The following is a 144,179-nucleotide window of genomic DNA, read 5'->3' on the forward strand; positions in this document are numbered from 1 at the left end:
TGAATTATCTGCTCTTTCTTGTGAGTCTCCTTTTCTGATTTTTCACCAGGATAAGGCGGTGTTGCGAACTTCTTTTGAATTTTTACCTAAAGTTGTGAATTCCAACAACATTAGTAGAGAAATTGTGGTTCCTTCATTATGTCCTAATCCTAAGAATTCTAAGGAGAAATCGTTGCATTCTTTGGATGTTGTTAGAGCTTTGAAATATTATGTTGAAGCTACGAAATCTTTCCGTAAGACTTCTAGTCTATTTGTTATCTTTTCCGGTTCTAGAAAAGGCCAGAAAGCTTCTGCCATTTCTTTGGCATCTTGGTTGAAATCTTTAATTCATCTTGCTTATGTTGAGTCGGGTAAAACTCCGCCTCAGAGAATAACAGCTCATTCTACTAGGTCAGTTTCTACTTCCTGGGCGTTTAGGAATGAAGCTTCGGTTGACCAGATTTGCAAAGCAGCAACTTGGTCCTCTTTGCATACTTTTACTAAATTCTACCATTTTGATGTATTTTCTTCTTCTGAAGCAGTTTTTGGTAGAAAAGTACTTCAGGCAGCGGTTTCAGTTTGAATCTTCTGCTTATGTTTTTCGTTAAACTTTTATTTTGGGTGTGGATTATTTTCAGCAGGAATTGGCTGTCTTTATTTTATCCCTCCCTCTCTAGTGACTCTTGCGTGGAAAGATCCACATCTTGGGTAGTCATTATCCCATACGTCACTAGCTCATGGACTCTTGCTAATTACATGAAAGAAAACATAATTTATGTAAGAACTTACCTGATAAATTCATTTCTTTCATATTAGCAAGAGTCCATGAGGCCCACCCTTTTTTGTGGTGGTTATGATTTTGTATAAAGCACAATTTATTCCAATTCCTTATTTTATATGCTTTCGCACTTTTTTATCACCCCACTTCTTGGCTATTCGTTAAACTGAATTGTGGGTGTGGTGAGGGGTGTATTTATAGGCATTTTGAGGTTTGGGAAACTTTGCCCCTCCTGGTAGGAATGTATATCCCATACGTCACTAGCTCATGGACTCTTGCTAATATGAAAGAAATGAATTTATCAGGTAAGTTCTTACATAAATTATGTTTTTGGGACAAGATCCCTAAAGTTGATGGGGCTATTGCTACCCTTGCTAAACGTACTACTATTCCTACGTCAGATGGTACTTCGTTTAAGGATCCTTTAGATAGGAAAATTGAATCCTTTCTAAGAAAAGCTTATCTGTGTTCAGGTAATCTTCTTAGACCTGCTATATCATTGGCTGATGTTGCTGCAGCTTCAACTTTTTGGTTGGAGACTTTAGCGCAACAAGTAACAGATCATGATTCTCATGATATTATTATTCTTCTTCAGCATGCTAATAATTTTATCTGTGATGCCATTTTTGATATTATCAGAGTTGATGTCAGGTTTATGTCTCTAGCTATTTTAGCTAGAAGGGCTTTATGGTTTAAAACTTGGAATGCTGATATGGCTTCTAAATCAACTCTACTTTCCATTTCTTTCCAGGGTAACAAATTATTTGGTTCTCAGTTGGATTCTATTATCTCAACTGTTACTGGTGGGAAAGGAACTTTTTTACCACAGGATAACAAATCTAAGGGTAAAAACAGGGCTAATAATCGTTTTCGTTCCTTTCGTTTCAACAAAGAACAAAAGCCTAATCCTTCATCCTCAGGAGCAGTTTCAGTTTGGAAACCATCTCCAGTCTGGAATAAATCCAAGCCTGCTAGAAAGCCAAAGCCTGCTTCTAAGTCCACATGAAGGTGCGGCCCTCATTCCAGCTCAGCTGGTAGGGGGCAGGTTACGTTTTTTCAAAGAAATTTGGATCAATTCTGTTCACAATCTTTGGATTCAGAACATTGTTTCAGAAGGGTACAGAATTGGTTTCAAGTTGAGACCTCCTGCAAAGAGATTTTTTCTTTCCCGTGTCCCAGTAAATCCAGTGAAAGCTCAAGCATTTCTGAATTGTGTTTCAGATCTAGAGTTGGCTGGAGTTATTATGCCAGTTCCAGTTCCGGAACAGGGGATGGGGTTTTATTCAAATCTCTTCATTGTACCAAAGAAGGAGAATTCCTTCAGACCAGTTCTGGATCTAAAAATATTGAATCGTTATGTAAGGATACCAACATTCAAGATGGTAACTGTAAGGACTATCTTGCCTTTTGTTCAGCAAGGGAATTATATGTCCACAATAGATTTACAGGATGCATATCTGCATATTCCGATTCATCCAGATCATTATCAGTTCCTGAGATTCTCTTTTCTGGACAAGCATTACCAGTTTGTGGCTCTGCCGTTTGGCCTAGCTACAGCTCCAAGAATTTTTACAAAGGTTTTCGGTGCCCTTCTGTCTGTAATCAGAGAACAGGGTATTGTGGTATTTCCTTATTTGGACGATATCTTGGTACTTGCTCAATCTTTACATTTAGCAGAATCTCATACGAATCAACTTGTGTTGTTTCTTCAAGATCATGGTTGGAGGATCAATTTACCAAAAAGTTCATTGATTCCTCAGACAAGGGTAACCTTTCTGGGTTTCCAGATAGATTCAGTGTCCATGACTCTGTCTTTAACAGACAAGAGACGTCTAAAACTGATTTCAGCTTGTCGAAACCTTCAGTCACAATCATTCCCTTCGGTAGCTTTATGCATGGAAATTCTAGGTCTTATGACTGCTGCATCGGACGCGATCCCCTTTGCTCGTTTTCACATGCGACCTCTTCAGCTTTGTATGCTGAATCAATGGTGCAAGGATTACACAAAGATATCTCAATTAATATCTTTAAAACCGATTGTTCAACACTCTCTAACATGGTGGACAGATCACCATCGTTTAATTCAGGGGGCTTCTTTTGTGCTTCCGACCTGGACTGTAATTTCAACAGATGCAAGTCTCACAGGTTGGGGAGCTGTGTGGGGATCTCTGACGGCACAAGGAGTTTGGGAATCTCAGGAGGTGAGATTGCCGATCAATATTTTGGAACTCCGTGCAATTTTCAGAGCTCTTCAGTTTTGGCCTCTTCTGAAGAGAGAATCGTTCATTTGCTTTCAGACAGACAATGTCACAACTGTGGCATACATCAATCATCAAGGAGGGACTCACAGTCCTCTGGCTATGAAAGAAGTATCTCGAATTTTGGTTTGGGCGGAATCCAACTCCTGTCTAATCTCTGCGGTTCATATCCCAGGTATAGACAATTGGGAAGCGGATTATCTCAGTCGCCAAACGTTGCATCCGGGCGAATGGTCTCTTCACCCAGAGGTATTTCTTCAGATTGTTCAAATGTGGGAACTTCCAGAAATAGATCTGATGGCGTCTCATCTAAACAAGAAACTTCCCAGGTATCTGTCCAGATCCCGGGATCCTCAGGCGGAGGCAGTGGATGCATTATCACTTCCTTGGAAGTATCATCCTGCCTATATCTTTCCGCCTCTAGTTCTTCTTCCAAGAGTAATCTCCAAGATTCTGAAGGAATGCTCGTTTGTTCTGCTGGTAGCTCCGGCATGGCCTCACAGGTTTTGGTATGCGGATCTTGTCCGGATGGCCTCTTGCCAACCGTGGACTCTTCCGTTAAGACCAGACCTTCTGTCGCAAGGTCCTTTTTTCCATCAGGATCTAAAATCCTTAAATTTAAAGGTATGGAGATTGAACGCTTGATTCTTGGTCAAAGAGGTTTCTCTGACTCTGTGATTAATACTATGTTACAGGCTCGTAAATCTGTATCTAGAGAGATATATTATAGAGTCTGGAAGACTTATATTTCTTGGTGTCTTTCTCATCATTTTTCTTGGCATTCTTTTAGAATACCGAGAATTTTACAGTTTCTTCAGGATGGTTTAGATAAGGGTTTGTCCGCAAGTTCTTTGAAAGGACAAATCTCTGCTCTTTCTGTTCTTTTTCACAGAAAGATTGCTATTCTTCCTGATATTCATTGTTTTGTACAAGCTTTGGTTCGTATAAAACCTGTCATTAAGTCAATTTCTCCTCCTTGGAGTTTGAATTTGGTTCTGGGAGCTCTTCAAGCTCCTCCGTTTGAACCTATGCATTCATTGGACATTAAATTACTTTCTTGGAAAGTTTTGTTCCTTTTGGCAATCTCTTCTGCCAGAAGAGTTTCTGAATTATCTGCTCTTTCTTGTGAGTCTCCTTTTCTGATTTTTCATCAGGATAAGGCGGTGTTGCGAACTTCTTTTGAATTTTTACCTAAAGTTGTGAATTCCAACAACATTAGTAGAGAAATTGTGGTTCCTTCATTATGTCCTAATCCTAAGAATTCTAAGGAGAAATCGTTGCATTCTTTGGATGTTGTTAGAGCTTTGAAATATTATGTTGAAGCTACTAAGTCTTTCCGAAAGACTTCTAGTCTATTTGTTATCTTTTCCGGTTCTAGAAAAGGCCAGAAAGCTTCTGCCATTTCTTTGGCATCTTGGTTGAAATCTTTAATTCATCTTGCCTATGTTGAGTCGGGTAAAACTCCGCCTCAGAGGATTACAGCTCATTCTGCTAGGTCAGTTTCTACTTCCTGGGCGTTTAGGAATGAAGCTTCGGTTGATCAGATTTGTAAAGCAGCGACTTGGTCCTCTTTGCAATACTTTTACTAAATTCTACCATTTTGATGTATTTTCTTCTTCTGAAGCAGTTTTTGGTAGAAAAGTACTTCAGGCAGCGGTTTCAGTTTGAATCTTCTGCTTATGTTTTTCATTAAACTTTGTTTTGGGTGTGGATTTTTTTCAGCAGGAATTGGCTGTCTTTATTTTATCCCTCCCTCTCTAGTGACTCTTGTGTGGAAGATCCACATCTTGGGTAGTCATTATCCCATACGTCACTAGCTCATGGACTCTTGCTAATTACATGAAAGAAAACATAATTTATGTAAGAACTTACCTGATAAATTCATTTCTTTCATATTAGCAAGAGTCCATGAGGCCCGCCCTTTTTTTGTGGTGGTTATGATTTTGTATAAAGCACAATTATTCCAATTCCTTATTTTTATATGCTTTCGCACTTTTTTATCACCCCACTTCTTGGCTATTCGTTAAACTGAATTGTGGGTGTGGTGAGGGGTGTATTTATAGGCATTTTGAGGTTTGGGAAACTTTGCCCCTCCTGGTAGGAATGTATATCCCATACGTCACTAGCTCATGGACTCTTGCTAATATGAAAGAAATGAATTTATCAGGTAAGTTCTTACATAAATTATGTTTTTCGTTTCTTTCGTAACTTCTCTGGTAAATCTTCCTCTTCTTCCTTCAAGCAGGAAGTGGAACAGTCCAAGCCATCTTGGATGTTAAATCAGTCTTGGAATAAGGGGAAGCAGTCCAGGAAGACTGTTGCTGACTCAAAATCAGCATGAAGGGTCTGCCCCCGATCTGGGAATGGATCTTGTGGGGGGTCAGACTCTCTTTGTTTGCTCAAGCTTGGGTTCGAGATGTTCAGGATCCCTGGGTGGTAGATATCATGTGCTAGGGTTACAAACTGGAGTTCAAGAATTTTCCTCCCAGAGGCAGGTTTCTTCTCTCCAGGTTATCTGTAAACCAGATAAAAGGAGAGGCGTTCTTACGTTGTGTTCAGAATCTTTCCGACATGGGAGTGATAGTTACTGTTCCGGTTCAGGAACAGGGTCTGGGTTTTTATTCCAATCTCTTCGTTGTTCCCAAAAAGGAGGGAACTTTCAGACCTATTTTAGATCTCAAGACTATAAACAAGTTTCTCAGGGTTCCGTCTTTCAAGATGGAAACTATTCGTTCCATTCTTCCATTCAGTTCATGACCACAGTGGATTTAAAGGATGGGTATCTACATATTTCCATTCACAGGGATCATCACAGGTTCCTAAGATTTGCATTTCTAGACAAACATTTTCAGTGTGTAGCGCTTCCTTTTGGTCTAGCAACAGCTCCAAGAATTTATTTAAAGGTCCTGGGAGCATTGTTGGCCGTGCTTCGATTGAAGGGTGTTGCAGTGGCTCCTTATCTGGACTAGATTCTAGTTCAGGCTCCATCTTTTAAACTAGCAAACTCCCACACGGAGTTGTTGTTGTCTTTTCTGCGCTCCCACGGTTGAAAGGTGAATTTAGGAAAAAGTTCCTTCATTCCGGCTACAAGAGTGGTATTTTTGGGGACCATTATAGATTCTCTAGAGATGAAAATTTTTCTGACAGAAGCAAGAAAGTCAAAGATTTTTAATACGTGTCTTGCTCTTCAGTCCCTTCCTCGACCGTCAGTGGATCAGTGCATGGAGGTTATTGGTTTGATGGTTTTAGTCATGGACATCATTCCATTTGCTCGGTTCCATCTCAGACCTCTGCAGTTATTCTTGCTCAGGCAGTGGAACGGGAATTATGCGGATCTATCTCCAAAGATTGTTCTAGATCAGATGTCCAGAGATTCTCTTCCATGGTGGTTGTCTCAGGATCTTCTCTCTCAGGGAACTTGCTTTTGCAGACCTGCCTGGGTGATTGTAACAACAGATGCCAGTTTGCTGGGCTGGGGTGCTGTCTGGGGTTCATTAAGGACTCAGGGTCTATGGACTTGGGTGGAGTCGGTTCTTCCAATAAAAGTTTTGGAACTGAGAGCAATTTTCAATACTCTTCTAGCCTGGCCTCAGCTAGCTTCAACCAGTTTATCAGGTTTCAGTCGGACAACATAACGTCAGGGGCTTACATCAATCATCAGGGAGGAACTCGGAGTTCCTTGGCCATGACAGAGGTAGCCAAGATTATTCAGTGGGCGGAGATTCACAACTGTTGTCTGTCTGCTATCCATATTCCAGGGGTGGACAATTGGGAAGCAAATTTTCTGAGCAGACAGACTTTTCATCCGGAGGAGTGGGAACTTCATCCAGAGGTATTTTCCAGCTTAATTATCATTTGGGGCAGCCGAAGTTGGATCTCATGGCATCTTGTCAGAATGCCAAGCTCCTGAGGTATGGGTCGAGGTCAAAGGATCCTCAGGCTGTTCTGATAGATTCTCTGGCAGTTCCTTGGACTTTTAGTCTGGCATATGTGTTCCCTCAGTTTGCTCTTCTTCCTCAGGTCAAACAAGAGAGGGCATCGGTGATTTTCATTACTCCGGAGTGGCCTTGCAGAATCTGGTTTGCAGATCTGGTGGAGATGTCTTCCCTTCCACCTTGGCGTCTTCCATTAAGGAAGGACCTGCTTCTGCAGGGTCCCTTACTTCATCCAAATCTCATTTCTCTGAAGCTGACTGCTTGGATATTGAACGCTTTATTCTTTCTAAGCGTGGTTTTGAGTGTGGTGTGAGTCAGTCATTGATACTATGATTCAGGCTTGTAAGCCTGTGACTAGGAAGATTTGTTATAAGATTTGGCATAAATATTTGTATTAGTGCTACTCGTGGAGTAGAGTTAGGATTCCTAGGATTTTATCTTTTCTCCAGGAGGGTTTTGAAGAAAGGTGTATTTGCTAGTACCCTGAAGTGTCAAATTTCTGCTTTATCTATTTTATTGCACAAGTGCCTGGCGGATGCGCCAGATGTTCATTCTTTTTGTCAGGCTTTGGTTAGAATTCGGCCTGTGTTTAATTCTACTACTCCACCTTGGGAGTGTTAATTTGGTTCTTCGAGTCCTTCAACAGGCTCCGTGTGAACCTATGCATTCTTTGGATATTAAGATGTTATCTTGGAACGTTTTGTTTCTGGTGGATATTTCTTCAGCTCGAAGAGTTTCTGAGCTTTCAGCCGCCTTACAGTATGAATCGCCTTTTCTTATTTTTTACTCTGATAAGGTAGTTCTGTGTACTGCCTTGGGTTTTCTTCCCAAGGTTGTTTCTGATAAGAATATTAATCAAGAGATTGTTGTTCCTTCTTTGTGTCCTAATCCTTCTTCTCATAAGGAGCGTTTGTTGCACAACCTGGATGTGGTTCCTGCATTGAAATATTATTTGCAGGCAACTAAAGATTTTCGCCAGTCTTCTTCTTTATTTGTTGTCTTTTCTGGGAAGCGTAAGGGTAAGAAAGCTACGGCTACTTCTCTTACTTGTTGGTTGAGGAGTGTTATTTGCTTGGCATATGAGACTGCTGGTCAGCAGCCTCCTGGGAGAATCACGGCTCATTCCACGAGGGCTGTTTTTGGGCTTTCAAAAATGGAGCGTCTGTAGATCAGCTTTGCAAGGCTGCGACTTGGTCATCTTTGCATACTTTTTCTAAATTTTACAAATTTTATACTTTTGCTTCCGCAGAGGCTTCTTTTGGGAGAAAGTTTCTTCAAGCAGTGGTGCCTTCTGTTTAGGTTAACTGTCTTGTCCCTCTCTTATCATCCGTGTCCTCTAGATTGGGTATTGGTTCCAAACAATAATTAAGATGATCTGTGGACTCACTGTGTCATTAGAGAGAAAACATAATTTATTCTTACCTGATAAATTTATTTATTTCTTGACACAGTGAGTCCACGGTTCACCCTGTTTTTCAGACAGTTTGCTTTTCTATAAACTTCAGGCAATTCTGCACCTTAGATTACTTCCTTTCTCCTTTCACTTTGGTCGAATGACTGGGGATTGTGGGTAGGGTGAGTGGTATTTAACAGCTTTTGCTGTGGTGCTTTTTGCCTCCTCCAGCTGGTCAGGAGTGATATTCCCAACAGTAATTAAGATGATCCGTGGACTCACAGTGTCAAGAAAGAAAGAAATTTATCAGGTAAGAATAAATTATGTTTTCTGTTTATACAACGTGCTTATATGGATGTGATTCAGCAGGGGAGTGTTTTATTTCTGTTTATACAACCTGCTTATCAGGATATGATACAGCAGGGGAGATTTATTCACTTCCCTGATGCTCCCCATGATCATAATTAGAGCAGCCATGTTGGAGTTTTCTCTGTGCTTGGATTGAGCTGACCTTTTGAAAGGAATGTTCCATTTTGATAGGGGTGCTTCTTTGTGACAGGATTGATTCTCTATGACAGAATTTTAACCCCTTAGTGACAAGACCATTTTTCAATTTTCTTACCGATAGGGACCAGGGCTATTTTTACATTTCTGCGGTGTTTATGTTTAGCTGTAATTTTCCTCTCACTCATTTACTGTACCCACACATATTATATACAGTTTTTCTCGCCATTAAATGGATTTTCTAAAGATACCACTATTTTCATCATATCATATAATTTACTATAAAAAAAATATAAAATATAATGAAAAAAAACAACACACTTTTTCTAACTTTGACCCCCAAAATTTATTACACATCTACAACAACCAAATAACACCCATGCTAAATAGTTTCTAAATGTTGTCAAATATATATGTTATAGGGCAATAAATACAAGTAGCACTTTGCTATTTCCAAACCATTTTTTTTCTTCAAAATTAGCGATAGTTGCATTGTGACACTGATATCTGTCAGCAATCCCTGAATAACCCTTCACATGTATATATATTTTTTTTGTAGACAACCCAAAGTATTGATCTAGGCCCATTTTGCCATATTTCATGCCACCATTTCAACGCCAAATGCGATCAAATAAAAAAAATCTTTCAACTTTTTCACAATTTTAGGTTTCTCATTGAAATTAATTACAAACAGGTTGTGCAATTATGGCACTAATGATTGTAAATGCTTCTCTGGGATCCCCTTTGTTCATAAATAGCAGACATATATAGCTTTGGCGTTGCATATTGGTAATTAGAAGGCCACTAAATGCAGCTGTGTACCACACTTGTATTATGCCCAGCAGTGATGGGGTTAATTAGGTAGCTTGTAGGGTTAATTTTAGCTTTATTGTAGAGATCAGCCTCCCATCTGACACATCCCACCCCTGATCCCTCCCTGACCCCCTCAAACAGCTATCTTCCATCCACCACCCCACAATGGTCACCTCCATCTTAAGTGCTGGCAGAAAGTCTGCCTGTACTAAAATAAAAGGCTTTCTATATATATATTGTTTCTTCGGTGTAGGATCCTCCCTTAACCCCCAACCACCACCACCAAACAGCTATCTAACCCTCCCCACTCTACCAATTTGTGGCTATCTTAGGTACTGGCAGCTGTCTGCCAGTACCTAGTTTGCAGAAAAATTGGGCTTCATTTTTATAAAAATGTAATAAAACAATTGTTTCCGTAGTGTAGGTGCCCCCTCCCAGATCCCTTTCCCAACTCATATTGTCCTCTCAATCCTTCCCACTCACTAAAATATTGCCATAAAATCTTGCAGTCCTGCCCTCTCCCGGAGCTCTCAATGCTCTGCTGTTCCTAAGTGCTACTTCTAATGTGTGTTTACGTCCCCTTTGTTAATCACACAGTACTGCAGGGTTGTTGGTCTTAAAATGACATGCTCTTACGAATTAGAGTATGCAATATGTAAAATGTATGGGGGCATCAGGGAAACAAATAAAACACTCCCTGACAAAATGCTTCTCTACTATATCATATTCATTTAAGAAGAAAAACATAAATTATGCTTACCTGATCATTTCCTTTTCTTCTGATGGAAAGAGTCCACAGCTGCATTCATTAATTTTGGGAATTAAGAACCTGGCCACCAGGAGGAGGCAAAGACACCCAGCCAAAGGCTTAAATACTCCTCCCACTCCCCTCATACCCCAGTCATTCTGCCGAGGAACAAGGAACAGTAGAAGAAATATCAGGGTGAAAGGTGCCAGAAGAATAAAAGGACGCCCCACATAAAATTAAGGGTGGGGAGCTGTGGACGCTTTCCATCAGAAAAAAAGGAAATTATCAGGTAAGCATAATTTATGTTTTTCTTCTTAAATGGAAAGTGTCCACAGCTGCATTCATTACTTTTGGAAAAACAATACCCAAGCTATAGAGGACACAGAATGCCAAGACGGGAGGGTACAAAAGGCGGCTCATACCGAGGGCACTAAGCCTGAACCTCTACCCAATAAAAAACCCTGCTTCATCAGAAGCCGAGACATTTTATTAAAGGAAAAGCCCCAAGGACACTGACTCGCAGCTAGTCCAGAAGCCAAGCTAGAGACCGCAAAATGGACTCGACTGAGCCAACAGTCCTCCAGGAGACACCGTCGCCCAACCACTCACCCCCCACTAATGAAGGGAACATCAGCCAAAACCCCTAAGGGGACAAGGCAAAGGAGATCCGAGGAAACCGAAAAGTCTCCTCCAAAAAAGAACACCTCCAATAGTGAGCCCAACTCACAAAGACCCAAAGGGGCCCAAACAGGGAAAGGAGGCCATGCCTATACCAGCAAAACCCGGGATAAAACCGGGCACAGAGACAGAAAAGTCTCCAACATCCTGCAGGTACTGAATGCAACCAAAAAGGCAAAGTCCTCCCAGTGTCGGAACATAGAATACCAAAGTATTCAACCACAAAAAAATGTGTAATAGACCCAGTCGAAAACCCCAAGTTGGAGAACACAGAGTCCATAACAGGACGACACAGAGGGTACTTGCAAGGAAGAAGCAGTCAAGCAAGAAAAGACTGCAAAAGCAACCCCCACAGCCGGACCCACACACAGGTCTCTAAAAAGGGGAACACAAAACCTCAATTGAGGCCCCCTGAGAAGGAGACTATACCTTCAGAGCCCAAAGGAAGAGGAAACCCCCTTCTAAAAGCAATGGAGCAAGTTGAAAGGAAAATCCATATCCTAGCAGAAAAAACTAACAGGATAGACTCAACAAAGCCCACACATCCAGAGGAGACTGCGACTTGAACGCAGCGCCTTAGCCCGCTCGGCCATCCTGACCTGCAGACCCCACTCAGCTGGACCAACCCAGCCTCAGGTATCCTTGACCGGGGAACAGAAGAATCCCGAAACAGGTACAGGAATGAGCATAAGGATAGCACAGCCATCCCCACAGAGTACAGGTATAACCCGACTCCGAAAACAGACAACAGGACCATAGACCTAAGGATCTAACAAAAAAAGGCCCAACAAGTCTAACTTGGAGCCAGCAAGACCCCCAGGGGGAACCCATCCCACCTTTCCACCTCCCAACCAGGAGAAGCCCCAAGAAAGGACTCCATCTCCATAGGGAGGAGAATATCCCCTAAAGAAAAGAGATGAGGCCAAAAGGGCAACAACTGTCCTCAATGCCCGAAGCCACCAGCTAATGGGAGATAAATCCCTAACACGAATGTCCTAGAAAAGGACCCCCCCAAGTAGCTTGCCAAGCAGAGACACAGCCAACCCATTCGCCTGCAGGGCAGGGAATCCACAGGTTACACTGGCAAGCTGACCAAGGGAATGCAACCGTAAGGTGCACCAGAAGTTGGACATCCAGCGCCAGCAGCTGGGTATGAACCAACAACCCTTGAGGGACAAGTCACAAAGCTAACCCTAGAGCACCTGGGCTGCTCTGTTGCAAAGAGCAATAAATACTCCGAAAAACCTGGCCACCATGACCAGGTCAGATAGATGGAGCAAGGACATAGCCCAAGTTCCCACTACCGTGAAACACCCCGACCAGCCCTGAGATCCAAGATTCCAAAACAACCCAAGACTGGGTCAGGAAAAAGGCCAAGCTAAGCCTCAGCAACTGGAATTCTCAGGAAGAAAAACAGGTCCGGGCACCTAATAGTTCAGGCAACCTTATCCTAGAAATAAACACCCCAGCTGGCCAAAAAGCCAGACACAAGGGATATGAATGCATATCCAGAGAATCCGGATCTCGAGAAGAACTCGAAAGCCCCGACCAAAGGAAGGAACCACCCCTAGCTTGAAGTCCAACGCTCCAAGGAGCAAGGCTAGAAGTCTTATAAAAAGACTTCTCAAGGCCTCAGGACAACGTAAGGGATACCTTGAGATCAAAAAACCCTTCTAGCAGGGCTAGTCTCCCCATCACCTCCACTCCAGCAGAAGACACAGGGACGAGAAAGACGCTAAGCGTTCCCAGCTTCGGGAAACCGCAAGCTAAACAAAGCCCCCACAGGGATCAACCATCACCCAGAAATACAGATCCCTAAAAGGAGATCCAAATCACCTGGAGACAATGGAAGGAGACCCAAAGGTCTCTTCACTCAGACAGTACACCTCAAGAGTAAGAGCTGTATCTAGATACACTATAAAGAGCGTATGCGGACACCTGCAAGGTGCCAAGAGCTGCAACTGGTTTCAAACTGAAAACCCTCAGCATGCTAGACAGCCTATTCTGATACAAGCTGTTGGATCAAGCCCACAAGGGCAATCCAGAGCTCTAAAACCGAAGACCAAACCACTCAAATTGCGGCAATGGGGCGCTAAGCCCTTTAACCCTCCACCGCATGGGGAGGAAAACACTAGGTTCTGATGATATCGGATGTCAGAGTGATGCAGCGGAAAATATCCCCTGTCCCGGTCATCTATGACTGAAGGCTATAAGGACTAAAAGAATACTTCCCGTCTTACGGACCAACAGGTCCTCCCGAATGCTTAGTTGAACATGAAAACCAATGATAACCTGAGCACTCCGAGCTGTTACCGTACCAGCTAAACAGAACAGCGCAAGACTGAACAAACCCAACAGGACCAGCCTGCACTTAGGGTCCTAACCAGCAAGCTGCATAAATTCTCCCTCATAGGGGAAAAAAGAAAACAGACATTTTAACATAGAACTAACGTGTCCAAAACAACTTCCAAAGAAGAACAAAGAGTATCGATCCCAGAAGGTTCCCGAAGGAAACAAAACCAAATAACATATAAAGCAACCCGGAGGTTAGCACCCAAAAAGACACAAGCCTACCCACAGGACCAGCCAAACTGAGCCCAATCTTCCAAAAAACTGGGAAAGATCTCAATCAAATGACAATCAGGAGATTACCTCATCCCCACATGTCTAATGAGGTGCACCATTCAAATTAGCAGACTGAAAATCCCCGTACCTAGTAACGATAGGGTCATTCAATAAATGAAATACATGTCTGAGCAATACGCGAAGGCGCAATCCTGTAACGAAAGGAACAACACTCAGGGACAGTTACACCCGCGGGGACTGTAGAGGCCCTTCCCAAGGCGGAAGGCCTGGGACAATAGGGCACGAGCACATTCTAAAAAAAACGTCTGGACTCTGCAGACGAACAGTCGCCAACATTATGTGGAAGTGAAAATGTGCTGCAACCTCCGGGGGGAACACGCCACCCTGCATGGAAGAATCATAAACTGGGTTACCCGCATGGGTATAGAAGTATGAATTGGTAGGGAACTCACCTCTCGGAGGACAGGACCCCCAAAGGCGGATGGCTCAGCTGTCCCTTGATTCCCTGAGCCCGAGAAACAAGGCGCTCTCATATGGCATATGGAACAAAACTGGTTGACATGTGTCAACGAGGCCAATCCAGATTCGTCACCGGACACAGAATCTGAAATCAAAATAGTCTCAGCATCAGAATCCTCCATAACTGGATAGAGGATATATAAATATGGACTAAAGTAGTAAAACAAATACGGCACCTGACACACACAATGGCTGGGGCACTCACCACCTATGACCAGACCCCTGCAAACTAGAATATTTTCTTTGCCACTCGGTCGGGAATGCGGAAATGGAAAACGGAACTAAGCCCGATCACAAGGTGAACCGTACAGTCCAAAAAAGCGTGCCCAACCAAACGGCTACGTCACTTCCAAAGGCCTCAATGTTCCAAACCACGAGTCCATAAACATCACACATAAGCAGGTTGAATCACATAACAAACATGATTATAAACCCCCCTGTTCAATAACCCCCCTCAGGAGATATTAACCTTCGATTCCAAGATACTAAAAGAGACTCACTGAGACCCTTATGTTAAGTTAGGTGGTAGCCTCTCGGGAAAACATTCACATTACACTACATTCAGAAATAAAGTAAAATGAAATGATCTTACCGGAATCTACGCCGTAGAATAGGAACACAGCCTTTCAAGTGTGACGGATAGTAGCCAGTGCATTCATTCACTGTTTCTGCTCATTTATCTGTATCAGGCCCCAATATTCAAAACATTGACAGACCGTCAGGAAACTGCTTTGATTTCCTCGTCTGCATCGCAGCCTGATGGTCCATCGGAATATTCTAAAAAAGGGCATCTCCGAGCAATGCTGGCAAGCAGCTATGTATCTCCCATACAAGGTAATGGGAGCATGACACCAACCGCTGGAGGCCAGGCAAAACCTCCTCGGCCTATCCTGGCTCCTGAAACTCAGTGTCGGACTGGAATTAAGCCCCAGATTGCCACTTCTTAAAAGAGGTGTCGATCAAGTAGGGTGCAAGGGATCAAGTCAGCCTTTTAGTATGTTGTCGGCAAATTGATAAGACACCTCCAGATACCACATATTTGGGAATGCTACCTTCTGGGAGGAATGGGGGACACTTCAAATCTAGTACCCCATTATACACCTTTCAGACCTCAAGTTGTTATCGGATGTCAATTTTTTTTTACTAGACTTTTATTGTCTTTTAAATCAGAAGGAAACTTCTGTTACTTTATCTCCATGGTTGAAGAGTTTACGTCACAGTTTGCTTGTAAACTGTAGTTGTTTTTCCATATTCCTGCTCAATCAACTCATTTTGTGTCTACTTCTTGGGCTCTCAGGAATGAGGGTTCAAGTTGAGCAAATTTGCAAGGTTTTCAATTTGTTGTATTGCTTCAGATCGGGATAGTTTTGGCAGGAAGATTATTCAGACTGCCTGCCTTCTTTTCTTTTTACCCCACCCATTTTTTTGTGGACTTCACAGCTTGGGTATAAGTTGCCAACAGTAATAATTGAATTGTGGATTCTCACCACCATTATAAAGAAAACAATTTATTCTTACCTAAAAAATTAATTTCTTTCTTGGTGGTCCACGAATCCGCACCAATTTTTTTCATAGTGCCGGCAGTTTTAGTTTGCACCTATTTACCCTACTATCTTACTTCCTCTTATCTTGGCTATTTGAAATACTGGGAGGGAACAGAAAGTAGGGGAGATAGTTAAGCTTTTTCTGTAGGTTGTCTTTGCCTCCTCCTGGTGGCCAGTTGATGAATTCCAAACGGTAATGAATGAATCATGGACTCTAACCACCAAGAAATAAATAAAATTAACAGGTAAGAATAAATTATGTTATTGTTTAATGTTCATTTAACACTTTAGCTGATGAACCATTTCCCACCCTGTTCTCGGCTGTTTTTTTTTTTTTGTTTTTTTGCTTTTAGGTGCTGCTCACATATAAGCACTAATGGAAGTCATTATTCAGTGAGAAACCCACAAAAATCATATATTGTTTTTTTATTATTTCAACAGACCCCTAACATTATTCTATTTTTATTTATATATTATGACGTGAGAAATCTAGAGCAAAATGTGTAAAAAATGCATTGCAATTTTAATAAACAAAATTGTAAACAATACTGTGTGAGTTTTATTTTACCAATTCCATAGTCAAAACCTTTGTAGATCTATAACTGTTTTAGGTAACCTTTCTAACATAAGCAGAAATGGAGAATGATTCAGTGATTTTCTACAGACAATTAGCAATTGAAAAAAATAAAAAATAAAATGTGTTTTTGTTAAATTTTAGCATTTTAGGAAGCCAATGGGCTATGCTAATCCAGACAAGAACTTTTGGCAGTTTTGTCCAATTTAAATTACATCTAGAAAAACTCTGTGTCAGTGATAACCAGACTAAAATGCTCTCAACTGTACCTGCATGTCAAAGAAGAGTTTATCAACATATAAATAAGGGACTTTGGGTATATTAATATAACTTTGATCTGCAAATAGGGTCTCAAATATATACACATTGTATTTATGCTAGATAATCGATTGACTATTTAAACTTATATATGGAGCCCAGATCCCCCAGGGGATGAAAAACACACTGAGCCACCTCTTAAGTGCTTGAGGTGCAGAGGGAGTCTCAAACATCTCCAAATGTGTAACCCCTCCAAGGATTGAAATGTAGCCATAAGCTGCACTCTAGACAGTGCAGATGACGACTACATGCTGCCTTCTGCATTTAAATGGTTAAACTCTGATTTCCCAGAATTCCTTTAATATGAATTTTCTGATGAGTAACAAGATTTCCTTTCAAGGTAAAAGACTTCCCACATTCAGAACATGAAAATGCTTTCTCTCCTGTATGAATTTTCTGATGCCTAATAAGATCTGATTTTTGAGTAAAGCATTTCCCACAGTCAGAACATAAAAATGCTTTCTCTCCTGTATGAGTTTTCTGATGCCTAATAAGATCTGATTTCAGAGTAAAATATGTCCCACAGTCAGAACATGAAAATGCTTTCTCTCCTGTATGAATTTTCTGATGGGTAACAAGATGTGATTTCAGAGTAAAACATTTCCCACAGTCAGAACATGAAAAATCTTTCTTTCCTGTATGAATTTTCAGATGGTCAATAAGATATGATTTTCTGGTAAAACATTTACCACATTTAGAACATTGAGACCATGAAAATGATGATTTCTCTCCTGTATGAATTTTTAGATGTCTATTAAGAGCTGATTTCCAGGTAAAACATTTACCACACTCAGAGCATGAAAACTGGTTCTCTCCTGTATGAATTTTCTTATGATTATTAAGAGTTGTTTTCCGAGCAAAACATTTCCCACATATAGAACATGTAAATTCTTTCTCCCCTGTATGGATTTTCTGATGTCTAATAAGAGATAATTTCAAAGCAAAACATCTCCCACATTCAGAACACGAAAATTCTTTTTCCCCTGTATGGATTTTCTGATGCCTAATAAGAGATGATTTTAGAGTAAAACATTTTCCACATTCAGAACATACATTTTCTAAGTGGCTTCTTTGATTTTGAAGAAGATTGAAAGAAGCATCAGCACACTGACCATGACTAGAGTTTTTGATTGTGAATTCATCTGTTGATAAGAAACACAATGACCATAATGTTATTAATATCACACTTTTTTATCTTGAGAACATTTGAACTGTTATAATAAGAAGTGTCTACACATGGGGACAAGGGGAGGGACCAGACTATGACTCCTACACCTTTTCCCCAGCCTCCATGCTAAGGCTAAAGGGCAGTTTACTAGACATTAAAGAATATTTTTCAGGATTTCCTGGCTTCCCATATTTCTAAAATATTGAAATAAATAGAAATTAATGTTGTTTTTTGTTTACATATTTTTCTTTAAAGTATTTATAGCTTTATAATTGTGTTCAATTTTAGTAATTCAATTATTTCAATAAAAAAAAAACACTTTATAACTATTGCTTGTTTGCACAAATGTTGCTTTAGTTTGTTTTGATTTTTTTGCGCTCATAATGCCTCTTTTATTGACTTTGTACATGTTGTACTGTTGGTTCTCTAGACAACATATGGTTTTTTAGTATAGTAAATGTACATTTTTAAGCTTATGAACAATCATTTCCCCCCCTGAATTAAGGGAAGACTCACCTATGTGAAAACTTTGGTCTTGCTTCATATTAAACCTCATTTTCTAATCACAGTTATCAATGTCTTTAGAGTGTTTCACTTTTCCTGACCCCCCCCCCCCCTACACACACAAAAAGCCCACACCCAGGAATTACTTCCATATCAGCTCTGCATTGGCTTTAAGCATGAAATTAAGCAAGGCCAGAGATTTCTAATTTGAAATATATATGTCCCTTAAATGCAAATTAAAATATAGTCTTTAAAATGCATTAACTACCTTATGGGTAGAGTAATCCCAAAGAACTTTTCTCCTTATTAGATTACATATAAATTACTTACAATTTTTTTCAATACAAAGAAGCAGTAAAAAATTTAGAAGGCAGTCATTTTAGAGATATCACATGATGACTTAACCCTTGGTTTCTAAAGAAAACGGGTAAAAGGGACATTAAACTGTATATGAATCTCAGAAAAATGTGTATTATTTAAAAGGTAAAATTAAAACAAGAATGTGAGTGATAAATATAAAATAATACTATATCACAAATCTATAATTTTTAATTTTTTAGCTAAGTCACATGTGGGAGGGAACAGAAAGTAGGGGAGATAGTTAAGCTTTTTCTGTAGGTTGTCTTTGCCTCCTCCTGGTGGCCAGGTGATGAATTCCCAATGGTAATGAATGAATCATAGACTCTAACCCCAAGAAAGAAATGAATTTAACGGGTAAGAATAAATGTTATTGTTTAATGTCCATTTAACACCTTAGCTGATTGGCCATTTCCCACCCTTAATGTAGAGGGCTACAGTAACCCTCATTCCTGCAGAGGGCTACAGGACAGCACCATATTCTAACCTAGGTTTACTTGCTCTCCACAGAGCATGAGCAAACAACACATTTCATAGAAGCACAGCTGGTACACTGTGTAAGCTCTGTCTCCACTAAAAATGAGACTTGCTTGTGTGTGTGCACATAACATTTCTAGGTGCAAACACTCTACAATGCCTGTGACACTTGCATCTGTATGAGCACAACTAAGCTAGCAGACAGGACACATTTTTTAGAAATAACAAGAACTTGGTTTTATATATATATATATATATATATATATATATATATATATATATATATTGGCTTCTGGTAATAATGTCAGTATAAACATAAAAAGGAGAGAATTTAAATAAATAAGTAAACAGAATCCAGTAGGGCAGTATGTGGTGAAGAACCCCAAGGTTCATTGCAGTTGCCTATTGTGTTTAATACAGGTTTTCAATAATACTGCAAATGAACAAACGTAAACAAAAATGTGTACTTTTGTACACAATACAATCATCTGCAAATGTTGACATTTTTCAAAGCAAATTAAAAGTATTAAAAATAAAGAAACAAATAACTATTATCTTAATATGAAAATTGCAGAGTACATATGATGTATTTAGCAAAACCCCCCAAATATGATTAACTTATTTAATGACACTTTGCTACCAGGAACACAAATGGAATAAAAATTGGGAGTTAATGGGGTGGTGGAGACAGTAGCAGCTAAGATGGCTGGGTAACTCCGAAGCTCAGTTAAATTGGCCTAATACTTAAGAAAATATGTGCTGAATTTTTACTTATTCTCCTCTCCAAACAAAGCAACCACTTCAGGACTACAACGGCATACAGAGAGAGATAGCTGTCTTAAACACCGCTCATCAAGCAGTAAAGAAAGGCTCCCAATGTTCCAGGGTTCTCTCAAGCCACCATCTTAGCTGCTGACTTTCACACCTGAACCAGCCATGATCTCCTACACAGGGAAATTCCACAATGATGCACCAGGCTGCACAGCTGGAGAAGACTGCTTGGGAGTAAATGGAGACAGCAACAGGGCTCTCTGATGTGTCATAAATGGAGGGAGCAGTATATCCGCAGACACAGGGTTTCCACATAGTGGTGGAAAACATACAGGACAAGTTCCTGGGGTAACTTCAAGAGGCCAAGTAACAGCTAAAAATCATCCCAGGAGAGAGAAAAAAAATCCCTCTGGGTAGCTGGGAACTTATCATCTCTACTGCAGGACTGATATACTTACTTTAATCTACATATATAGTTAAAGAAAGCAGATTTCTCATCCCCCAGCTCAATTTTATACATCCATACAAAGACACAATACTGTTAATATAGGTTGCAAACGGTTGAACTGAATTGTTAGATCTCATTCGTCTTTAATTCTATTCTTGATGAGGAATTTTGCAAACCTCTGTAAGGGATCGTTGTACATTACTGAGCCGTTCTATATTTTAATGGCTGCTTTTCTTCCGCACTGTATGCTTTTACATTTTTTAGTGAGCGTAATATCTCTCAAGACATACAGTTAATTTAAGTCTCTGGACTGGGTTTATTAGTAATGGCAGCCAGGAAAAAATGCAAACAGGATAAAAAGCACAACTGCTAAAGGGCAATCAGTGACCTCATACTTTAATGCAGTGGAGCACAGTCCTTCTCCTCCAGATCTTACTTAACATTCAAATGAGGCTGCTGATTTATCCCCTAAATCTCTAGCATCCAACCAGGATATTGTAGATAATATGTGAGCCTGTGTATGGGAGGAATTTGCAGACCTTAAGCAGGATATTCATGCTGTGGACTCCTGTGATGAAGCACTGGAAGATGGGAATGATTCTATACTATCACATGTTATATCCCCAATTCCCTCAGGAAAATTCATATGGAAGCTACATAACTCACTGTTATACAATTCAGAATACGTAGACAAATCTATATCTGAATATATTCATTTTTTTTTTATTATAATGTTTTAATTGAGGTCATAGACATAAATCATAATACAAAAGTAAGACATATTTAGGTGTTCCTTTTCATTTTACAGAGTATCCAGAGACCAAGGTAATTAACATCTTACTACTAGTTTCTCCATGGCTCCTCAAAGGAGGTCCACTCATATAATAAACCTCAGATTTTTTCTATTTTAATACTCTATCAACAAGTAGAACAAGTGAAACAAACAATTAGACAAACAATAACATTACTTGTAATCTCTAGTAGCAGCTTAAAAATATAAAGTGTCCAATGACAAACTATAGGAGCCATAAAAGCTAGCTCCTCTGAAGTACAAAATAAACAGCATTGTGGTACATGGATTTTGCACACTATTCTTATCGGAGAACAGAAAAGAGATAGCGAGAAAGAAGAAGGGATAAGAAAGAAAATTAACTAGAGGTGAGGGGGGAAACGGCGGAAGGGAAGGAAGCAGCAGGTCAATATTCACTCGTCAAACTGCGGCTAACGCATTTTGCGGTAGAGCATCCCAGATGGACCAAATATTAGAGTGTAGGTCAATGAGCCTTCTATTCATGTACACTGCTTCCTCCATTGACCTCACTGTAGAGAGGATCTCAACAACTTTTCCAATCTGGGGTGCGTGGGGCTGTTTCCAGTTTCTGGCAATAGCGAGCTTGGTGGACATCAGCAGTTTTAGTGGTTTGGGGAAATTAAGATGAAGTAGGTAAGTCTCTGGGCCTCTGTCTGTCGGAAGGGTAAGAAGTCCTCCCAAGGCTAAAACTCTAGTCCAGAGTTTCTGGATTTCAGGGCAGTCCCACCAGATATGTAAGTCATCTCCTTTTTTATTACACCCTCTCCAGCACCTATCAGATGTACCCTTATAATCTGCTCAGCCGGTTAGGTACCCAGTGCCATCTCGTCAGTAGTTTGTAAAAAAAGTTCAAAGAGAGTTACACTGTGTATGGCCTGTCTTGTATGTGCTATGGCTCTCATCCATTCCTGGCAATCAAAGACCTTACCGAAGTCCCTCTCCCAAGCTAAAATGTTATGTGTCTTCTGTAGTACCGGGAGGTCTTGTATGCACTGGTAGTGAACTGTCAGAGGGCGATATCCCTGTGTACCCGTTTGGTATCTAGACTCCCATAGTGTAAGTTTGCGTGGGGCCGCTTTAAAAAACTCCCAGCTATGTAATAGTGACCTAAAGCGTGTGACCTCAAAGTGCATTTTGCGCGGGATAGAGAAGTGCGTAGTAAGCTTGGGTCCTGTAGCCCAGGCCTTTGCAATATACATATCTTTAATGGTCTCGATGGAGACAGCTGACCAGCCTGAAGCATGAGAGTCAGGAAGCCCCTTTAGAAGCCTTTGAATACTGTGGATAGGAGATGGGTGGGGAGCCACTCTGGGAGAGTGACGTAATTTGTGCCAGAGACCTAGGCAGTGTCTTATGATAGGGTTACTGGTAAGGGAAAGGGGTTTATAGTGTTGCGGAATCCACACTAAGTTCCGAAGTAGCACATCATGAGGCAGCGAGGCCTGCTCTATCTCATACCATCTGGGATATTCCTCATTGGGACCAGCAGCCTCATAGTATATCCTAAGATTTGGGAGGCTAAGTCCTCTTTTATCTATCGGGGCCTGTATGAATTTATTCATTTTAACACAAACTCTATGTTGGATCCATTTGTAATTTGGGAAGCCAATAAGTGTTCAATTAGAAGGGGTTAAAAAAATTCAAAGAGCAAATAAAGAAAAATGCACGTACGACTTGACTACCAATTTAGCTCAGCTAGAGTTGCTACATAAAAAGGCCATTAATGATGCCGTCTTCAAATAGCTACATCTAATCCTGTAAGGTACCAGCTGCAAGGTTCTTCCTCCGCTAGAGTGGTAACACACAGGGGTCTTGACTTGGAGATGAAAATAATTCTTAGCAGGTGTAGTCTAGGAGTATACCTGCAGCTCCAGAACCCACAAAAGCCTCACAGAATACAGAGTAAGGCTCAAGGCAGAAAAGAGCAAGTACTGTAATCTTGGATAAACAAGCAAAGAACCGACGAACCTCCAGGCACATATTAAAAGGAATTTCTTCAGAGAAAATGTTCAAGGAGAGTAAAAGCACATTGTAGCCATAGAGTGTTCACGGCAGTGATGTCTTACACATTTCGGTAACCCTCTGCCTAAATCATAGACCTACTACCATAAAGGATAGCTAAGTTTAAATAGCAAACATAGTAGTTACTAATTGTAAAAAGCCTTATCACTTAAAGGTACATACATTACACACTCTTAAGGAAAAGGATAGAACTCTGCAGACATGCTTGTAAAAGGGCAAATATTTACATAACAAAAAAGGTAAGTATAAATACATTAACCATATTAACAAGAGAATACAATATACTAGCATGAATCAAGAAACAAAGATGTGATCCACAAATATGTCATATATAGATAAAGACACATACAAATATCTACAGAGTACTCACTATATTTTAGACCTTTTGTGTGTTTTGGCGACAATATAGAATATATAATTTCTCAACTCAAGGCATAGTAATGATAGTGAATCTTGGTCTTGGAGGAATGGCTTGCAAGGTCTACCCTGGCTCCTCCAACATAGGTTAGACCCTCCCTTTTACTGGACCGGAAGGCAAGAGGATAACTTATCTCCTTTTAATCCACAGTATATAGGCCAAGAGAGCGTCTTCTCTGTCTCTCTGCTTCTGTCAGGTGAAGACCGTTTACTCCTGGAGTTCTATGGGTTTTACAAAAGTTTAAGGCTTAGGCTCAGGTGGTGTTTGAAAGCGAAGAGCTTAGCAGTATGCAGTAAAACACATCGTTTTATAATTTTTTCTAGGTCTTCTGGAAGATCTTTATACACCAGTTTTTGTATTATGTGATCTGTAAGACTCCATATATTTAAAAAGCCCTGCAGTTTTCAGTTTCACTGCTAAATTTTTTCAAGCAAGGAAAGTTGGCACAGAAGTGTCATATTCCAACTTGTACTGTACCTTTTAATTGTGAGGTTTGTTCTATGACATCACCATGTTATTTTAACACCACCTCCATACATGATTTCCAAGTTAAGGCAGTATTGCCAATCTTTACCTGAGATTAACTCAACAAGATCTCTCTCTTCGTGGATGTTAAATTTCTCAAATCAAGCCTTGTTTTTGCTGTCTAGTAACTTCACCATCAACCTAGTAGATGGTCATTGTTAGCTAAACTCAGTATTCAGTGACTTTCACAAATTCCGTGTGGGACTACTTTTACACGCTGCGTAGGAATACAGCCCCTACAGAGACCGGGTGTTGCTTGCTCCAACATCTACTTGGGATTAATTACTATTGGGATCCTCCCTGAGCTGTCTGCTGGTTCTGGAAAAGATTATTCTACTAAAGTAAGTTTTCCTTGACCATATTTACTGCTCTTCCAAACAGAACAAGCGGAAAGTTTTTCTCTCTGATTGGATTCATCCGCCTGCTTCACAGCAACAAGCACACAGACACTGCAGCTGCTGCCTTTTAAACTCTGCACTATAATTCACAATTATTATTTATTATATTAACTTTTACTATGTAGTAGCTGCATATCAGATTACCAAACCACCTGGGTAGATCTATTTGCCTAGATACAAAAAGTTAAATTACTGCGCTATGATATTTAGAAACTTGCAAATATCACTACACACTTAATTATAATTGCTATCTAGATCTGATTGCTACATTGTAGCTACAGTTTTAAAACAAGTTTATATGAATTTAATTTCACAGTAATAGTTATTTGGATTAAGGTAAATTTTTGTGTGTGTTTATTCTGCCCCTAAAAAAAGAGAAACCTACTCAGTCAAACCTGAGTATTACACGATGAAGCAACTTGGACTGGTATAGAAACAGTCTCTGGACTGGTGTAGGGCTTGTCAGGCTTAGCATCCAGGGAAAAAAGATGTCTGCCGTGGGCACCAATCAACTGTCCCTGGTGTGTTATAGCCTTAAAGGGACATTATACACTCATTTTTTCTTTGCATAAATGTTTTGTAGATGATCTATTTATATAGCCCATAAAGTTTTTTTTTAAAAATAAATGTATAGTTTTGCTTATTTTTAAATAACATTGCTCTGATTTTCAGACTCCTAACCAAGCCCCAAAGTTTTATGTGAATACTGTCAGCTTACCTTCTCCAGCTTGCTGCTGTTTGTGTAAACTTTACACTTTTTTTTACACTGTAAAGGGTCTTTTCATATGCAAAAGAAGGGGGAGGGGGGAGTGTCTTATTTCCCACTTGCAGTGGGCTTTCCAGCTACCTTTTCAACAGAGCCAAACTGACAGCTTCTAAGTAAGTTTTTAAACAGTTTTATACTGGATTTTTATATCAATATCTATGCATCTTATTCTTTATAGTAGTGTCTATTACATGCAGTTATATGAAAATGAGTGTATACTGTCCCTTTAAAGTGACAGTCTACTCCATAATTGTTATTGTTTAAAAATATAGATAATCCCTTTATTACCCATTCCCCAGTTTTGCATAACCAACACAGTTATATTAATATACTTTTTTACCTCTGTGATTACCTTTTATCTAAGCCTCTTCAAACTGCCCCTTTATATCAAATGCATTCAGATAAGAGGTGGCCTTCAAGGGCTTAGAAATTACAATATGAACCAACCTAGGTTTAGCTTTCAACTAAGAAATCCAAGAGAACAAAGCAAATTTGATGATAAAAGTAAAGTGGAAAGTTGTTTAAAATGAAATGCCCTATATGAATCATGAAAGTTTAATTTGGACTAGACTGTCCCTTTAACTACCTCTGCTGGGTCCACCGTCATTGAGGAATGATTATGTTTGGTACCAACTACAAGGTCCTCCCCTCCAGTACTTCCTTGACGCTATTTTTTATCAGGGGGAGAGGTCCCCAAGCTTTTGGTAAAGTCAATAGTGGAGCTGAGGCTGAGGGATAAGGCAAATATGTGGCCAGGCAAGCATATGCCATAAAATCAGGGTCCAGGATAATAGTCGAGGACAGGCCAGGGTCGAGACACAATCTGGCAGCAAAGTACAGAATTGGCAGGCAGGAGAGTAGTCAGAAATCAGGCAAAAATTCACAATGACTGTCCAGAAGTAATAAAAATAAATGGGCTCAGAATACAGGAATTGCTGGGTATTTATGGACTGGAGTTAAAGGGACATTAAACCCAAAATTTTTCTTTCAGGATTCAGATAGTAAATACAAATTTAAATAACATTCCAATTTACTTCTATTATTTACTTTACTTAATTTTTTAGATTGTCTTTGTTGAAGAAATAGCAATGCACATGGGTGAGCCAATCACACAGGCTTCTATGTGCATCAACCAATCAGCAGCTACTGAGCCTATCTAGATATGCTTTTCAGCAAAGATTATCGAGAGAATAAAACAAATTAGTTAATAGAAGATTAAGATTCCAGAAAAAGACTGGTATCTGATTTTCAGAAATATCAGCAAGTCATCCTCATCAATAAATGTCATGGAAATGAATATGAAATAGCTGCGCAGATGGTATCTCACACCCTTCAGGTGATTAGTAATATGTCCTGGTTCCTTAGCAGAATGTTAGAGGGGGCGTGGTAATATATGTACCTTTTTACACAGTGGCATTGCCCTAAGATATTTACATGTTTGATTTCTGTGATGAAAGATGGAGAAGGTAATATGAGTTGATTTGCCAGTAAAATCTTCTTTACCCATGTTAAAAGTTACCTCAATGTAATGTATTTTGGAACTGTTATGCCTTATGATAAATAGTGCCAAACAAATACCTTGAAACTGGAAAAAAATTAGATGCCTTAACCTATCAGACTGGATCTTTAGAAAAGTCTCATTATATCATGCATAAAAGTCTAGACGATTTCCTATCCATATTTTCATCTATATGTTTTATTAGTTGCAAATAAGGCTCTAAAAAAGTCTCCCTCTCCCCTAATAAACCCTGCCCGTACCTAGTGGGGCAGGTGATCTGTACCTCTCAGACACATCACACACGTGCACTCACCTGTACTGCTATTGTCACTGACTTCCTGCTTCACAGTTTCCCCCCTGACTATTTACATATAGATCATCTGTTTGTTTAGCGTTAAATGTGACTTCAGTCTTAACATCACCTGCATAAATCAAATAGATCTATATAGTAACATTTTAGTTTTTTAGCACTGCGCAAGACAATTGTAATGTAATATCTGAATGTCACACACATACACTTACCTGTGCCCTGCATCCCTCAGACACGTCACACATGAACACTCACTTATACCTTGTGTCCCTCAGACATGTTGCACATACACTCACCTGTGCCCTGCATCCCTCACATACATCACAACACGCACACTCACCTGTACTGATATTGTCACTGATTTCCTGCTTCACAGCTTCAAGTTGACTCTCTACATATAGATTATTTGTCTGTTCAGCATTAAGTGTGACTTCAGTCTTAACATCACCTGCATAGATCATATATAGTCACATTTTAGCAGTTTAACTGCAGGGACTTTCAGGAACTGAAAAGCTCACAATTTCAGAATAGCTTTACAGGAAAAGGGGACAAAATAAATAATGAAAGTAAATTGCAGAATTTTTTTTATACATACGATTTATCATTTTATATTTTATCTCAAAGTGTTTAATGTCCCTTTTAAGGGACAATAAAGTAAAAAAATTAATTATTTTATGATTCAGATAGTACAATTTACAATTTATTTCTATGATCTAATTTGCTTCATTCTCTTGGTATTCTTTGCTGAAGGAGCAGCAATGCATTACTGGGAGTTAGCTTAAAGCCAATGACAAAAAGCATATATGTGCAGCCAACAATCAGCAACTTGTAACCCTTCCTAGGTATACTTTTCAACAAAGAACACCAAGAAAATAAAACAAATTAGATAATAGAAATTAACTGGAAAGATATTTAAATTTGTATGCTGTATCTGAATAACGAAAGAAAAAAAAAAAAATGGGCTTCATGTCCCTTTAAACATTCATGATTTAAATAGAGTATACAGAGTTAAACAACTTTCCAATTTACTTCTAGTGTCTAATTTGCTTCATTCTCTAGGTATTCTTTGTTGAAAATAATACCTAGGTAGGCTCAGGAGAAGCAATACATTACTAGGAGCTAACTGCTGATTGGTGGCTGCATATACTGTATATAACTCACCAACCAAGATTACAAGTTGTGCGGTACGGCTTTACCACTAAAAAAAAATGGCCTTTGAGTGCGGAATGGTCAGCTACTCTGTATTACAAGTCACACGGTATGGCTTTACCGCGATCATTATAGCCTATACCGCAACGATCCATTCCGCATTCAAAGACCTGTATTTATGGATTTTGCGAAACAAAAAAGTTTCACAAAACCCATAAAAATATGTTACAAAGTACACTAACACCCATAAACTACACTATTAACCCCTAAACCTCCATCCCCCACCATCGCAACTAATAAAGCCGGTAACCTCTAAACCGCCATCCTCCCACATCGCCAAAACACTAAATAAAGCTATTAACCTCTAAATCCCTGTCCCACCACATCGCTACTACTATAATAAACCTATTAACCCCTAAATTGCCATCTCCCCATATCGCTACTACTATAATAAACTTATTAACCCCTAAACTGCCATCGCCCCACATCGCGACTACTAAAATAAACCCATTAACCCCTAAAACCCCGTCCCCCCACATCGCCAAAACACTAAATAAAGCTATTAACCTCTAAATAGCTGTCCCACCACATCGCTACTACTATAATTAACCTATTAACCCCTAAACCATCATCTCCCCACACCGCTACTACTATAATAAACTTATTGACCCCTAAACCACCATCCCCCCACATCGCGACTACCTAAATTAAACTATAAACCCCTAAACTTAGCATCCTCTAACTTTGAATTAAAGTTACAATATAGCAACTACCTTAAAATAAATAAAAACTTACCTGTGAAAAAAATAAAACCTAAGCTTAAACTACAAAAAAAAAAATAAAAAAAATTACAGAAAATATAAAATTACACAAAATAAAAAAACCTAACATTAAATAAAAAAAAAAAAAAAAACTAAATTTATGCTTACCTGATAAATGTATTTATTTCCGGATATGGTGAGTCCACAACGTCTTCAATTACTGTTGGGTATATCACTCCTGGCCAGCAGGAGGAGGCAAAGAGCACCACAGCAAAGCTGTTAAGTATTACTTCCCTTCCCACAAACCCCAGTCATTCGACCGCAGGGAAATGGAAAAACACAAAGGTGTAAAGGTGGCTGATGTTTAGTAAAAAATAACTGTCTTGATAAAAAAAAGGCGGGATCGTAGACTCACCATTTCCGGAAATAAATAAATTTCTCAGGTAAGCATAAATTTTGTTTTCTTTTCTAAGATATGGTGAATCCACGACCTCATCAATTACTGTTGGGAACCAATACCCAAGCTAAATGATACAGATGACTAGGGAGGGAGAACAATATAGGCAGACATAAACAGAAGGCACCACCTCTTGAAGAACATTTCTCCCAAAAGAAGCCTCAGTCAAGGCAAAATAATCAAATTTGTAAAATTTAGAAAAGTTGCATTTTTGCAAAATTGAAAGCCCAGGAAAAAGAGACAGCCCTCATGAAATGGGCTGTAATGCTCTCAGGAGGCTGCTGACCAGCAGTTTCAAGAACCAAATGAATTATACTTCTAAACCATAGGAAAAGAAAAGTAGCAGGAGCTTTAAGACTTTCACGTCGTCCTGAGAAACAAACAAACAGAACAGAGGACTGGCGAAAATCCTTTGCGTCTGAAGGTAGAACTGCCAAACATGCACAATGTCTAAGTTGTGCAACAGACAGTCCTTACAAGAAGAAGGAATAGGACATAGAGAAGAAACAACAGTTTCCTGAGAAATAATTTTATCCTAAACCACTTATAGGAAGAAAAACTTAACTTCATATGAGGAACCACCTTATCAGCATGTAAGATAAGATAAGGTGAACCATACTGCAAGGCCGAAAGTTCCGAAACTCCCCGAGCAGAAGAGAAAGTAAAATGAAACAAAAACTTCCAAGATAATAATTAATCTATGGAATGCCATGGCTCAAACTGAGCCTGCCGCAAAACCTTAAGAACAAGGTTAAGTCTCCAAGAGAAACAACAGACTGAAAAAAGGCCTGATTTTGACCAGGACCTGACAAAAAGATTGAACATCTGGCAAATCCGCCAGATGCTTATATGACATAAAAGATAATGCAGAAATCTGACCTTTCAGAGAATTGACTGACAATCCTTTCTCCAGACCCTCCTGGAAAAAAAGACAAAATCCTAGGAATCCTGACCTTACTCCAAGAGTAGTCCTTGGATTCACACCAATAAAGGACCGACTAAAAAAAAAACACGCTTAGATAGAACTAAGCGTTCAATCTCCAAGCAATCAGCTTCAGAGAAAATGAGATTTGGAAGAAGGAATGGACCCTGTGTTAGAAAGTCCTTCCTCAGAGGAAACCTCCAAAGTGGAAGAAATGATATCTTCACTAGGTCTACAGACCAGGTCCAGCGAGGCCACGCAGAGGCTAAAAGACTTACCGATGCTCACTCCTGCTTGATAAGAGCAATGACTCGTGGAAGTAGAGCAAATAGAAGAAACAGGAAAACCAGACTAAAACCCCAAGGCACCACCCAAGCAACTATCAGGGCGGTCTGCAGATCTCTTGACCTTGAACCGTACCTTGGAAGCTTGGCATTCCTCCTAAACGCCAGCAGATCCAACTCCGGCACCCCCCATTTGAGGGTTAACCAGGAGAACACCTCTGGATGGAGAGCCCACTCCCTGGAATGAAAAGTCTGTCTGCTCAGGAAGTCCGCTTCTCAGTTGTCCATTCTTGGAATGTGGATGGCAGATAGACAGCAATTGTGAGTTTCCACCCACTGAACAATTCAAGCTCCCTCCTTCATAGCTAAGGAACTATGAGTTCCTCCCTGGTGGATGAAGAATGCCACTAAGGTGATAATGTCCGACTGGAACCTGGAAAACCGAGTGAAGGACGACTAAGGCCACGTCAGCAGAGCATAGTAAATTGCTCTAAACTCCAAAACGTTTATGGAGAGAGCAGACTCCTCCCGAGCCCAAAGTCCTTGCGCCTTAGTCCCAGACCACTCCCCAGCCCAGCAGGCTAGCGGCCGTGGTAACAATTATCCAGGAAGGTCTCCGGAAGCATGAGCCCTGAGACATATGCTCCTGAGAAAGCCACCACTGCAGAGAGACTCTCGTCGACTGATCTAGTTCTATCCTCTGAGCAAGATCCGAATGGACTCCGTTCCATTGCCGTAGCATGCAAACCTGAAGAGCTCTAAAATGGAACCAAGCAAGGGAAAGATGTCCATGGAGGCGACCATCAGACCAATCACCTCCATCCATTGAGCCACTAAGGGCTGAACAGTAAACTCAGAGAATCTTTGATTTTCTGACCTCTATCAGAAATATTATCATAGATACGAAAAATGTTATGGTCCCTAAGAAAACTACCCCTATAGCAGGAACAAGGGAACTAATTTCCAGATTTGTTTTCCATCCGAGAAAACATGGAAAAGACAACAAGATCTCCAAATGAGAGTTTGTTTGTTAAAAATATGGTGCCTGAACCAAAATGTTGTCCAGGAAGGGCGCCACTATAATTCCCCGAAAACTGATCACTGCCCAGAGTGAGAAAAATAAGGGATCCGTGGCAAGGCTAAAGGGAAAAAACCACCAACTGTAAGAGTCTGTCAGAAAATAAATCTCAGGAACTTGAAGATATGCGTCCTTAAGATCTATGGTCATTAAGAACTGACCCTCCTGGACCAAAAGAAACAAATGGTTTCTAAGGACAGTACCCTGAGAAAACTTGTAGAGACACTTTAGGTCTAGTAAACAAAAGAGGTGGAACCTGCCTCTGGGAGGAAGGTATTACTCTGAGATACTATGACCACGGTCTAACTGGGACATCCCGTATCCATGCTTAAAGAACACAGAGAAATCCGCCCCCAACTTATACAATCCCGGATTGGGGGCAAGCCCTTCATGATGATTTAGACTCAGCAGCAGATTTCTACTCTGACGTCCTTTAATTCTATTCTTCTAGTCTAGATGAAGAAAAGACCCTTTTACATTTCTGCCAGACCAAGACCAAACAAGGTCTCACCCTTGTAAGGAGCGCCAGAAGCTTGGTCTTGGAGTAAAAATCAAACCAAGACAAGAGCCACAACGCCCTGAGGCTAGTACAATGAAGCGAGACATCTTGGCTCCCAGCCAAATTACATGCATAGAAGCAACAGAAGGAAATAATTGGCTATCTTAAGAGCCATAATTCTGGCCTGGATCTCCTCCAAAGAAGACTCTACCAAAATGGGATCAGACAAGGCGTCGCACCCAAAGGATGCCGCACTTGACCCAGTGGCCATACCAACTGCCATATAAGCCTTCAGCTAGTCCCTTGATCCTTAAATGAACAACTATCCTCTATACGTGCGCCATGATATTTAATGGAGACAGTGACAGGAAACATCTTGGTAAAGACAAGAGATGGGAAAAGAGGAATCCCTGACTTCTCCCATTCCTGTGAAAAAAATCCCCTTGCACGGTCTGGAACAGGAAAAACTTCCCCAGTGGAATCCTAGCAAATATTAAATTTACTAGATATCTTAGGGTTGACAGCGACAGGATATCAAAGTCGTCCAAAGTAGCCCAAAACCTCCTTTAACAATACACAAGGTTTGCAGGCATACATCTGAAGGTTACCACTTCAGCATCAGATGAAGGAATTATCAAAATCTGAGGTTTCACCTTCAGAAGCTACCAACGTATTCTCCTCATCAGACCTATGAGGAAAGGCAACCTGAGTAGCAGGAAGCGGAACAGAAACCTTACTATCTGAATCTCTAATTTTTCTCTTGCGATTTCCCTGTAGTACAGGAAAAGCAGATAATGCCACAGATACAGCAGAAGATACCTGGGCAGCAAATTCTGCAGGTAAATAACTCCTCCAGGAGATTGAGAGGAACCGCAGGGCACTGCATGTGATGCCATAAAGGCTTGGGACGTTTGAGGAGAAAACTGTGGCATTGCCTAAACAGCATCATCCTGGGAGACATTGGATTCAGAGGCAACGCTCTATCTATATTCCAAGAGATCTAGCGAAAAAAGAAAACACATAATTGGATAATTTGAAACAATTATGTCAGCTTCTAACCCCCAAACAGGGTTCTTTTCCAAAAGAATACTGTGAAGGAAATGTTATATTCAAATTTAATGTTTAAAGTAAAAACTGTTACTTTAAAAACATAACACTTATTTATTATTTTTTGATGAAAACTTTTTTTATTAAGGTTTTTCAGAATTTTACAGTACAAGCAAATAAATCAGCACTACATGGATCTTAAGCCGGTTATACAGACATTTCATCAATGGCCATTTTAATTAAAAACACAATGGGCAATGAAATAGTTAGAGGTATTATTAACCCCTCATGAGCCTCTAAACATTAGATTTTCTACTCATAAACATATATCCAAAAGCAGGGAATACTATTATAAAAAGTATTAACCCCTAGTCTCCTGGTCACACATTGCCTGCATCCGGTCTAAAATATCTGTCTAAAGGATATATATGTCCCAGATATTGTTGCAGATAAAGACTCATAAGTGCAAGTCCCCAATACATAGAAGACAAAAGCACTTACCTGCATCTAGCCGTCCGGCAGGAGGACAGCCTACACAGTGTGAGAGGACGCCACTCCTCACAGAGACCTGTAGAAAAAAAGAAAGAACAGAGTAAACCTACTCTGGCTTTCTGTATTTGGGCAGTAAAAATGTTAGGAAAAACGCAGTGAAGCCCACTTCACAAGTTCCTAACTGCTTTAAAGCCACCACCACCACCACCCTACTAAAGAGATTAACGTGGAATACGGCTAGAACCAATCCTTGAAAGAAGGAAAGAACAGAGTAAACCTACTCTGGCTTTCAATACTAGATAAAATCTTGCTTGAAACGAAGGAAATACGATTTTCTTCAGACACCAAAACTTCACCTCCTCCATGCACCAAGGCAAAGAAAATGACAGGGGTTTGTGGGAAAGGAAGTGATACTTAACAACTTTGCTGTGGTACTCTTTGCCTCCTCCTGCTGGCCAGGAGTGATATTCCCAACAGTAATTGATGATGTTGTGGACTCAACATATCTTAGGAAAGAAAAACTACTAACATTACAAAAATAAAAAAATAGCTAAGATTACAAAAAATAAAAAAAGCCAACATTACATTCGGAAATTATCCGAAATAAAAAAAAGTTATTCCTAATCTAATACCCCCTTAAAAACAAAAAGGCCACCCCAAAATAAAAAAAAATAAAAACTAATCTAACAATAAACTACTAATAGGGCATTGCCCTAAAGAAATCAGCTCTTTAAAAAAATAAAAAATAAATACAAAGTCCCCCTAAAATTACAACCCCCCACTCACCTAAACCCCAAAATAAAAAACACCTAACTAAAAAAAACAACTAATCTACCCATTGCCCCTAAAGGGGCATTTGTATGGGCATTGCCTTAAAAGGGCAATCAGCTCTTTTACTGCCCATAAAATTAAAAAAGCCCTAATCTAAAACAAATAACACCCCAAAAAAACTAAACACTAACCCCGAAATAGGTACTCACCATTACTGAAGTCAAATCAGCCAATAGGATGTAAGCAACTCTCATCCTATTGGCTGATGTGAAATTTTCAGCCAATGGGAATGCAAGGTTCCCCCAATATAAAAGGGATACATTGCATTCAATCTTCAGGGTTCGGCGGACGATCGCATGAAGAGGCCCTCCACGTCGCTGATCACCGCTCCGGATCCGCGCCTCAGAACACCAATCTGCACCTCTGGCAAGAAGATAGAAGATGGATCCACCTCGATGAAGACTTTTCCGCCTGGAAGAAGATGCATTGCCGGACTTCAGTAATGGTGAGTACCTATTTCGGGGTTAGTGTTAGTTTTTTTGGAGTGTTTCTTTCTTAAGATAAGGGCTTTTTTTATGGGCAGTAAAATAGCTGATTGGTAGTTTGTGTTTTTTTTTTATTTTGGGGTGTTTTTTTTGTTTTTAAGGGAGTATTAGATTAGGAATAACTTTTTTAGTTTGAAATTTATTATTTTTTGTAATGTTAGATTTTTGATTTTTCTAATCTTAGCTATTTTTATATTTTGTAATGTTAGGTTTTTTATTTTTTCTCTAATGTTTGATTGTTTTATTTTGTGTAATTTTATATTTTTTATATTTTCTGTAATGTTAGTTATTTTTTGTAGTTTAAAGTGAATGTAAATTTTGATGTTTAAGTGCCCGGTTTTTAAAACTTTGATTAAAAACAGGGGCACTTTAATTCATAAAAATTTACATTTCACTCCTGTTGTGACAAAAAACTTACCTTTTAAACTTCACAGCAGCTGCTGCTTCCTCCGGTCTCACAAGCCATTTCTGATGTCAGAAATGATTGATAGGTCATCCTCCAATCACAAATTCCCCCCCCGGGGGATTCAGTGTCTGATTCACTGCTGTGATTGGAGGAAGCCAGATACCTCATTTTAGACCCAGGAAGAGGCTTTGAAACAGGTGGAGGAAGCTGGAGCTGCTGTGAAGATTAAAAAGTAAGTTTATTTTCACAACAGGAGTGAAATGAAAATATTGATGAATTAAAGTGCCCCTGTTTTTAATCAAAGTTTTAAAAACCGGGCACTTTAGCATCAAAATTTACATTCACTTTAAGCTTAGGTTATATTTTTTTTTCACAGGTAAGTTTTTATTTATTTTAAGGTAGTTAATATATTGTAACTTTAATTTAAAGTTATGAGGTGTTAGGTCTCAATATGGGGGTAGGCGGTTTAGGGGTCAATAGTTTTAGTTTAGTAGTAGCAATATGGGGGGGTGGCGTTTTAAGGGTTAATAGGTTTATTATAGTAGTAGCGATGCAAGGGAGGGGAGTGACAACTTAGGGGTTAATAGGTTTATTATAGTAGTAGCAATGTGGGGGGACGGTGGTTTAGCGGTTAATAGCTTTATTTAGTGTTGGCGATGTGAGGGGACGGCGGTTTAGGGGTTATTACACTAGGGTTTATGTTAGGGTGTTCGTTTTTTGTAAAACTTTCTTTTCTCCTTAGACTTCAATGGGGAATAAGAAAATGTGGTAGCGATTTTGCAATCGAAGGTGTTTTATTCCAACATTTTTAATCTTGGTCCTGATGTTTTATAACTAGCTCCCAGCAGTGCATTGCTGCACATTCAACAAAAGGTTATTTAAGTACATAAATAGCAAAAAATCTAAGAAGGATAATATAGGTACATTAAAATGCGTGGAGGGTAGCATGATAAATAATGACAGGGAGAAGGCTGAGGTACTAAATCAGTTTTTTTCTTCAGTATACACAAGAGAGGAACCATTGAATGATACTTTGGAACAGAATAGAACATGCCAGTCCATACCACTAACTGGGTTTTGTTTAAAGGATATCAGGAAAAAACTGGAAAATATTAAGGTAAATAAAACTCCAGGCCCAGATGGAATACACCCAAGGGTGTTAAGGGAACTTAGCACTGTTATAGACAAACCTTTACTCTTAATTTTTCAAGACTCATTATCCTCAGGCATGGTACCCCAGGATTGGCGTAAAGCTGATGTGGTGCCACTCTTCAAAAAGGGAAGCAAGAATGATCCAGGAAGCTATAGACCAGTTAGTCTGACATCAATAGTGGGGAAGATATTTGAAATTATAAAGGATTATATTGATGAGCATATTCGTGTAAACAAGATTATGAGTTCTAATCAGCATGGCTTTAGGAGAAATAGATCATGTCAAACTAATCTAATTAGATTCTACAAGGAAGTAAGTAAAAATATAGATAAAGGGGAATCAGTTGATGTGATATACTTTGATTTTGCAAAGGCATTTGATACAGTGCCACATGAGAGATTAATGCACAAAATTAAGGGACTGGGAATAGCTGAAAATGTTAGCTCATGGATAAATAACTGGATAAAAGATAGGGAGCAACGAGTAGTAGTAAATGGATCATACTCAGATTGGACAAAGGTAATGAGTGGCGTCCCCCAGGGATCAGTACTGGGCCCTGTTCTTTTTAATATTTTTTATAAATGACTTGGAGCAAGGATTAAATAGCGACATCTCTATTTTTGCAGATGATACTAAGTTAAGTAAGGTCATTAGGTCAGAGCAGGACGAACTCTCTTTACAAAGGGATTTGCTAAAATTAGAACTATGGGCAAGTGAATGGAAAATGAGATTTAATACGGAAAAATACAAGGTTCTACATTTTGGAAGTAAAAATAAGCAGGCTACGTATTTTTTAAATGGGACAAGACTTAGCCAAACACAGGAGGAAAGGGATTTGGGAGTAGTAATAGATAACAAGCTAAAGATGGGTGCACAATGCAGGGCAGAGGCTTCAAAGGCTAATAAGATACTAGCATGTATTAAAAGAGGCATTGATTCAAGGGAGGAAAGCATAATTCTGTCATTATATAAAGCCCTGGTAAGACCTCACCTTGAGTTGGGAGTGCAGTTCTGGGGACCGATTGCTAAAAAAGATATTGCAGAACTAGAAAAAGTTCAGAGAAGGGCCACAAAGCTAATAAGGGGATTGGAGAAATTAACCTATGAGGAGAGGCTAGCCAAACTGGGTCTGTTTTCTTTAGAAAAAAGGTGCTTGAGAGGTGACATGATTACTTTATATAAATATATTCAAGGCCCATATACAGAGATGGCAGAAGCTCTGTTTATTCAAAGAAAATTGTTTCTGACAAGAGGTCATAATTTAAGGTTGGAGGAAAGGAGATTTAATCTCCTGCAACGGAAACATTTTTTCACTGTAAGAGCAATAAAATTGTGGAACTCATTACAAAGGAGGTAGTGAATGCCAATACCATAGATACATTTAAAAATAGTCTGGATACATTTCTGTATATAAAAAAAATTCATGGATATGATTGCTAGTATTAAATGGGTCACATTTCAATGGGGTTATTTAAGCTTAACTGGAGATTTTTGAAAGTATTTTAGATTTGTATAGGTTGAACTCGATGGACTTCAGTCTTTTTTCAACCTTATCTACTATGTAATGATGTAAATTAGAAAGTTGTTTAAAGTTGTTTGCTCTGTATGAATCATGAAAGAAAAATTTTGTGTTTCACGTCCCTTTAATATTCGCTTATCACCTGTAGAGGTATTTATAGAAACTTCATCCTCCTCAGACTTTGCGCGATCACACACATATGGTTCTCCTCTGTGCTCAACTGCTGAGCCATCTGAAGGTGTTGTATCCTTACGGCCTGTAAAAGAGAATATACTGCAGGTGTATGTTTGTAGTACTCATGGGATGTATCAATATCTCTCACATTTATTTTGCACACTTACCTGTGACCCAAGAATCTCAGACACAATTTACATGCACACTCTACTGTAACCTGTATCCCCCAGAGTAAACATACATGCACACTCAAGTGTAATCCATATAACTGAGATACAACACACATTCACACTCTCCTGTAACCTTTATCCCCTCAGACTTAACATGCATGCACACTCGTATGTAATCTGCGTAATTTAGACACAACATACATGCACACTTACTTGTAATCTGCAAAACTGAGACACAACATACATGCTCACTCACCTTTAACCCGTTAACGACCAGCGCTGTACCCTGTATCCTGAGCCTCTCTCTGCCGCGACCTAGCTAAAAGTAGCGAGATTGAGCTATTTATGCATGCCCCACGAATGCAGAAATAGACGGTCAGAGTTACTGATGTGGCCCTCTCTGCATTGGGCAGCGGTGGTGACGAACATTGGTGGTGTGGGAGGGTTAGGAGGGAGAGGGGTGGACGGCCCATTGCTGGAAGGTGGGCGGGAGCGGTTGTGATCGATATGCTACAGAATGTTTTTTATCTGAGAGCGGCAGGGAGGGGGAGGAGGTAGAGGGGGATCCTATGTGGAGGGAACATTTAGAGGGTAAGGAAAGGATCATGTATGGGGAGGGGGGTAAATGAGGGAGGGAGTTGGTCAGCTACACTACAGAAAAAAATGTTTTTTGTTTTTTTTATAATTAAAATACAATTAAAATAATCGAATACTGGGTACTGTCAGACAGCTGCGAGTACCTAAGATGGCTGGAATTAGTTAGAAGAGGGAGGGTTAGAGAGCTTTTTGGGAGGGATCAGGGAGGTGGGAAGGTAGAGGGTAATCCTACACTAAGGACAATAATACAAATTAAAAAAAAAATGGTGTAAAACTGCATACTGGCAGACTAGAAATACCTGTTACACTATGCAAGCGTAACTCTAGGGGGCGCTAGAAGAAATATATAAAACAATCTGTAGGATAATACTGAAGTATAGTAAAAACAATAAAAACTTAAAAATAATATAAAATGATCAGATAATAATGTATAAAGACAAAATAATAATGACAATTACAGAAAAAATGAGACATGGACTCTCATCAAATGTGATGTGATCAATATAAACAGAAAATGCAGCTTAAAACAATATATAATAAATAAATAGTATTAAGTCTCTAATAAGTTCTTATCTGTATATGATATTGATGCTCAGACAGTCCCAAGATTAGGAGGGCACTTCAGAGGTTTATTAGTCCTCCTGGGTAGCACATATATAAGATTCTCCCTTAGATCCAGAAGTCAGCTCCTTGTCACAAAACCAGTCTGGGTAAATACTCTCTCTGTGCAAAGAAAATCACAAAGACAAGGGCGCCTCCTCGTGTGATATAGTTTGGACAAATGTAAAAATAGGTCAATACAGATTTTATACTCACAAGTAAAGCAGCACTCTGTTGTGCTTATAGAGGCAGACTGGGAGTTCACAGTGTCCCAGTTCACTGACCAAGGCAGTGCAACAAATCACTCCAGGGTAGATTTCAATCAAGCTCAGGCTCTCAGCAAAGAGTTAAAATACCATAGTTTAATGGTGCAGTAAAATACAATATAAAATGTCACAAATGTGACTGTAACAATGGATAAACAAGCAACTAGTACTCAGATCTCTGTCTGTTTCCTCAGGCTTTACCCATACTGGCAGACTGTCTGCCAGTACTTAAGATGGAGGTGACCATTGAGGGGTGAGGGAGGGAAGAGAACTGTTTGAGATGGATGAGGTAGGAATCAGGGGAGGGGAAGTGTCAGGTGGGAGGGTAATCTCGACACTACAGCTAAAATGAACCTTACAAGCTACCTGATTAACCCCTTCACTGCTGGGAAAAATAAGTGTGGTGCGCAGCTGCAATTAGTGACCTTCTAATTACCAAAAAGCAATGCCAAAGCCATATATGTCTGCTCTATCTGAACAAAGGGGATCCCAGAGAAGCATTTACAACAATTTGTGCTATGATTGCACAAGCTGTTTGTAAATAATTTCAGTGAGAAACCTAAAGTTTGTGAACGTTTTTTTTTATTTGATCGCATTTGGAGGTAAAATGGTGGCATGAAATATACCAAAATGGGCCTAGATCAATACTTTGTGTTGTCTACTAAATATATATATATATATATATATATATATATATATATATATATATAGTTTTGATAGTTATTTTTTTTTTTTTTTTTTCTGTTTAAATGGAGTGATGGCAAAAATGCTAAAAATGCGCTGGTCTTTTGGGGAAGTTTTAGTCTGAAATGCTCGGTCCTTAAGGGGTTAACACACGTCCCTCACACACACACTCACCTATAATCTGCATCCCTCAGACACAACACACATGCACACCCACCTATAATCTGCATCCCTCAGACACAACACACATGCACACCCACCTATAATCTGCATCCCTCAGACACAACACACATGCACACCCACCTATAATCTGCATCCCTCAGACACAACACACATGCACACCCACCTATAATCTGCATCCCTCAGACACAACACACATGCACACCCACCTATAATCTACATCCCTCTGATGCAACACACGTGCATGCTCACCTATAACCCATATCCCTCATACACAACACACATGCATACTCACCAGTAACCCGCATCCCTCAGACAAAAGTGCACACTCACCTGTAACCCCCCCAGGAAACAACACACGTGCACACTCACCTGGGCTGATACTGTCACTGGTTTCCTCATCCAGGGCTCCCAGCTGACGCATCACACACAGATCTTCTGTTATCTCAATTTTCACTATATCAGAGTTATCTTTATCTGTACAAATAAAGTAGATTTAGTTTTTATATAACATAATCTAGTTTTTTTTAACTTTACCATAAAAACAGTTTGTGTATTTCCCAGACACCAAATACACACACTGATACTTTCACAAACCTATGAATAGGTGGTATCACTGTACTCAGGAGATGCACACACTGATACTTTCACAAACCTATGCATAGGTGGTATCACTGTACTCAGGAGATGTTGCTGAACACATATTGGGGTGTTCTTTGGCAGTAACACATAACAGGAGTTGAGAATCCATGCCTAAATTACAATGTGTGTTAAAAACAACACAAAACATGACTACGTACCTAAAAGTTCACCAAAGACTGGTGGTTGATTAAGTGCATGGAAAGTGTTAAAATACCAGCATTTCGAATACCCTAGGGTGTCTACTTTTCAAAAATATATGGTTTGATAGGGATAAATTACATTGACCGGCTTCAGAAATGTCCCAAATAGGACATGGGTGCATGATGACCGATGTGAAAATTCTAAGTTGGAAAACTGGAATGCGCCCCCTAAAAATAAGGCCTTTTAGCCCCCTGAGATCCCGACAAACTTATTAATGGGTAGTATCACTGTACTCAGGAGATGCTTCTGAACACATATTGAGGTGCTTTTTGGCAGTAACACATAACAGGAACTGAGAATCCATGCCTAAAAAACGTGTGTGAAAAATAACACAAAAAAATGACTACCCAAAAGTTTGACAAAGACTGGTGGTTGAATTAGTGCATGGTAAGTGTTAAAATACCAGCATTTCAAATACCCTAGGGTGTCTACTTTTAAAAGATATATGGTTTGTTGGGGGTAAATTACATTGTCCAGCTTCAGAAATGTCCCAAATAGGACATGGGTGCATGATGACAGATGTGAAAATTCCAAGTTGGAAAACTGGAATGCGCCCCCTAAAAATATGGCCTTTTAGCCCCCAGAGAACCCGACACACCTATACATGGGTGGTATCACTGTACTCAGGAGATGTTGCTGAACACATATTGAGGTGTTATTTGCCAGTAACCCTTAACGTTCTCAGTACATGTATTCTTAAATTGCAATTTTGTCAACAAATCACCATTTTTTTCCCATCAAACTTTGGCATAGATCGGTGGTAAAATGGTTGCATGAAAAGAGTCAAAATACCCCAAGTTTAATACCTTATGTTGTCTTCATTTAAAAAATATATACATGTGAAGGGTTATTTAGGGATTCCTGACAGATATCAGTGTTACAATGTAACTATCGCTAATTTTGAAAAAAAAAAATGGTTTGGAAATAGCAAAGTGCTACTTGTACTTATTGCCCTATAACTTGCAAAAAAAGCAAAGAACATGTAAACATTGTGTATTTCTAAACTCAGGACAAAATTTAGAAACTATTTAGCATGGGTGTTTTTTGGTGGTTGTAGATGTGTAACAGATTTTGGGGGTCAAAATTAGAAAAAGTGTGTTTTTTCCCCATTTTTTCATCATATATATATATATATATATATATATATATATATATATATATTAAAATAATAAGATATGATGAAAATAATGGTATCATTATAAAGTCCATTTAATGGTGAGAAAAACGGTATATAATATGTGTGGATACAGTAAATGAGTAAGAGGGAAATTACAGCTAAACACAAACACTGCAAAAATGTAAAAATAGCCCTTGTCCCATACTGTGAGAAAATAGAAAAATGGTCTGGTCAGTAAGGGGTTAATATACGCTTATCACCTGTAGCAGTATTTTATTAGCCTTAGAAGCCACTGCCCTGCATTGTTCATTTGCCCATCTTTAGCTTGTTATCTATTACTACTCCCAAATCCATTTCCTCCTTTGTTTTGCTAAGTCTAGTCCAATTTAAATAATAGGTTGACTGCTTATGTTTACTTACAAAATGCAGAACCTTACATTTTCCAGTTTTAAATCCCATTTTACATTTACTTGCCCATTCTTTTATTTTTTATAAATCCCCTTGTAAGAAATTTTTTATCCTGCACTGACCTAATGACCTTACACAACTTTTTATCATCTGCAAAAATAGAGAGGTTGCTATTTAATCCTTGCTCCAAGTCAATAATAAATATATTAAAAAGAACAGGGTCCAGTACTGATCCCTGGGGGAATCCACTGATTACCTTTGTCCAATCTAAGTTATGATCCATTTACAACTACTTGTTGCTCTCTGTCTTTTATCCAGTTATTTATCCATGAGCTAACATTTTCAGCTATTCCCAGTCCCTTAATTTTGTACATTAATCTCTCATGTGGAACAGTATCAAATGCCATTGCAAAATCTAAGTATATCACATCAACTGATTCCCCTTTATCTATATTTTTACTGTGTGCAGAGCCAATAGCCAGTAGAAAAAGAACCTTCCATGACAACAATTTAATGTCAACTTCATGCATAGGCTCAAACGGAGTCTGTTGCAAAACCTTAAGAACAAGATTTAGACTCCAAGGAGGAGCTTTAGATCTAAACACAGGTCTGATCCTAGTCGGAGCCTTAACAAAGTACTGTACATCTGGAAGCTCCGCAAGCCTCTTGTGCAGCAAAACAGTCCGGGCCGAAATCTGTCCCCTCAGGAAAATGGCAGACAGGCCCTTCTTCAGTCCATCCTCGAGAAATAAAAGGATGCTGGCAACCTTAACCTTATGCCAGGAAAATCCACGCTCTTCACACCAGAATAAGTAGGTTCTCCACACCTTATGATAGATGCAACAAGTAACCGGCTTACAAGCTTAAATGAGAGTATCAATAACTCTCTCAGAAAAACCTCTCTTGGCTAGGACTAAGCATTCAATCTCCACGCAGTCAGCCTCAAAGAATATAGATTTTGATGAACAAAAAAACCTTGTTCCAGCAGATCTCTGAGACAAGTTAACTTCCACGAAGGAGATGATGACATCCCCATCAGAAATGCAAACCACATCCTTTGTGACCACAATGGAGCAATCAGTATCACTGATGCCTGCTCCTGCTTGATGCGGGCCACTACACAAGGAAGGAGTGGTAACGGCAGGAAAAGGTAAATTAGACTGAACCTCCAAGGCACTGCTAATGCATCTATTAGCTCCACCTGAGGATCCCTGGATCTCGACCCATATCTGGGTAGCTTGGTATTGAGACGGGAAAACCATGAGATCTATCCCCGGCATCCCCCACCTGTTGCATACCTCCGCAAACACTTTGGGATGGAGATACCATTCCCCCGGATGAAAGGATTGTCTGCTGAAAAAATCCGCTTCCCAGTTGTCCACACGTGGAATGTGGATCGCTGACAGCGAACAGGTGTGGGCCTTCGCCCACTCCAGAATCCAAGATACTTCCCTCATTGCTAGGGACCTTCTCATTCCACCCTGATGGTTGATGTAAGCCACTGAGGTTATATTGTCTGATTGGAATCTGATAAACTGGGACGAACCCAGAAGGGGTCAAGCCTTCAGAGCATTGAATATTGCCTGAAGCTCCAGAATGTTGATCGGGAGGAAGCATGCCTCCTGAGTCCACAGGCCCTGTGCCTTCTTGGCACCCCAAACAGCTCCCCATTCTGATAGACATGCGTCCGTAGTTACAATCTCCCAGGATGGTCTTAAAAAGGATGTCCCTCGGGACAGAAGATCTGGACAGAGCCACCAAGAGAGTGATTCTCTCGACCGGTTGTCCAGAGAAATCTGTTGCGACAGATCTGAATGATCGCCATTCCACTGCCTCAGCATGCACAGTTGCAACAGTCTGAGACGTAACCTGGCAAAGGGAATGATGTCCATGCTGGACACCATGAGACGAATCACCTTCATACACTGAGCCACAGAGGGCCTTAAGGAGGTCTGGAGGGCAAGACATGCCGAAGCTAGCTTGCAATGTCTCTGCTCTGTTAGAAATATCCTCATGGATATGGAGTCTATTATAGTACTCAGGAATTCCACCCTGGTGCTTGGTATAAGAGAACTCTTTTTTAGGTTTATCTTCCATCCATGTGATCGAAGAGAGATGAGAGATTCCAAATAGTCTTTCGCCAGACAAAAAGATGGTGATAGCACTAGAATATCGTCCAAGTAGGGAGCTACTGCTATACCCCGGGTTCTGGCAACGGCTAGAAGAGCCCCTAGAACCTTCGTAAAAATTCTTGGAGCAGTAGCTAGACCAAATGGAAGTGCTGGTCCAGGAACGCAAACCTTAGGAACTGGAAGAGGTCTTTGTGGATTGGAACATGAAGGTAAGCATCCTTCAGATCTATAGTGGTCCTTCTTTGGGACCACGAAAGGTTTGAATAGTATCCCAAACCTCTTTCTGCGATAGGCACCAGGACAATGACTCCTAAGGAGGACAGATCCTGAACGCTTTTCAGGTCTGGAAGACAGAATTGAGAGGATAAATCTGTCCTTGGGTGGATGAGACTTGAAACCTATCTTTTATCCCTGAGCTATGACCTCCAGGACCCATGGATCCTGCACATTCCCGAACCAAGCATCTGAAAAGAGCGATAGTCTGCCCCCTACACGATCCAGAGCCGGATCGGGGGCCACCCCTTCATGCCGATTTAGTCTCGGCGGGCTTCTTGCTCTGCTTGGACTTATTCCAGGACTGAGCCGGCTTCCAAGTACTCTTGGTTTGTTCGGGATTAGCGGAGGACTGTTGTCATTGGGATTTATCAGAACGAAAATTAGAAACTTGTCACTTAGACTTGCTCTTTTTATCTTGTGGTAGGAAGGCACCCTTGTCCCCTGTAACCGTAGAGATAATGGAGTCCAGGCCTGGACCAAATAAATTTTTTTTCCTTAAAGGGGAGGGAAAGAAGTCTGGACTTAGAAGTCATATCCGCAGACCAGGACTTCAACCAGAGCGCCCGACGAGCCTAAACCGAAAAGCCAGAAACCTTAGCATTTTGGCGATTAATCTGCATGTTTGCATCACAGACAAAAGAATTAGCAATTCTCAAGGCCCTAATTATTTACTGGATAACGTCGAGGGGACCCTCCACCTCGATTAATTCCGATAAGGAGTCGCACCAATAGGTAGATGTTCCAGCAACCGCGGCAACAACCGCTGCCGGTTGAAACAAATATCCCGTCTGTTGAAACATCTTTCTTAGAATAGTTTCCATCTTTTTATCCATCGGCTCTCTGAACGACGAGCTATCCTCAAGCGGAATAGTAGTGTGTTTGGCAAGCGTGGAGATAGTGCCATCCACCTTAGAGACGGAACCCCACAACTCCAATTGAGAGTCCAGGACCGGAAATATTTTATAAAATGAAGACGAAGGGGAAACGGAAGATCCAATTCTGTCCCTTTCGTTCTTAATAATGTTCGCCATCTTTACAGGCACAGGAAAAGGCACTACCCTGTCCTCGTAAACTCTGTCTAATTTGGCCTCTGGAACCTCTAATGTAGACAGGACTTCCTTTAGAAGAATACATAAGTGTTCAATCTTAAACCTAAATGCTGGTTCCTCCGCAGCAGGAGGCTTAGAGGCAGCAGACTCCGTCCCAGAAAGTTCATCCTCTGAAGCCTTAGAGTGCAATTCATCCTCGGATAACTGAGACAGTGCAGTTAAATCCAATAAATTACTTGATGACCCCAGGGCAGGAGAGCTATGCTTAACCTTTTGCTTGCGTTTAGCAGGGCAAGGTAAAGCACTTAGTGTCTCAGACACTGCAGTTTTTAACTGTTCTGTAAAATTTGGTGGTAAAAGGCCCCCTCCAGATGGAGGATCAAGCATGCTACGGGATGCAGCGTGTGCAGGAGATGAATGTAGGGTATGCACCTCATGGAACGGCGAGTCCTCAGAGGTGGATGGCTCAGTGTTACTAAAAGGGTTAACCTTCTTTGACCGAATAACATTGTCAAGGCACCTGGAACATAATTGAGAGGGCAGACATACCAAGGCCTCCTCACAATATAAGCAGGTATTACTATTTGGAACAGAGGGAGTACCCTCTAATAAATCAGAATCCTCCATAGCTTAAGCTAATGACAGCAGGATACAGAATTTCTCAAAAATGACACCTTTATACTCCCAATGGCTGGGGCAATCACCACTTCCTAGACCCAGACAATAGAGAGAAATAGTGTCTTCTCCAACAGCCAGCTCGGTCAGGAAAGAGGAAATTAAAGAGAGACCACTCCCGGTCACATGGTGCGCAAGGCAAGACTGCCCTTGCTATGAGAAAAAGCGTGCCAAGCTACAAGCTGCGCTGCCCTCAAAGTGAAAGTAAAAACCTGTGTGTTCCAGCCACATAACAAACAGCCTATGAGCCCAATAAAATCTCACACATAAAGCAGCATAAAATCAAAGCATCACATTTGATTAATCCCCACTGTTTAATAATCCCCCTCAGGAGATATTAACCCATGATTCTATTAAGATAAAAGGAGCCACACTGTGACCCTGTCTTCTTAGCGTTTTCAACATATGTAAAAATTGAAACGATCTTACCAGAATCCATGCTGTGAAACAGAAACACAGCCTCTCAAGTGTGACAGTCTTGTAGCATCGCTCCTGACATGGACTTGAGTGAGGAAAACAAGCAGGAAGTGAAACTCGTCAACATTGATTGCTTAGGAGCTGTTAGCAGGAAGTCTGGATGGGTTCACAGATGACTCTCCCTGCATCTCCCGGCATTGTAATTTATGTGACAACTCCACAAAGTTTACCCCATACAAAAATCTAGCTCTCCTGCCACCTTTGATTTCCTTTTTGGCAAAATTGAGATCCCGTGCAGTAAATCAATCATTGTTGCAGGAATCTATCGCCCACCTAGCTCCCCTGTGAATTCCATTTCGGACATAGCACAGCTCCTTAGTGAATCCATAACTCAAAACCCAAAAAGTGAAATTTTGTTTTTTGTAGATTTTAACATCGATTGGCTGAATCCAAAAAATAACAGTTGTCACTCGCTGTTTAAATCTTTGCAGCTAACGCAATTAATCTCCTCCCCAACTTGCCTAAACATCAAAAGCCATAATCATACCCTGCTTGCTCGACTGGATTCTCTCCACTTCTCCCAACCGAATCCAGGAGGCAGGTGTTCTCCCTAACAATTTCAGTGGCCACTGCTTAGTGTACTGTGTGCGCAAAATAAAGGCTATTAAATCCTCTCCCAAGGTTAAAATCACCAGGTCCTTCAAAAAATTTAATCTGCAATCATTTCTAAATGACATCAAGAACCTCCCCTGGCACAGATTAAACCTAATCCCAGATCTAGACTCTGCAGTTGAATTCTTTCAGTCTGAACTCCTACAAGTTTGGAATTTACATGCACTGCTGCGTATGGTGAGAGTAAAAAGGAGCACACTTGAATTGGATCACAGCTGACCTCATTCAAATGTACCAATTTCGGGATTCATTGTGGTCAAAGTTCAAGCATACTGGCTCTATGAATGATCACTTTGTATATAGAAAATGGCGAAATAAATGTACTAAACAAACAAAATTGGCTAAGGCACAATATTTCTGTGAAAATCTGCACAATAATATATCTAACCCTAGAAAGTTTTGGAAACTCATAAATAACTTACAAAATCCACCAATCCACTCCCAACCCTCCACTGTCAATGTGGATAACCAAAACCTGCAACTCCCCTTAGAAGTAGCAAATGCCTTTAACAATTATTTTGTCGGATGCTCCACCACCCTGATTGACAAACTAATAAATGGCACGCATCCTGAAGCTACAAATGTGGATCAGGCCCCACTAAAACAGCAAAGACCCAATATAGAAAAGTTCAATTTTAGACCTGTACCCTTCAATGTCGTTAAGAAACACCTCAATAATCTAAAAATGAAAAACCAGTCAGGACCTGATCAAATCCCAGCAATGCTGTTGAAGCTCAGTGCGCCGGCAATTGCTAAGCCTGTCACAACCCTAATTAACGAATCCTTGGGGTCTGGATAAATACCCAAACTCTGGAAAATGCAAGAGTAGTGCCTATTCATAAAAGTGGGGAGTTAACCTTGGTTTCTAACTATCGTCCTATATCATTGCTCCCTGTATTGTCAAAAATCTTAGAAAAATGCGTCCATATGCAATTATGCGAGTATTATCAACTTTCTAACTATCTGACCCCTGATCAATCAGGTTTTAGACCGAATCACTCCACTGCAACTGCCCTCCTAAAAGTTTGCAACAACATCCAAACTGGCATGGAACAAGGAGACCTAACTGGAGCTATTTTCCTTGATTTTGCAAAGGCTTTTGATACAGTGGACCATGACACACAACTTCTCAAACTAAAAAACTCTGGTATTGCTGATCGCCCGTTAACCTGGTTTAAATCATATGTATCGGATCGATCACAATATGTCTCTGTGTCTAACAGTGACTCCCTCCCTCTCCCAGTCACGTGTGGTGTTCCCCAAGGTTCCATTCTCATACCCCCTACTATTCACAGTATTTATAAATGATTTGCCTAATGTCTGCAAATCCTCAACTGTACACATGTACGCAGACGACACGGTAATCTATGCAAACAAATCTGATCTGCCGCAGCTTGAAGCAGTGCTCCAAGACCAGTTCACAGAGGTAGAAAAGTGGATCTCGAAAAACAAACTCTTCCTAAACACTGACAAAACGGTCACAATGATCTTTGGAACGGGACCTAAAATACAAAAATTACAAAATTCCCATCTTAGCATCAAAACAAAATCCAATTGCACGCTGACCGCAGTCAACTCTTTTAAATACCCCAATCTATCTTTTGGATTCCACATAGAAAAACTTGCCTCTAAACTTTATCCAAAACTAGGTGCCCTGTACAGAAACAAATCTTGCCTCAGCCCTACAGTAAAGGAAAAGATTGTACAGCAAATGCTGATACCTATCTTGGATTATGGGGACATAGTATATGCACCTTCTCTGCAAACTCACCTAAATAAACTAAATACGTTATATAACTCGTTCTGCCGCTTTGTGCTACGATGTAACTACAGGACCCACCATTGTGACATGCTAAAAGAACTAAACTGGCTGTCGCTGGAATCCAAATGCACTCTCCATCTTTCCTGCCTGGTCTTTAAGAGCCTTTCTGGGAAGCTCCCACCCTACCTGAGCAGAGTGCTCTCCCCTGCTATTCCCACCTCCTATAACCTCCGATCCAATAACAGCACATTATTTAGCTTGCCTCAATACAAAAAGAAAGCAGCTCGATCCTCCTTTTCCTACAGAGCGCCACAATTATGGAATGACCTCCCTCACACTTTAAAAACTTCCCCAAGCCTAAAATCCTTTAAGAGATCCCTCTATACATATCTCAAAACAGAATGCACCTGTCATGGTTGATTAAATATTTCGTACCTGCTCTATGTTAAATGTTTGCCTATATTGTGTATTATTATTGTTTTTGTATTTTATTGTACCCTATTGTATCAATGCAATGTTTTGTGGTCCCAGGACATACTTGAAAACGAGAGAAATCTCAATGTATCCTTCCTGGTAAAATATTTTTGTCAATGCTCTCACTGAGAGGCTGACAAGACTACTTAAAACTCCAGTCCCATATCGAAGGGCAGATACCCTCCCAAAGAAACTACTCCAAATCTTCTGACATTTCTCTGCCAACTTCCTGTAATGAAAGGCAAGGAATGACTGGGGATGAGGGAAATGGGGGAGGTATTTAAGCCTTTGGCTGGGGTGTCTTTGCCTCCTTCTGGTGGCCAGGTTTAGTATTTCCCAACAGTAAGGAATGATGCCGTGGACTCTCCTTATATTAAGAAGGAAATAATATTTATTAGCTTCAGCATTAATACTAAAGCCATCATATTATATATACAGTATATGTCTTGTAATTATCACTGTATGAGATTACAGCATCTTTTAAGATAAGGAGAGTCTAGCACCGAGCCACCTGTGTTAATTGAGCCCTGTTCTACCCTCAGTACAATGGGGCACTGCCTTAGCGAACATGCACATAATTTTATGTTACTATCTCCTCAATGTGTTTAAAGGGACACTAAACCCAATTTTTTTCTTTCATGATTCAGCTAGAGCATGCAATTTTAAGCAACTTTCTAATTTACTCCTTTTATCAGTGTTTCTTCGTTCTTTTGCTATCTTTATTTGAAAAAGAAGGCATCTAAGCTAAGGAGCCAATTTTTGGTTCACAACACTGGACAGCACCTGTTTATTGGTGCTGTCTAATCTGTAAAGACAACCCAGGTTGTGAACCAAAAATGGGCCGGCTTCTAAACTTACATTCTTGCTTTTCAAATAAAGATAGCAAGAGAATGAAGAAAAATTGATAATAAACGTAAATTAGAAAGTTGCTTAAAGGGACAGTCAAGTACAAAAAAACCTTCATGATTCAGATAGGGCATGTAATTTTAAACAACTTTCTAATTTACTTTTATCACCAATTTTGCTTTGTTCTCTTGGTATTCTTGGTTGAAAGCTAAACCTAGGAGGTTCATATGCTAAGTTCTTAGACTTTGAAGGCCGCCTCTAATCTAAATGCATTTTGATAGTTTTTCACCACTAGAGGGCATTAGTTCATGTGTTTCATATAGATAACATTGAGCTCATGCACGTGAATATACCATAGAGACAGCTCTGATTGGCTAAACTGCAAAGAACTGAAATAAGGGGGCAGTCTGCTGAGGCTTATATACAAGGTAATTACAGAGGCAGAGCGTGTATTATTATAACTGTGTTGGTTATGCAAAACTGGGGAATTGGTAATTAAGGGATTATCTATCTTTTAAAACAACAACAATTATGGTGTTGACTGTCCCTTTAAAATTGCATGCTCTATCTGAACCATGAAAGAAAAAATTTGGGTTCAGTGTCCCTTTAAAAGGACACTAAACGCTGGAGGCGGAGCTAGCCTAGAAAGGGAGAAGACGCAACTTGATAGAGCTCCGGCACACTTAGGCTATACAAAGTTATAAATCAACTGCTATTAGGTGTCCTATATGGGCACAAAGTTATCCTAACACACCGGAGGACTTGCTGATTCAATAGGTCAGGGCACTGACCATAATTTGACTCCCTTCCCTATCGGCCGAACTATCCAGCTCATCTGAGCGCGCTACTGCTGAAGGGGTAACCCAGAAGAAGATCGGAAGGGCGTTCTTACGATTTGCCCTATGCACAGGGCTCTGGAGTGAGTACACAGAGGGTGGCAGAGCCGCTGATGCTAGGCGGCATTTGAGAAGACTTAACAGCAGACCGGGAACTACTGGCGCGAACGGCGCCATTACTGTGACTGACGTCACGAGAAGGAGGCCTGTAGCAGTGTACTCGCAGTCGAGTAGTTGGACATTACACTACACTGCACTGAACCTAGGAAGCTATTCTTGTGGCGGTCTTATAGCCACTAGTCAGTATAACTTGCTGCCGTGGGGATCCGACTGGCTAAGCATTTCTAGTGGCATCGGCGGCAAACTAACTTTTTGTCCTGCTCCGGAGGGGGGGTCGGAACTCCGATCCGGAGCATTGTGATTAAGGAGCAAGCAGGTAGTGAACCAAGAAGAGGGCACTGAAGAACCCCCCTGCAAAATTGACTGCACCTGAAATAGTGTAAGTAAACCGGGAGGTAAACTGAGCCTGGGTGGTGGATAAAACGTTGTGCAGCTGGACGTTCTCATACTAACTTTTCTAAACTGCATATTTATCTGCACCCCACTGTAAAATCGAACCTCCTGAACAATTCCTAACCCCACATCTGGGAGAGACTTATTACTGACTGCTCCTAATCATCCAACTACTGACTTAAGTGCACAGCAACCACCTTTACACGACACAGAGTATTGGCATCAGATAAGTGCAACATAAACCAACAGACAGCTTTCCTACATTTTAAATAAAGTATTGTCTGCCTGATATAGCCTAAAGAATTACTTGCACCTCCTAGACCTATTGAGATAACTTTTATGAGGTTGTAGTGGGTTCCATTCACCCTACCTAAGATCTAAGCATCTGATATAAATTGCTCAACACTACCTGCTGCTGATTTGATGCATCAATCTATTGAGTATACCTTCCACAATTTTTCACCTCATATAAGCAACATGTAGCCTACGACAACAGAAGGGGGGGACACCTGCTTCGACATATGCTGCAAAGGAGACTAAGCAAGACGCTGCCGGTCACTTAAATGAAGAAGAACAGCTAACATATAACCATACCTTAGTGAGAGATTTTACCTCCCCCTTTCTCTCTCCTTTTGCCTCTTTTTTCCTATTGCCTCAACTCCCTTAAAATATTACCCCACCTGGGGAGACTATCGCTCCTAGAACTGTGCTCCACCATATCCTGAGACAGAGAAAGACAAGGAACTTTTTCACCACCCTAAACTACAACAGTGACCCCTCTTTCTGGCGCCACCAGAGTCAATATCTGCTATATTTAACATACCAAAGCAATGGCGACCAGGAGAGGAGGGAAGGGAGAAAAAATAACTAACCCAAACACTCCTTCAACAGTATCTTCCTTTTTTAAAACCTCTCAATCAACCAAAATTAATAAGGACATGGAGACAGACGAAGAATTAGATCAACCCTCACAACCATCCAATGTAGACCAATCCCCTATTACTAGAGCGGATCTGCACTCCCTAGTGTCCAAAAAAGACCTAACGGATAACTTTGAAAAGCTGTGGGAGAAGATAGATACCATACACACGACAGTGACATCCAGTCTTGCTGAAATTAAATCTGATCTCACAGACATGGGAAACAGAATCGACATATTGGAAGATCAAAAAGATGCGATGGTGGAAAATGTAGATGAAATAGCGCAAACTGTCTCTAACCAACAACAGCTCCTACAGGACATGCAGGATAAAATGGAGGATTTAGAGAACAGGAGCAGAAGAAACAACATTCGGTTAAAGGGAATCCCAGAAGATGTCACAAATCAAAACATTCCAGCATATATTGCACAACTCTTCAGCCAGATAACAGGCTCACCCCCTGAGTACACATTCCACGTGGAGAGAGCACACAGAGCTCTTAAAGCTAAAACAAAGAATGGAATACCCCCAAGAGATGTGATAGTTAAATTGACATTCTTTCCTGATAAAGAAAAAATACTGCAGGCTTCTAGGAAAAACCCCACCTTTAAATTTCAGGGAAACATAATACAATTTTTCCAAGATCTGAGTCTGCGCACCCTACAGCGCAGGGGATCACTGAGACCACTAACTACCATCTTACGCAAACAGCAAATCCCTTACAGATGGGGATTCCCCTTTGTCTTAAGCATCCTCAAGGACTCTAAAACCATAAATATTAAAAATCAAGAGGATATCCCGGAGGTATGTGACTTACTGGGCTTGGAGCCACCGACCCTCCCGGAACAAGATTTACCACCACCACGGAAGGAACCCTCAGGGAGCTCCAAAACCCAAATAACCTGGCAGAAGGTTAATAATAAGAGGCAAAAAACCAGTGAACCCAGAGACAAAATATCGTGAATTTTTTTCTCCCCCCTTCTTTTTTTTTTCTCTTGGGTTCCCTCTCATACAACAAGAGACTTAGAGAAAGGGGAAACCATAAACATTCTTCATAGACATGAGACCTCAACACTTGAGCATCATTGACCGCCCTTTGGAACTAACCCCCACCAGCTATCTGAACTACATGAGATTAACACCATATCATGGACAGATATTATTCTTCCATCACTTATCCTAGCTGGTTGGGGGGTAGATGCACTCTGCGATTACTCTCGCCCTGCTAATATCTCAAAGAAGTGGACAGATACCCCCCACTACCTAAGGTTGAGTGGCTATCACACAACCTTTAAGATGCCCTCGGGCACTGTTAAGTTGTCCCATTGTTAGGGACCAGTTATATATTGACTGTTTAATATGTTGTTATTTACTCTTTGCTCCTCTTTTTCCCCCTCTCAGCGATCCCTCCGAAATAAAGGCTCATAAACTACAACCCGCTACAATGGACCAGAACTCCTGGGGTAAGATAATTCATTGTCTAGAATACATGTACTTGCATACTCCACCAATCATACATATGCAAACCTACACAAACACCTATGAATAACAAAATCAGACTGATATCTCACAATGTTAGGGGCCTCAATACTGATATTAAGCGAAGGATGGCAATGAATCAGTATAGGGCACTGAACGCCAACATAGTGTTCCTACAAGAAACACACTTTCTTAGAGACAACCCCCCGAAATACTGGACAAAGCAATTCACCACACACTACCACGCCACAGCACCCAAGAAGACTCGAGGGGTGTCTATCCTGATACATTCTTCGGTAGGGTTCCATCATGACAGCACACTAGCCGACCCTGAAGGTAGATACCTAATAGTGAAGGGACGCATCCTGGACAGTGAGGTCACCCTATGTAATATATATGCACCCAATGATAACCAGCATACATTTTTTGCCACTGTGGCCCGACTCTTGACAGGTTGGTCACAAACTAAGATTATATTAGCAGGAGACTTTAACATAACTATGACCCCTATTCAAACCCCACATATCAAAACACTGACTCCTAAACATCACAGACACAACCGCATTATCAAAGACATACAAGACTCATTTGCACCACACACTCTTAGGGACACATGGAACACGCTATATGGTACTACCACAGACACTACCTTTTATTCAGCTGCACATGACTCCTATACTAGACTAGACTACATCTATACAAGCCAGATACTGCTGCCCATGTTACGAAGCTCGAGCATACACGCTTGCGTGTGGTCAGACCATTCCATAATTTCGGCTGATCTAGAGGGATTAAGGGATATTAATAGAGCCAGGACTTGGACATATGACCCCACCTTGCTGAGATCCAACCAAGACCATAATGACATACTCCGTGCCATGACTGAATTTTGGACTATTAACACCGACTCCACCACTAATCCTATGTACTCTTGGGCTGCTCATAAAGCAGTGCTTAGAGGTTTATTAATCCAACTCAAAGCTCAACATACCAAGAAATATAGAACCCACATAGCACAATTACACAAAGATATTGAAGTATTGGAGAGACAGCACAAATTGACCAAGAGTCCAGCAGCGCTGCGAGACCTACAAGACAGAAAACAATCACTAACCACACTACTAAATACACAAGCAGCAAGGGCGGCGCAGCGACTTAAATCGCAGTACTTTATCTATGCAAACAAGCCAGACAGATTTATGGCACATAGGATTAGAGAGAGATGCAAAGCATCAGCGATACCCTCAATAGAAACAGAGGGGGGCACACTAACCTCCCATCCCCAAGAGATAGTTGATACCTTTGCAAATTTTTATGGCAAACTCTATGACGGAGAAAAGGTGACTCACAATGCGGAGACAGTGACTCAAACAGGAAAATTCTTAAATGACTGCAGACTAACATCGCTTACAATAGAACAAAGAGACACCCTTGATGCCCAGATAACTCCTGCGGAGATCCTAGGGGCCATTAAAGATTTAAAACCAGGGAAAGCAGCAGGACCCGACGGTTTCCCGGGAGAGTATTATAAACTTTTCAAAAGCACACTTGTCCCTCACTTAACTAAGTTTTGTAATTTTATCCTAGAGGGTAATCCCATCCCCCGGGAATTACTAGATGCAAAAATAGTAGTTATCCCCAAACCAGATAAGGACCATAAAAAATGCAGAAACTATCGCCCTATATCCTTAATCAATCAGGATCTCAAGATCTTTACAAAAATTTTAGCCAACCGCCTTAAACCGATCATGCCATCCCTAGTCTACCCTGACCAAGTGGGATTCATACAACATAGAGAAGCCCCAGATAACATCAGACGAGTGATTAACTTGGTTCACCACTTAGAAAAAACACAAACGCCTTCTCTAGTCCTATCACTGGATGCGGAGAAGGTGTTTGATAGGATAGACTGGAAATATATGTTTGCAGTCATGGAAGAAATGGGCTTCGGAGACACTTTTCTGTCCGCTCTGCGGGCTATTTACTCCAACCCACGGGCCCAGGTGACTTCGGGGGGGTACAGATCCAATTCCTTCCCCATACTGAACGGGACAAGACAGGGGTGCCCTCTGTCGCCCCTGTTATTCGCCCTCTGTATTGAACCACTGGCGGCCAAGATTCGGGGGCCATCCGGACATATCGGGAGTTCAGGCAGCCCACTCTGAATACAAAATCTCTTTATTTGCGGACGACATCTTGCTCACCATCACTAAGCCACTCATATCACTTCCTAATCTACATTTGTTACTGGGTGAATTTTCAAATATATCGGGATACAAAATAAATGTGGAAAAAAAGCGAACTCCTCCCGGTGGCCATTCCCCCACACACGCGGAAAATAATAGAACTCAACTTTGAGTTTCGGTGGGCTCCCAAAACAATAAGATACTTAGGTATCAATCTCCCGGTTCAGATGCAACTATTGTACAAATACAACTATACTCCGCTCCTCAGCCAATTCAGAAAAGATCTGGCAGGGTGGCGTATGTGTGGCTTCTCTTGGATGGGTAGAGTGGCGCTGATCAAAATGAACATACTCCCACGCATATTATACCTTTTTCTGGCCCTCCCCATCAAACTGATCAAAACAGATATTGTTAAACTACAGGCTGATATATTAGCCTTTATTAGAGGGCCAAAATCGGCCAGAATAGCAAAACAAGTGTCTGTAGGAGTAGAGCGGCGGGGGGAGTGGGAGCCCCAGATCTCTTGGAATACTATAAAGCGGCCAGACTAGCCCAAGACTCCTGCCTCCTGAGAAGGTCGGAAGAGGCCACCTGGGTGTTCCTGGAGATGGAACTGGGGGGATGGGAGGAAAGAGACTCGATTCTATGGGACGCACAAACCAATCACCCAGCTAAGACATACACCAAAACATACACTACGGACATGACTATAAAGACTTGGACACAGACACTTAAAAGAGCAGACCTGTTCCCGGAATTCTCTTTAATGATACCAATCAGATGCCTCTTATCAGGAGACTCTAGTAGACTAGTGACCAAATGGGAAAACAAGGGGCTTTACAGAGTAGCGGATGTAATACAGGGGGGACAATTACTTCCTTTTAGCCAGCTACAGACAAAACTAATTCCTATTAAGCTCCACTGGTACCTATATCTCCAGTTACGCTCCTCCTTACACTTATTCCTGAAAAACTCAAAAAAGGGACAAAATACGGTGTTAGAGACCTATGGCACAAGCCTCACAAGGACCAAACACAATATCTCTAAAATATACATAACACTACAGACACCTCCAAACAGATCTAAATCCATGATAATGGCAAAATGGGAGAAAGACTTGAACATAAGTAAGGAAGTACAGGAATGGGAGGAACTATTCCAAAGAGCTGATAAAGGGTTAATTAGCATGGATCTGAAGGAAAATGTTACAAAGACCCTATTCAGATGGTACTTAACCCCAGTGAGGACGGCCCATATACAACCACATAGCAGCAACCTATGTTATAGAGGATGCGGAGAGCTGGGATCCTATAAACACATGTGGTGGGAGTGTAGGGAAATACAGGGGACATGGCAAAAACTCTCCGCTCTCATTAGCCAACTACTAGAAGAAGAGGTTACACTCACTATCCAACAAGCCTTACTACACGACAACATAGATAGATTCCACAGATACATCAACACATTCATCAGAATTCTGTGCACGGTGACAAGGGTATGCATTGCAAAATACTGGAAGATAGGATCACCACCATGGTTAGAAGTATACAATAAAATATGCCACACCTACACTATGTATGAATACGCAACAGACACGCTAAACAACAGGGCCTCTTTTCAGAAGACATGGTACTACTGGATCAGTAATGCAACACTCCCCAGAGGAGAAAGAGCTGGCCGACTTAACCCCTAGAGGCTGGATTTGAATAACTTCCGTAGGCCTTGGAGGATCGCTGGGAGGGGGGACACTATTTCCCCCTCCTTTTCCCTTTCCCCCCCCCCTACCCCCCCCCTACCCTTTTCTGAAATCATTATGTTTGAAAAAGAATTTTTGAGGAAAATTATATACCTTAATCTAAATGTTTACTTATTTAGAATTTATCAACCTTGTTTTTTTGCTGTTTTATTACTGAGCAACAGTCACATATGATAATTATTTTGTAACAATCAATTTGGAACAACCTCCAGGATACAAAGACTCAATTTGGATGTCTCTGGATGTTGGTGCAGTGTTCCGGCACCCAATGCACACAAAGTTAGATCTCTTTGGGACTATGAAAGGTATTGGGATGTGAGGGAGGATGGTGGGGAGCATTGCTTGGGTACATTGGGATTATCATCCACTGTTATCTTGATGATTATGTTTCTGGAGAAATGGTTGATCAGCCTTTGTATTGTAAGTATACAAGATTTATGTTATCAATAAAAAATATTTAAACATAAAAGGACACTAAACACCTCTTGTTTTTGTGTAAAATTGTGCTTTGTCCCATGCTCCCTAGAGTGCACATGGTGCTGAGCGCATCATTAACAACAAGACTAAAGCAGCAGCTTAGTAAAAACTGTTATTCAGTAGCAGAAAGGCTGTACAGTGCTAGCACACTATTGACCATTATGTCCCTTTAAGACAATTAGATCCCTGAGGTTTCTGGTTGGTTAATGTAAATATCCCATTCTGATGACAAAACCAAGTGAAATGCATTTGATGTCCTGCTTACCTCCATGTGCATTCGGAAGGTCTGAGGTTTGGTTCTTGTCAGACATTGTCTTGTTCAGTACAACTGAATTTTTCTCCTTTACTCGTAAATGCAGTGATGTGTTTTGTACATGATCTTCACAGTAATAGGAGCCTAAATACAGAGAGAGGAGAGGAGTACATTTTATTGTCATAGGGGAAATTATGAATTATAGATGAGCATCACCCATAACTGAGAATTTTTTGTGAGTTACTGACACAAGTTATACTGTTTTTTTTTACAGCTAACCAAACACTTTAAAAAAAAATATTTTAGTGTACAAGAATACCCAAATATCATCAAAGGCCATCATATCAAATGCATTTTCATGACATACATATTATATTATAGGGAGGTTTCCTTTGCCTCACACACACACATAGAGCCCCCTCCCCAATATCTTATATACAGATATATAACATTATAGAGTGGGTCCCTCTGTCTCAAAACCCCTCCCCGGTACCTTAAATTATGTATATATATATATATATATATATAATGAGGCAAGATCTTGATTTATTTATAGACTAATTTACAAGTCCCCTCCTTATTGTCATTAGAAACATATCATCTGTCAGAGTCCATCTTTCTCCCTTATTAATTATTGCAGGTAGTCCCATTATCCCTGGGCACTTATAAATACAACAAATACCAACTAACGAGTGTTCACTGGTTTTACATATATTCTCTTATTTTTATTAACATTTTAATTTCTTTAATATATAGGTTTATTTTAGGTACACTTTATTATATAACTTTTTTTATTTTTATTATTATCAGTCCACCACAGTTTCTATACATCTATAGCACGACCTTTATGTGTTCCACCCTAGATAGTAATTATCTTTATATGTAAATCTTTAATTGGACCTATAGGATGTTATTACCATCATAGGCCCAATAGTTCTTTGATGTACAACTTAGGTAGCTCCCTAGGTGTCTTATAAATAGGTACACCTAGGATTCGGGTACAACAGGCAGTCCACAAGTATTTACTATATACACGCCAAATTAGAATTGTCCCCAATAAAGATTACCTTCCTCTACATCATTTCTTTACCATCTAGGAACCCAACAACTAGTTAGATCTTGTTTATGGGATAGCTAGTGTTCACAACATTAATGCCTTTACTACTCAGGTTGGCAGGAACATCATATTTCATACATTTCATATATTTCATAATTCCCCAAGTACCATATTAATTATGACTACCAACGCTGCCAATTTGTTAAACTCAAAAGTAAATTGAAATAAACAATTAATACACTTAGGCAGCATTTAAATACAAATTTAAATACACATTTATAAAAAAAAATAAAAAAAAACAAAACAAAATAAAACAAAATAAATTAAAACAAAAATTATTTTGGTTTTGGGTAGCGCCCAGTAGTAGTCATTAGAGAAAAAGTTTATTATTTTTTCTTAAATAATATGTTGCCATTTTTTTTATTTTTGTGCTTAGATATATGCTTTGTATGTTAAAATTGCAACTTTGAAAAAATTCCCTTCCTTTATTATTATTTTATCACTGCGGTGACTTTAAACATTGTTGTGCTCTTATCCTTATCAAATTTGTGCATTTAGCTTTTAGAAACACTTCACCACCTTTTAACCTTATTATAGAAATATATAATTATGTCAATTTTTTAGACTCAGATATATTGCCTATCACATTATTATTTAACAACACTTATCTCTTTGAAAATTTTATACTCACTTTATTTTTGTTGTCTGCACACAACACTTTTTTCACTAAACATTTTGTCACACCACACTAATTAGGCTTTACCTACACACTATTGGCTAATACCAGTATTTAATCTGACAACAGGTGAACACCTGTAGATCTCTGATGAAGCGCATGTGAGCATGCGGGACACGCGTCAGATCCAACCCTGCACACTGTGACTGTGTCTTCCACTTGTCTGCTTATTAAACTACCCACTTTGGAAAAGAGTTTGCAGCTTCCTGTGAGTGCCAGTGGCACCCAGGGCTGAGCATGTTGCAGGGTCATGGGATGTGTACCCGGTCCGGTATGAGAGTGCAGTTCCCTTCCGTGTTTTGTATATGTCTAGGGTGGTTACATATTCCTGTGCACCCTTCCCTTGTTTTCAGTTTGTTTGGATTTGAAAGCTTGCATTGTGTGGCTGTTTTAGGGTCTCAGGTATTGGAGAGGACCTTGACGTGGTACCTGAGCTTGTCCCATTTGGCCAGATGCGGTGACTAACCTTTCCATTTTTGCTTTTAAATCTTAGCTGAGAGCTTGTAAGTGAGTGCTGGGTTTTCTCTGTGTGTTGTATTAATTTGTTTTGTAATTTTCCCTATGGTTCTTGCACCCAGACCTGTCTGGGGTTAACTGCTTGTGGCTCTGGGGACAGCACAGCTTCCTGTGAGTGCCAGTGGCACCCAGGGCTGAGCATGTTGCAGGGTCATGGGATGTGTACCCGGTCCGGTATGAGAGTGCAGTTCCCTTCCGTGTTTTGTATATGTCTAGGGTGGTTACATATTCCTGTGCACCCTTCCCTTGTTTTCAGTTTGTTTGGATTTGAAAGCTTGCATTGTGTGGCTGTTTTAGGGTCTCAGGTATTGGAGAGGACCTTGACGTGGTACCTGAGCTTGTCCCATTTGGCCAGATGCGGTGACTAACCTTTCCATTTTTGCTTTTAAATCTTAGCTGAGAGCTTGTAAGTGAGTGCTGGGTTTTCTCTGTGTGTTGTATTAATTTGTTTTGTAATTTTCCCTATGGTTCTTGCACCCAGACCTGTCTGGGGTTAACTGCTTGTGGCTCTGGGGACAGCACAGCTTCCTGTGAGTGCCAGTGGCACCCAGGGCTGAGCATGTTGCAGGGTCATGGGATGTGTACCCGGTCCGGTATGAGAGTGCAGTTCCCTTCCGTGTTTTGTATATGTCTAGGGTGGTTACATATTCCTGTGCACCCTTCCCTTGTTTTCAGTTTGTTTGGATTTGAAAGCTTGCATTGTGTGGCTGTTTTAGGGTCTCAGGTATTGGAGAGGACCTTGACGTGGTACCTGAGCTTGTCCCATTTGGCCAGATGCGGCGACTAACCTTTCCATTTTTGCTTTTAAATCTTAGCTGAGAGCTTGTAAGTGAGTGCTGGGTTTTCTCTGTGTGTTGTATATATATATATATATAGTGAAGATTGGAGTAGCCGTGTTAGTCCAGTAGATAGATGCTCAAAAAACAAAGTATTGCAGTATGCAGTGATACATTTTTTATTGGACTAACATAATATTTAAAAGACAAGCTTTCGGGAGTTTTCCTCTCTTCCTCAGGTCTGAAGCAATACTGATCATTCTGATATAGATACACATCAAATACAACAAATGGAAGGGAGGAAGGGGGGTGAGAGGGGGGGGTCATAAAAGCAGAGAATGTGTCTGAAGGAGAAAATAGCTGAGAATAGCCAGAAAGAATAAATAAACAGAGGAGAGTAAATAGGTCAGATGAGAGGAAAAACAAAAAGGAAAAAGAAACCAATATAGGACAATAAGATGAGAGATTATAGAAAGTTATGGTAGTGTGTTAGAAAGCCAGAGTCTACATTAAGTCATTCATTTCTGGTATTGAAATGTGTGATCATTTTCATCTCAAACGTCTTTCGTTCATGAGAGTCTTTGAAATTCCCTTTAAGAATTTTAATCCTGAGGTTAAGGATGGAGTGACCAGTCTGGGTGAAGTGATGACCAACAGGGGTACAATATTCATTTTCCTTGTGGTTTTTGATCGAGTGTCTGTGTAGATTCATTCTGAGATGCAGCTTTAGGCCAGTTTCTCCAATGTAGCAACCTCTGTCACACGCTGTACACTGTATCATGTACACCACATTAGCAGATGAGCACAAATAGGATCCATTAATATTGTATGACGCGTTGTTGTGTCTGGCTGTGTTGTTGTCACATATATGTTGACACAGTTTGCAGAGTGATTTGTTGCATCGTGCAGTGCCATTCTGTGTGCGCTTCTGTTCTGTGGTTAATTTGCTGCGGACCAATCTCTGTCTCAGGTTAGGCGGTTGTTTGAATGCTAGTATGGGGGGTTCAGGAAATATTTTTTTGAGTGTGGGGTCCTCTGAAATTAGTGGTTGTAGCTCTTTAATAATTTTGCGCACTCCTTCTAGAGTAGGGTTGTAAGTGACTACTAGAGGGGTTCTTGTTTTGTTTTCCTTTTCTTTGTATTGTAGGAGTCTTTCCCGTGGTGTTTTTAGGGCAGATTTGATTTTTTTAGATATTGTTCTTTCCTTGTAGCCCTTTTGCCTAAATGACTCTGACAGTGTACTCAGGTGTTTATCTCTGTCTTTTGTGTCAGAGCAAATGCGGTGATATCTGATAGCTTGGCTGTAGATGATACCTTGTTTGGTGTGATTGGGATGGAAGCTGGAATTGTGGAGGTAGCTGTACCTGTCTGTGGGTTTTCTGTATATAGATGAATGAAGGATGCCATTGGTGACAGTTATTGTGCAGTCCAAGAAGTTCACACTATGATTTGAAAAGTCCATTTTAAGGTTTATTGACGGGTGAAATGAATTAAATGATTTGTGGAAATCTAAGAGGCTTTCTTCTCCTTCTGTCCATATTATGAAAATATCATCGATGTAACGATAATATGTATATGGTTTGTGGGGCTGAGTACATAAGAATCTGTATTCTAGGTACGCCATGAAAAGATTGGCGTATTGTGGTGACATTTTTGTGCCCATCGCTGTCCCTGTCATTTGTAGGTAGTAATTGTTGTTAAAACTGAAATAGTTGTGTGTGAGTATGAATTCTATAAGCTGGGCAATAGTTACACTATCATATTTGTGTGTTGTTTGGTGGGATGAGAGAAATTTACTGCAGGCCTCAATACCATCCTTATGCGGGATGTTGCTGCATAAGGATTCCACATCCACAGTAACTAGTATAGTGTTTCTAGGTAGTTCATTTATCTGGTTAAGTTTATTAAGGAAGTCTGTAGTGTCCTGTATAAAGCTATCAGTCTTAATAACAAGAGGCTTAAGAATGTTTTCTATTAGGCCAGATATTTGTTCAGTAAGTGTTCCCATACCTGTTATAATGGGGTGTCCTGGGTTTCCTGGCTTGTGGATTTTGAGTAGCATGTAGAAAGTACCCATCTGAGGATTGGAAGGTACCAGATTTTCTAATTCTTGCTGTATGTGTTTAGGAAATGTTTTGATAAGTTTTGTGAGTTTAGCTGAATATTCCTTGGTGGGGTCCGTGTCCAGTTTTTTGTAGTAGTTTACATCAGACAACTGTCTGTAACCTTCTGTAGACAGAGGTAACCTTCTGTGACAGAGGTTGCTACATTGGAGAAACTGGCCTAAAGCTGCATCTCAGAATGAATCTACACAGACACTCGATCAAAAACCACAAGGAAAATGAATATTGTACCCCTGTTGGTCATCACTTCACCCAGACTGGTCACTCCATCCTTAACCTCAGGATTAAAATTCTTAAAGGGAATTTCAAAGACTCTCATGAACGAAAGACGTTTGAGATGAAAATGATCACACATTTCAATACCAGAAATGAAGGACTTAATGTAGACTCTGGCTTTCTCACACACTACCATAACTTTCTATAATCTCTCATCTTATTGTCCTATATTGGTTTCTTTTTCCTTTTTGTTTTTCCTCTCATCTGACCTATTTACTCTCCTCTGTTTATTTATTCTTTCTGGCTATTCTCAGCTATTTTCTCCTTCAGACACATTCTCTGCTTTTATGACCCCCCCCTCTCACCCCCCTTCCTCCCTTCCATTTGTTGTATTTGATGTGTATCTATATCAGAATGATCAGTATTGCTTCAGACCTGAGGAAGAGAGGAAAACTCCCGAAAGCTTGTCTTTTAAATATTATGTTAGTCCAATAAAAAAGGTATCACTGCATACTGCAATACTTTGTTTTTTGAGCATCTATATATATATATATATATATATATATATATATATATATATATATATATATATATATATATATATATATATATATATATATATATATATATATATATATATATAAAAATATATATACAGGTCCCGCACTCTCCGCTGTGAATACACAAACTTCTTTATCTGAACTATGACGTGTCAGGTCGTTAACCCTTTCCTCAGACATCAGCAGTGAAAAAGTTTCAAGCAGACTATAGACTACACATAATAACACATACACAAACTCGCACATAGGCACACACACACACTCACTCTCTCTCACACACACTCATTCACTCTCTCTCTCACACACACACACACACACACACACTCACTCTCACTGTGGGGCCATTAAAAAAGGGAAATAAGTATGCCATGCTGTAGAGCTATTTGTGAAGCAAGTTGTTGCATGAAACACATACGTAGTTAAATTCCTGCTATACAATGTGTCACAGTCCTGTAAGACAACAAAGGGGTTAAGTGATGGATGTTGCAGCCATTAAAAAAATGTAACACTGGTTTTGACAACAAACTAATATCCACCAGAACCCACTTATCGGCAATTGTCCTATTCCGAAGCTCAAGGTGAATCCTTTTCTCCTTTTCCATCACTGTGTTCACTCAAATTCAGGTTCTTTGTTTGGTGGCTCTTGCATTGTACACACCAGATATCTATAGCAGTCTCCCAGGGCATAATAACAACCCTACCCCCAAAATTTAAAGTGCTATCAGCCGTTTCCTGTCACTTATTTTAAATAAGGAACCCATATGTCCACACACACACCCATACAACAAAAACACACACAGGTACCCATAGACATCCACACTGAAAAGCAATACACAAACAGGCACCCCTAGATATTCACATGCACAATCAGGGATATAGACATCTACATACACACAGAGGCAGAAACTGATATTCACATGCACACAAGCATTCAAACTGTGTAAGGGGACCCTACCACCATTAACACCATTAATGCCAGCTTAAAGGGACATGAAACCCAACATTTTTCTTTCATGGTTCTAATAGAGCATGCAATTTTAAACAAATTTCCAATTTATTTCTATTATCAAATTTGCTTTATTCTCGTTGGTTCCCTTGATTAGCAATACACTACTGAGCTAGCTGGACACATCTAACCACCCAATGACAAGAGACAAATGTTTATACCTAACAATCACTAGCTACATCCCAGTAGTATAGGATATGTACATAAATATTCTTTTTCAACAAAGGATACCAAGAGATCAAAATAAAATTAAAAATAGAAGTGAATTAAAAGTGCCTTAAAATTTATCTGCAGGACATAAGACTACCTTCTAAAGAAGAAAAGATGCAATGTTAGTTAGTTGGTCATTAGTGAGGAGGGGGGTGAGGCTGGGAGCATACTTGTCCACCCAAGCACACATAAAGGTCACTATGCAAGATAAGTAATAAACCTAACAAATCCCAGCTGCCTATACCCTTACCATAATTCATTTTCTCTCTGGCCTCCTGTCTGAAAATCATGCAGCATGTTGCCTCAGATGACAGCACCACGTGTAAGAGAAAACAAGGTACGAGAAGGTATTCAGTGATTCCGTCACGCTTTTTACAGCAACAGTGTTGCTGCTAGAGGAGGCACTGTAGAAAAATACTGTAGTTTAGAGGGAATGGTGGATGTGGGTGGACTCAGAAGAGAAGTGCAGGGACCATCTTGTAAACGTGGACATTTGCATGTCTGGAGTTGTGTAAAGCTGTAAACCCTGCAAACAGTTTGTAACCCGGACTGTCCAGGTCAATCCCAGACAGGAAAGCAACCCTAAGCATGTTACGTACAAATATATATTACACAGAGGCTTCCTTTGCCTCATAACACAGAGTCCCCTCCCGAGTCCCCAGTACCTAATATAAAGATATATAACATTATATAGAGGATCCCTCTGTCACACACACCTCTCCCTATACCTTATATACAGATATATAATAACATTTTAGAGAAATTCCCTCTACCTCTCACTCACACAGCCTCTCTTCCCAGCACCTTATATACCAATATATAATATGAAAGGATCCATGTTTCTCTCTTACACACATAGCCCTCTCTCCTATATCTTGTATAAAATGTATAATATTATAGAAACGTTTTCTCTGCTCAAACACACACAACCCTTTCCCAGTGCCTTATACAAAGACATAACACAATAGAGAGGTGCAATCTGTTACACAAACAGAGCACCTTATACACATCCATATAACAATAAAGAGAGGTACCGTCTGTCACACACACAGCCCCCGATACACAGACATATAACACTACAGAGAAGTGCCATCTTACTTTAGTTTACATAAATACATCATAAGAAATGCAAAAAAAAAAAAAAAAAGTTAGATTTTTGTATAATTTTTATAACATACACATTATATTGCAGAGAGGTTCCCTTTGTCTCTCTCACACACACAACACCTCCCCAGTACCTTATGTACGGATATATAATATTATAGAAAGGCTCCCTCTGTCTCACACACACACACAGCCCCTCCCCAGTACCTTATGTATGGATATATATTATAGAAAGGCTCCCTCTGTCTCACACACACACACAGCCCCTCCCCAGTACCTTATGTACGGATATATAATATTATAGAAAGGCTCCCTCTGTCTCACACACACACACACAGCCCCTCCCCAGTACCTTATGTACAGATCCTATATTATAAAAGGCCAAGTATGTGTGTCCGATGCAGTCATGTGCAGTAGAGACTGCGTGAGACAAACATACCTGGTTGTTAAGCCGTGGACCTCTCTCTCCCACTATTACGCTAAAAGTAGCGAGATTGTGCTATTTCTGCACGCCCCACTCTGTCTCCCTCTCTGCTTCAGGTAGCGGTGGTGCCGATCGTTGGTGGTGTGGGAGGGTAATGGCAGGGAGGCGGACCATCGCTGGAGGGGACCGCTGCGCTGCAGGAAAAAAAAATGTTGAGAGCGGCAGGGAGGGGGAAGGAGGGATGAGGGAAAGGGGATCAGAGGGTAGGGAAAGGTTCTTGGAGGGAGAGATGGGCTTTAAAGGGATACTAAACCCAATTTTTTTAAATGATTCAGATAGAGCATGCAATTTTAAGCAACTTTCTAATTTAATCCTACTATCATTTTTTCTTCGTTCTCTTGCTATCTTTATTTAAAAAACAGGAATTTAAAGCTTAGGAGCCAGCACATTTTAGGTTCAGAACACTGGATAGCACTTGCTTATTGGTGGCTACATTTAGCAAACCAATAAGCAAGCATAACCCAGGTTCTTAACCAAAAATGGGACGGCTCTTAAGCTTTACATTCCTGCTGTTTTTTTTAAATAAAGAGAACGAAGAAATATTGATAGCAGGAGTAAATTAGAAAGTTGCTTAAAATTGCATACTCTGTCTGAATCATGAAAGAAAATATTTGGGTTTAGTATCCCTTTAAGACTAGTATATAATATTATAGAAAGGCTCCCTCTATCTCACACACACAGCCCCTCCCAGTACCTTATATACAGATTTATAATATTAAAGGGACATTATACACTAGATTTTTCTTTGCATAAATGTTTTGTAGATGATCCATTTATATAGCCCAAACAGTTTTTTTTTTTTAAATGAATAGTTTTGTTTATTTTTAAATAACATTGCTCTGATTTTGTAGACTCCTAAACAAGCCCCAAAGTTTTAGGTGAATACTGATGTATACCTACTCCAGCTTGCTCCTGTTTGTGTAAAGAGTCTTTTCATATGCAAAGGAAGGGGGAGGGTCTGTTATTTCCCACTTGCAGTGGGTGTTCCAGCGACCATTTTAATAGATATAAACTGGAAGCTTCCAAGTAAGTTTTTAAACGGTTTTATACTGGATTTTTAGATCAGTATCTGTGCATCTTATTCTTTATAGTAGTGTCTATTACATGCAATTAAATGAAAAATAGTGTATACTGTCCCTTTAAACTAAGGCTCCCACTGTCTCACACACATAACCCCTCCCCAGTACCTAATGTACAGATATATAATAGGTAAAGTGGGGGTTCAGATGATGGCTACCAACAATGTTGCAGTGTTTGTGTCTCTAGGAGACAAAAAAAAAAACAAAGACAAAAAGGGAACCATATTTTGGGGTGTAAAGTCCCTGTTTTCCCCATAGACTTTACACAGCCAGCCTGCTCTGTTCACCTACATGATACATTGTATCAAACCCTCAGCCTACAGGTTTTTATACATTTGTAACTGTTTACTGTACACAGTCACTTAAAACAGCCCTGTCAGTAACATCTGTACAAACTGCTGAGGAAATAATGTTCACATAGCCTTAAAGGGCAGGATAGCACCTGGTCACAAAGTCTTAAAGGGACAGACAAAAAAAACACACAGCCTTGAAAGGGTCAACTAGCACCACATGCAAATAGCCTTAAAGGGACAGATCGCAGTAATGTTCATGCAGCGCAACCTTAAAGGGCAGCTCGACACCTGCGCACACAGCCTTAAAGGGACAGATCACCGTAATGTGCACACAGCGCAACCTTAAAGGGCAGCTCGACACCTGCGCACAGAGCCTTAAAGGGACAGATCACCGTAATGTGGATTCAGCACAACCTTAAAGGGCAGCTCGGCACCTGCTCACAGTCTTAAAGGGGCAGGCACACACAAGCTTTTAGTGAGTTTACACGCACAGTTTCAAAGGGAGCGATAGTATGCATCCCCATGAGATGCACGCAGCCTTAAAGGGACACTCTGTCTTAACGGGACAGTGGCACGTGCATGCACACAAACACACAGAGCACTCTCAGCCTTTAAAAGGACAACTTGCACCACACGCATACAGCCTAAAGGGGACAGATCACCGTAATGTTCACGTAGCGCGTTAAACGCACACAGTTTTAAAGGGAGCGATAGTATGCATCCAAACGCAAAGCACACCGCCTTAAAAGGACGCTCTGTCTTAAAGGGGCAGGGGCACGTGCACAGCCTTTTAAAGACTGTGCATGGTGTGAGATGTTCCTTTTAAGGCTGTGTGCATTGCGTGCGGATGTATACTGTTATCGCTCCATTTAAGACTGTGTGCGTGTGGTGTGACTTAACCCACTGAAGGTTGTGTGTGCCTGCCCCTTTAAGACTGTGTGAGCAGGCGGTGAGCTGCCCTTTAAGGCTGCACTAGGTGTGCATGGTGTGAGCTGTTCCTTTAACACTGTGTGGTTATGGTGCAAGTTGTCCTTTTAAAGGCTGTGCACATGCACATGCCCCTTTAAGACAGAGCATCCCTTTAAGGCGGTGTGCATTTAACCACTAATGGTTGTGTGTGCCAGTACCTTAAAGAATGTGTACGCAGGTGCCGAGCTGTCCTTTAAGGTTGTGCGCGTAAACATTACGGTGATCTGTCTCCTTTAGGCTGTATGCGTGTGGTGCAAGTTGTCCTTTTAAAGGCTGAGAGTTCCCTGTGTGTTTGTGTGCGTGCACATGCCACTGTCCCATTAAGACAGAGCGTCCCTTTAAGGCTGCGTGCATCACATGGTGATGCATACTATCGCTCCCTTTAAAACTGTGCGTGTAAACTCACTAAAAGGTTGTGTGTGCCTGCCCCTTTAAGACTGTGAGCAGGTGCCGAGCTGCCCTTTAAGGTTGCGCTGCGTGCACATTACGATGATCTGTCACTTTAAGGCTCTGTGCACAGGTGTCGAGCGGCCCTTTAAGGTTGCGCTGTGTCCACATTACGGTGATCTGTCCCTTTAAGGCTCTGTGCACAGGTGCCAAGCTGCCCTTTAAGGTTGCGCTGGGTGCACATTACGGTGATCTGTCCCTTTAAGGCTCTGTGCGCAGGTGTCGAGCTGCCCTTTAAGGTTGCGCTGCGTCCACATTACGGTGATTTGTCCCTTTAAGGCTCTGTGCGCAGGTGTCGAGCTGCCCTTTAAAGTTGCGCTGCGTCCACATTAAGGTGATCTGTCCCTTTAAGGCTCTGTGCGCAGGTGTCGAGCTGCCCTTTAAGGTTGCGCTGCGCCCACATTACAGTGATCTGTCCCTTTAAGGCTCTGTGCGCAGGTGTTGAGCTGCCCTTTAAGGTTGCGCTGTGTGCACATTACGGTGATCTGTCCCTTTAAGGCTCTGTGTGCAGGTGTTGAGCTGCCCTTTAAGATTGCGCTGTGTGCACATTACGGTGATCTGTTCCTTTAAGGCTGTGTGCGCAGGTGTCAAGCTGCCCTTTAAGATTGTGCTGCGTCCACATGGTGATGCATACTATCGCTCCCTTTAAAACTGTGCGTGTAAACTCACTAAAAGGTTGTGTGTGCCTGCCCCTTTAAGACTGTGAGCAGGTGCCGAGCTGCCCTTTAAGGTTGCGCTGCGTGCACATTACGATGATCTGTCACTTTAAGGCTCTGTGCACAGGTGTCGAGCGGCCCTTTAAGGTTGCGCTGTGTCCACATTACGGTGATCTGTCCCTTTAAGGCTCTGTGCACAGGTGCCAAGCTGCCCTTTAAGGTTGCGCTGGGTGCACATTACGGTGATCTGTCCCTTTAAGGCTCTGTGCGCAGGTGTCGAGCTGCCCTTTAAGGTTGCGCTGCGTCCACATTACGGTGATTTGTCCCTTTAAGGCTCTGTGCGCAGGTGTCGAGCTGCCCTTTAAGGTTGCGCTGCGTCCACATTACGGTGATCTGTCCCTTTAAGGCTCTGTGCGCAGGTGTTGAGCTGCCCTTTAAGGTTGCGCTGCATCCACATTACGGTGATCTGTCCCTTTAAGGCTCTGTGCACAGGTGCCGAGCTGCCCTTTAAGGTTGCGCTGGGTGCACATTAGGGTGATCTGTCCCTTTAAGGCTCTGTGCGCAGGTGTCGAGCTGCCCTTTAAGGTTGCGCTGCGTCCACATTACGGTGATTTGTCCCTTTAAGGCTCTGTGCGCAGGTGTTGAGCTGCCCTTTAAGGTTGCGCTGCATCCACATTACGGTGATCTGTCCCTTTAAGGCTCTGTGCGCAGGTGTCGAGCTGCCCTTTAAGGTTGCGCTGTGTCCACATTATGGTGATCTGTCCCTTTAAGGCTCTGTGCGCAGGTGTCGAGCTGCCCTTTAAAGTTGCGCTGCGTCCACATTACGGTTATCTGTCCCTTTAAGGCTCTGTGCGCAGGTGTCAAGCTGCCCTTTAAAGTTGCGCTGCGTCCACATTACGGTTATCTGTCCCTTTAAGGCTCTGTGCGCAGGTGTCGAGCTGCCCTTTAAAGTTGCGCTGCGTCCACATTACGGTTATCTGTCCCTTTAAGGCTCTGTGCGCAGGTGTCGAGCTGCCCTTTAAGGTTGCGCTGCGTCCACATTACAGTTATCTGTCCCTTTAAGGCTCTGTGCGCAGGTGTTGAGCTGCCCTTTAAGGTTGCGCTGTATGTACATTACAGTGATCTGTCCCTTTAAGGCTCTGTGCGCAGGTGTCGAGCTGCCCTTTAAAGTTGCGCTGCGTCCACATTAAGGTGATCTGTCCCTTTAAGGCTCTGTGCGCAGGTGTCGAGCTGCCCTTTAAGGTTGCGCTGCGCCCACATTACAGTGATCTGTCCCTTTAAGGCTCTGTGCGCAGGTGTTGAGCTGCCCTTTAAGGTTGCGCTGTGTGCACATTACGGTGATCTGTCCCTTTAAGGCTCTGTGTGCAGGTGTTGAGCTGCCCTTTAAGATTGCGCTGTGTGCACATTACGGTGATCTGTTCCTTTAAGGCTGTGTGCGCAGGTGTCAAGCTGCCCTTTAAGATTGTGCTGCGTCCACATTAAGGTGATCTGTCCCTTTAAGGCTCTGTGCGCAGATGTCGAGCTGCCCTTTAAGGTTGCGCTGCGTGCACATTATGGTGATCTGCCCCTTTAAGGCTCTGTGTGCAGGTGTTGAGCTGCCCTTTAAGATTGCGCTGTGTGCACATTACGGTGATCTGTCCCTTTAAGGCTGTGTGCGCAGGTGTCAAGCTGCCCTTTAAGATTGTGCTGCGTCCACATTAAGGTGATCTGTCCCTTTAAGGCTCTGTGCGCAGGTGTCGAACTGCCCTTTAAGGTTGCGCTGCATGAACATTACTGCTCTCTATCCCTTTAAGACTGTGTGCGTGTGGTGCTAGTTGACCCTTTCAAGGCTGTGTGGTTTTTTGTCTGTCCCTTTAAGACTTTGTGACCAGGTGCTATCCTGCCCTTTAAGGCTGTGTGAACATTATTTCCTCAGCAGTTTGTACAGTTGTTACTGAGAGGGCTGCTTTAAGTGTCTGTGTACAGTAAACAGTTACAAATGTATAAAAACCTGTAGGCTGAGGGTTTGATACAATGTATCATGTAGGTGAACAGAGCAGGCTGGTTGTGTAAAGTCTATGGGGAAAACAGGGACTTTACACCCCAAAATATGGCTCCCCTTTTTGTTCCTGGAGACACAAACATTGCAGCATTGTTGGCAGCCATTATCTGAACCCCCACGCCAATTTTTGTAGGAAAATAAGATATGGCTGAGAAAATAATTTAGAACGCTAAACTAAGATTTTACCATATAATACTATAGAAAGGCTCCCTCTGTCTCAAGACTCACACACAGACCCTCCCTAGAAATGATCCTCTGTATCATTCACATATAGCCCCCTCCACAGCAGCTTATTCACAGACATATAACACAGAGCGGAACACACATATAAAAACATTGAGCTAAATACATTACACAAGTGACACAGATACACACAGTTAGTTACACATATTACACACAACACAGATACACACAGTCTGTGCTGGGCATCATGTACTTACCACACTATATACACACGGGTAAGTAGGTGCTGAGTCAATATCTTTACCTCCTTTCCTTATGATTCCTGATAGTGTAAGTGTAATAGCTAGTTCCTTTCCAGAACAAGGACCACTGACGACACATGACTGCTGCGACCACACAGTAACTAGAACTACAGGAAGTAGCTGGGTGGGTAAATGTAATGCAGCTTCCTGTAGCTGTTTGTATTGTAACATTAGATCGCTGTAGTCATGTAGTTACTGTATACAGAACAAGCTGATGTCTCAACACCCAATACAGTGGTTTCATTTAAGTAACTTTATAATTGTTGATGTGTCTGTGTATAAAGCACTGGGGAGATGTGTGGGTCACAACCAACGTTTCTTTATTAGTAAATATCTCAGTAAGATAGTGCAGACTGTGCAGATGATTGTGTGTGTGTGTATTTGTATGTCAGAGGAAACCATATATCTGTATTAGAGAGGGGCTGTACATGTGTTAGGGGGAACCTCTCTATAATAATAATAATATATATAAGGTACTGGGGTGGGGAAGGGCTCTGTGTGTGTGTGGCGGGGGAACCTCTGTCATATTATATATCTAAGGTACAGGGGAGGGGGTTGTGTGTCAGAGGGGACCTCTATAATATGTAGTATACAATGTACTGGGGAGAAGTGTGTGTGTCAGAGGGAACCTCTATAATATTATGTATCAAAATACAAGGTACTGGGGAAAGTTGTGTGTGTCAGATGGAACCTCTCTACAATATTAATTATCTGTATATAAGGTACTGGGGGAACCTATATCATTTTATATATCTGTATATAATGTACTGAGGATTGTGCTGTGTGTGAAAGACAGAGGGGACATCTATAATATTGTATATCTGTATATAAGTTACTGGGGAGAGGGCTCTGTGTGTATGACAAAGGGAAGCTCTCTATAATATATATCTGTATATAATATCTGGGGAGAGGGCTGTGTATGTGAGACAGAGTGAACCTCTATAATATATATATATATATATATATATATATATATATATATATATATATATATATATATATATATACTGGTAAAGGGGCTGTATGTGTAAGGCAAATGGAATGTTTCTATAATACCATATATCTGTATATAATGTACTGGGGAATGGGCTGTGTTTGTGTGAGGTAGAGGGAACCTCTCTATAATATTATATATCTGTATATAAGGTACTGGTGAGCTGGGATGTATGTGTGGCAGAGAACAGCCTTTATTATCAGGTGTGTATGTTTATGAATGTATACATGTATATGAAGTGTATTTGTGAGTTTATGTACATATTTGTGGGGTATACCTGTATACATATGTATTTCAGGGGTAATGTGTGTGTTTATATATGTGCTTAGGTATGTATGTGTATGGACATTATATCCCTTATGTGTAATTTCTGTCATGTATGTGCTACTGTTACAGGTCTCAGTGTTACACAATATCACTGACCATGAACAAGATGAAGAAGAAGCTGCCTGAGCAGATCCTAAATCACCTCCTGGAGATTCTCTACCTGCTGACGGGAGAGGTGAGAAAACACCATAACAACACAACGCTAACCTCCTGAGACAGTTATTTCCCAGCAGCCTTTTGTTATTGGTCCCATCATACACAGACCAGCAATAGGCAACTGAAGTGATGTCAGGCTTAGGCAAATAAAGAATAAACTTTATGTTTCCCCAAAAAAACTAATGTTATCAACAGTCAAAACGACATTAACTTTATTTTGTTATTATTTTTTTACTGCCCCTAAAGAGAATGCAATGTATCTTGCACTAGTTGTTGGAATGACTGAATTTGTCATATAGTCTTTTATAATGTTTCTCCTTTACTGACAAACAGATGTGTATTGTACTGCTGGATCCTGAAAATTACCCTGCAACATGTTACACAAATATTGCTTGATATGTGTAGGAGCATAGTTATAATTTCTCTAATTGGCCACAGCAAAGGAGATGTGTAATAAGCTAACAAAATAACCATCTAAATTCTTATAAAAATGTATTGTGTTCGTAGAGCTTTTGCAATGCATCACTTTGGTTTTCTCCATAATGTGTTTCCGATGACTTGTTATACCAACTGCAAGGTATAAAATGTATGGTAAGGGGGGCGGAGCCTGCAGCGCATCTAGCAGGACGTGCAGAGACTAAGCTCTGTTTACAAAAGGAAGATTTTGGCCGTTTTAGCTAGTTAAACATAGCGAAATTGCCCACAAACCACCTGGGGCAGCTAGTGATACCATTTGAAGTTGCCCTATGCCGGAATTTGCAACTTTATTGGAGCTCAAAATTAGGCCGCCTGAGAGAACCGGACCGTTTCCCAGGAAAGGCCGCGGCTGCGGCCTACATCGGCACTCGGTACTGGGCCCCAAGGAGCTAAAGTTCACCTGCTAACACTAAGCCCTCTGGCAGGCCATCCAGAACAAAGGCAGCCCTAGGAGTGGTGAAAATACTGGCTGAAATCCCATCTATGACAGCCTGACAGACACGGTAATCCCTGCAGCATCCCACGTGGCGGTGTGTAAGTAGAAAGTTACCAGCCTTTGGCTTAAGGGACACATAGCCTGTGATTACTGGGTCCAGTTAATTAAAGAATTTACTATCCTCTCCTGAGCTGCTGGGTATAGACACAAGCTCACATGGACTGTTACACAACGGTTTCACATTTTAAAGGAGTTCAGTAGAAGCTATCACCCCACACCTTCACTGATTTCTTGTCATTTGATCTGCTCTCTCTATGTGTGAGTGCTTACCCAAAACCTTGTAAGCTGAAGATTATACCCCATACACATTATTTGGATTGGTATTTACCGTTTTTCTTTCTGGCGATGATACAGGGAGCTATGTGACAAAACTGGGATTGGTATTTACCGTGTATTGTACACAGCTTTAATTCATGCTACTTATATGGAAACATCACTATACAGAATATATGCTTCTCTTTCTGATCGATGGTGACATTTAACTGTATCCGGAGTGCATATAACTAACAACTGATAACTTTTTTTTTGGGCCTGCCAAGTGGGCGTATTCTTTACTAAGTATTTATCACACTCAGAAAGCCTCTATACCTGCTATATATACAGGGCTAGAAGGCCCAAATGGACAAAACCATGTAAACACCCAGGTGGTCTGGGGGAAATGGAAGAGGGGTTCCTACCCCTCTTTATTTTTGCTATGTTCTAAACTTCCATATTTGACTACTACTCCTTTCCTGGGACATTGGTCACTCATAGTTGTGCCTGCTTTATACAGTCAGAGCGGGATTGGGCCGCAATTACCTTCCTATCATGCCACTGGGCTCTAGACGTAAGACTGTGAACCAAGCTGAATACAAAAAATCCATGTCTGACCATTTTAAACCTAAATCCCAGCTAGACAGACAGTTGAACACGGAGACCTCTAATATCCCTCCATCTATGGACAGTGATTCACTTGACCAGTATTCTCAGACAACGGGAGAACTCCCATCCACTATGGCGTCTGAAATTGTCAATACAATTACACAAAAAATCACTAACCTACAAGACTCTCTCACTAAAACTTTCAAAAGTTCCATAGCTGACTTAAGAAAAGACATTGGTATAATCAGCGAGAGGGTTGAAGCCTTAGAGCAAAAACAGGAAGATCTGGCGGTTGAGCAGGCTCATCTTTCCAACCATTCTCATGTAGTAGTGGATATGCTTGACACGGTGGAAGCAAAGATGGCAGACATCGAAGACCGCTCCCGCCGCAACAATCTCAGATTCCGAGGGATCCCTGAGGAAATCCCGGTTGCTGATTTGGAGTCTTTCCTAGCAGAGTTTTGTGACCTCCTCAAGCCACCACAGCTACCTAATGAAAACCTGCTGGACAGAGCCCACAGACTACCCAGAGGTCGAAATACTTCATCTGAAAACCCCAGAGATGTGATTGCCCGTTTCCATTTTTTCACATATAAAGAACAGATTGCCAAAGCGATGTTTTCCAACCCTACTCTACCAGAAAAGTTTCAGGGCATTCAAGTTTTTCCAGATCTCTCACAGTTTACCATCCAGAAGAGAGCCACATACAGGGAAATCACCAAAATCCTTCGACAGCACGGAATTAAATACAGGTGGGGATACCCAACGAAGCTTCTTATTCACAAGGACAGCCGCCTCTATGCAGCTAACACTCCAGATAGGGCCCGGCATTATCTTAAAGAATGGGAACTGCTACATACACCCGGGCCCAGGGGTCGTTCTTCACCTTCAGTGGAGAATCCTTCTACAACCTCAGTAGCTGCTCCATTGGAAATGCAGTCCACTTTAATTAGGCCTGCTTCTGCATGGCAGCCTCTACCACAGAGACTGTCCACCCATAAGACACTGTCTTCTGCATCCAGTTTGCCTTCGGACACTACCTCACCCTCTTCGGCTGGTTTACCCCGGCCTGAGTCTCCTGCTCCAGATTCTGAGTGACTGATTAACCCAGGACGATAAGTATTTTTGTTTGAAAAAGGGGGGATTGTGTTTATTGCTATTGTGTGGTCCCATGTTTTTTCCTTTAACAGGCTGGCTTGCTAAACCATAGACTGGTTCTCTCTGGACAAAATAATTCCCTTTTGATCTTTTCCTTTAAAATCCTGTCCAGCCTCATACCAACCCTATAACTTTATTGACTCTATATGATGCAAGGTCCAGCGGGTTGTGTAATAGAGGTGAAGGAGTAAATGACAGACAGGTCATAGGAACGAGGTGAAAATGAAAGAGTACAGAAAATGAGGGGCATATATATATCACTCTATGAGATGGGGGTTCTCTATACCCCGTTTTCATAGTTAAGGTTCTAATTTAAAGTTGATGTGAACTTGTATAAGATTGTTGGTTGTTGTTTTTTTTTGTTTTTTTTCTCTCCCCTTCCCCCCATGCTATTGATGTTCAGGCCATTTGTTAATGTTTCTCCATTGAGTGCTGCTCATGCAGGATACACCAATGTTTAACTGTTAAATATTTCTAGTTTTAAGGTTTGGGCGAACTTGCAATAGTAATCAGTGGTGGTTTGAACAGTTCGGATGAGATGCCCTCGGGTTCTGCTCTGCACCAAGGCAATGGAAAGCCCGTTTGGGCTCTAGAGCGTCCCTCCCCACAGAAGAGGCGACACAGATTTTAGTCCTATTCAAGTCATGCGATGGTGCAGAGCAGAAGGAGATCACTGGTGAACATTCCCCACCCCCCCTTTTTTTTTTTTTTCTTCTCTGTATTATGTATTGGGGTTATAATGTATTTATTTGTAGTTGTCTGAACTCCTATCTATGTTTGATAACTGTATACTTTGCCTGTTCATTCTAATTTGCTTTATAGTATATGTTTACCCTGACCATATAGTCTAGATGCGAGTCCTCTTGCCCTCACCTACACTCCAACCAGCCCCGTTGAGCTACCTAGCCCAGTACGATGAGTTTTACAGGTCTCACTTGCCAAAATTATGGGACCAAGCTTACCTGTTTATATTTACACCCCCCCTTTTTTGTCCTTATATGCTAGCAATTCTCTACCTATTAATATGGTTATTGAGGAAGTTTTAAAGTTGATTCATGTTAAGTACCCCTACAGCCGCTGGTTATCACGGCTATTTTCTTAAAAACTTAAGAAACCTTTTCCACTGGGTTTCTGCCCCCCCCCCAAACTGTAGTTTACATTGTAAACACTTGAACACAGATTCTACTTTTCCCTGGTTCCCCTTTATTATACGATAGTGACCGGACTTGATTAAACACTTGGTGAGAGTCCTTGTGGCTAACCCTCACGTTGTAAAGAGGTCCAGCTTTCCGACAACACATCTCCCTCTGTTCCCCAGTCTCTTACCTTTATTTGCTTTCCAGTTTTCTGATCTATTCTATACCCCCTCCTCTCCCCCTCCCCTCCTCCTTTTTTTTTTTTCTCCCCCTCCCTCTCTCTTCCCTTTCCCGTGCTTTAAAAAGCAGGAGGGCGCACAATATGACGTTAACCTTCCTTACTCTGAATGTGAAGGGTCTGAATTCCCCGACTAAGCGCAGTCTGTTAAGAAATTTCCTCAAATCACGAAGCCCAGATGTTGTATACTTACAGGAGACCCATTGGTCGACCACACATATGCCTACACTTCGGTTCTCTGACTATTCTGAAATATTCCACTCTACCTACAAAGAAAAAGCGAGAGGTGTCTCTATTTTAATCAGCAAAAAGATGGCGTTTCATTTGGTTCATGTCGAAAGAGATGAGGAGGGTCACTTCCTCATCTTGATCGGGAAGCTTAATGACCAACTGTTCACTCTTGTTAATGTATATAGCCCTAACCAAAGGCAGGTGCCATTCTTGAAAAGGACTCTTCTCTTAGCTGAAAGACTGAAACAGGGTACCTTGGTCTTGGGAGGCGATTTTAATTTGGTTTGGGACCCTCTCCTGGATAAGAAAATCCCCTCTCATAAGCAGGTGGATTCTTATACCACTTCTATGGCCCCGAAGTTCCAACATTTGATCGCCCAACATTTGCTTTTTGATGTATGGCGGGCACATCATCCCGATGCAAAAGATTTTACTTATTTTTCTGCCTCCCATAGGTCTTATTCTAGACTCGATTATTTTTTTTGTGGATTCCTGGACATTGAATTCTGTTGACGGATCACGTATACACTATTGTACATGGTCAGACCATGATGCAGTCACATTCCGAGTGTTTGGCTCACAAGCTCATACAGATAGGCCTCCCTGGAGGTTCCCCCGGTTCTTTCAGAGAGACACTCCTTTCCTATTGGGACTTGAGGAAGAGATCACCAAATTTCTACAAGATAACCGTGAGGGACAAACATCCCACCAAATTTGATTTGCAGCCTTGAAAGCTTATCTGCGGGGCGTTTGTATTGCTAAGGTGGCAGAACTACGCCGCTTGCGGGGAGCTCCCTTGGGGAGGCTTCATTGCGACCTCCATGTGGCAGAGACTTAAAATAGACAAAATCCTTCTCAGGCTCTTTCTACGGAAGTACAGAGACTAAGAAGTATGATTAAAGAGCTGGGGGCGGAGCCGAGCCAAGGACCAGCATGGCCGCAACTGAATGTAGCTCCGAGTGAAGTTCCCCATAAGGGCCTAATAACAGGGGTTCCCATCACCCAAAAACACCCCACAAGATGCCCACACAGACTTTAAATGCCAAGGCGCACCAAACCGCTTAACTTTGACAGATACCCGGACCTCACACAGAGATACTGCCGCTGGCCGCAACTACGCAGCAGTGAAAAGTGGAGCGCCATCTTTGATCAGCAGCGCACACGCTGCAGCACAAACAGACCTGGATTGAGGGAATAGGCTGTTGGCGGATGGAAGACCCTCCCGGGAGATAAGTATACCTCCCGACTAAGCCCACGACAGATGCAGTAACTTATACAACGAGCGGTAACGACCGCTCATACTCTCAGAGACTGGGGCGCAGTAGGCCCACATAGCAGACTGAAGCCACCGGACTCCAGCAAATATACCCCCTCCAAACCGGGTGATCACACAGGCTAACGGGTACAGTGGGGTGAGACCCTCCTATTTTGCACACTGAGATAACAGCACCAGTAGCACAGACAAGGGGCTAGAATGTAATGGCCTCCTAACGGAATGCACAATCACACTAGAGCCCTCAGTCCTGATCTGCAGCCACCGGCTGAATTATAAATGCGGCCAAGAGAGTGAATTATTGACAACCGATATCAATAACTACAGCAAACCTCACTACATAAAATAAGCTCCTAGCTCCACTCCAATAAAGTATACAGAATTGCAATGGCGTCCAAGCGCCTTCCTAAGGGAGACAAGGCTAATAAACCAGCTGTGACACCATCCACAAAATTTAACTCCTTTTTCAAAACAGTGGAGGCTAAAACACCTAGCTCCCCGCACAGCTCTGATAGTACACATGAGGAAGAGGTTGATAACACACAAATGGACCCTCTCATTCCCATAACTAAAGCGGATCTAAAATTTTTACCAACTAAGGAAGACTTTGCATCCTTCATGACCCAGGTCAGTCTACTTATAAAAGAGGGACTTTCTGATGTCAAAATGGAAATCACTGACCTGGGTAACAGGGTACATCAGCTAGAAGAGCATGCAGAAGAGATCTCAGAACCAATTAACCTACACTCTATGCAGCTCCAACATCAAACAGAAGAGATTAGACAAATGCAGATAGAGGACTTAGATAATCGTGGCCGACGCCAAAATCTACGAATTAGAGGGGTATCTGAAAAAATCCTAAATACCGAACTCCAACAATACCTACAAGGCCTGTTTAATTTTCTTCTAGACAGTGAAGAGACCACAGACATCTCTCTAGATAGAGTACACAGGGCACTAAAACCTAAGCCCTCACCTAAAGCCCCACCAAGAGACATTATTCTACGATGACATAATTTCAAAGACAAAGAAAAACTGCTGAATGCAGCAAGGAAAAAAGCACCAATCTACAAAGATGGTGACACAATACAAATCTTTGCGGATCTCAGTCCGCTCACTCTCACTAGACGGCGGAATGTCAAATACTTAACCACTCACCTACAAGACCACCAAATCCCATATCGCTGGGGTTTCCCCTTTGCACTCAGAGTAGTGAAAGACAACAAGGAAATCATCTACAAAGACCTAGAAGATCTTGATTCCTTCTGTACACAGCTGAACATCCCACTACCGAAGCAAATACCCCAAACTACGGAACACGACGGAAGAGAATCAACGTCAGACCCCTACCCACCAAAGCCACAGAGACAAAAATGGAACACAGTTCCCAAGAAACGTAAAATAGACCTCACCGCCTCTCGCCAGACACCAGCTACCCCAACGAACCCACCTTGAGGCCTAACTTTCACTAAATTGAACTCAAACCTACTAACTCCACTTCAACACCCAAAATGACTTTGCCACCCAAGCAAGAAACTCACTTTAGCCCTTAGGCATTGGCCTATAGTTAACCCCTTTTTGCATCAACAAGAAACTTAAGGATATTACCCCTCCACACCAAACTGTACCCAATGTGGTGCAAACTACTATAGTCAGATCCCTTACAACTGGAGGGAACCCCATCCTTATATATTGTTAGCACTAGCCCTACTTGGGGAACGGTAGTGACCTTAGATTGCTACCACTCTCCCCCCATCTAGATTTAAATTTGAGTTTAGATTTGAATTTGAGTTTAGATTAAAGGGACAGTAAACCTTAAAAATAATGTTATATAATTCTGCACATAGTGCAGAATTATATAACATTATTTAGGTGCTATAGCCATAAAACCCTTTTTTACCTTTTAAAATGTAAAAATGACAGCGCTTTTACAGACCCGCTCTCTGCTCTCTGCTGAGCGGGTCTGTAATATTTAGTCAGCGCATCGGGCCAGCTGTATAGTCACAGCCCGGCCCGACCGCGCCATAGCACTAAGTGCAGCTCGCTCCTGTGTGAATTATATAACATTATTTTTAAGGTTTACTGTCCCTTTAAAAGGAAAGGAAAGGAGATCACCTTTGTATTCCTTTGTGTAATTGTTCTCAATGTTAATTGTTTTAACTTTTATCCTGTTATGCTTATCAATGTATGTTGTTATATTTCAGATTCTCTGCAAAGTCTGGATCGGCACACTGGCTCACACTTTCCTCAAGTCACGTTCACAGCGAACACCACAACCACATAGGATTCTCTTCAGCACACCACACCTATCAGAAACGGGTAACTCCTCCCTACGGTAAGACAAGTCTGGAAGACTTAATAGCAGACCTCTACACGAACACTACACATGACCCCTAGACCACTAACAATCATATCCCAAAACGCTAAAGGCCTGAACTCGCCCACTCTAACTTTCTAGTCAACAAACAGAAATCTGAAATCCTAAATATAAGCTTATCAGATACCAAATTTCATTCCCTATCAGGGATATGCCCATTAAAATTAAGAAAGGACTCTATTAAGTACTTAGGGATTCACGCAGACAACACTCTTTGACAAAAACTACATCACCCTATTAAACAGTACACAACGCGACCTTCAGACGTGGACAAATAAACCTCTATCATGGTGGGGACGGGTCCAGGCCATAAAAATGACCACACTCCCTAGGATCACATACATATTACAGACATTACCTATGCACTTACCTCGTTGGTATTTAAACCGTCTCCAAAGCAGTCTTAATTCCTTTGTATGGGGGAAATATAAACCTAGAGTGAATAGAGATACAATGTATAGATCAACTGCCGACGGTGGATTAGGTCTACCAAAGATTGAAGAATACTACCTAGCAGTCACACTACAAAGGATATTGGACTGGCATGGGTCGCGTTAGATTCACATATACTCAAGGCGCCACTAGTGCATGCGTTGTGCTGGGTACCAAACGACTTAAGGCCACCACAGTGCAGACAATTAGAGATCCACAAACACTTATTTAAGAATTGGGATCATATAACATCATCCGGATCGCACATCTCAACTAGCAGATCTCCCCTATTTCCGATTGTCCTAAACGTTGAAATGGTGGGTGGCCTTGATAGGGGATTCCAGAGGCTCTCTGAATGGGACTACACCATCCCGTTACTAAATTTCACGGAGGCAGGCAAGCTTTTGGAAAGGGACAAATTAACTAACATAGCTCAAGGCAAATACAACAATTGGTTGAAATACGCACAATTACATCACTTTGTACATACATCCCCATTCAAAACCGACCTACTAAGAACACCCACTACATTTGAAACACTATGTCATGGAGGGATTATACCGAGAGGCACACTTTCACTCTCCCGTAAACTTTTAACCAAGAATATTAGGGACACCCTGTCCCCATACACAGCTAAATGGAATATAGATATAGGTAGTCATATAACAGACGACAACTGGGCCAACATATTTAAATTAGTCAAAAAATCCTCGACCTCGCCTGTAATACTGGAGCTTAATTATAAGATTATTCTGCGGTGGTATTTAACCCCGTCAAAGTTAAGTAGTATTTACCCAAACCTGTCAAATAGATGCTGGCGCTGCTGCAGGGGACATGGTAGCCTGATACACATGTGGTGGCGATGCACTAGAGTGCGCCCCCTATGAAGGACGATAGAACAGCATTTCAGCTGAATTAACATTAAACCCAAAAATTGCGCTACTAAACGACCTTCCTAAATTGCCATGTCGCTTGCGACTACTGGTGCTCCAAATAGGCCTTAATAGTGCGAGAAAACTAATAGCCCGTCACTGGAAGAAACGCCTGACCCTCTCTAAAACAATGTGGCTTGAGGAAGTAGAAGAACAATTTATACTAGAACAATACGGCTACTTTGTGAGATCCTGTCACACTTAAATTCAAATGTAGGTATAATTGACAGGCAATACTTAGAAGTGAATAAGAGGAACGCAACTGCAGCTTACTAACAAGAAAAGTGGTTTTTGTTTCACCAATTTTAAGTAGTCCATTAAGTGGGAATGAACTCCTGTGTTTTAGTGATGTTTTAGTTTGACATAAATCAGACAAGATATTTGTATTACATATACAATTCTTAAATGCAATACGGTAGCAATAACGAAAGTATCCTACTGCTGAGACTGCGATTTAATTATTAGCACAGTTCATATCAGACAGCAACGATATTTGAGAGTGTGACTGTTCAACATAAGTGGAAAATACAAATCTCCTCCTGTATTGCAACAGTCTATTTAGGAGCGGTGCATAAGTACAAGGTAAGGTTACCTGTAGAGTTAGTCCTGTATCTTAAGATCCGAAAGTTCTCTCCGTGTGGATGTGTACGCTGAGAGCCGTCTTCGGTAGCTACCGGAAGTGACGTCAGGGTAAGTTGTAATCCTTGTCAGCGGCGTCTGTGTAAGCATACAGGGTAATGCAGTTTCGGTATCGAGTGAGAACTTAGTAACCAATGAGAAGTTGATTAAAGGAACAGTTACTTGTTACAATCTTCGAAGCAAATTTAGGCTGTAATGTAGCGAAGCAAGACTTAAGGAGACTTTATGTAAATCTTTTGAGATCAAACATAACTTTGTTTATTTGTAATCCAAGGCTTTAAGCAGTAGTGATGATAAACACAACCAAAATACTAAGCACTGTGTTACAAGTGCGCAAGACTTAAATAAGGGGAGGTATCCAATGAGAAGATAGTAAAGATTTAAAGAAACAGTAACATGAGTCCTTACATGACCCCCTCCTCAAGGGAGCTGTTCCACAGCTGCAGGACGAGGACGATCTGGATGTCTACGATGGAAAGTGGCAACCAACCGGGGCGCATTTAATTTGGAGACTGGTTCCCAGGAATCTTCCTCTGCAGAATAATGTTTCCATCGTACCAAATATTGAAGTATTCCTTTACTGAATCTGGAATCTAAAATAGAATCAACTTCGTATTCTTCAACATCCATAACTGGATGGGTAGGAGGCAACAAAGTCCTGTTATCTCTGATCTCTTTGTAAGGTTTAAGTAGAGAAACATGCACCGTGGGATGAATTCTGATCGTACTAGGTAACTGTAACCTGATAGCATTTTTATTAATAACACAGAGTATTGGAAAAGGTCCAATAAAGAGACTGGCAAGTTTTTTAGATGGAATCTGTAGCTTCAGTTTTTTTGTGGAGAGCCAAACCAAATCCCCGACTGCGTAATTAGGGGTTTCCCGTCTGCGTAAATCATAATATTTTTTCTGCAATGCTTGGGAGTTTAATATGTTTTGTTGAATGAAAGTGAAGTTCTCCTGAAGGGAGTTGATGAGATCTTCCACTGGTGGGGACTCAGAGGCTTTTACTGGTGAAAAAATAATACGTGGATGGTATGCATAATTCGCAAAGAAAGGTGTCATTTTTGTAGAAGAATTTATAGAATTGTTGTAGGAAAATTCTGCCATGGCTAGGTATTTAATCCAATCATTTTGGTGATAAGCACAGTAACACCTGATGAATTGATCCAACCATTGGTTGATCCTTTCTGCTTGTCCATTCCTTTGTGGATGGAAGGCAGTGGTAAATCTGTGGTCGATCTGAGCAGCTTCACATAATTTAGACCAAAACCGAGAGGTAAACTGACTTCCCCTATCAGTGGTCAGTGTGGGTGGTATACCATGTAGTTTGACAATATGGTCAAGGAATAGATGAGCTGTTTCACTTGCGGTGGGAAGCTTATGGAAGGGAATAAAGTGTGCCATTTTCGTGAAGATATCAACAACAACAAAAATGGTGTTCATGTTGTTGGACAAAGGAAGATCAACTATGAAGTCCATAGAGACATGTTGCCAAGGCATATTAGGTACAGGTAAAGGTATTAAAAGCCCATATGGTGGTCTTCTTTCTGCCTTACAAGTTGTACAAATTATACAGGATTGTATTTATCCAATTATGTCCGACTTCATTTTTGGCCACCAGAAGTGTCTGTTCAATTGCTCGAAGGTCCTGTTAATGCCTGGATGTCCAGCATGAGGTGGATCGTGATGTGTTTTTATCAATTCTAACCTAAGAGAAGGGGGAATAAACACTTTTTCTCCATGATAATAAATTCCATCAGTCTTCTGGAGGCTAGGATGTGGTGGATCTTGTTGAATCTCAGTATAGGCCTGTAATTGAGTAACAAGAGGTGTAGTGAGACCAATGAAACGTTCAGGCGAAATGATAGTCCTCTGAATCTCTTCAAGTTGAGGTTTTTCTTTCTGGCGAGATAAAGCGTCTGCTTTACCATTTTTGGCAGCGGGTCTGTATATAATTTTGGAAATTAAACCTATCAAAGTAGAGACTCCATCTCACTTGTCTTGCAGACAATGTCTTATTATTCTGTAAGTATTGTAGATTTTTATGATCAGTCAGTATAGTAATGGGTACCCTTGTTCCCTCCAAGAGGTGCCTCCAATGTTCCAAAGAGGATCTGATTGCAAGTAATTCTTTATCCCCAATGGAGTAATTTCGCTCTGCTGGAGTCATAATTTTGGAGTAAAAAGATATCGGGTGTAGAGGATCGCTTAATGATTTTTGCTGAGAGAGCATTGCCCCAATGGCAAAATCCGAGGAATCAACTTCTAATGTGTATGGATATGAGGGGTTAGGAAATTGTAATATGGGAGCAGTAGTGAATCTTTTTTTAAGAAAGAGAAAAGCTTCATTTGCTGCGGCGGACCATTGGTAAGGGGTTTTATCTCCTGTAAGACAAGTGAGTGGTTTCACAATTTTAGAAAAATTCTTAATAAACTTTCTATAGTAATTCGAGAAACCAAGGAAGCGTTGTAATTGTTTCTTGGTTTTCGGCTGTGGCCAGTTAGCGACTGCATCAACTTTTTCGGGTTGCATTTGAATTCCTTTAGGGGATATATCATAACCTAGGAAGGATACATTATCGGTGTGAAACATGCATTTCTCTGGTTTAGCATATAATTTGTGAGTTCTGAGTCGGGAGAGGATCCATCTGACATGTTTCACATGTTCTGTTTTATTTTTAGAATAAATAAGAATGTCGTCTAGATAGACAACGACGCAAACATCCAGCAGATCCCTAAACACATCATTTATGAAGTGCTGGAATGTGGTGGGCGCGTTGCAAAGCCCAAACGGCATTACAAGGTACTCGAATAGACCGTATCTAGTACGGAATGCTGTTAACCATTCGTGACCTTCTTTTATTCTAATAAGATTGTAGGTGCCTCTTAAGTCCAGTTTAGTAAATATGGTGGCTTCAGATAGCCTCTCAATCATTTCTGGGATCAGAGGTAAAGGATAACGATTTTTTATCATGACTTTATTTAGTTCACGGTAATCTATTATGGGCCTGAGTGACTCATCCTTGTTGCGTACAAAAAACATACCCGCCCCGGCTGGGGAGGTAGATGGACGGATGAAGCCTTTTTTTAGGTTTTCCTCTAAATACCCTTTGAGGTGTTCTAATTCAGGTTGGCTTAGAGGGTATAGGTGGCCGACAGGTATTTTAGCACCGGGGTGTAATTGAATAGGGCAATCGTATGCCCGATGGGGGGGAAGATTTTCAGATTCAGTCTTGCTACAGACATCGCTGAAATCTTTGTATTCCGTAGGTATATCAGTCAGGAGTGATGTAGTTTGTAATAGAAAGGAATCTTGCAAGCAAGTTGTTTTGCAATAAGGTGAAAGAAATTTTATTTGGAAAGGTAACCAAGTAATGGAAGGGTTGTGCACATGCAACCATTTCAAACCCAAAATAACATTAAAGTGGGGGGATGGTAATACATCGAATACCAATAACTCAATATGACCTGATAAATTCACAGTGAGGGGAACAGTCTGTTTACAAATGGGGCCAGAACTGATAGTGGAACCGTCTATCACTCTAATGGGTACAGGAGTTTTTTTTACACACAAGTGGGATGTTATTTCTTAAGCAATAGTCTTGATCAATAAAGTTTCCACATGCCCCTGAATCCACAATGGCATCAGTCATCACCTGGCTTTGGTCCCACTGTAACGAGAGATTGATTAAACAATAGGATGGATTGGAAACATTTTGTAAAGAAGAGATATGTGGTTGTAACTTACTTCGTTTGTTTTTAAGGAGAATAGGGCAGTCTTGTACAACATGTCCAGGATTTGCACAGTACATACACAGGTTTTTCACCTTCCTACGTAATTTCTCTTCTGGACTAAGCGGTCCCTTTATAACTCCAATCTCCATGGCTTCAGTTGTTGATTTAGGGGATGACTGAAACATTGGAGTAGAAGGAGAAGGCAATGGTCTAGGTTTGGTTTCAGTCCAAGTTCTCTCAGCCTTTCTCTCTCTAAGCCTCCGGTCTATTTGAATTGCCAGTTTCATAACACCTTCCAAGGTTTTGGGTATCTCTACTCTAGCGAACTCATCTTTGAGGGATTCAGAAAGTCCCAATCTGAATTGGTTTCGCAAGGCAATTGGGTTCCAGAGTGAGTCATTGGCAAGCTGTTTGAATTCACTGATATAGTCCTCCACAGGACGTTTCCCTTGTTTAAGAGATCTCATAGATGTCTCTGCTGCTAGTTGTACATTTGAGTCTTGGAACATTTCATCCATAGCTGTGAAAAAGGAATTTAGGGAACCAAGTATGGGATCGTCAGTTTCTAATAAGTTGTCAGCCCAATTCCTTGGTTCACCTCTTAAAAGGGAAATGGTTGTTAGGACTTTAAGTCTTTCGGTGGGGTATGTTCGTGGTTTCATAGTAAAGATAAGCTGGCATGCATTTTTAAAGTGTCTATAGTTTTTTCTATTACCTGAGAATACATCAGGTAGGGGAACTTGTGGTTCCAAAGTCATCTCCAGCTGATTAGACTTTACTGCAATGGAATCTCTAATTACAGATTTTAAAGCTCTGTTTTCAATTTCCACTTCATGTAATCTTTGTGCTAATTGATCTACCTTTTGAGAAAGGTTGTACACAACTTGTGATATATCTGCTGGTTCCATTTCTCGTGGCTTAGTATTATGTGAGATCCTGTCACACTTAAATTCAAATGTAGGTATAATTGACAGGCAATACTTAGAAGTGAATAAGAGGAACGCAACTGCAGCTTACTAACAAGAAAAGTGGTTTTTGTTTCACCAATTTTAAGTAGTCCATTAAGTGGGAATGAACTCCTGTGTTTTAGTGATGTTTTAGTTTGACATAAATCAGACAAGATATTTGTATTACATATACAATTCTTAAATGCAATACGGTAGCAATAACGAAAGTATCCTACTGCTGAGACTGCGATTTAATTATTAGCACAGTTCATATCAGACAGCAACGATATTTGAGAGTGTGACTGTTCAACATAAGTGGAAAATACAAATCTCCTCCTGTATTGCAACAGTCTATTTAGGAGCGGTGCATAAGTACAAGGTAAGGTTACCTGTAGAGTTAGTCCTGTATCTTAAGATCCGAAAGTTCTCTCCGTGTGGATGTGTACGCTGAGAGCCGTCTTCGGTAGCTACCGGAAGTGACGTCAGGGTAAGTTGGAATCCTTGTCAGCGGCATCTGTGTAAGCATACAGGGTAATGCAGTTTCGGTATCGAGTGAGAACTTAGTAACCAATGAGAAGTTGATTAAAGGAACGGTTACTTGTTACAATCTTCGAAGCAAATTTAGGCTGTAATGTAGCGAAGCAAGACTTAAGGAGACTTTATGTAAATCTTTTGAGATCAAACATAACTTTGTTTATTTGTAATCCAAGGCTTTAAGCAGTAGTGATGATAAACACAACCAAAATACTAAGCACTGTGTTACAAGTGCGCAAGACTTAAATAAGGGGAGGTATCCAATGAGAAGATAGTAAAGATTTAAAGAAACAGTAACATGAGTCCTTACATACTTATGCTGCAATAGAATGGACACCTTTCTAGATGCCAAGTTTATCTGGCAGGAGTCCCTACATACTACACTTATTCCACATGCCCCTCAAGCTACTACCACTTCATATTTTGTTTTATTAATATGTTTGTTTATTCGTTTATTTGTTACTTGGAATCCATGTTCCCCCCTGTCCCCTCTCTTACCCATCTGAGAGCCTACATGGACTAGCTGCATTAAGATTATGGAACTACAGCCTACAAAGTATCAGTGAAACACATGAACATTTATCTCTAATTAACAATATTCTATCTTATGGACCATTATCATATTGAAATCTGTTATTGTGAATATTTAAATTTTCAATAAAAATAACATTTAAAAAAAAAAAAAGAGCTGGAACTACAGAGAGTCCAAAAGGCTCTCTCTGCTTTTAAGCAACTCCTCTATTATAAAAGTAACAAGGCGGACTCGCTTTTGGTGGGTAAATTGAGGAAGCGGGCGGCTGCGGCGAGAATACCTTACATTGTTCAAAACAGCAAGAGATTGTGTGCTCCGGCGGCCATTGGGTCAGCCTTTGCTACATTCTATGACAAACTTTATAAAACATAGCCGAGAGCGAACACCCTCGCTCGGCTTCGGTTGCGGAGGTCGGAGACTTTCTCCGGGGATTACAACTCCCGACGCTCTCAGAAGACGACAGAGAGTCCCTCCTGGACCCGTTTGATAACAGAGAAATCTCCCTACTTCTTAAAAATCTGAAAAATAATAAGGCCCCGGGACCAGACGGTTTTCCCGGCTTTTTCTACAAGAGATTTTCCAAGCTGCTGATCCCAGTGCTAGGGCCCCTTTTTAATGAAATCAAAACAGACGGGCACATACTGAGAGAGAACCTGGAGGCGTCCATTGTCGTGATTCCCAAGCCAAATAAGGATGTGACACTATGCAGTAGCTACCGCCCGATTTCATTAATTAATGTTTATACGAAACTCTACTCAAAGCTTCTAGCAGATAGGTTGGTTAACTTACTCCCCGCATTAATACAGTCGGACCAAGTCGGCTTCACCAAAGGCCGTCAAGGTCCAGATAATACAAGACGCCTGATTACAATATTCTCGGATGCCCGTAGAAACGGAACCCCACTGGTGGCCCTGTCCCTTGATGCCGAAAAGGCTTTCGACAGGATCCGGTGGGAATACATATGGGAAGTTCTTAGAATATTTAACTTCCCTCCCCAAATTATCCTAGCTATTCAGGCTCTCTACACATCCCCCCCATGCGCGAATCAGAGGTCCAGGGTTCTGTTCGCCAGTAATAAATATCTCTAACGGCACCAGGCAAGGGTGCCCCCTCTCTCCTTTAGTGTTTTCTCTGGTGATGGAACCATTTGCCCAAGCGATTCGACTTTCAGACACAATTACTGGAGTCCCATATCCGTCACGCGAGGAACGGATTGCCCTCTTCGCGGATGACGTGACTCTATTGCTGACTAATCTGGAATCTTCGATTCCTAAGGTTTTTGACCTGATTGAACAATTTGGGAAGTTCAGTTACTACAAATCTAATGTAGATAAGACTGAAGCATATGCCATGAATATCTCGGCAGAGCAACTACTTATTCTCCTAAACAAGTTCAACTTCCAGTGGTCAGCAAAATGTCTAACCCACTTAGGCGTAAGTCTTAGCGACAATGTGGACACCATGATTAAAATTAACTGACAAACTGATAGCTGACATCAAATCCCTGACAGTGACGTGGGACCACCAGGAAATTTCCTGGTTGGGGCGTGTAGCTGCACTGAAGATGTCGCTTCTCCCGAAGGCCTTATATCTCTTTCGATGCCTCCCTCTCAATGTTCCCCATCGGATCCTTCAGCAGATCCACGGTTCTTTCCTCCGCTATGTGTGGAGACACAAGGTCCCCAGAATAGCATACAAAACCCCTCAGAGACCCTTCTCTAAGGGTAGTATTGCGTTTCCAAACATCTATCTATACTATGAAGCGACAAGACTCACTCATATTTCTGCGTGGGGAGTGGAGTCAGATAGGCCAGGTTGGTACCATCTGGAACAATTAGCCCTACCAATAGACCTAGATCTCCGTGATGCCGTCTGTATCCCTAAACACGCGCACCTCTTTGCTCAGATCAACAATCCTATTGTCAGCCATTCCCTGCGCATCTGGTACGAGCTGAGCCACCGGTCGGGCGTTTCACCCTACCCTTCCCCGATTCAGAGCCTTAAGGGCTTGCTGTGGAGCTCACCGGAGATCCACTTCGATTTCTGGAAGAGTAAAGACCAAGATTTCTGATCTATACCACTCAGGAACTCTTTTAACTGATTGGCTGGCCCCAGTGGGGAAAACCCGCTATGGTTCAGATTTGAGAGCTATAAAGTGCTCAGTATAGTCAGGGCCAGGGGATTCCCTACGACTTCTCTCCGAGAAAAAAACAAAGTGGGAAAATAGATGGTGCCAGGGGGGACTGAAATTCCGTCCTATATCATTTCACTATGCCACGCTTCTTGATGACTGCACACCAGGCTTACCATGGCAAATACGAGCCTGGAGCCGGGAATTAAACACAACCATTTTGGAAGCTGATATTACATATGCAATCACTCTTTCTAAGAAGACGCTTCATTGTGTCACTGTTTTTGAGACATATATGAAAGGTGTGTTGAAATGGTATAGAGTCCCGACACGACTAGCAGCGATATACCCGTCCTCCACCAGAAAATGTTGGAGACTGTGCGACCTGGAAGGTTCTGACCTCCACATATGGTGGGAGTGCCTGAAGGTTGCTCCTTTATGGAGGGAGGTTGAACTACTGCTTAGTTCTATAAACCTAGATGTGCATCTAACACCTAGGATGGCCTTACTCCACATTTTTCCGAGATCCTTTTCCCTGAGCGCCAAAAAGTTTTTAATCTATGCTTTGGCGGCTACTAAATTGTGTATAGCTCGGGCATGGAAGCAGACTGCGCCCCCCAGCTTAAACGAGGTTTGTGAGGTGATAAACCATTTTGCAACCATGGAAAGATTTGTCGCTGGGGAGAACAATACTCTTGATTCTTATTGGGAGACGTGGTCGGACTGGCTTGAGCTCGGATAATTGGGACCTGTCTGTGATCCTGTTTTACAGTCGAACCTTATGGAGGGAGTCTAGATGATCTCCCCCTGGCATTCAGAACTCACCCACTCCCCCCCCCTTTTTTTTTTGTGTCTCTCCCTTTTTTCCCCCTTTTTTCCTCTCCTATTCTCTTTCCTCTTTCTCCCTTACTCTCCCCATGAGGGAGATGTGTGATCTAATTCGATCTTTATACCTCTATGCATCAAGCTTTCTGGAAATCTAGTCCTTGTGCCAAGTTGGCTCAATTCTACTCGTTTTCCTATTAGGGCTAATGAGTGCCCGGTTTCTTGTTTTTGTTTTTCCTATACACAATAATATGAGATGGCGTACAGTTGACTAGCAAGTTTAAATGTTCCTTTCTCTTGTTTACTATTCTGATAAGCGAAATGTATGTCTCTATTGAAAGTGATCTATGAATACATTTTGTTTATGGTATATTCTGTTATAACGATGCTTTGATACTATTGTACTACGCATTTCTTTTCAATAAAAAATATTTGAAAAAAAAAGTATAGTAAATTGCTCCTTTAGGTTTATTTTTTATATGAAGTAGCTGTTTTTGCTAGTTGAACCACAACCCATATAAATGGGATAGGTGTGCAGGGAAAGCAGACATCATTATCTGTTTTTCTCTATATGTTATGATTACACATAAGCACGTGACATTGAATATGAACATTTCAGTACATATCTCTCCCACCACCCTCTGGGACCGTGAATTGTTCTGCACCTTCTTGTTTATATACCTTTAATATGGCCAATATTTAAGTACTGGCATTTTCACTATAGGTGGGGATACAACAGGAAAAAGTAGCTATTTCAAATGACAAAATAAAGGCAAATGAGTTTTTGTTAAACAATATAATACACTCCAGTAGGTAAAATGGATCATCAGAAACACATTAAATGGTAGAAAATAGTACAATACATTGTCCCTTTAATTGCTGGTATATACATTGCAAATATAAAACATTTATTGTATTTTCAGATCTTTTACACTTGTTGATATATACTGTATGAGTATGTATAAAAATGGCACTGTCTCTTTAATTAGGGTGCTGCTTTAGCAATTACATTGGGTTGTCTATGCTTATGCCAAATTCACTAGTTGCTCAGATTGGCAGAACAAGGGGTTTATCTTTTCATGTGACCATGATGAGATGAAGAATATAACAGGAAACAGACAAGTGATGTGAGAGGGGTCAGTGATGTTTTTATGCTTCACTCTTGCAGCGTGTGAATAACTCACTGACAGTGAGTCACATGATAACAGAGAGGATACTGACCCACATCCTGCAGATCCTGTACCTGCTGACAGGGGAGGTGTGAGCTGATGGAATATGTCATAATAACAGCTGTGTGTCCCTGTGACTAGCTGTATTTGTTTATTTACATGTGTTTCATTTACATTCAGACTAACATAGGCTGATTGAAGCCTGACGTGCTCTTGCTCACTCTGTACATGGGGTAAACTACCTTTCCACACTAAGATTCATATTTCACTTTTTCTTGTTGGAAAGCCAAAAATATGTATATTTTTATGCATTAAAAAGCACAGCCAAAATTAAACTCCCATATTAAACAATATATTATGATGTTATTTAACTGTTCAAGAATGTGCATAACATTTTCAGCATTTTCAGTCACTGAAGATGCCCACAATACTGCCAACTTTTTTTTTTATGGTAACAAAAGTTAAGCATCAGAAAAGCAGGTTTCAACAGTATAGGTGTTAAAAGTTTTTTAGTGCTTGGTGCATTTATTGCAGTGGTGTTCTGGTAGTTTAACCCTTTGAGTGCTAAGCACTTTCCCACCTGGGTGCTAAGCTTTTTTTAACTTTTTTTTTTTCTTCAGATCCCCAAAACTTAGTTGGAAAGGTTAGGCGATTACCTTTCCAACCGTGGGTCTTGGGGGTCTGTAGCTGCTTAGATGCCTGGGATACAGGCTTCTAAGCAGCATGCACCCTGCTCCTATACTTAACACATTGTTAAGTATAAATAAAAGTGTCCGGTGACGTCATCACGTCATTGCGCGTGACGTCACAGCGCATAACGTAAAGCCCCGGCGATGCCTGTCACTATGCAGGCCCAATTGCCGGGGTAGGAGCGGGTGGGAGCCCCCAGATCTCCCTCAAGGTGGGAGAGTGCTAGCGACGGCTCTGAGCCGTCAGTAGCACCAGAGTGGGAAACTTTGCGACGGCTCAGAGCCGTCATTAGCACTCAAGGGGTTAAAGGTTAAATATGATGGGGGATTTAGGTAATGGTGAATGATGAAGAAAATCGCAAGGTAGTTTCTAAGCCAAATAATTTGAGATTTATAACTAAATTCACCAGCAACCACAATAAGATTAAACATATTTTACGAAAGCACTGGTATATTTTACGCAATGATTGCATTCTTAAAAATATTCTGGATGATGTCCCCATATGCACTTTCAAGAGAGCTCCAACTCTGAAAAATAAATTAGCCCCCAGTAAGGTGGTAATGAATAAATACACTAAAGGGAAAAATATGAAGACAAATAGGGATAATTGGCCCATTGTAAAAAGGGGCTTTTTTAGATGTAATCAACCAAATTGTGGCCTTTGCAGTTATACATCAGGAAGCAGGTTAAAATTTCAATCCTTTTCTACAAAGGAAGAATTTGAGATAAATTCCAGATTTACTTGTGACTCTAGTTATGTGATATATCTTCTTGAATGTCAATGTGGGATCCAATATATCGGGAGGTCCTCAAGACCCCTAAAGAAAAGATGGGGTGAGCATAACAGAAACATAAAGAAAGGGATTATGAATCATAGTGTTCCACGACATAGTATAAATTGTCATGATGGACAAACGGATACTTTTAATATTTTTCCTTTGGAATACATTGCTCCCAAATGGGGTAGAAATAGGATAGTCCACCTTAGACAAAGAGAGACATTTTGGATCTGGAAACTAAAGACCCTACGGCTACCATGCGGCTTAAATGAAAATATAGACATGGCCGCTTTCAGTTGATTTTAACACAGTGAACCTGTCAGTGCATGATAATATAGACATGGCCACTTTTAGCGGATATTAACATTATACAATATATTTGTTATGACATTTAGGTATCTTTCATTGAAAAGAGCAGTTAATGGTTTCAAATAAAATAGACCTGATATACACACACAGTCTAGTACACGAAAATAATTATGGTTTTAACGATTTTTTATAAATATTATATTTTATTACATTAGTCTATGTATTTGTATTATGCATATGTTATTTATTACATAGAGAGTCTATTTTGTCAAACATATGTAAATGCATGAACAACTATCCGATATTCAATCATAGCAACATCGAAAATCTTCTTAAACATTCGTAAGCATGTTATTGTAGTCCGGGTAATACACACAAAAAATATTATCACTGATGGCAATTACATGCACAATATATTTTAAGCCCTACCAATGGGTTAAAAATAGTTTTGACATTGGATATAATTAATTCACGGCCAATTGGCCAAAATCGAGGCTGGACAAACCAAGCCCCCAGTCTAGTAACCTATCAACATTTAGCCGGTTTTTCGAATGATGCCGATTGGCTATACGGGTTAGAAGTTGCTCACGCATGCGCTCTTTGTCGGGGTAGACGCCGACATGGGCTATAAAATTGTGCTACTTTGTATCTTATTATACACCTGAGGAAACGGTCTTAGTAACCAGGAAACGCGTTGTGATAATTGTTTTTATTAAACATTTTATATTATACTAGTAGCACGGCATTTTTGGTATTTTATTTTCTGCCATTTGTGCACTGATATTTTTATCGATTGGAGGGTGAATCCCTAGGTGCTTTTTGGAGTCTTTGTGGACCTTACGTTTTAGCCCAGAGGATAACCTGTGAACACAGTGATCTGGTAGCTGACAAGTGTCCAGGAGGTCTTTGTGGCACTTCTCAAGTGCCCCACATCTCGTGAGTACATTTCAATATTTGCGCACTTGCTAGTGTTCTCACTGATACACACTATTGTGGCACTTTTGTATTTTTGTCTTGCACAGCCTAATACTGAAGCAACATTGGCCAAATACAGCTAGCTGGACGGCTGCAAATAGTTCAGAAGGCATATGTGGCACTTCTCAAGTGCTGGAAATCTTGTAAGTAAGGTTTATTTGGGGGCTTGGCCTTCTGTAGTTCAAACGATACACACCATTTGGCGCCTCTTCTCTTCTTCTTTTTAACAGTTTACACCAGCATTTAAATACTTTATTAGAATGTATCATGTACATTGTTGATGTGGTAATATCATAGTAAATTTGGCTAGCACACTAATTAGCAGTTACCATTATAAGTATAGGAATAGGGTGCGCTAATTTAGCCACACACAAAATACCACTCTTTTGTTACAAATTATATTAACCAATGCCTTCTAATTCCAAATCGGGCGATACAGATGGTACGAGGTAGAGAACAAAGTAGTGCATGTTCTCAGTAATATTATCCTGGCTCTTTCAGTAAAAGTGTGTGACAGAACCAGTCCCTGTGTCAGTGCTGAATGAGTTGTGTGTGTTTCAGGTGCCTATAAAGTGTGATGATGTTGCTGTGTATTTCTCTATGGAGGAGTGGGAGTATATAGAGGGACACAGGGAGCTTTACAAGGACGTCATGATGGAGACTCACCAAGCACTAAAGACTATGGAGATCCCAGGAAATGAGAGTTCAGGTAACACTGTGTAGTAATAAATCTCTCACTCAGGAAATGCACAAACACTACTGACGTGACTGACACAGAGCAAATCTACAGTGAATCCGTCATGTGTGATCTAATGAGCTGTCTGATTATAAACAAGTTTTATACTCTACATAAATATAAACATTTGTAAAGGAGTTTGTTAGGCAAAAAGTTTGTCATGCATATCAAAGCAATTTATAAATTAATATTTTATATGCAAAAACATATTTATGTAACAGACTAACAGTAAACACATTGAATGCTTAGGATTTGATGCACATTAGCAGGTAGGTTTATCCTGCAACAGTTCATCTTTAACAATTAATACATAACTGGAATACATTTAAAAATACTATATAAAAGAAAAACTGTTTCATGATTAGCAGAAAGACACTCATTTGTATTGCCTATTAGAATTAACAGGTCAGAGTGAGGAAATTCTTTACACATGAGCTACAGATCTTGTACAGAATATTGAGTCAGTGGAGACCCCATCAGACGTTGCTGCAGGTGAGGGATCTATGGCAGAAGCTGATTTTGTATCTTCTTCTAAAATGATTTAATTCCAGTTAATAATAATAATGTAAGTGATGGTCCTCAAGCCAGACAGATTGCAATTGTAAAATATTGATGTTCATTTGTATTTTTACTAACTGGGAGCAATGAACAAATACTCACTGTGAGCTGTGAAGGGTAATAACACAGGTATATTATATGACCTGGGACAGGAGATCAAGGGACATTATGTAACAAACTATTCTGTATCTCTGTAGTCCCTGGATAATTTGAAAAACTATGTAATATACTGTCTGTTAAAGAGCTGCTTATTCTTGACTGGATCTTCCCCTCCTGACAATGCACGGTTCTATCACCAGAGCTCTTTAATGAAACATCTGTATATTGATCATGAAAGCTCAGTACTCTCTGGCTTGTGTGGGGGGATTAAGTGGTGCAGCAGTGGGTTTGGGGAGGAGTTTAGCTGGTTCCTGGTTTTCATGGATATAAATAGAATGACAGCAGAACTTTTTCGAAGAGCATACTTAAGGTGGACTCATTATCATACATGTTTTCAATAATGTACAAATTTACAAATACTGCTTTATATTGTGCTCAGGACACAAATATAATTTTGACTTTCATCTCCCTTTACTACCCATTCCCCAGCTTTGGATAACATTGTTATATTAATATACTTCATAACCTCTAAACATCTGCCTGTTTCTAAGCCCCTACATGCTGCCTATTATCTCATTGCTTTTGATTAGCTTTTCACAGCCAGACAGTGCTAGTTCAAGTGTGTCATAAAGATAACATTGTGCTCACTCCTGTGGAGTTATACAGGAAACAAGTAACACAAATTTGCTGAAATGCAAGTTTGTAAAAAGAGATATAAGGGAGCAGTTTTACAGAGGCTTAGATGCAAGGTAATAATAGAGGTAAAAACAAGAATTTTCAAGTAGACTTGCCCTTTGGTATCACATCATAATGTTTGGGTATTAAAGTGAGTCTTTATGATATCCCAATGTCAGGTATAGGAGCTGTTGGAATATTAGTGCTGTATTGTATCCATATCAGATATAGGGGCTGTTAGAATACTAGTATGGTATTGCCCCAATGCCAGGTATATAGGGCTTTTAGGATACTAGTATGGTATTGTCCCCATGTCAGGTATAAGGGCTGTTAGAATACTAGTGCTGTATTGTCACCATATCCGGTATTGGGTCTGTTGGAATATTAGTGCTGTATTGTCCCCATGTCAGGTATTGGGGCTGTTGGAATATTAGTGCTGTATTGTCTCCATGTCAGGTATAGGGGGTGTTAGAATACTAGTATGGTATTGCCCCAATGCCAGGTATATAGGGCTTTTAGGATACTAGTATGGTATTGTCCCCATGTCAGGTATAGGGGCTGTTAGAATACTAGTATGGTATTGCCCCAATACCAGGTATATAGGGCTTTTAGGATACTAGTATGGTATTGTCCCCATGTCAGGTATAGGGGCTGTTAGAATACTAGTGCTGTATTGTCCCAATGTCAGGTATAGGGGCTGTTGGAATACTAGTGCTGTATTGTCACCATATCCGGTATTGGGTCTGTTGGAATATTAGTGCTGTATTTTCTCCATGTCAGGTATTGGGGCTGTTGGAATATTAGTGCTGTATTTTCTTCATGTCAGGTATTGGGGCTGTTGGAATATTAGTGCTGTATTGTCTCCATGTCAGGTATTGGGGCTGTTGGAATATTAGTGCTGTATTGTCTCCATGTCAGGTATTGGGGCTGTTGGAATATTAGTGCTGTATTGTCTCCATGTCAGGTATAGGGGCTGTTGGAACATTAGTGCTGTATTGTCTCCATGTCAGGGATAGGGGCTGTTGGAACACTAGTGCTGTATTGTCCCCATGTCAGGTAAGGAGCTGTTGGAAAACTAGTGATGTATTGTCACCATGCCAGGTATTGGGCTTTTTACTGATTTAAGTGCATTTGTAAAGTGTAATGTAGTAAGGTATTAATAAGCAATACATCTGTAATACATCTCACATGGAATTTCTAATTGGTTACAATGGGGGTGTATTTGTAGCTAGTATAGTAACTGAATCCCACCTAACTTGCTTTATTGCATGACACAGGTTGTAATTATCGTGTTTATGTCATTATATGGAACATTTGTTCCAAATATGACTGTTTGTGGTATAGGTTCAGGTTTATTTAACTTAAAGGGACAGTAAAGACAAAATTAAACTTACATGACACAGGTAGAACATGCGATTTTAAACAACTTTCCAATTTTCTTCTGTTATCAAATTTGCTTAATTCTCATGGTATCTTTTATTGAAGGGTAAAACTATGTAGGCTCATAAGAGCTCAGAAGTGTGCACATGTTTTTAGTACTCCATGGCAGCAGTGTTTTGCAACCTTGTAAGACAAAGCTACAAATAATGTTGCAAAACACTTCTGCCATAGAGTACTAAAGACACCTGCACACTCCTAAGCTCTTAGGAGCCTACATAGTTTTACTTTTCAATAAAAGATAGCATGAGAATGTAGCAAATTTGATAACAGAAGTAAATTGGAAAGTTGTTTAAAATTGCATGCTCTACCTGTATCATGTAAGTTTAATTTTGACTTTACTGTCCCTTTTAAATAAGACATTTTTTTTTTACATTTTATTTTAATCTTATTTTTTTTTTTTAAAAGACACAAGAAACTGATTCTTTCCTTTTCTTTCCTGTTTTTTATTTTAGGTTAAAATGATGCTAAGATTTCATGTAAAACAGAACAAGCAGCAGATCAGTGGCTACGGAATATGCCAGAAGCAGCTGAGCAGGAAATATGTGACAATATAAGTACAGGTGAGTGTACGTGTGTGATGTGCCTGAGGGATACAGGGCACAGGTGAGTGTACGTGTGTGATGTGTCTGAGGGATACAGGGCACAGGTGAGTGTACGTGTGTGATGTGCCTGAGGGATACAGGGTACAGGTGAGTGTACGTGTGTGATGTGTCTGAGGGATACAGGGCACAGGTGAGTGTACATGTGTGATGTGTCTAAGGGATACAGGGCACAGGTGAGTGTACATGTGTGATGTGTCTGATGGGTACAGGTGAGTGTACATGTGTGATGTGTCTGAGGGATGCAGGGCACAGGTGAGTGTACGTGTGTGATGTGCCTGAGGGATACAGGGTACAGGTGAGTGTACGTGTGTGATGTGTCTGAGGGATACAGGGCACAGGTGAGTGTACATGTGTGATGTGTCTGAGGGATACAGGGCACAGGTGAGTGTACATGTGTGATGTGTCTGAGGGATACAGGACACAGGTGAGTGTACGTGTGTGATGTGTCTGAGGGATACAGGGCACAGGTGAGTGTACATGTGTGATGTGTCTGAGGGATACAGGACACAGGTGAGTGTACATGTGTGATGTGTCTGAGGGATACAGGGCACAGGTGAGTGTACGTGTGTGATGTGTCTGAGGGATACAGGGCACAGGTGAGTGTTCATGTGTGATGTGCCTGAGGGATACAGGGCACAGGTGAGTGTACGTGTGTGATGTGTCTGAGAGATATAGGGCACAGGTGAGTGTACATGTGTGATGTGTCTGAGGAATACAGGGCACAGGTGAGTGTACGTGTGTGATGTGTCTGAGGTATACAGGGCACAGGTGCGTGTACGTGTGTGATGTGTCTGAGGGATACAGGGCACAGGTGAGTGTACGTGTGTGATGTGTCTGAGGGATACAGGGCACAGGTGAGTGTATGTGTGTGATGTGTCTGAGGGATACAGGGCACAGGTGAGTGTACATGTGTGATGTGTCTGAGGGATACAGGGCACAGGTGAGTGTATGTGTGTGATGTGTCTGAGGGATACAGGGCACAGGTGAGTGTACATGTGTGATGTGTCTGAGGGATACAGGGCACAGGTGAGTGTACGTGTGTGATGTGTCTGAGGGGCCAGGGTACAGGTGAGTGTACATGTGTGATGTGTCTGAGCGACATGCCTTCTTCTCGTGCCCCCTCTTCTTGTCTTGCTTCTCAAGGCATCTGCTTCAGTCTCATTCTAATATCTGATCTCACCATTTGACTTTCTAGGAGGCTGTTTAAATGTAAAGATAACTCTGATGTACAAGTAATTATGTTATTTAGTTGTAGTGCGGTTTGCATTAAAGGGAAATACTTTTTATTTTACTATTAGATTATTAAACAATATATCCCTAAAAACAATACTTGTCTGAAAACTCAGGCCTTGCTTTGTTTCATGCTTGAAACCAACCCAGGTCTGCAATGGGTGTAATTCCTGGCTGTGGGTTTTTTGAAGGGCTCAGCAAAGTCATTGGGGACTTTGGAGATTTGAATTGAAGACAAAAGCTTTTCACACTGGTAAGTATTGCCTTTATCCTCAAAAAATGCCAATTATTATTAATCATAAACTTAGAAAACTTATATTTAAAGGGGCAGTAAAGTCAAAATTAAACTTTCACGATTCAGACAGAGCACATGCTTTTAATCAATGTTCCAATGTACTTCTATTGTCAAATCTGCTTTGTTCTCCTGATATCCTTTGGAAAGAGTAAAGCTAAGTAGGCTGATAGAAGTTTAGGAGTGTGCATGTGTCCTATAGTAGTCTGTGACAGCAGTGTTAGTATCTATGAATAACATTGCTATATACTATGTTGCAAATACTTCTGCAAGATGGCTGAAGACACTTGCACACTCCTGAGCTCACCAAGAATTACTCTTAAATAAAGGACACCAAGAGAACTGAGTAAAATGAATAATAGAAATAAATTGGAAAGTTGTTTAAAATGTCATCCAATCCCATCAAATTTTACTTTAGTGTCCCTTTAACTACATTAACAATGCATAACTTACCTACGGCTAGATTACGAGTTTTTGTCGGTAAGGCTTGCGTTGCTAACGAGCCTTTTTTTCCCACCGCTCCCTTAAGACAACGCTGGTATTACAGGTTTTTTTAAACCTCTCGTTATCCGCAAAAAGGTGAGCGTAGAGCAAAATTTAGCTCCACATCTCACCTCAATACCAGCGTTATTTAAGTCAGCGCTGAGCTGGCTGAAAAAAAACCTAACACCTGCAAAAAAGCAGCGTTCAGCTCCTAACGCAGCCCCATTGTTTCCTATGGGGAAAGTAATTCTATGTCTGCACCTAACACCCTAACATGAACCCGAGTCTAAACACCCCTAATATTACACTTATTAACCCCTAATCTGCCGCCCCCGCTATCGCTGACACCTACATTATATTGTTAACCCCTAATCTGCCGCGCCGGACACCGCCGCCACCTACATTATACTTATGAACCCCTAATCTACTGCCCCCAACATCGCCGCCACCTACATTATATTTATTAACCCGTAATCTGCCCCCTCAATGTCGCCGCAACTATATTAAATTTATTAACCCCTAATCTGCCGCCACCAACGTCGCCGCCACTATTATAAATTTATTAACCCCTAAACCTAACCCTAACACCCCTCTAACTTAAATATAATTTAAATTAAACTAAATAAATTTACCATCATTAAATAAATTTATCCTATTTAAAACTAAATACTTAACGATAAAATAAACCCTAAGCTAGCTACAATATAACTAATAGTTACATTGTAGCTATTTTAGGATTTATATTTATTTTACAGGCAAGTTTGTATTTATTTTAACTAGGTACAATAGTTATTAAATAGTTATTAACTATTTAATAACTTCCTAGTTAAAATAAAGACAAATATACCTGTAAAATAAATCCTAACCTAAGTTACAATTACACCTAACACTACACTATCATTAAACTAATTACCTAAACTACCTACAATTAATTACAATTAAATAAACTAAATTACAGAAAAAAAAGAATTACAAGAATGAAAACTAATTACACCTAATCTAATCCCCCTAATAAAATAAAAAAGCCCCCCAAAATAATAAAAGTCCCTACCCTACACTAAATTACAAATAGCCCTTAAAAGGGCCTTTTGCGGGGCATTGCCCCAAAGTAATCAGCTTTTCACCCCCCCTTAAAAAAAATAACACTACCGCCCTGCAGATCTCCCAACCTTGGATTGGATCAGCCAATAGGATTGAGCTCGCATTCTATTGGCTGATCCAATCAGCCAATAGAATGCAAGCTCAATCCTATTGGCTGATTGGATCAGCCAATAGGATTTTTCCTACCTTAATTCCGATTGGCTGATAGCATCCTATCAGCCAATCAGAATTCAAGGGACGCTATCTTGGATGACGTCATTTAAAGGAACCTTCATTCTTCGTTAGGACGTCGATGGAAGAGGATGGCTCCGCGTCGGCTAGATTGAAGATGGATGCGCTCCGGGTGGATGAAGATAGAAGATGCCGCCTGGATGAAGACTTCTGCCGCTTGGAGGACCTCTTCTGCCCGGATCGGATGAAGACTTCTGCCCCTCTGGAGGTCCACTTGTGTCCGGCTGGGTGAAGACGGCTCAAGGTAGGGAGATCTTCAGGGGGGTAGTGTTAGGTTTTTTTAAGGGGGGATTGGGTGGGTTTTAGTGTAGGGTTGGGTGTGTGGGTGGTGGGTTTTAATGTTGGGGGCTATTGTATTTTTTTTTTTTTTTACAGGTGAAAGAGCTGATTACTTTGGGGCAATGCCCCGCAAAAGGCCCTTTTAAGGGCTATTTGTAATTTAGTGTAGGGTAGGGAATTTTATTATTTTGGGGGGCTTTTTTATTTTATTAGGGGGATTAGATTAGGTGTAATTAGTTTAAAATTCTTGTAATTCTTTTTTTTTTCTCTGTAATTTAGTGTTTTTTTCCGTAATTTAGTTTATTTCATTTAATTGTAATTAATTGTAGGTAGTTTAGGTAATTTATTTAATGATAGTGTAGTGTTAGGTGTAATTGTAACTTAGGTTAGGATTTATTTTACAGGTATATTTGTCTTTATTTTAACTAGGTAGTTATTAAATAGTTAATAACTATTTAATAACTATTGTACCTAGTTAAAATAAATACAAAGTTGCCTGTAAAATAAATATAAACCCTAAGCTAGCTACAATGTAACTATTAGTTATATTGTAGCTAGCTTAGGGTTTATTTTATAGGTAAGTATTTAGTTTTAAATAGAATTAATTTATTTAATTGTAGTAATTTTATTTAGATTATTTTAAATTATATTTAAGTTAGGGGGGGTAGGGTTAGGTTTAGGGGTTAATACCTTTAATATAGTAGCTGCGACGGTGGTGGCAGATTAGGGGTTAATAAATGTAAGTAGGTGGCGGCGATATTAGGGACGGCAGATTAGGGGTTAATAAAATTTAACTAGTGTTTGCGAGGCGGGAGTGCGGCGGTTTAGGGATTAATATATTTATTAAAGTGGCGGCGATGTCCGATAGGCAGATTTGGGGTTAATATATTTATTTAAGTGTTTGCGGTGGGGGGCTCGGTTTAGGGGTTAATAGGTAGTTTATGGGTGTTAGTGTACTTTTTAGCACTTTAAGAGTTTTATATTCCGGCGTTAGCCCATAAAACTCTTAACTACAGACTTTAAAATGCGGTACAAGTCTTGACAGGAGAGGGTCTACCGCTCACTTCTTCCAAGACTCGTAATACCGGCGTTAGGCAAATCCCATTAAAAAGATAGGATACGCAAATTGACGTAAGGGGATTGGCAGTATGCTCGAGTCGCGGAAGAAAAGTGAGCGGTACACCTGTACCTGCCAGACTCGTAATACCAGCGGGCGTTAAAAAGCAGCGTTGGGACCTCTCAACGCTGCTTTTTAAGGCTAATGCAAGACTCGTAATCTAGGCGCTAGAATGTAATGATACAGCACACAGTGAAAAGGAAGCAAGCTTTACAAATACAATAAACATAACAAAGCAACATCTGTGCACACACGCACAATAGTACAAGCTGTAGCAGTCGGCATTTTGAGGGGCAGTAGAACTCAACAAAGACATTGGTGACTTTGGAGCTTTGAAATGAGTGAGGCTGAAGTTCTCAGACTTCTAACTGTTGCCTTTATTAAAAAACATAATTTATGTAAGAACTTACCTGATAAATTCATTTCTTTCATATTAGCAAGAGTCCATGAGCTAGTGACGTATGGGATATACATTCCTACCAGGAGGGGCAAAGTTTCCCAAACCTCAAAATGCCTATAAATACACCCCTCACCACACCCACAAATCAGTTTAACGCATAGCCAAGAAGTGGGGTGATAAGACAAAAGTGCGAAAGCATAAAAAATAAGGAATTGGAATAATTGTGCTTTATACAAAAAAATCATAACCACCACAAAAAAGGGTGGGCCTCATGGACTCTTGCTAATATGAAAGAAATGAATTTATCAGGTAAGTTCTTACATAAATTATGTTTTCTTTCATGTAATTAGCAAGAGTCCATGAGCTAGTGACGTATGGGATAATGAATACCCAAGATGTGGATCTTCCACGCAAGAGTCACTAGAGAGGGAGGGATAAAATAAAGACAGCCAATTCCGCTGAAAATAATCCACACCCAAAATAAAGTTTAAATCTTATAATGAAAAAAACTGAAATTATAAGCAGAAGAATCATACTGAAACAGCTGCCTGAAGTACTTTTCTACCAAAAACTGCTTCAGAAGAAGAAAATACATCAAAATGGTAGAATTTAGTAAAAGTATGCAAAGAAGACCAAGTTGCTGCTTTGCAAATCTGATCAACCGAAGCTTCATTCCTAAACGCCCAGGAAGTAGAAACTGACCTAGTAGAATGAGCTGTAATCCTTTGAGGCGGAGTTTTACCCTACTCGACATAAGCATGATGAATCAAAGACTTTAACTAAGACGCCAAAGAAATGGCAGAGGCCTTCTGACCTTTCCTAGAACCGGAAAAGATAACAAATAGACTAGAAGTCTTTCGGAAATTTTTAGTAGCTTCAACATATTTCAAAGCTCTAACTACATCCAAAGAATGCAACGATCTTTCCTTAGGATTCTTAGGATTAGGACACAATGAAGGAACCACAATTTCTCTACTAATGTTGTTAGAATTCACAACCTTAGGTAAAAATTGAAAAGAAGTTCGCAACGCCGCCTTATCCTGATGAAAAATCAGAAAAGGAGACTCACAAGAAAGAGCAGAAAAATCAGAAACTCTTCTAGCAGAAGAGATGGCCAAAAGAAACAAAACTTTCCAAGAAAGTAATTTAATGTCCAGCGAATGCATAGGTTCAAACGGAGGAGCTTGAAGAGTCCTCAGAACCAAATTCAAACTCCAAGGAGGAGAAATTGACTTAATAACAGGTTTTATACGAACCAAAGCTTTTACAAAACAATGAATAACAGGAAGACTAGTAATCTTTCTGTGAAAAAGAACAGAAAGAGCAGAGATTTGTCCTTCAAGGAACTTGCAGACAAACCTTCATCCAAACCATCCTGAAGAAACTGTAAAATTCTAGGAATTCTAAAAGAATGCCAAGAAAAATGATGAGAAAAACACCAAGAAATGTAAACCTTCCAGACTCGATAATATATCTTCCTAGATACAGATTTACGAGCCTGTAACATAGTATTAATCAGAGAGTCAGAGAAACCTCTATGACTGAGAATCAAGCGTTCAATCTCTATACCTTCAAATTTAAGGATTTGAGATCCTTATGGAAAAAAAGGACCTTGTGATAGAAGGTCTGGTCTTAACGGAAGAGTGCACGGTTGGCAAGTGGCCATCCGGACAAGATCCGCATACCAAAACCTGTGAGATCATGCTGGAGCCACCAGCAGAACAGACGAGCACCCCTTAGAATCTTGGAAATTACTCTTGGAAGAAGAACTAGAGGTGGAAAGATATAGGCAGGATGATACTTCCAAGGAAGTGACAATGCATCCACTGCCTCCGCCTGAGGATCCCTGGATCTGGACAGATACCTGGGAAGCTTCTTGTTTAGATGAGAAGCCATCAGATCTATTTCTGGAAGTCCCCACATTTAAACAATCTGAAGAAATACCTCTGGGTGAAGAGACCATTCGCCGGATGTAACGTTTGGTGACTGAGATAATCCACTTCCCAATTGTCTATACCTGGATTCCGCCCAAACCAGAATTCAAGATACTTCTTTCATAGCCAGAGGACTGTGAGTCCCTCCTTGATGATTGACATATGCCACAGTTGTGACATTGTCCGTCTGAAAACAAATGAACGACTCTCTCTTTAGAAGAGGCCATGACTGAAGAGCTCTGAAAATTGCACGGAGTTCCAAAATATTGATTGGTAATCTCACCTCCTGAGATTCCCAAACCCCTTGTGCTGTCAGAGACCCCCAAACAGCTCCCCAACCTGTCAGACTTGCATCTGTTGAAATCTCAGTCCAGGTTGGAAGAACAAAAGAAGCCCCCTGAATTAAACGATGGTGGTCTGTCCACCACGTCAGAAAGTGTCGAACAATCGGTATTAAAGATATTAATTGAGATATCTTTGTATAATCCCTGCACCACTGGTTCAGCATACAGAGCTGAAGAGGTCGCATGTGAAAACGAGCAAAGGGAACCGCGTCCAATGCAGCAGTCATAAGACCTAGAATTTCCATGCATAAGGCTACCGAAGGGAAAGATTGAGACTGAAGGTTTCGACAAGCTGAAACCAATTTCAGACGTCTCTTGTCCGTCAGAGACAGAGTCAAGGACACTGAATCTATCAGGAAACCTAAAAAGGTTACCCTTGTCTGAGGAATCAACGAACTTTTTGGTAAATTGATCCTCCAACCATATTCTAGAAGAAACAACACTCATAAAAGACTGGAAAGGTTCTTTCTAGTGAAAATGAGCAAAGGGAATTGAATCCAATGCTGTGGCCATAAGACCTAAAACTTCTATGCATATATAGCAACTGAAGGAAATAATAGAGACTAAAGGTACCGACAGACGGAACCCAATAGAATTATCCCTTGTCTGATAAAGACAAAGACAATGACACAAACTTTCTGGAAACCTAAAAAAGGTGACCCTTGTGTGAGGAATCAAGAGCTTTTGAAAAAAATATCCTCTAACTATTTCCTGAAGAGCAAGTGAATCATATGAGATTCCGCATCCTCAGAAAATAATCTGAATGAAAACAGAAAAATGAAAATATGCATTTATTGTATCTAATGAAAACAAATAATGCTATCAATGACCATAAAAAGGCAAAATAGTTTGAATAAAACTCCAAACCCGGTTCCTAAAAAAGGAACTGGAAGAAATACCCCAGAAGATTCCAGGTCTGAGCAGCGCTTGAACCCCATGGGTGCCCAGCCATGCTTCAACAGTACCCAAAATATATAGGGCAGAAACACACTTAAAGAAAGTGTTAGCCTTACTGGAAAAAAATCAAAGAAATTTGGACAAAATAGAACCAAATAAATTTCAAAGAAATCTTAACCTGCCCCTTACCAGCCAAGCTGGAATACGGCACGTACATCGCAATATTAGGGAGCTGATTTCGAACCCCAATTATAAACATGTTACTTGGGAAAGAACTCAGGAATTTGTTCCTTAATAAGAACAACTAAACTAGTATAAGCTTAAAGTTTTAGTCTTAGAACTCAATCTTGAAGCCCAGAGTAACAGTTAAGAATTGAATCCAATTATAAAACAAATAATTGATTATCTTAGAACAAAATTCTTCTAGCTAAAATAGCTAAAGACATAGATTAACCCTCATTTGCGAAAATATTCAATAAAATGAAGACACAAATGAAATTATTAGCATGATAGTACAGTTTAAAGGACCAGTCAATACAGTGGACTTGCATAATCAATAAATGCAAAACAACAAGACAAATGCAACAGCACCTAGTCTAGTAAATGTGGTCCCTTAACAATGCTAAAATAAATCATAATCTGATACTTGATCTTAAAGTAAACAGAAAAATGAAGCAATTGCAATATCCAGATAAATCACAGGACCAAGAAAAGTACCTGAAACTAAATAATTTTCCATAAATAATATACAACTATCTAAAGGAAAATAAATAGTATTTTGCTATAGAAACAATAGCATAATTAGTAGAAGTAGAGAGAGCCCCAATAAATTGGAGAACCCTCCAAATTGAATTTAACTGCTGGCAAAGAATATAGTTTAAAACCTTTGAAAAAGGAATAAAAGAAAATTCTCAGCCTATTCCATTCCCTAGAATGGGGAATTGGAAAGAAAACCTCTGAAAACACAGAAGAAATAAATAGGCAGAAATAGTGTCAGCTAGTCTTAAAGAACTAGTTACCTTAATATCCAAAATAATCAACACCTTTCAACAAATAACAAATGTACTTTAATAATAGAAAAATAATAAAAAAGTAGATTTGTTAGTGTCAATATCTGATGAAGAAGATTTCTGAAAGAGAAAAAACATCATCAGAGAAGGATAAATCAGTATGTTGTTGGTCATTTGAAACTTCAATAATTAAAAAAGAAGTGAAAAAGACCTAAAAATTTTATTAGAAGGCACGAAGTCAGACAAAGCCTTTAAAATAGAATCAGAAAATATTTCTTATAAATCTTCTAAATATTTCTTGTACATAAAATGTAAGAATGGAAATATATAAAGCATAAACACTAATGGATTCTGCATGTAAAAGTATATCATAATACCTTATTACAAACCATAGCTAAAGATAAACATTTATAATATTTAAAATAAATGAACTTAGCTTTGGTAGAACTGAAACTCAGTTAAGCGTTTTTCCAAAAGTGGCTTCTGATTCAGGGTCAATCTGAGACATCTTGCAATATGTAATAGAAAAAAACAACATATAAAGCAAAAAAGATCAAATTCCTTAAATGACAGTTTCAGGAATGGGAAAAAAATGACAATGAACAAGCTTCTAGCAACCAGAAGCAATAAATAATGAAACTTAAATATTGTGGAGACTCAAATTTTTTAGCGCCAAAAAAGCCGCCCACATTATTTGGCGCCTAAATGCTTTTGGCGCCACATCCGGTAACGCCGACATTTTTTGGCGCAAAAACGTCAAAAAAATGACGCAACAAATGGAGAAAAAAAAATTTTGCGCCAAGAAAGTCCGCGCCAAAAATGACGCAATAAAAACATAATTTATGTAAGAACTTACCTGATAAATTCATTTCTTTCATATTAGCAAGAGTCCATGAGCTAGTGACGTATGGGATATACATTCCTACCAGGAGGGGCAAAGTTTCCCAAACCTTAAAATGCCTATAAATACACCCCTCACCACACCCACAATTCAGTTTAACGAATAGCCAAGAAGTGGGGTGATAAGAAAAAAGTGCGAAAGCATATAAAATAAGGAATTGGAATAATTGTGCTTTATACAAAAAAATCAAAACCACCACAAAAAAGGGCGGGCCTCATGGACTCTTGCTAATATGAAAGAAATGAATTTATCAGGTAAGTTCTTACATAAATTATGTTTTCTTTCATGTAATTAGCAAGAGTCCATGAGCTAGTGACGTATGGGATAATGATTACCCAAGATGTGGATCTTTCCACACAAGAGTCACTAGAGAGGGAGGGATAAAATAAAGACAGCCAATTCCTGCTGAAAATAATCCACACCCAGAATAAAATTTTAATGAAAAAACATAAGCAGAAGATTCAAACTGAAACCACTGCCTGAAGTACGTTTCTACCAAAAACTGCTTCAGAAGAAGAAAACACATAAAAATGGTAGAATTTAGTAAAAGTATGCAAAGAGGACCAAGTTGCTGTTTTGCAAATCTGATCAACCGAAGCTTCATTCTTAAACGCCCAGGAAGTAGAAACTGACCTAGTAGAATGAGCTGTAATCCTTTGAGGCGGAGTGTTACCCGACTCAACATAGGCATGATGAAATAAAGATTTCAACCAAGATGCCAAAGAAATGGCAGAAGCTTTCTGGTCTTTTCTAGAACCGGAAAAAATGACAAATAGACTAGAAGTCTTTCGGAAAGACTTAGTAGCTTCAACATAATATTACAAAGCTCTAACAGCATCCAAAGAATGCAATGATTTCTCCTTAGAATTCATAGGATTAGGACATAATGAAGGAACCACAATTTCTCTACTAATGTTGTTAGAATTCACAACCTTAGGTAAAAAATTCAAAAGAAGTTCGCAGCACCGCCTTATCCTGATGCAAAATCAGAAAAGGAGACTCACAAAAAAGAGTAGATAATTCAGAGACTCTTCTGGCAGAAGAGATGGCCAAAAGAAACAAAACTTTCCAAGAAAGTAATATAACGACCAAAGAATGCATGGGTTCAAAAGGAGAAGCTTGAAGAGCCCCCAGAACCAAATTCAAACTCCAAAGAGGAGAAATTGAATGACAGGTTTTATACGAACCAAAGCTTGTACAAAACAATGAATATCAGGAAGATTAGCAATCCTTCTGTGAAAAAGAACAGAAAGAGCAGAGATTTGTCTTTCAAGAAACTTGCGGACAAACCTTTATCTAAACCATCCTGAAGAAATATAAGTCTTCCAGACTCTATAATATATCTCTCTAGATACAGATTTACGAGCCTGTCACATATATCAATCACAGAGTCAGAGAAACCTCTTTGACCAAGAATCAAGCGTTCAAACTCCACACCTTAAAATTAAGGTTTTGAGATCCTGATGGAAAAAAGAACCTTGAGACAGAAAGACTGGTCTTAACGGAAGAGTCCACAGCTGGCAAGAGGCCATCCGGACAAGATCCGCATACCAAAACCTGTGAGGCCATGCTGGAGCTACCAGCAGGACAAACGAGCATTCCTTTAGAATATTAGAGAATACCCTTGGAAGAAGAACTAGAGGCGGAAAGATATAGGCAGGATGACACTTGTAAGGAAGAGATAATGCATCCACTGCCTCCGCCCAAGGATCCCTGGATCCGGACAGATACCAGGGAAGTTTCTTGTTTAGATGAGAAGCCATCAGATCTATTTCTGAGAGTTCCCACATTTGAACAATCTGAGGAAATACCTCTGGGTGAAGACCATTCGCCCAGGTGCAACGTTTGGCGACTGAGATAATCCGCTTTCCAATTGTCCATACCTGGGATATGAACCGCAGAGATTAGACAGGAGCTGGATTCCGCCCAAACCAAAATTCGAGATACTTCTTTCATAGCCAGAGGACTGTGAGTCTCTCCTTGATGATTGATGTATGCCACAGTTGTGACATTGTCTATCTGAAAACAAATGAACAACTCTCTCTTCAGAAGAGGCCAAGACTGAAGAGCTCTGAAATTGCACGGAGTTCCAAAATATTGATCGGAAATCTCACCTCCTGAGATTCCCAAACCCCTTGTGCCGTCAGATACCCCCACACAGCTCCCCAACCTGTAAGACTTGCATCTGTTGAGATTATAGTCCAGGTCGGAAGAACAAAGAAGCCCCCTGAACTAAACGATGGTGATCTGCCCACCATGTCAGAGAGTGTCGTATAATCGGTTTAAAGATATTAATTGAGATATCTTTGAGTAATCCCTGCACCATTGGTTCAGCATACAGAGCTGAAGAGGTCGCATGTGAAAACGAGCAAAGGAGATCGCATCTGATGCGGCAGTCCTAAGACCTAAAATTTCCATGCATAAGGCTACCAAAGGGAATGATTGTGACTGAAGGTTTTGACAAGCTGATATCAATGTTAAACTTCTCTTGTCTGACAAGGACAGAGTCATAGACACTGAATCTATTCTAGAAACCTAAAAAGGTTACACTTGTCTGAGGAATTAATGAACTGATTGGTAAATTGATCCTCCAACCATGAACTTGAAGAAACAACACAAGTCAATTCGTATGAGATTCTTCGAAAATGAGAAGACTGAGCAAGTACCCAGATATTGTCCAATAAGGAAATACCAAAAAACCCTGTTCTCTGATTACAGAAAGAAGGGCACCGAGAACCTTTGAAAAAAATTCTTGGAACTGAGGCTAGGCCAAACGGTAGAGCCACAAAACTGGTAATGCTTGTCTAAAAAGAGAATCTCAGACACTAAAAGTGATCTGGATGAATCGGAATCTGTAGATACACATCCTGTAAATCTATTGTAGACATATAATGCCCTTGCTAAACAAAAGGCAGGACAGTCCTACAGTAACCATCTTGAATGTTGGTATCCTTACATAACGATTCAATATTGATAGATCCGGAACTGGTCTGAAGGAATTGACCTTCTTTGGTACAATGAAGAGATAAAATAAAACCCCAGCCCCTGTTCTAGAACTGGAACTGGCATAATTACTCCAGCCAACTCTAGATCTGAAACACATTTCAGAAATGCTGAGCCTTTGCTGTGTTAACTGGGACACGGGAAAGAAAAAAATCTCTTAGCAGGAGGCCTTAACTGAAGCCAATTCTGTACCTTTCTGAAACAATGTTCTGAAACCAGAAATTGAGAACGGAATTGATCAAAATTTCTTTGAAGAAAACGTAATCTGCCCCATACCAGCTGAGCTGGAATAAGGTCCGCACCTTCATGGGTACTTAGGAGCTGGCTATAGGTTTTCTAAAAGGCTTGGATATATTCCAAACTGGAAATAGTTTCCAAACTGATACCGCTCCTGAGAATGAAGGATCAGGCTTTTGTTCCTTATTGTGAGGAAAGGAACGAAATGATTATTAGACCTAAATTTACCTTAGATTTTTTATCCTTTGGAAAAAAAGTTCCCTTCCTTCCAGAAACAGTTGAAATAATAATTTATTACCCTGGAAAGAAAGGGAAAGCAAAGTTGACTTAGAAGACATATCAGTATTCCAAGTTTAATCCATAAAGCTTTTCTAGCTAAAATAGCTAGAGACATATACCTGACATCAACTCTAATGATATCAAAAGATGGTATCACCAATAAAATTATTAGCATGTTATAGAATAATAATAATGCTATAAAATTATGATCTGTTACTTGTTGCGCTAAAGCTTCTAACCAAAAAGTTGAAGCTGCAGCAACATCCGCTAAAAATATAGCAAGTCTAAGAAGATTACCTGAACATAAGTAAGCTTTTCTTAGAAAGGATTCAATTTTCCTATCTAAAGGATCCTTAAATGAATTACTATCTGCCGTAGGAATAGTAGCACATTTAGCAGGAGTAGAGACAGCCCCATAACCTTAGGGATTTTGTCCCAAAAAAACTCTAATCTGTCAGATGGCACAGGATATAATTGCTTAAACGTTTAGAAGGAGTAAAAGAATTACCCAAATTATTCCATTCCCTGGAAATTACTTCAGAAATAGCATCAGGGAGATTAAACACTTCTGGAATAACTACAGGAGATTTAAAAACCTTATTTAAACGTTTAGATTTAGAATCAAGAGGACCAGAATCCTCTATTTCTAATGCAATTAATACTTCTTTAAATAAAGAACGAATAAATTCCATCTTGAACAAATACAAAGATTTATCAGCATCAACCTCTGAGACAGAAACCTCTGAACCAGAAGAACCATTATCAGTATCAGAATGATGATGTTCATTTAAAAATTCATCTGAAAAAAGAGAAGTTTTAAAAGACTTTTATGTAAACTAGAAAGAGAAATAACAGACATAGCCTTCTTAATGGATTTAAAAAATAAAATCTCTTATGTTTATCAGGAACACTCTGAAAATTAGATGTTGACGGAACAGCAACAGGTAATGTAACAGTACTAAAGGAAATTTTATCTGCATTAATAAGTTTGTCATGACATGCAATACAAGCTGGAGAAACAGTACCAAAAATTATAGCAGATACACTTAGCTTGGTAGCTCCAGCAGTAGACAGCGATTTTCCTGTAGTATCTTCTGACTCAGATGCAACGTGAGACATCTTGCAATATGTAAGAGAAAAAACAACATATAAAGCAAAATTGATCAAATTCCTTAAATGAAAGTTTCAGGAATGGGAAAAAATGCCAAAAAAGACACCCACATTATTTGGCGCCTAAATGCTTTTGGCGCCAAAAATGACGCCACATCCGGAACGCCGACATTTTTGGCGCAAAATAACGTCAAAAAATGACGCAACTTCCGGCGACACGTATGACGCCGGAAACGGAAAATAATTTTTGCGCCAAAAAAGTCCGCGCCAAGAATGACGCAATAAAATGAAGCATTTTCAGCCCCCGCGAGCCTAACAGCCCACAGGAAAAAAAAGAGTCAAATTTTTGAAGGTAAGAAAAAATGAATAATTCAAATGCATTATCCCAAATATGAAACTGACTGTCTGAAATAAGGAAAGTTGAACATTCTGAGTCAAGGCAAATAAATGTTTGAATACATATATTTAGAACTTTATAAACAAAGTGCCCAACCATAGCTTAGAGTGTCACAGAAAATAAGATTTACTTACCCCAAGACACTCATCTACATGTTTGTAGAAAGCCAAACCAGTACTGAAACGAGAATCAGCAGAGGTAATGGTATATATAAGAGTATATCGTCGATCTGAAAAGGGAGGTAAGAGATGAATCTCTACGACCGATAACAGAGAACCTATGAAATAGACCCCGTAGAAGGAGATCACTGCATTCAAATAGGCAATACTCTCCTCACATCCCTCTGACATTCACTGCACGCTGAGAGGAAAACCGGGCTCCAACTTGCTGCGGAGCGCATATCAACGTAGAATCTAGCACAAACTTACTTCACCACCTCCATCGGAGGCAAAGTTTGTAAAACTGAATTGTGGGTGTGGTGAGGGGTGTATTTGTAGGCATTTTGAGGTTTGGGAGACTTTGCCCCTCCTGGTAGGAATGTATATCCCATACGTCACTAGCTCATGGACTCTTGCTAATTACATGAAAGAAATGAAGCATTTTCAGCCCCCGCGAGCCTAACAGCCCACAGGAAAAAAGTCAAATTTTAAGGTAAGAAAAAATGATTTATTCATATGCATTATCCCAAATATGAAACTGACTGTCTGAAATAAGGAACGTTGAACATCCTGAATCAAGGCAAATAAATGTTTAAACACATATATTTAGAACTTTATAAATAAAGTGCCCAACCATAGCTTAGAGTGTCACAGAAAATAAGACTTACTTACCCCAGGACACTCATCTACATATAGCAGATAGCCAAACCAGTACTGAAACTAGAATCAGCAGAGGTAATGGTATATATAAGAGTATATCGTCGATCTGAAAAGGGAGGTAAGAGATGAATCTCTATGACCGATAACAGAGAACCTATGAAATAGACCCCGTAGAAGGAGATCATTGAATTCAAATAGGCAATACTCTCTTCACATCCCTCTGACATTCACTGCACGCTGAGAGGAAAACCGGGCTCCAACCTGCTGCGGAGCGCATATCAACGTAGAATCTAGCACAAACTTACTTCACCACTTCCATAGGAGGCAAAGTTTGTAAAACTGATTTGTGGGTGTGGTGAGGGGTGTATTTATAGGCATTTTGAGGTTTGGGAAACTTTGCCCCTCCTGGTAGGAATGTATATCCCATACGTCACTAGCTCATGGACTCTTGCTAATTACATGAAAGAAATATAAATTAAAACCTATTGAATAAACCTTTCATGCCACTTTTAAGAATTATTGATCATAGACCTAGAAAACATATTTAATGGGGCATTAACCTACTAGGCACAACTACAAAAGTGCGGTTACTAATTACTAAGCTGTTGTTTATCCTCCTATTCTTTTTTTTTTTTTTTTACCAACTTGAAGTTGCCAGATGCTGAAGCTCAGTCTTTTCATACTGGGCACCGCCATCTTGGAGCACAGGTATTCTCTTACCTTGTGACAGATCCAAGATGGAGGTGTCCATGATAAAGAGGCATTTGGCACATTAAAGGGACAGTGTACTGTGCTTTCCCCATTAATATGTTTAAATGACTTGCTGTACCAACTACATAATATAAAATATAAGGGGAATTGCTCCTTTAGGTGTATTTCTGTCTATATACAGTACTTAAAGCAATTGACAATGAACATTTTTCTACTTATCTCTCCCAGTTCCCAATGAGAGTGTAATTTCTTCTGCTGACTATGTTTACATATCTTTTCTATAACAAATTTTTAAAGTGACATGAAACCCAAAAAATTTTCTTTCATGATTTAGGTAGAACATAACATTTTAAACAACTTTCCATTTTATATTATCAAATTTGCTTCATTCTCTTGGTAGGCTTTCTTGAAGGAATCGGCAATGTACTACTGGTTTCTAACTGAACACATGGGTGAGCCAATGACAATCTTATTATATATGCAGCTACCAATCAGCAGCTAGAACCTAGGTTTTTTTGCTGCTCCTGAGCTTTCCTAGATAAAACTTTGAGCAAAAGCTAACGAGAAGGAAGCAAATTAAATAATAGAAGTAAATTGGAAAGTTGTTTAAAAGTCTAAATCATGAATCTATAATTATGACTTTACTGTCCCTTTAAAGGGTCACCCAAAATGTTTATTTCACGATTCAGATAGAGCATACAATTTTAAACAACTTACCATTTTACTTCTATTTACTTAGTTCTCATGGGGTCCTTTGAAGGAGAAGCAATGCACTATTGGGATCTAGCTGATGAGCCAATGAAAAGAGGCATATATTTGCAGCCACTAATCAGAAGCTAGGTATGTTGTTCAATAAAGGCTGCCAAGAGAAGGAAGCTAATTGGAAAATAGAAGTAAATTGAAAAGTTGTTTCTTTCATTTAATTAGCAAGAGTCCATGAGCTAGTGACGTATGGGATATACATTCCTACCAGGAGGGGCAAAGTTTCCCAAACCTCAAAATGCCTATAAATACACCCCTCACCACACCCACAATTCAGTTTTACAAACTTTGCCTCCCATGGAGGTGGTGAAGTAAGTTTGTGCTAGATTCTACGTTGATATGCGCTTCGCAGCAGGCTGAAGCCCGGTTTTCCTCTCAGAGTGCAGTGAATGTCAGAGGGATGTGAAGTGAGTATTGCCTATTTGAATACCATGGTCTTCCTCTAGGGGATCTATTTCATTGGTTCTCTGTTATCGGTCGTAGAGATTTCTTCTCCTACCTCCCTTTTCAGATCGACGATATACTCTTATATACCATTACCTCTACTGATTCTCGTTTCAGTACTGGTTTGGCTATCTACTATATGTAGATGAGTGTCTTAGGGTAAGTAAGTCTTATTTTATTTATGACACTCTAAGCTATGGTTGGGCACTTTATATGTAAAGTTCTAAATATATGTGTTTAAACTTATATTTGCCATGATTCAGGATAATCAGTATTCCTTCATTCAGACTGTCAGTTTCATTATTTGGGATAATGCATATGAATAAATATTTTTTTCTTACCTTAAAAATTTTCAATTGACTTTTTTCCCTGCGGGCTGTTAGGCTCGCGGGGGCAGAAAATGCTTAAATTTATTGCGTCATTCTTGGCGCAAACTTTTTTGGCGCAAAATTTTGTCATTTCCGGCGCCATAGTTGACGTTGGAAGCTTGTTCGTGGTTGCGTCATTTTTTGACGTATATGTGTTAGATGGGGTTTTTTTGCGCCAAAAAATGTGGGCGTTGTTTTCGGCGTCAGAGGATGTGGCGTCATACTTGGCGCCAAAAAATATGGGCGTTGTACTTGGCGCCCAAAAATGTGGGCGTCATATTTGTCTCCACCTTTTTTCACATTATTTAAGTCTCACTTTTTCATTGCTTCTGGTTGCTAGAGGCTTGTTTATTTTGCATTTTTTCCCATTCCTGAAACTGTCATTTAAGGAATTTGATAATTTTGCTTTATATGTTGTTTTTTCTATTACATATTGCAAGATGTCACAACCTGACCCTGGATCAGAATCTACTTCTGGAAAGACGCTGCCTGATGCTGGTTCTACCAAAGTTAAGTGCATTTGTTGTAAACTTTTGGTAACTGTTCCTCCGGCTGTAGTTTGTGTTAGTTGTCATGATAAACTTTCTAACGCAGATAATGTCTCCATTAGTAATAATCCTTTACCTATTGTTTTTCCTTCAACAGCTAATGTTCAGGAAGTCCCTGTTAATGTAAAAGAATTTGGTTCTAATTCTATTAGGAAGGCTCTGTCTGTTATTCCTCCTTCCAGTAAACGTAAAGGTCTTTTAAAACTTCTCATATTTCAGATGAATTTTTAAGTGACCGCCATCATTCTGACTTATCTGTTTCTGATGAGGATCTATCTGGTTCAGAAGATTCTGTCTCAGATATTGACACTGATAAATCTTCATATTTATTTAAGATGGAGTTTATTCGTTCTTTACTTAAAGAAGTGTTGATTGCATTAGATATGGAGGAGTCTAGTCCTCTTGATACTAAATCTACTAAGCGTTTAAATTCGGTTTTTAAACCTCATGTAGTTATTACAGAAGTTTCAGAAGTTTCCAGTTCCTGATGCTATTCCAGAAGTAATTTCTAGGGAATGGAATAGTCTGGGTACTTCCGTTACTCCTTCTCCAAGGTTTAAGAAATTGTACCCTGTGCCATCTGATAGATTAGAATTTTGGGACAAAATCCCTAAAGCTGATGGGGCTATCTCTACTCTTGCTAAACGTACTACTATTCCTACGGCGGATAGTACTTCCTTTAAGGATCCTTTAGATAGGAAGCTTGAATCCTTTCTAAGGAGAGCTTATTTATGTTCAGGTAATCTTCTTAGACCTGCTATTTCTTTGGCTGATGTTGCTGCAGCTTCCACTTTCTGGTTGGAGGCTTTAGCGCAACAAGTGTCAGACCATAATGCTTATAGCATTGTTAAACTTCTTCAACATGCTAATAACTTTATTTGTGATGCCATTTTTGATATCATTAGAATTGATGTCAGGTATATGTCTTTAGCTATTTTAGCTAGAAGAGCTTTATGGCTTAAATCTTGGAATGCAGATATGACTTCTAAGTCAACATTGCTTTCTCTTTCTTTCCAAGGTAATAAATTATTTGGTTCACAGTTGGATTCTATAATTTCAACTGTTACTGGGGGGAAAGGAACCTTTTTGCCTCAGGACAAAAAATCTAAAGGTAAATATAGGGCTGCTAATCGTTTTAGTTCCTTTCGTCAGATTAAGGAACAGAAGCGTGACCCTTCCCCTAAAGGAACAGTTTCCGTTTGGAAATCTTCTCCAGTCTGGAATAAATCCAAGCCTTTTAGAAAGTCAAAACCAGCTCCCAAATCCGCATGAAGGTGCGGCCCTCATTCCAGCACAGCTGGTAGGGGGCAGGTTACGATTTTTCAAAGATATTTGGATCAATTCGATTCACAGTCTTTGGATTCAGAACATTGTTTCACAAGGGTACAGAATAGGTTTCAAGGTAAGGCCGCCTGTGAGAAGATTATTTCTCTCACGCATTCCAGTAAACCCAGTGAAGGCTCAGGCGTTTCTGAAATGTGTTTCAGACCTAGAGTTGACTGGGGTAATTGTGCCAGTTCCAGTTCTGGAACGGGGTCTGGGGTTTTACTCAAATCTATTCATTGTACCAAAGAAGGAGAATTCTTTCAGACCAGTTCTGGATCTAAAAATATTGAATCGTTATGTAAGGATACCAACATTCAAAATGGTGACTATAAGGACTATTCTGCCTTTTGTTCAGCAAGGGCATTATATGTCTACAATAGACTTACAGGATGCATATCTTCATATTCCAATTCATCCAGATCACTATCAGTTCCTGAGATTCTCTTTTCTAGACAAGCATTACCAGTTTGTTGCCCTTCCGTTTGGCCTAGCAACAGCTCCAAGGATCTTTTCAAAGGTTCTCGGTGCCCTTCTCTCTGTAATCAGAGAACAGGGTATTGCGGTATTTCCTTATTTGGACGATATCTTGGTACTTGCTCAGTCTTTACATTCTGCAGAATCTCATACGAATCAACTTGTGTTGTTTCTTCAAAGACATGGTTGGAGGATCAATTTACCAAAGAGTTCCTTGATTCCTCAGACAAAGGTAACCTTTTTGGGTTTTCAAATAGATTCAGTGTCCATGACTTTGTCTCTAACAGAAAAGAGACGTCTGAAGTTGGTTTCAGCTTGTTAAAACCTTCAGTCTCAATCATTCCTTTCGGTAGTTTTGTGCATGGAAATTCTAGGTCTCATGACTGCTGCATCGGACGCGATTCCTTTTTCTCTCCAGCTTTTTATGCTGAACCAGTGGTGCAGGGATTATACAAAGATATCACAATTAATATCCTTAAATCCCAATGTTCGATCTTCTCTGACTTGGTGGTTGAATCACCATGGTCTAATTCAAGGGGCCTCTTTTGTTCGTCCAACCTGGACTGTGATCTCAACAGATGCGAGTCTTTCAGGTTGGGGAGCTGTATGGGGATCTCTGACAGCGCAGGGGGTTTGGGAATTTCAGGAGGCGAAATTACCAATCAACATTTTGGAACTCCGTGCGATTTTCAGAGCTCTTCAGTTCTGGCCTCTTCTGAAGAGAGAATCGTTTATTTGTTTTCAGACAGACAATGTCACAACCGTGGCGTATGTCAGTCATCAAGGTGGGACTCACAGTCCTCAGGCTATGAAAGAAGTATCTTGGATACTTGTATGGGCGGAATCCAGCTCCTGTCTAATCTCTACGGTTCACATCCCAGGTGTAGACAATTGGGAAGTGGATTATCTCAGTCGCCAGACGTTACATCCGGTCGAATGGTCTCTTCACCCAGAGGTATTTCTTCAGATTGTTCAAATCTGGGGACTTCCAGAAATAGATCTGATGGCCTCTCATCTAAACAAGAAACTTCCCAGGTATCTGTCCAGATCCAGGGATCCTCAGGCGGAAGCAGTGGACACGTTGTCGCTTCCTTGGAATTATCGACCTGCTTATATCTTTCCGCCTCTAGTTCTTCTTCCAAAAGTGATTTCCAAAATTCTAATGGAACGTTCGTTTGTATTGCTGGTGGCTCCAGCATGGCCTCACAGGTTTTGGTATGCGTATCTCGTTTAGATGGCAAGTTGCCAACCTTGGACACTTCCGTTAAGGCCAGACCTTCTATCTCAAGGCCCATTTTCCCATCAGGATCTCAAATCATTAAATTTGAAGGTATGGAGATTGAACGCTTGGTTCTTAGTCATAGAGGTTTCTCTGACTCAGTGATTAATATTATGTTACAGGCTCGTAAATCTGTGTCTAGAAAGATTTATTACCGAGTCTGGAAGACTTACATTTCTTGGTGTTCTTCTCATAAATTCTCTTGGCATTCTTTTAGAATTCCTAGAATTTTACAGTTTCTTCAGGATGGTTTGGATAAGGGTTTGTCTGCAAGCTCTTTGAAAGGTCAAATCTCTGCTCTTTCTGTTCTTTTTCACAGAAAGATTGCTAATCATCCTGATATTCATTGTTTTGTACAGGCTTTGGTTCGTATCAAGCCTGTCATTAAATCAATCTCTCCTCCTTGGAGTCTTAATTTGGTTCTGAGGGCTTTACAGGCTCCTCCGTTTGAACCTATGCATTCTCTGGCTATTAAATTACTTTCTTGGAAAGTGTTGTTCCTTTTGGCCATCTCTTCTGCTAGAAGAGTTTCTGAGTTATCTGCTCTTTCTTGTGAATCTCCTTTTCTGATTTTTCATCAGGATAAGGCGGTGTTGCGGACTTCATTTAAATTTTTACCTAAGGTTGTGAATTCTAACAACATTAGTAGAGAAATTGTTGTCCCTTCATTGTGTCCTAATCCTAGGAATTCTATGGAGAGATCTTTACATTCTTTGGATGTAGTAAGAGCTTTGAAATATTATGTTGAAGCTACTAAAGGTTTTAGAAAGACTTCTAGTCTATTTGTTATCTTTTCTGGTTCCAGGAAAGGTCAGAAGGCTTCTGCCATTTCCTTGGCATCTTGGTTAAAGTCTTTGATTCATCATGCTTATGTAGAGTCGGGTAAGTCCCCACCTCAAAGGATTACGGCTCATTCTACTAGGTCAGTTTCTACTTCCTGGGCTTTTAGGAATGAAGCTTCTGTTGATCAAATTTGCAAAGCAGCAACTTGGTCTTCTTTGCATACTTTTACTAAATTCTACCATTTTGATGTTTTTTCTTCTTCTGAAGCAGTTTTTGGTAGAAAAGTACTTCAGGCAGCTGTTTCAGTTTGATTCTTCTGCTTATAATTTCAGTTTTTTTCATTATTTTTCATTATAAGATTAAAACTTTTTGATTTGGGTTGTGGATTATTTTTTCAGCGGAATTGGCTGTCTTTATTTTATCCCTCCCTCTCTAGTGACTCTTGCGTGGATGTTCCACATCTTGGGTATCTGCTATCCCATACGTCACTAGCTCATGGACTCTTGCTAATTACATGAAAGAAAACATAATTTATGTAAGAACTTACCTGATAAATTCATTTCTTTCATATTAGCAAGAGTCCATGAGGCCCACCCTTTTTTGTGGTGGTTATGATTTTTTTGTATAAAGCACAATTATTCCAATTCCTTATTTTTGATGCTTTTGCTCCTTTCTTATCACCCCACTTCTTGGCTATTCGTTAAACTGAATTGTGGGTGTGGTGAGGGGTGTATTTATAGGCATTTTGAGGTTTGGGAAACTTTGCCCCTCCTGGTAGGAATGTATATCCCATACGTCACTAGCTCATGGACTCTTGCTAATATGAAAGAAATTAATTTATCAGGTAAGTTCTTACATAAATTATGTTTTCAACTTACATAAATTGCATGCTCTATCTAAACCATGAAATCATTTTTTGGGTTTAATGTTCTTTTAAGTATTGATCCAACAGGCAAAAACAGCTATTTTCAAATGACAAAATAAAGGAATTATTTATAAACAATTTAATACACTTCAGTAGGTAAAAATGGACCATTCGGAACAAATTTAAAAAGGAGACGTTTTTATAGTACACTGTGACAGACATCAGCCAATCACAGACTAGTATACGCTGTGAACTTGTGCATATGCTCAGTAAGTGTCATGCCTTGAAACTTGTGCATAAAAACAAGACTGTGCAAAATTTGATAATGGAATTAAATTAGAACGTCTCTTAAAACTGCTGCTATTTTGGAATTATGAAACTTTATTTTTGACTTTAGCGTCCCTTTAAACAACTTTCCAATTTATTTCTCAAATTTTCTTCATTCACTTGGTATCTTTTGTTGAAAGGCAGGGACGTAAGCTCAAGAGCCAGCCCATTTCTGGCGCACTATATGGCAATACATTTGCAGGAATGTTATCCATTTGCAAGAGCACTAGAGGGCAGCACTATTTCCTGTCATGTAGTGCTCCAGATGCCAACCTAGGTATCTCCAAGGACTATTCTGGGAATTAAGCAAATTTGATAATCAAAGTAAATTAAAAACTTTATTTAAATTCTATTCTCTGTCTGAATCACATACAAAAATTTGGAGTTTCATGTCCCTTTAAGTTGTCTAGAGATCCAATGGTACATCAAGAAATGAAGAGGAAACCAGCTTTACAAAGTCAATAGAAGTGTCATTAGGCGTGCAACTGTCTTAAAGGGACAGTATACACCAATTTTCATAGAACCGCATGTAATAGACACTACAATAAAGAAGTATATGCACAGATACTGATATAAAAATCCAGTATAATATTTTTAAAAACTTACTTAGAAGCTCCCAATTTAGCATTGATGATAAGGTTAGGCTGGGACACTCACTGAAAATGTCTGAGAGCAGACCTCCCCCTGCATATGAAAAGACCCATTATGCAAACAGTGACAAATAGTAGTCTGTAGACATCAGTATACATCTAAAACTTTAGGGCATGGTTAGGAGTCTGAAAATCAGCACAATGTTATTAAAAAAATAAGGGAAACTGTACATTGTTACAAAAACACCCCCAGATGGGCTATATAAATTGATCATCTACAAAACATTTATTCAAAGAAAAATATAGTGTATAATGTCCCTTTTAAACAATAAAGCAACATTTGTGCACACAAGTAATCGTTTTAAAGAACAGTTTATAAAATAAAGTAATTTTATTGCTAAAATGTAGTGTGAACATCATTTTAAAATGCTAAATGTGTATTTAATTACATTTAACAAAACAAAAATAGCTAAAATATTTAACAGCAGAATTAACTTCTAGACATTCCAGAAATACGTGTTTATATATTTTTATTATATAGTTATTTTAAACATTATACATCGTATAGACATCTTTTCAAAAAACGAATCCTTGTTTCCCCGCCCACCGACGTTCAGCCCTTTTGCATAAACGTCATGGGGGGAAACAAGGATTAGTTGTTTGAAGAAATGTCAGCTGTCAATCAATTAGACAATATGGCGGGCAGGAGAGATGCGCTTATCAGCAGATCGGTAAAAATGTAACAAAATAAATATCAAACATTTCATGAATTAAACTAATTTTTAAAAGTCTATACGATGCCGTGAGGCATCTGTGTTAACTTGACGTTCACTTTAAAGGGACAGTCTATTCCAGAATTTTTATTGTTTAAAATCATAGATAATCTCTTTATTACCCATTCCCCAGTTTTGCAAAACCAACACTTTAATATTAACATACCTTTTACTTCTGTGATGACCTTGTATCTAAGCCTCTGCAGACTGCCTACTTATTTAAGTTTACCTTTTAGCCAATCAGATTTTCACAAAAATACCAAGAGAGCAAAGCACATTTGATGATAAAAGTAAATTGTAAAGTTGTTTAAAATCGCATGCCCTATTGGAATCATGAATGTTTAATTTTAATGTACTGTCCCTTTAAGCCTTTGCATGGAGGCTGCGGAAAGCAATATGAGTCATAACCAGTCCCATCAGTCCCCTCCCCTTGTAGTAGACCCTATTTCAGAAAATTGAAAGAAAAAGGGTGCAACAGCACTACACTGGTGTGGGGGAGATGCTTTTATCAAAACTGGATTAATTTCCTGAGCTTGAGTGCTTATGCATGAATTAACTAGAAGAGCAGGATCAACATAGAAGTTGAGAAAGTATGCATTTCTTTAGCACTTCGTGCTCCCCGAAGTCTATAATCAACTGAATTTATACTTAGAACGCCAGTAGTAGGGTGAAGTTGGTGATTTAAATTAAAATTTAACCTTTATTAGTTTCATTAAAAAACAGAACAAACAACATAAAAAGTTAAAAAACACAAAGAGAGTGGGCCAATAGAACGAGTCTGTCACATAACTCAGTGTTAACAGTGTTATTAAATTTAGAGGTGTGAAAATCTGGTCAAAATACTCTCTAAATAATGTGAAAATGGACTGTATTTGAATCTCCTGAGAGAAGATAAAAGAAAAAGCCGCTATTAGGTCGGCGAAACATGTTAGGGGAGGGTGTTGAAACTCTTTCAACCCCCATTATTTTTTAAATTTAGCATTGAGTTTGGGCCGCCCAAAAACCTATAATACGGCTAACTGATGTACTATACATTAGAACGAGTCTTATCCAAGTGTTGAGATAAACTGAACTTGCCACGGCAAGATTTTATATAATTTTTTGAGTGTGAATCTATGTTATGCTTGATACTTTTTAGAATTTAATTTAATGGAGCTGTGAATGTGATGGTTTGATGTGTGTGTTCTGTGCCAACAGCCTTTGCCATAAGTTCAAAGCGAATCATTAATAAGCTACAGTATCTATCCACCTGTAAAAATATCATATTAGAGTGCTTTTTAGAGAATCTATAACAGCAATACAATTAATATCATTTGAGCACTCTTAGCCGAATCTATGCACCTAGATTATAATGTAATATAGTTACCATAGATACTCGCCGCTATTTGAGCAAAACAGAAATTACTTGGCAGTATATGCTTTGGTAACTTGGATATTTACCTTCAAGGTCACACCATTTGGCAGCAACAGGTTGTAACTACTATTTAAAAAGATTCATATTGAATCAAAAAGATTGATACATCTCCGCTTATGTAACGTCACTAGTTACAAAATATTATTATATATTTGAAGCAATTTATGTAACTTCACCAGTTACAATATATTATATATTTTGAAGCAGTTTGGCCAGCACTCCCTCATATAAAGGAGCACAATTCTAACTAAATACAAAAATCTAATGCTCAAAACACACATACTACAAGTTACATCACCTTCTGAGAGTTACAAACCAATAATCAAACTAACCTATAGATTAAGAAGCTATCAGTGCCAGTTACCCTGTATTACCAGATAATAATTATAATCTGAGGATAGATTGCAGACATTAAGCAATCCAAAGCTCTAGAGCCAATGACAAAATACATCAGACTGATAATACAGCTAATCAACTGATTGCGAATCAGTACAAGTCCATCATTTTGTATTTCCAGACAATAATTCAAATCTAAGCAATGATTTTGAATATTAGATAATTGAAACAAATGAGCCAATGGTAAAAGACATTTCGTAACCAAAAGGATAAAAATCTGGGTACCTCACCTATATTGACTTCCATAAATAATTGTACTATCTTGCATTACTCGATAATAATTAAAATCTAAGTACAGATTGCAGACACAAGAGCAATCTAAAGCACATGAGCCTATGATAAAAGACATTAAGCTACCAATAAAGCTAAACAACCTACTGTGAATTGGTAAACGCTCACAACTTAGTTATTCCAACTAAAATAATACTAACCCAAATTTAGATTGCAAATACAAGGCAATCCAAACATATGAGCCAATGATAAAAGACATCCAACAACTAAAAGTACAAAATAACGGGTACTTCACAGACATTTATTTTTTATAAATAACTGCTTATCCATTGAGCTCAATTCGTTATTATTTTTTCTCACTCTAATTTAGTGTACTATTATAAACAAGAGAAAAATACAATAAACTCCAGAATACCAACCTGATAAACCTTAAAAGTATCCAATTCATTACTGAGTTATAGCGATACTCAGGGAAATACCTACACATACTTATTCTTTTATCTTCTCTCAGGAGATTCAAATACAGTCCATTTTCACATTATTTAGACAGTATTTTGACCAGATTTTCACACCTCTAAATTGAATAACACTGTTAACACTGAGTTATGTGACAGACTCGTTCTATTGGCCCACTCTCTTTGTGTTTTTTAACTTTTTATGTTGTTTGTTCTGTTTTTTAATGAAACTAATAAAGGTTAAATTTTAATTTAAATCACCAACTTCACCCTACTACTGGCGTTCTAAGTATAAATTCAGTTGATTATAGACTTCGGGGAGCACGAAGTGCTAAAGAAATGCATACTTTCTCAACTTCTATGTTGATCCTGCTCTCCTATTTCAGAAAAGTTAAAATGCTCTCAAAATATAATATTTGTATCATTAATAAATAACATTTCTGTCGGGACTTCCTGTGGGAGGAGCATGAGGTGTGCAGCTGGTTCACACGCTCTACAGCTCTGAGTGGAAGAGCTGCTAAACCAACACCCCGTAAAGAGAAACTCCTATTGCTGGGGGTGAGAGCCCTGCTTGGGGAGGCCAAACTGATAACAGCCGGAGGTCCTCTGGAGCCAATTGAGGCCGGATGGTACAGGCCGTGCATACACACGGCAGTCTACGCACCGAAGAGCATCGTGTCAGCGGCGAAAGCTGCAAGGAGTCAGACGCACGCCCAGCAACCAGATTCCGGCAAAGAAAGGAGCAGAAAGCCTCCGCAAGTCAGCAGTGTGCTGGAATAACCGCGGCTATCTTCTTCCTTCTCGGGGACGGACGAGAGGTGTCACGCCTGGACCCGGGATTAGGAGGGAGCAATCGGAGGTGGAAAGCCGACAAGGAAGCAGTGCGGAGACCGCAAGTATTTTATAAAGTTGAAAGGGTGCACAAGATCTAGCCTTTGTGTTTCACAATGCTGTGTGTGTTTGCTTGGAGACATTGCAAAAGTTTATTTTGACCCTCACTACTGTGTGTAAAAGTTTCTGAGTATCGACCTAACGGCTTTGGGTAAGATATTGTATGTACTAGGATGAAGTTACAATATTGTGCCTACGAAAGGAAAGGGGAAATTGCGCAACATTAACAAAAGGGGCAAAAGATTGTTAAAACCCAATTGCATTTCCTCAGGAGTGAAAAAATGCTACATTATATCTTGGCTCAGTAGAGGGCACAATCCGTACAGAGGTGTAGAGTGACAGTGTAACCAGACGAGGAGTGTGCTCTTTTGCAATCATTTTGGGAGATAAGATATATTTAATAACAGAGACCTGGTGTTACAGCAGTTGTCTGTTACCTACCATCATATGGGGATGGTGTGATAAGGAGCTGGAGGTTTTCCCTATTATACTCAGACTGTACGAACGGAGCCGGTTGTGGGCCCCCTGATTTAAGCCAATAAGAGACTGCAACCGGATAAGGGCTCATCCCGGGACCTGTTCTCTTTTTCAAAATCCTGCCATTGCATTATTGTCTGTTCTGAACCTGCAGCTAAAAGAGATCTAAAACGAGGGAGCATAAAGCTCCTGCAGGGGAACTTATTTTATTTTTTTTCTACGCCTTTCCCCTAGATAAGATCTATTAAATAAAAGAGGGTTGGTGCTACGGCAGTTATTTGTTACCCGCCGTCACTAGGGGAAGGTGTGACAAGGAGCTGGAGGTTTTCCCTATTATACTCAGACTGTACGAATTGAACTGGTTGTGTACCTTCTGATTTATGATAATAAGAGACGGCAACTGGATAGGGGCCCACCCTGGGAGTTGTTGCTATTCCATATTGTATTATACTTTCAATCAATTAAGGGAATTCAGGCCTGGTTGGGGCCATATTGAGTAAAGAAGGCCGTAGAGTGATATACTATATGTAGCTATAAGAAAGCATAAGTAACAACCTACTGTAATATAGCTATTGGTGAACTGTGTCAAATAGTCTATTTAAGAATTCTGCATAGAGAAAAAAAGGAAGGGGTAGGCAAAATATAGGGAAGGGGGAAACCCTCTGCAGTGTTGACTGTGTTTTGTTTAGGGATATTGCCTAGAGTTGCGCATATACGATAAAATATTGCCGTTCAGTCTATAACTGGTCTTGAGCTAACATTTAGTTAGAAAGAATAAACAGCAACTGCCCAGGTGCAATCAACTTATTGAATACATTACAGACTTAATGTTCAAAGTAAGGTAGTATAGTACTTATAAAGTGACCGCAAATTATTTGTCTGTATATATAAGATAATTAGAACTGTAAACCATTATATGCCAGTTCAAACAATATGTAAAGTTTAAGTAGTATAGCTAAGCAATATTGTATAGCTAGGTGGACCAGATCAAACCATACATTTTTGTGATTATAGGACTACAGGTAAGTAGAACACTGGGGACACAGGGGTATAGTTAAGGGGATTTGTTCAGTCGCCACTTAGTACACGAGACACATGCTATACTGCAATTAGATTTTAATTTGCACGCACATCGGTACATCTGCTTACCGCCAGACACATTTATTTTTTCAGAGTACACGAGAATATTAACGTCCAACTTATGGATTTTGCCACACAGGCATTCTGTATATATTAAAAAGGGAAGGGGACAAGAAAGGAAAAACTTATTTTTTTACACATTTTCCACATTACTCAATTCATATCCACTTGGGGGGGCACTGATAGATCACATCACCGAGACTTCAGCCAATAGTTTTTGTGAGGAAGATACTGTTTTTTGTTTTTTTCTCCCCCACCCCCACGGTTGTACTATATATACATATGGAAAAATACGTACAAAATCTTAAAACAAGGTCCCCAGCCATGCCAACAAAGAGAGATAAAAAGGCAAAAACAACACATGAGCTAGGAACAGATGGCATGATGGATACTCAGGCAAACACTATAGAAAAGCAATTAACACTTAACCAATTAGCTGATCTAATATTGCCACAATTTGAATCAGTTAAAAAAGAGAGAGCCACGCTTTCAGCAGAGATTAGGACATTTGCTAATAGAATATCAGAAGTTGAGGAGAGAGTCTCCAATCTAGAAGATAGATTCAATACTCACGAGGTAAATTGGTCTAATTATGAGGACAAGATTAAAACAATGCAACTGAAAATTGATGACTTAGAGGATAGGTCACGTAGGAATAATATTCGAATTGTAGGATTGCCTGAGAATAATGAGTATGAGGATTTACTGATATTTGGGTCAACGACACTACCAACATTATTGGGTTTACAGTCAACACAAGGGGGAATAAAGGTGGAAAGAGTGCACAGAATAGGCAGCATTAAAAGATTCTCTGATGGCAGCGTAAGACCCAGGATGGTTCTAATTAAGTACTTAGATTTCCAAGACAAAACATGTATAATGAGACAGTATAAGAAGAATCCATCATTTAAGATAGGTACAAAACAGCTATTTATATTCCAGGATTTCTCTGTGGAGACTTCCTCCAAAAGAAAGATATTGGCCCCGTTTTGTACAAACTTAATAAAAGCAGGAATCAAGGCAAAAATGAGATACCCGGCCAAAATTATAATTATAAATGCAGACTGGGATAATATTTTTTTGAATACGGCAGAAGAGGCAGGGAGATATTGTAAAGAGAAAGGAATAGAGGTACCTCATGGCACACGGTAGAGAGGGAGCATTTGATATGACAAACAAAGTGGTAATATATTATTTAGATAAACCCGAAATGGGGTTAAGAAAATATTTTTATTTCTTGTTCGGTAGTGTAGGATGTGTTTTAATTTTTTTGAATTTTTTTGTTTTGTTGTTTTTTTCCTCTCCCGGCGACTGGTTGCCCATCCCTCTTTAGGCAGAAAGATAGGGAGAATCCTCTTCCTTTTTAATAATCTGATTTTATGGATTAAATGTTGAAAGTTGTTTCCTAGAATGTTGGAGGAATAACCTCACCCATTAAAAAAAAATATATTTTTAAACTGTTGAAACAACATGGTCCTGATATCATTTTTTTACAGGAGCTGCATTTAAAGGATACTGAGATAGTTAAGCTTAAAGCCAATTGGATTACTGAAATTCGTGCGACCCCATGCAGCAGTAGGAAGTGTGGTGTGGCCATATTATTTAATAAGAAGATGGTATATAAAATTAATAAGCAAGAGCTAGACCCTCTAGGGAGATACATTATCATACAAATAGAAACGGACAATAGAACCTGGACCTTATGTAATATCTATGGCCCAAATGGTATTGATAGTGAATTTTGGGCAAAAATCACGAATAAATTAATACCCTATTTAGGGCAAAATTTAATATTGAAAGGAGATTTAAATGCAACTATGCATCTTGAGATAGATAGGTTCCGTCTTAAGGATAACAGATATTATCAAAGAGAGGCAAAGATGTTGAGGGATTTTGCAAGAAAATTAAAGTTAGAAGATATATGGCGCCTGCAGCATCCAGATGAGCGTGGCTTTTCTTGCGAGTCCAAAGGGCATAAAAACTTCTCTCGCATAGATATGTTTCTGATAGACGTAAACTTACTTACCTGCGATTTGGTAGCGCAAATTGCAGAAATAGTAATATCAGACCATGCAATAATTAGTTTAAAGATAGATGGAATGGTTAATAAAAACTCAAGAAATGCAAATTCATTTAGCTTTCCTAAACACATGATGTATGGTGAGAAATTTCATAATTGGCTATCTGAAAAATGGAAGGATTACTATAAATTGAATGAGACCTATATACAGAAAACAGATATATTCTGGGAAGCAGGGAAGGCAGTTCTCAGAGGAGAGATTAAAGCATATATGATAAAAAGAAAACATAAGTATAAGGCCAGAGAGTTTCAGCTAGCGAATCAACTTAAAAATAGCTATAGTAGATATCTGAGTAATCCTAATACAATTATGTGGAAGGGTTACACTCAAGCTATTGGAGAGGGAAACCTATCTAAGAGAGAATTGGGCACGGGAAGACATGAAGAATAAAGCCTACTGTTAGGGGTACCAGGGGATCTCCGACAAATACTTGGCGAAAATTATCAAGTTTAGGAAAAGTAACAATATGATACCCATAATTAGAGAAGGCAATAAAATGTATACACAATCATCGGAGATAAGTGAGGCATTCTACAGGTTTTAGCACAAATTATATTCTAACACTAAAATCAATGAAGCTGAGAAACTGAAATTTTGGCAGAAAATTAAAATACCGAAAATTACAGAAGAGGCACTCCAACAGATTAATCTAGCAATTTCAGAAGAGGAAGTTAAGGATATGATTGATAAAATTAAAGTTAATAAAGCTCCAGGGCCCCGGCCGAATTCTATAAAACTATAAAAGATGAGGTAGCGGGTACATTAGTCAAGCTATATAATAGTTACTTCATTCAAGGCAAACCAACCTCACCATACTTTACTTATTCAATAATATCCTTAATTCATAAGAAAGGGAAAAGTACAGAAGATATGGGGTCATACCGCCCAATTTCACTCCTGAATCAGGACTATAAAATCTTTATGTCAATTTTAGCAGATAGAATAAAGAAAGAAGTTGGGGATCTGATACACACGGATCAAACGGGATTTATTCCCGGTAGAAATCCGGTGCGTAATATGCAAAGGGTCCTAGTCATGTTAGATCATTATTATAACAAATGTCTATGCCTCCATAAAGATAGGTTACCAGATCTTGCGTTATTAACAATGAACGCAGAAAAGGCATTTGATTCGATCATATGGGACCACTTATTAACTGCACTTAATAAATTCGGCTTCGGGGGTAATCTGGTGAATATGATAAAGAAGATATATAGCAGTCCAAGATCCCAACTTCTAGTGAATGGAGAATTATCACAACATATAACTTTACAAAGAGGGACTCGACAGTTGTGCCCACTGTTCCCGCTGTTATTCGATCTAGCCCTAGAACCTTTAGCAGTACTATTAAGACAGGAAGTTCAAGGGACTCTTCTGGGGTGCCAATAAGTAACCATTTCACTTTATGCAGATGATATTATCTTATTCCTACAAGACACTAAAAGAAGTATACCTACAAGTTTCGAGATCATTAATAATTTTAGTCAGTTCTCAGGATATAAAATTAATTCTAAGAAATCTAAGTTATTGTGGGTTAATAAGAAGCGGAGTAGTTTCACGCAGCATATGTTTAGAGAGGTTAAGTACATTAATTATCTAGGAATTAAAATAGGTAAAAACCCTAAGGATCTATATCAGCTTAACTATACTGAGCCTCTTAATAACCTGGAGGAGAAAATAGGAAGATGGAATATACACTACTTATCTTTATCTGCAAAAATAATGTTGATTAAACCAATTATTTTCCCACAGCTATTGTTTTTGATGCAGAATCTACCACTGCTGCTATCTAGGCAAGATATAGTTAAATACAATAGGGCATGTACGTATTTTATATGGGGAAGGAAGAGACCAAGAATTGCATTGGAGAAACTTAAACAAAATAAAAAGTACGGAGGCTTCTCATTACCTAATATTCAAAATATGTTACGTATTATGATATTGAGTCTGCATTAATTGCTCCATTTGATCTTAAGGCAATTCTGCATCAGCCATATAGTAGGTTACCAACTAATGTAAGAAGCCTACTTACTTTTTCTAATATTGTCTGAGCATGGCAAAAATATTGTGCTATTAAGGGCCAAGACTTTCAACTTTCGAAACATTTGCCTATTATAGGAACTCCAGATTTCACTCCGGGCCTCAATAATGAGGTTTTCAGAGTTTGGAGACAAAAAGGGATAAGGTATTTCTCACAGTTATTGCAGTCGGATAGGGGGATAATCCAAACATATGAAGAATTAGCGAGGCTCTTTCAGCTGCCAATAAATAATTTTTTTGCATATTTGCAAGTTAGGAGTTATTTATTAAAGCTGCTACAAACATATAGAATTGTTTGGGACCCGGGAATTGAGTTAGGCCTCAAATTATATAAGGCTGGCATACATGCTATATCTTACTGGTATCAGGCGGCCCAAATAGTCTCAGGGGAAAAACATATACATAAGTTGAAAGAGGTTTTTCAGAGACATTTCAATGAGATACAGGGTGAGGCAATTGTAAAGAGTCTTAAGCTAGCAAAAGAAGCAACACTAGTAGTGAGCTGGAAAGAATCCCAAGCTAAACTGATGAACAATTATTATCTTATGCCATATAGGATGAGCAAATGGGCTCAGGCTGGACAAAGGGGCAATTGTTTTAAATGTAATAAAGAAGGGGCAGACCTGAAACATTGTTTGTGGGAATGCCCCAAGATCAGGCAATTTTGGCTCAAAATCCAATATTGGCTTAATAGATTTCTACAGGAGGAATTTGTGATGCGGTCAGTTAACGTATTTTTTCTGAAAGAGGACCTTAGAAAATTAGGGGACAGACTCCTTATAAATATGGCGATTCTGGCCGCATGAAATTTAATATTCCGGAAGTGGAGATCTCCTGATCCTCCAAGTCTAGGCGAGTTTGTAAATAATATGAAGTTGATAACAAATACCATAGTATCACAGAAGAAAAACATGTGAAATAAATGTGATAGATGTGATGAAAGCAAGATAAATAGTGACACAAATATATATTAAACCATAAACGAATGTGTAAAGTTCGTATAAGGATATATGGATTCTTCCTGAAAACTCTTCAATCTTTTGATTGTTCTTGTTTGATCCTCATAAAAAAGAAAAGATATGCCACATAGCGTAACTCTGTAACCTTGTTGCAGTGCAAGATGTATATATGCAAATGATTACTCACATGGGATGGAGCTATAACCAAGCTCAGGTGAATGCGCACACCCACTTTTATACTGTTGGGTAGGTAAGCAGTTTCTTGTACAGGATAATCAGATAAAAGAATTTATTAAAATACAATTATAAAAAGCGTCACAAGAGCTGCTGAAAACACCATATAATAGGTTTTTGGCAATACAGTGTAGTAATTGCTCAAAGCGAGCTATACAAAATACCAGAGACCGTGGTAAGGAGTGTAGAAACTGAACCACACAACCTCCCCCAGAAAGTCCAGTAAATGTTGCTCTCCTTATTGGTGTGCAGATACTTCGAAGGACGCCAGGGAACAGTAAATCCGACGTACGTTTTGCTAAGAAGCTTTATCAAGAACAATCAGAAGATTGAAGAGTTTTCAGGAAGAATCCATATATCCTTATACGAACTTTACACATTCGTTTATGGTTTAATATATATTTGTGTCACTATTTATCTTGCTTTCATCACATCTATCACATTTATTTCAAATAATATGAAGTTACAAATGACGATAGAAAGACTAGGCCTAATAAGAGCGACGGAAAAAACAGAATTTATGCTTACCTGATACATTTCTTTCTCCAACGGTGTGTCCGGTCCATATAGCCCCCCCTCTGGCTCCGCCCCCCAGTCATTCGACCGACGGTTAGGAGAAAAAAAGGAGAAACTATAGGGTGCCGTGGTGACTGTAGTGTATAGAGAAAGAAATTTTTCAAACCTGATTAAAGAACCAGGGCGGGCCGTGGACCGGACACACCGTTGGAGAAAGAAATTTATCAGGTAAGCATAAATTCTGTTTAAATTGCTTTTCTCCAACATTGGTGTGTCCGGTCCACGGCGTCATCCTTACTTGTGGGAACCAATACCAAAGCTTTAGGACACGGATGAAGGGAGGGAGCAAATCAGGTTACCTAAACGGAAGGCACCACGGCTTGCAAAACCTTTCTCCCAAAAATAGCCTCCGAAGAAGCATAAGTATCGAATTTGTAAAATTTGGCAAAAGTGTGCAGAGAAGACCAAGTCGCTGCCTTACATATCTGATCAACAGAAGCCTCGTTCTTGAAGGCCCATGTGGAAGCCACAGCCCTAGTAGAGTGAGCTGTGATTCGTTCAGGAGGCTGCCGTCCGGCAGTCTCATAAGCCAATCGGATGAAGCTTTTCAGCCAGAAAGAAAGAGAGGTAGCAGTAGCTTTTTGTCCTCTCCTCTTACCAGAGTAAACGACAAACAAAGATGAAGTTTGTCTGAAATCCTTTGTTGCATCTAAATAGAACTTTAAAGCACGGACCACATCTAAATTGTGTAACAAACGTTCCTTCTTTGAAACTGGATTCGGACACAGAGAAGGAACAACTATTTCCTGGTTAATATTCTTGTTGGAAACTACTTTTGGAAGAAAACCAGGCTTGGTACGCAAAACGACCTTATCTGAATGGAACACCAGATAGGATGGATCACACTGCAAAGCAGATAATTCAGAAACTCTTCTAGCAGAAGAAATAGCAACCAAAAACAGAACTTTCCAAGATAGTAACTTGCTATCTATGGAATGTAAAGGTTCAAACGGAACCCCTTGAAGAACTGAAAGAACTAAATTTAGACTCCAAGGAGGAGTCATGGGTCTGTAAACAGGCTTGATTCTGACCAAAGCCTGTACAAAAGCTTGAACATCTGGCACAGCTGCCAGGCGTTTGTGTAACAAAACAGATAAAGCAGAAATCTGTCCTTTTAGAGAACTCGCTGACAACCCTTTATCCAAACCCTCTTGGAGAAAGGAAAGAATCTTAGGAATTTTAATTTTACTCCAGGAGAATCCCTTGGATTCACACCAACAGATATATTTTTTCCATATTTTATGGTAAATCTTCCTAGTCACAGGTTTTCTGGCTTGGACCAGAGTATCTATCACTGAATTTGAAAACCCACGCTTGGATAAAATCAAGCGTTCAATTTCCAAGCAGTCAGCTGCAGAGAAACTAGGTTTGGATGTTCGAATGGACCTTGTACTAGAAGATCCTGTCTCAAAGGTAGCTTCCATGGTGGAGCCGATGACATATTCACCAGGTCTGCATACCAAGTCCTGCGTGGCCACGCAGGAGCTATCAGAATCACAGAGGCCTTCTCCTGTTTGATCCTGGCTACGAGCCTGGGAAGGAGAGGAAACGGTGGAAACACATAAGCTAGGTTGAACGACCAAGGCGCCACTAATGCATCCACTAGAGTCGCCTTGGGATCCCTGGATCTGGACCCGTAGCAAGGAACCTTGAAGTTCTGACGAGACGCCATCAGATCCATGTCTGGAATGCCCCATAATTGAGTTAACTGGGCAAAGACCTCCGGGTGGAGTTCCCACTCCCCCGGATGGAAAGTCTGACGACTCAAATAATCCGCCTCCCAGTTGTCTACTCCTGGGATGTGAATTGCAGATAGATGGCAGGAGTGATCCTCCGCTCATTTGATGATCTTGGATACCTCTCTCATCGCCAAGGAACTCTTTGTTCCTCCCTGATGGTTGATGTAAGCTACAGTCGTCATGTTGTCCGACTGGAATCTTATGAATCCGGCCTTCGCTAGTTGAGGCCAAGCCCGGAGCGCATTGAATATCGCTCTCAGTTCCAGAATGTTTATCGGGAGAAGAGACTCTTCCCGAGACCATAGACCCTGAGCTTTCAGGGAGTCCCAGACCGCGCCCCAGCCTAATAGACTGGCGTCGGTCGTGACAATGACCCACTCTGGTCTGCGGAAACTCATTCCCTGAGACAGGTGATCCTGAGTCAACCACCAACGGAGTTAGTCTCTGGTTAACTGGTCTACTTGAATCTGGGGAGACAAGTCTGCATAATCCCCATTCCACTGTCTGAGCATGCACAGTTGCAATGGTCTTAGATGAATTTGAGCAAAAGGAACCACGTCCATTGCTGCCACCATTAGACCTATTACTTCCATGCACTGAGCTATGGAAGGCTGAGGAATAGAATGAAGAACTTGACAAGCCTTTAGAAGCTTTAATTTTCTGACCTCTGTCAGAAAAATCTTCATTTCTACAGAATCTATTATTGTTCCCAGAAAGGGAACTCTTGGAGACGGGGACAGGGAACTCTTTTCCACGTTCACGTTCCACCCGTGAGACCTGAGAAAAGCTAATACAATGTCTGTATGAGCCTTTGATCTGGAAAGGGACGACGCTTGGATTAGAATGTCGTCTAGGTAAGGTGCCACTGCAATGCCCCTCGGTCTTAGAACCGCTAGAAGGGACCCTAGCACCTTTGTGAAGATTCTGGGAGCAGTGGCTAAACCGAACGGAAGAGCCACGAACTGGTAATGTTTGTCCAGAAAGGCGAACCTTAGGAACTGATGATGATCTTTGTGGATAGGAATATGTAGGTACGCATCCTTTAAATCCACGGTAGTCATATATTGACCCTCCTGGATTGTAGGTAAAATTGTTCGAATGGTTTGCATTTTGAACGATTAAACTCTGAGGAATTTGTTTAGAATTTTTAAATCCAGAATTGGTCTGAAAGTTCCCTCTTTTTTGGGAACTACAAACAGGTTTGAGTAAAACCCCTGACCTTGTTCCACTGTTGGAACTGGGTGTATCACTCCCATCTTTAATAGGTCTCCTACGCAATGTAAGAATGCCTGTCTCTTTATCTGGTCTGAAGATAAACGAGACATGTGGAACCTTCCCCTTGGAGGAAGTTCCTTGAATTCTAGAAGATAACCCTGAGAGACTATTTCTAGTGCCCAGGGATCCGGAACATCTCTTGCCCAAGCCTGAGCAAAGAGAGAAAGTCTGCCCCCTACTAGATCCGGTCCCGGATCGGGGGCTACCCCTTCATGCTGTCTTGGTAGCAGCAGCAGACTTCTTGGCCTGTTTACCCTTGTTCCAGCCTTGCATTGGTTTCCAAGCTGGCTTAGCCTGGGAGGCGTTACCCTCTTGTCTAGAGGCTGCCGAGTTAGGAGACGGTCCGTTCCTGAAGTTAAGAAAGGAACGAAAATTGGACTTATTCTTGGCCTTAAAAGGCCTATCCTGTGGGAGGGCATGGCCCTTTCCCCCAGTGATGTCTGAAATAATCTCCTTCAATTCTGGCCCAAAAAGGGTCTTACCTTTGAAAGGAATATTAAGCAATTTTGTCTTGGAAGACACATCTGCCGACCACGACTTTAGCCAGAGCGCTCTGCGCGCCACAATTGCAAACCCTGAATTTTTCGCCGCTAACCTCGCCAATTGCAAAGCGGCATCTAAAATAAAGGAATTAGCTAACTTAAGTGCGTGAATTCTGTCCATGACTTCCTCATATGGAGTCTCCTTATTGAGCGACTTTTCTAGTTCATCGAACCAAAAACACGCCGCCGTAGTGACAGGAATAATGCACGAAATTGGTTGGAGGAGGAAACCTTGCTGAACAAAAATCTTTTTAAGCAAACCCTCCAATTTTTTATCCATAGGATCTTTGAAAGCACAATTGTCCTCAATGGGAATAGTCGTGCGTTTGGCTAGCGTAGAAACTGCCCCCTCAACCTTAGGGACTGTTTGCCATGCGTCCTTCCTTGGGTGGACCATGGGGAACATTTTCTTAAATATAGGAGGTGGGACAAAAGGTATGCCTGGTTTCTCCCACTCCTTAGTCACTATGTCCGCCACCCTTTTAGGTATCGGAAAGGCATCAGGGTGCACAGGGACCTCTAGGAATTTGTCCATTTTGCACAATTTTTCTGGAATGACCAAAGAGTCACAATCATCCAGAGTAGTTAGTACCTCCTTAAGTAAGGCTCGGAGATGCTCTAACTTAAATTTAAACATCACAACATCAGGTTCTGCCTGTTGAGAAACTCTTCCTGAATCAGAAATTTCTCCCTCCGACAAACCCTCCCTCACTGCCAATTCTGACTGGTGTGAGGGTATGACAGATAAATTATCGTCAGCGCACTCTTGCTCTACTGTATTTAAAACTGAGCAATCACGCTTTCTTTGAAATGCTGGCATTTTGGATAAAATATTAGCTATAGAATTATCCATTACTGCCGTTAATTGTTGCATAGTAACAAGCATTGGCGAGCTAGATGTACTAGGTGTCGCCTGCGCGGGCATAACTGGTATTGACACAGAAGGTGAGGATGGTGAACTACCCCCACTACCTTCATTTGAGGAATCATCTTGGGCACCCTTATTAAATGTGACAGTACTGTCCTTACTTTGTCTGGACGCCATGGCACAATTTTCACATACATTTAAAGGGGGGACCACCTTGGCCTCCATACATACAGAAGATGTTCTATCTGAAGGTACAGACATGTTAGACAGGCTTATACAGGCTATTAATGCAATAAAACCGTTACTGTCTCTTTAAATGTTAAACAGAGCACACTTTATTTCTGAATGTGTGAAAAACTATGAAGGAAATATCCGATCC

General features: G+C 40.1%; 1 protein-coding gene and 1 long non-coding RNA gene across 3 annotated transcripts in view; one reads left to right on the forward strand and one right to left on the reverse strand.

The window, feature by feature from the left end:
• Positions 1–16,146: 16,146 nt before the first annotated feature.
• Positions 16,147–74,874, reverse strand: LOC128657863 (gastrula zinc finger protein XlCGF26.1-like). The gene is made up of 6 exons (XM_053712292.1): positions 74,706–74,874; positions 59,958–60,089; positions 41,227–41,331; positions 38,326–38,439; positions 27,441–27,548; positions 16,147–17,769 (listed from the first exon to the last, which is right to left on the reverse strand). Exons 1-6 carry the CDS (start codon positions 74,872–74,874, stop codon positions 16,892–16,894), a joined length of 1,506 nt encoding a protein of 501 aa, XP_053568267.1. The 3' UTR covers positions 16,147–16,891.
• Positions 74,875–98,740: 23,866 nt separating this feature from the next.
• Positions 98,741–144,179, forward strand: part of LOC128656989 (uncharacterized) — a 47,268-nt gene continuing 1,829 nt past the window's right edge. The window contains exons 1-4 of one of the 2 annotated variants that reach the window (XR_008402075.1): positions 98,741–99,202; positions 99,621–99,768; positions 100,192–100,287; positions 103,020–103,127. This is a non-coding gene — a long non-coding RNA (uncharacterized LOC128656989). Of the gene's footprint in view, positions 99,769–100,191; positions 100,288–103,019; positions 103,128–144,179 lie in introns of both variants that reach the window. The other variant, XR_008402074.1, reaches the window with a different exon arrangement.

The sequence above is a fragment of the Bombina bombina genome, chromosome 4 (genome assembly GCF_027579735.1).
Source record: "Bombina bombina isolate aBomBom1 chromosome 4, aBomBom1.pri, whole genome shotgun sequence".
Taxonomy (NCBI): Eukaryota; Metazoa; Chordata; class Amphibia; order Anura; family Bombinatoridae; genus Bombina; species Bombina bombina.

What these genes read in the sequence shown, in the direction of transcription:
- LOC128657863 (XM_053712292.1), bottom strand. Translation starts at nt 74,874, where the DNA reads ATGTTACAATACAAACAGCTACAGGAAGCTGCATTACATTTACCCACC. An exon ending in CCTTCCGAATGCACATGGAG is followed by an intron (nt 41,332 to 59,957) that starts GTAAGCAGGACA and finishes TTATTTGTACAG; the next exon opens with ATAAAGATAACTCTGATATA. An exon ending in CAGTGACAATATCAGTACAG is followed by an intron (nt 17,770 to 27,440) that starts GTGAGTGTGCGT and finishes TCTTATCAACAG; the next exon opens with ATGAATTCACAATCAAAAAC.